The sequence below is a fragment of the Crocuta crocuta genome, unplaced genomic scaffold (genome assembly GCF_008692635.1).
Source record: "Crocuta crocuta isolate KB4526 unplaced genomic scaffold, BGI_CrCroc_1.0 scaffold402, whole genome shotgun sequence".
In the NCBI taxonomy this organism is placed as follows: Eukaryota; Metazoa; Chordata; class Mammalia; order Carnivora; family Hyaenidae; genus Crocuta; species Crocuta crocuta.
The window spans coordinates 1,184,378-1,328,556 of NW_027529633.1; positions in this window are offsets into that span (position 1 = coordinate 1,184,378).

The following is a 144,179-nucleotide window of genomic DNA, read 5'->3' on the forward strand; positions in this document are numbered from 1 at the left end:
TAAATCAACTGGGAGCAATTTTACTTCAGAAAAGAGTATAGAAAATGCTGTATGTTTGACATTTCTGCAGGACATATTGAACAATGCATTGCTAGTTTTTCTAATAAAAGGAAAACATGCTCTTGAGCATTGCACTTAATTTCTGATGCAGTATGGTCCAAGTCTTTTGAGAAAAATTGACTAATCCTTAGGGTTGGAACAACTATTTCTAGTTAATCCTCACTTGGAGCCTTATGGAATTGAATTCAATTTCTGACATGTAGCTTTTGCCACAGCAAAATTGATTTTCAATTATTACTGAAATTTTTGTGTGAAAGAAATGATATAAACAACATCTATTATAATGATAACCGGTAACTTTTGGTGACCGCTGAGATAAATTTCAATGGGAAAATGCTATTACTTTCAAACAATCACCTCTTTTCAAGAAGAAAACATCTCAGTTTTCTTAGAGTCATAGGGATTGCTCAAGATTTGCCCTAGTCATTAGAAATTTGAAAATGCTTTTCCTTTTTGTACTTTGCTTTTATATTTCTAATGAGAGTAATTCATGGTGAACTGATGGTGAGTGAAATGTAAACAAAATAATATAACATGTTATTAAATTTCCTTGGGTAACAAAACGTGATCTTCCTAAATAATGTGTATGAAATTTCCCCTTAATAACAAACATGTGTAGTTTGTAGTTGTTTTGTGACATATCTTATGCATTTTGAAGTGGATCTCACATTTACATGTATATTAGCTTATTTGATACTTATGACTTCTTAGAGAAGTAGTATTTCTTGGAGCATGAACAACTTGAACGTGAGCATGGGACATGGACCAGAGGATACTTATGTAAGAGTTTTGAAGAACAGAAGGGAGCAAACTCATTTGCTTCATGGCAGAAGGATAGGAGGCTAAGGGGCTCAGAGAATGGGGAGTCCCAGCAGATGCAGCCACCAATGGGAAGTAACTCTGGTGCACAAAAAGGAATTCACGTTTGGGGAATGACAGTGACTATGGGATAGTAGAATTGAGGAGAAGATGAGATTGTAAAGTCATTGCTAACAAACTAATCATTAAGGACAACGAATATTATTTTAAGCTATATTGACTGTGATCTGAAGACAAGGGGGATCCATGGAAGGCTTTGAAGCTGAGGAGCTCCATGATTACACATTTGCATTTCTAAAAGGTTATATGTTTGTGGGACACCTGGGTGGCTCAGTCAGTTAGGCATCCAACTTCAGCTCAGGTCGTGATCTATGGTTTGTGAATTTAAGCCCCATATCCAATTCCACACACTGACAGTGCAGAGCTTGCTTGGGATTCTCTCTCCCTCTCTCTGTTCCCCTTCCCCAGCTCATGTTCTCTCTCTCAAACTAAGTAAATAAACATTAAAAAATAAAATATTGTATGTCTATAATTTAGGAAGGTAACTTAAGCATCAGGGGACATGATAAATCAGAGTATTTTATGTGGGACACCATGTGATCAGTTTGATTATGGAAATCTGAACATAGAATGGGAACAGAATAAACCCAAGTAGAGGTCAAGGGAGGTGGAAAGACTTTGTGGGTGTGTAAGCCTGAGAAGTAATTCAGAGGAGATTTTTAAAGAACTTAATGGCCTACTGAATGTGGAAGACAGACATGAAGGAAGAAATCAGTTCAGTTTCCAGGATTAGAATACTGGCGTAGGAGGGGACCATTGATGGAGAGATGTGGAAAGATGGGTGTGTTTGGGTTGGGCAGAAGCTATCTTCCAATTTCATCATGTTGATTTTGAAGACTATATAGTGGAAATATATGGTAGGATGTTGTGTGTGTTTGAATTCAGGGAAAACTCTGGTGTAGAGATATAAATCAGTGATTGATTCTTGAGTGGATAAGGTAAAACGGGCTCTAGATTCTAAAGTACTGGTAAAGTGAGGAGAGAGTTCCCAAGAGGAAAAGTGTAGAATGATTTTGCGGGGGGGGGGGGGGGGGGNAATAGATAAAGAGGGAATATTTTTTTTCATTTAATTCACTATTACTGTGCATTGATAAAATATGTAATCTTAGCTAGACATTCAAAATTCTCTGTAATCTGGCCTCAACTGCTTTATAAGAACAAAGTAAAGAGGATGAAACTCAGGGAAGGAGGTAAAAGAAGGAAGGAGAAGAGCAAGAGGGAGAAATTAGGTTATGTGGCTGAATTCAATGAGTTGTGGAAATTATAGACCAGAAAGGTGGAGAGCTTGACTTGGCTCCCATTCACTTGGGAGGACAAAAGAACCTATGGACAGAAATACACTAGATTAAAGAATAGTCTCCCTGGTTCTTGTCAGGGCAGCTCAGTGAGCAGCTGTTGGGTGGGAAAGCAGTGTAACAAAGCCAGAGGGAAACTGAGGCAGCACCAAGAGTTGACCCTGAAGTCATCTGGTCATTAAGGATTACCTAGTGGCTTAATAGGACTTTATTTTCCATTATTGTATCTGTCCTCAGCAATCTAAAACTCTATTTTATCTAGATAGCTGGGATAGATACTGGTATTTGTGGCACACATGTGAAGTCAAATCATTCTGGTGTGATCTAAAGCAGCCTGAGTGACTTGCTCATAATTTCACAGCTATCTAATTCTGGTCCTGCCATCTGACTACCCTGGAAACTCCATTAGGGGAAATGTTCTAATTGCTCTGACCTCAGCGGATGCTACCTTTTCTACCTAATGGGAGCTTGAACACATACATTTTCTCTCAAACTCCACTGCAAGACACAGCCAAAATCCTCTTGAAACATGTAGGACGACTTTCCTAATGGTTCAAGGAAAGAAGAAGGAAATTACACATGGCATATTTGGCTACTTTTGAGGATCATAGTTCCAGCCTTTTTCTCAAGTAGTTATTAACCACCCGCTTCTAGATTCAACTGGCCAAATTCCTCACTGCCTAGGTCCTAGCTTCTTCTTCAGGAAAGAGGCCCTCTCTCCTCACTGTCCAGTAACGCCCTTCCTCATTTCCAAGTTCTTTGTAGGTCATGCAAAGAGGGGAAACAACACAAAATATTTCAGCTCAACCCAGCCAGTTTTTCTACCTCTCTTTTGAGAAACAGACTCATTTTATCTATACCCATTAAGTCTCATATTTTCTAGTTTTAAATTTTGACAAATATCTATGTCATCCTAACATCGACTATATTAACAAAAATAATTTCTCTTTTGCTGTTGTTTCTGAATATTTAAATATATAATTTCTCAGAAATGTGGGTCCTGCTAATTTTTGCAAATCTCCTGTAGAGAAATTAAGTATTAAAAATTTCTTCTCAGGAGGGCACCTGTGTGGCTCAGTTTGTTTAGCGCCTGACTTCAGCTCAGGCCATGATCTCATGGTTCATGGGTTCGAGGCCCACATTGGGCTCTGTGCTGGCAGCTCGGAGCCTGGAGCCTGCTTCAGATTCTGTGTCTCCCTGTCTCTGCCCCTCTCCCGCTTGCATTCTGTCTCTCTCTCTCTCAAAAATAAATAAACATTAAATTTTTTTTCTCAGGGATTGATTTAACTTTAAAAATGTTGCTACTTATGTTCTTTTATAACAGCAGATAATTGCAGCTGTGGTTTGAAATTCAAAAGTGCAAAATGATAAAATTAAAAATTCAAAACTATCATCTATAGTGAATCTTACATTTTCAAGATGACTGTATCTTTACAAATGTATCATTTTAAAATGTTTTTAATATTTATTTAATTGAGAGAGAGAGAGAGAGAGAGAGAGAGAGACTACAAGCAGGATAGGGGCAGAGAGAGGGGGAGACACAGAATTCATAGCAGGCTCCAGGGTCTGAGCTGTCAGCACAGTGCCCAATGCAGGGCTTGAACTCACAAACCATGGGATCATGACCTAAGCTCAAGTTGGACGCTTAACCAACTGAACCACCCAGGTGCCCCTACAATTGTATCCTTTAGCACTACAAATTATTGAACTGAAAGATGTAAATTTGTGAGTTTGATCTACCTTTTGTGTTTGATTATTTTTCCATTTACTTTCACCCCTCTGATTTTAATATCATCCTTGATCTCACAGACCTTGATAGAGATTCTTCTTTAAGCTTTATATCACCATATGCTGGCTGAATATGCTAAAAATGTGGTCATAAAGTAAAAATTAACATGAAATTACCTTTTCCTTTTTACATAAAGCTTAAAATTAAGGGGAATAACATATTACTCTGCTGCTATTCAGACCCTTTACCATGGTTGATGTGACATGATGAACAATTACGAAGAACATGTTCCGTTCCAGTATCAAATTCTGAAAGGGATTACTTTTTATTAGAGAATACATAATTCTCAAATGACAAGCATGAATAGTAGATGACATGGCAAATCCCATTTGCTGGTGCTTGTCATATTCGAGCCATAACTATGAGACGTTCTCTCTGAAATGATAGTTTAGCTCTGAAGAGTCAAAAGATATTATTTTTAAGTAAACTACCAATAGACACATTTTAAATCACTAGTGGATATTTGATTTCAATTCTCTTTGGTGCATTTAACATATCACATAACATATACGTTCCATTTATATTTATTCATTTTCTGTGTTTGTTCTCTACTGCGTTTACAAACTGTAGAACAGTACTGTGTTCTTAGAAGGCACTCAAATATTTGGTGATGTATAAATAGAAATAGCCATATAAAGTCTCTAACTTTATACTGGCAGTTAAAAATAGCATGTTTTTTGGCCATCTGAAAAAGTATGGCTATACAACATCAGCGGATAAACTTCGTTCTGAATATTTCTCTAGTATTCTGGTCGAAAAATGAGTTATTACTTATTTACAGATTTTTAAATTTGCCTTTAGCTTATTTCATGGGTGTCATGAATTGGAAAAATAACTGAATTACCCATAGAAACTAAGCTTTTTTACTCCCTGAAGAAAAAAAAATATTTTTCTCATTTTTAAGAAACTCCTCAATTTTGAGTCAGGTGTTTTTAATCTTTAGAATATAATAGGGGCATCTGAATGGCTCAGTTGGTTAAGTGTCCAACTTTGGCTCAGGTCATGATCTCATGGTTTGAGAGTTCGAGCCCCAGATTGGTCTCTCTGCTGACAGCTCAGAGCCTGGAGCCTGCTTCAGATTCTGTGTTTCCCTCTCTCTCTGCCCCTCTCCTTCTCACAATCTGTCTTTCTTGCTCTCTCTCTCTCAAAAATAAACATTAAAAAATTTTAGAATGTAATAGAGTGTTGCTTTTTACATTGATGAACTTCACATGTATAGTTTTGTTTAATGAAATGAGTACAAATGGCTTAATACTACTCTATTTAATTAAGTGAAGTCAATTTAATGTAAAGATTAGTATCCATTCCCAACCAGGAGCTCCCATTCACCTTGCTCTATCAAAGTTTGGGAAGATTAACATCCTGTATCACAGTGCAGTCAGTGATAGGAATGAGACATTAGCAAATGGATGTATGGATATATTGAAAACATTTTGCAGCCTAGACATGTATTCAAAGCAAAGACCAAGAAAAACATGCTAGACAAAATACATCCGAAGTCTTTCTGTTTGGGATTACTGATGTTTCTCTGTGTTTCACCTTTATATACATCTCTAGGTAGATACTGTCTTTTAAACTAGAAAGTGTACAATTGACCTAGTATTGCTTAGTTTAACTAAGTGAAGTAATTAAACTTATATGATAATTTTCATGCGAAACCAGGCACACCTGTCCTGCTTGGACTAGCATATTATCTTCCAGTCTCTAAGCATGGTATGTCACCCATTTAACTAAGTCCTCTGAGTGATTTCATCAACAGTTACAAAAGTAACTCTTGCTATACAGGTGCTGTGCATTTTTGTAATATATTTTTTAAGTCTAATTATTTTGAGAGAGCTTGGGAATGTGCATGTACCTACCAGCTGTGGTAGCTGCAGAGAGAGTGAAGGAATCCCAAGCAAGCTCTGAGCTGTTAGCAGGGAGCCTGTAGGGCTTGATCCCACAAACCAGGAGATCATGACCTGAGCCAAATTCAAGAGTCAGACATTTAACCTACTGCAACACCCTGGTGCCCCCATGTTTATAATATTTGTGTCTAAAGTTTCTTTTTCCTTGGGGTGATCGTAAATAGCATTGCATTTTTAAAGCTTGGTTTCTGCTTATTTGATGGTATGCAGAAATGCAGCTGATTTTCATATTTTGACCCTGTATCCTGTACCTTTAGTAATTATTAGTAATAGATTTTTAAAATAAATTATTTGGGATTTCGTGCGCAGACAATTATAGAGTCTGCAAACAGAGACAGTTTTACCTCTTCCTCTCCATCTTTAGACTGGTTAGCATTTAAACTACGTTGAATGGAAACATTCTGTCTTTCACTATTAAGTGTGGTGTTAGCTGTGGTTTCTCAGTTTTGTTATTGTTGTTGTTGTTGTTTTGAGTTTTTTGTTTGTCTGTTTGGTTTTGCAGAATGGCTATTTAATTTTGTCAAATTCTTCTTAATCTATGGATATGATCATGTGCTTTTCCTTCTTTAGCCCATGAAAATTGTGGACAACACTGGCTAGTTTTCAAATATTGAACCAGACTTGTATACCTGGAACCAATCCCACTTGGTCATGGCGGGTCATATAATTATTTTTATACATTGTTTGATTAGGTTTTCTAATTTATTTTGAAGTATAAGAGAGATATTATTCTTTATTATTATTATTTTCTTGTATGTGTTGCACTTGTCTGGTTCAGGCATCACGTAGTACTGGATTCTTAACATGAGTTGAAAAAGTTCACTCCATGTAGGAAAAGTTTATATAAAATTGTTTGGCAAAACTCTCCAGGAACCATCTCAGCATAGAGACATTTTGCATAAGATTTCAACTATAAATTTAAATTATTGGGGTGCCTGGGTGGCTTAGTCAGGTAAGCATCCTACTTCAGTACGAGTTGTGATCTCACAGTTTGTGAGTTCATGCCCCACATCGGATTCTGTCTGCTGTCAGCTCAGAGCCAGCTCGAATCCTGTCTCCCTGCCCCTCCCCCATGATCTCTCTCTCTCTCAAATATAAACATCTAAAAAATAGATACATTTAAGTTATTTCATCATATTAGACAATTTGGTTTATCTTTTTTTTTCTTTTTGCCAAGTTTGTTTGGTTGTTGTCTTCAAGAAATTAGTTCATTTCTTAGTTTCGTGAACTCAAAGTGAAAATTTTTTCATAGTATTTGTTGTGGACGAAATGACACAAAGGACAAGACACACACAAAAGACAGACACAGACACAACTCCGGCCGGAGGAACAATTCCACGCAAGCCCCTCTTGAGGTTTATTTTATACCTCGGTAACTGGATGCAAACTGAAATTTACAAAATACCTTCTTTTACAAAACAAGGGCAAGTAGCCAAACACATTCCAAGGACAGGGGGGAGCAAAGGGAGGAAGTGACCACAACATGTTTACTAAGAGGCCTGCTCACAATTCCAGCCTTCTCCTTATTTCTAAGGAGGGCATGTTCCCTCGTTTGCAAGCGGACCATTAAACTTGGATACTGTGTGCAGGCCTCCTGGCAGAGCATCCTGTTTTCAGGAATGCCTTGCCCAGGCAGGGAGCCCCATGTGCAGGCACATCCCTGCATCCCTAACCACGCTTTCTTGTGGTCACTGTTGGGCTCCCACAGTATTCTTTATGATCCTTTTAATGACTGAAGGAGCTTTTTAGATATTCTCTATTTCATTCCATATATTTAAGATGTGTGCTTTCAGTGTTTTTATCTTTGTCACTCTTGCTAATTGTTTATCATTACTGTTGATTTTTTTCCTAAGAACCGGATTTTACCTTACCAAATTTTGCTAAAGTTACTGTTTTCAATTTCATTGAACCTCCTTCTTATCTCTATCTTCTGTTGCTTGCTTTAGATTTGTTTTGCTCCTTTTCTAGTTTCTTGAGGTGGAAACTTAGATTACTGATTTGAGATGTATAGTCTTTTCCTAATGGAAGCATTTAGTACTATAAATTTCACTCTGAGAACTTCTTTGTATGTATTCAGTAACTTTTGATGTTATGGTTTTATTTTCACTCAGTTTGTTATATTTTTTAACTTCTTTGAGATTTCTCTTAGAACCATGGAATATTTATAAGTTTGTTGTTTAATTTATAGATCTTTGAAGATTTTTCTCTTGTCATTAAATTTGTTAGTATTTGTTTTGTGATCCAAAATATGACCATCTTGATGATTGTTACATGGACACCTTAAAAGAACAACGTATATTCTAACTTTGATGGATGGAGTGTTCTAGGAAATCCATTATATCCTTTTGGTTGATAACATTATTAATTTCTATATCTTTGCTGATTTTTGAATCCAATATAAACTGATAGGGCTGAGGTGCTTAAGTCCCCAACCAGAACTGCACATTTGTCTATTTCTTCTTTCAGCTCTCTTGACTTTTCCTTAATGTATTTTGAAGTGTTGTTTGGGTAATAAAAAATTTAGGATCATTATATATTTTCAGCCAATCTGTATTCTTATCATTATTTAAACTGGTAATATTTTTGCCCTAAATCTACTTGATCTGATCTTGATATAGCCACTTCTACTTATTTTGAATAATATTTGAATTTAATGTTATTTCCATTCTTTTTAACATCTATCATTATGTCTTAATTGAGTTTCTTTTGGACAGTTTCTTGTTGGCAAGGAATTTATAATCCATCAAACAATTTCTTTTAAATTAGAATATTTTGATAATTTCCATTTAAATAAGCAATGGACATGTTAGAGCTTAAGTCTGTCACTGTATTATTGTTATATTCTTCCTGTTTCTCATTTTTGTGTATGTGTTTTTTTTTAAATTTCCCTCTGATTGGTTACTTGGACAGTTTTGGAATTCCATTTTGTTTCTATTTTGATTTACTTATATGTTTAAGTACATTGCTATTTAGGTTTCCTTAGTAGTTATTCTAATATTACTATATACATATGCAACTTTTATCACAGATTATTAGTACCAACATGTATCACTATAAGCAAAGTATCAAAACTTACTGTCATCTTATAAGACTGAAAATCTTATAACTTTTCATTCTTCCTACCCCTAGACCGATGCTACCACTAATGTACTTTCTGCCTCTGTGATTTTGACTCTATGTACTTCAGATAAATGAAATCATATGGTATTTATATCTTTGCAACTGGTTATTTCAATTAACATAATGTCCTCGTTTCATCAAAGGTGAATATATTAAAATGTCCTTCCTTTTAAGGATAAATAATATCATTGTATGTGTATACTATATTTTCATGCCCATTCATCTACTGATGGACACTTAGATTTCTTCCACATTTTACCTATTCTAAATAATGCTGCATGTACATGGATGTGCAAATATATCTTTAAGATCCTTTTTCAATGTTTATTTGTTCTTTTTTTTTTTTTCAGTTCTTTCAGGTATATCCTTAGAAATGGAATTGCTGGGTCCTATGGTAATTCTATCTTTAATTATCTGAAGAATCACAATACAGTTTTCTATAGCAGCTCTACCATTTTACCTTAATATTAACAATGCAAAAATATTCCAATATCTCCACATCCTCATTAACAACTGTTATTTTCTGTATTATTATTTTTTAATAGCAGTGATCCTAACAAGATGTGAGGTTATATCTCATTGTAGTTTTGATTTTCATTTCCCTGGTTAGTGATATTGAGTATCTTTCGATGGGCTTATTGTCCATTTGTATATCTTCTTTGGAGAAATGTATTTTCGATCTTTTTGTCCATTTTTCAATCAGGGTTTTTGCTTTTTTGTTATATTAGTTATCTGTGTATTTTGGATCTTTATTCCTTATTAGAAACATGATTTCTTTCAACAATGTTTTGTATTTTTCATTATAAAAGTTTTCAATTTCATGCTTAAGTTAATATTCAAGTGTTCAAGTGTTCTGTTCATTTTGTTGCTATTGTAATTGGAATTGCTTTTGTAATTTCCTATTGAGATTGTTCCTTGTTAGTTTATGGAGATGAAGCTTATTATTTAACTTTCTCCTTTGCATACTGCTAATTTGAATTGACTTCGCTGTAACAATACTTTTGTGTGTGGAAACTTTAGGGTTTTTACATACAAGATCAGATCATCTGCAACATTATTAATTTTACTTCATACTTGCCAATTTAGATACCTTATTTCTTTTACTTGCCTAATTTTTCTGGCTAGAACTTTTAGGACTATATTGAATAGAATTGATGGAAGCAGGCATCCTTTCCTTGTTCCTCATCTTACAGGAGAAGCTTTCAGTTTTTCATCATTGAGTATAAATTTTGTTATGGGAATATATGGATTTTATCTTATTGAGGAATTTTCCTTCTGAGTTTGAGGAGTTTTATCAAGAAAGGGTGAGTTTTGTTGAATGCTTTTTCTATATAAGTTGAGATGATCATGTGGTTTTTACCCTCTTTATTCTGTTAACATGCTGTATCACATCAACTGATTTTCACCTGTTAAACTATCTTTTCATTCCAGGAATAAATCCCACTTGATCATGGTGTAGAATATTTGTAATATGCTGCTGAAATGAGTTTGCCAATATTTCATTCAGAATTTTTAAATCATTGTTTGTAAGTGATATTGGTGTGTAGTGACTTTACCTGGATTTGGTGTCAGGGTTGGTGCTTGCCTCATAGAATGAATTAGAAAGTGTTGCTTTCTTGGCAATTTTTTTGGAAAAGTTTAAGGATTGCTATCAGTTCTGTCTTAAATGTTTAGTAGATTTCACCAGTGAAGTCTCAAGCTTTTTCATATCCAAAAAATTTATTAGTGATTATATTTTTAAACTAAATTTAAGCTAAAACAGTTCATACATTTCTTCTGCACTCTACCCCCTGAATCTGGCCATTACCAAGCTCATGTCTGGTATCTATGAGCTTAGTTACATATATTAGGCTCCATATAGGGGAAATCATAAAGTTCTATCCTTTCTTGCATAATGCTTTCAAGGTCCATCTATATTAACACAAATAGCAACATGTCATTCTTTATGGATGAATAGTATTCCATTGTGTATATGCACCACATCTTCTTTATCTATTTATTTATCAACGGACTCTTAGGTTGTACCCAGTCTTGGCTATTGTGAATAAGGCTGTGATGAATATGGGCTGCATATATTTTTTTTCAATTTATTGTCTTCATTTTCTTTGGATAAATAACCAGAAGATATATTCCTGGATAACATGGAATTTGTGTGTGTTTTTTTTTTTAATTTTTAAAAATGAATTTGAGAAGCACCTGGGGGGCTCAGTCGGTTAAGCATCCAACTTCGCTCAGGTCAGATCTCACGGTTCGTGGGTTTGGACCCCACATAAGGTTCTGTGCTGACAGCTCAGATTCAGTGTCTCCCTCTCTCTCTGCCCCTCGCCCCCTCGTGCTCTCTCTCTCTCTCTTTCTCTCTCTCTCTCTCAAAATTAAATAACTATAAAAAATTTAAAAAATTTTTGAATTCAAGTTAGTTATCATGCAGTGTAGTATTGGTTTTCAGAGTAGAACCCAGTGGTTCATTACTTACATATAACATCCACTGCTCATCCCAACAAGTGCCCTCCTTAATGCCTATCACCCATTTAGTCCATCTCCCCCCACCACCCTCCAGCAACCCTGTTTGTCTTCTATATGTAGACTCCTTTATGGTTTGACTCCTTTTCTATCTTATTTTTGCTTCTCTTCTCCTATGCTCATCTGTTTTGTTTCTTAAATTCCATATATGAGTGAAATCATAAGATATTTGCCTTTCTCAGACTTACTCTGCTTAGCATAATATACTTAGCATAGTTCCACCCATGTTGTTACAAATGGCAAGATTTCATTCTTTTTGATATTTGAGGAGTATTCCATTGTGTATATATTCATCAGGCGATGGACATTTGGGCTCTATCCATACTTTGGCTATTGCTGATAGTGCTTCTATAGACATTGGGGTTCATGTGCCCCTTCAAATCAGCATTTTTATATCCTTTGGATAAATAGTGCAATTGCTGGGTAGTTCTATTTTTAATTTTTTGAGGAAAAATTAACCTGCCATTCTAACAGGTATGAGGTGATCTCTCATTTGGTTTTGAGTTTAATCTCCTTGATCATTAGTGATGTTAAGTATCTTTCTGTGTACCTTTTGACCAACTGTATGTCTGGGAAAATGTCTATTTTTTTAATTTGTTTATTCCCCATGAGATATTTATGAATTTTGGATACTAAGCCCTTATTAGGTATGTGATTTGCAAAATTTTTCTTGCATTCAGTGAGTTGACTTTTCATTTGTTGATCATTTCCTTTGCTGTGCAGAAGCTTTTCACTTTTTACGTTAGTGCCATCCCACTTATTTATTTTGTTGTTGTTACTTTTGATTTTAGTGTCAGATTTTTAAAAAATCATCATGCAGATCTTTGTCAAAGAACTTACTGCTTATGTTTTCTTCTAGAATTTTTATGGTTTCAGGTCTTATGCTCAAGTTTTTAATCCATTTGAATTATTTTTTGTGTGTAGTATAAGACAGTAGTTAATTTCATTCATTTGCATATGGCTGTCTAATATTCCCAACCTTATTTGTTGGAAAGAATGTCCCTTTCCTATTGAATATTTTTTTGTTTCCTTGTCATAAATTAATGGACTGTATATGTGTGGGTTTATCTTTGGGTTCTTTAATCTGTTGCATTGATCTCTGTGTCTGTGTTTATGCCAATACCATACATTTTAAATTATTGTATCTTTGTAATATAGTTTGAAATCAGGGAGGGTGATACCTTTAGGTTTTGTATTTCTTTGTGATTTGGTCTTGAGATTTTTGTTTCTAGGAATTTGTCCATTTCACCAGGACTATTCCATTTTTGACATATAATTGTTCACAGAACTCTCACAATCTTTTTTAGTTCTGTTGATTTAGGAATAATGTCACCACTTTCATTTTTGATTTTATTATTTTGAGTCTTCTTTCTTTTTCTTTCTTTCTTTGGTCAATGTAGCTAAAATTTTGTCAGTTCTTTTGATTTTTTTCAAATAACTTTTGGTTTCATTGATTATCTCTATTGTTCTTTAAATAGCTATTTTTATGATCTCTGGTATAATCTTTATTATTTTCTTCCTTTTTCTAGCTTTGGTCTTAGTTTGTTATCCTCCCTCTGGATCCTTAAGTTAGGCTGTTGATTTGAGATCTTTCTTGTTTTTAACCTAAGAGTTTGCCTCTATTTAATTTCCTCCTTAGTACTATTTTTCCTGTGTTCCATAAATTTTGGTGGGTTGTGTTTCTGTTTTCATTCATCTCTATGTATTTGCTGCCCTTGTGATTTCCTTGAGCTATTAGTTGTTTAAGATTTGTTGTTTACTTGCCACAAATGTGTGAATTTTTCATTTTTCCTTCTCACTGATTTCTAACTTCAACCTATGTGGTCAGAGAAGATACTTTTTATGATATCTACCTTTTCAAATCCATTGAGACATAACATGTGGCCTACCATATGGCCTATCTTGGAAAATGTCCCATGTGCACTTTGAGAGACTGCATCTGCCATTGTTGTTTGGTAAAGAGTCCTGCATATCTCTGTTACATCTACTTAGTTACCGTGTTGTTCAAATCTGCTCTTCCTGTACTTTTTGGTCTGGCTTTCTGTCTATTATTGAGAATGGAGTACTGACGTCTCCTGCTATAATTGTAGACCTGTGTACTTCTCCCTCCTGCCTGTTTTTGCTTAACATATTTTGATAGCCTGTTACTAGATGCATGGATACTTATAATTATTTTATCCTCTTGCACCTTTTATTAATATATAATATGTCTCTTTTCCTTATAAACTGTTTTGGTTTAAAGTCTATTTTGTCTGATGAGAGTATGGCCACCATTGCATTCTTTTGGATACTATTTACATGGAATAACTTTTTCCATTCTTTCACTTTTAGTTTCTTTGTGTCTTTGCTCCAAGGTGAATATCTAGTAGATAGCACATTTCTGTCTTTTCATGTGAGAGTTAAATCCACCTATGTTTAAAGAGATAACTAATAGGGAACTTATTTCTGTCATTTTAAAATTTGTGTTCTGTATGTTTAATAGGTTTTTTGTCCTTTATTTCCTACATTAATTCTTTTCTGTTTGGTTGATATTTTGCAGTGAAATGCTTAAATTCTTATTTATTACTAGGGTGCCTGGCTGGGTCACTTGATAAAGCATGTGACTCTTGATCTTGGTGTCATGAGTTCAGGCCCCATGTTGGGTGTGGAGCCTATCTTTAAAAAAAATTCTTATTCCTTTTGTTTGGATTGTATAGTTAACTTATTTGTGGCTACCATGAGGATCCCATTTACTATTCTAAAATTATAACACCCTAATTTGAATTTATAAAAACCTAACTTCAACAACATACAAAAACTCTGTTCCTTTATACCTCTATCTGTATTTTTTGGAATGTTGATGTCACAAAATTATTTTTTATACATTCTATGCCCCCAAACATAAACTAACAATTCTTTTAAATGTATTAGTGTCTTACACTAAGTAGAAAACAAAATTTGGAGTTATAAAGCAAAATTAAAGTTAATGCTAGCTTCTAGACTAATAATTTTAAAATATATATATTAGTCTTTTAAATCATGTACAAGGCAAAAGATAGCATCATAAACTAGTTACAATAATATTAGTTTTTTTTTTAATATTTTTATTTATTTATTTCTAGGAGAGAGAGAGACAGAGAGAGACAGCGTGAGCAGGAGAGGGTCAGAGAGAGAGGGAGTCACAGACTGAAACAGGCTCCAGGCTCTGAGCTGGCAGTCAGCACAGAGCCCGACGCGGGGCTCGAACCCATGAACCGCAAGATCATGACCTGAGCGAAAGTCGGACGCTTAACCGACTAAGCCACCCAGGCGCCCCAATAATATTAGTTTTTATGAGTGCCATGTATTGCCTTCACTGAGCATTGGTTTTATGACTCCAAGTTACTATCTAATGTGCTTCAGTTTCACCCAGCAGGGCTCCCTGAGCATTTCTTGCAGAGCGGCTCCAGGGACAATCAACTCCCTCAACTTTTGTTTTATGAGAATGTATTAATCTCCCCTCACTATTGAAGGACAGTTTTGCCAGATATAGGAATCTTGGTTGACAGCTTTTTGGGGGTTCTGTTTTTCCAGTTAGCATGTTGACTACATTGTCTATTACTTTTTGGTCTCTAAAGTTTCTGATGAGAAATCTTCTGACAGTATGATTGAGGATCCATTGTATATTCTGTGCCAATTTTCTCTTGCTGCTTTCAAGATTTTCTCATTGTCCTTGGGTTTTATTAATTTGACTAAAATGTGTCTTGGTGTGAGTCCCTTTGTATTCATTTTGTTTGGATTTTGTTGAGCTTTTTGGATGTGTGTGTTGATCTTCATGAAACTTAAGACATTTCAGCAATTATTTCTTCAGATTTTCTTTAGATGATCTATTTGCCCCTTTTTCTCTGTCTTCTTTTAGAACTTGCACTGTGTGCATGCTCGTTTTCTAGATGATGTCCCATAGGCCCATTAGGCTCTGTTTACTTTTCTTCAACCTTTTTTTCCCCTTTCTGTACCACAGATTCAATAATTTCCACTGCCCAATCTATAATTTTTTTTCCTTTTCCTTTTCAAACCTGCCTTCGAATTCCTCAAATTAATTTTTGATTTGGTGTACTTTTCATTTCCAGATATTTTTGGGTTTTTTTAGGTTTTCTCATTATCAGTATTTTCATTTTATGCATACATCAATTTTCCTGAGTTTTTCTATATTTTTCTTTAGTTCTTTGAACATTTTTAGGTCAGTTGTTTTAAAGTCTTTATCTAGTAGATCTGCCAGTAGGTCTTTTTTTTTTTTTTTTCAGGAAGTTTCAAGTGATGTTTTTCTCTTTGAAGGAGTCATACTTTCCAGTTTCTTTGTGTGCCTTGTGATTGTGTGTGGTGTGTGTGTGTAGACATGTTGGTAAACCAGGCATTTGATTCTAATAATATAAGCCAGGAAATCATATTCTCCATCCCTGAGTTTGCTATTTTAAAAATAATCATTTTTGCTTGGTTTTTATTAAACTTTTACAAACTGTCTCTGCACTAAGTATTTGTGTCAGATGTAAGCTTAAAGGTTTTTTAGGCTTTTTCTGAACCTATATTCTTTTCCTGAGCACGCACAGCTGCTTTCTAACTCTTAGTGCATATATACTTGTGTGTACATGTCCTGGTCTTTAAAGTCTGACTCCCAAAGGAGAACAAGAGAAAATTAAGGTGATGGTAGACAGCATTTAATCCCCCCAGAAGTCCCTGCGGCCGGAGGGGAAGGCGTTTGCCACATTGGGAGGAGGTGCAACAACAGTGACTGCCCTTCTCTCTTTCTGCACCCTTGTGATCAGAAGCAGCAATTGGTGATCAGAACATACATCTCCAGTACTTGGAGGAAAGGGTCATGTTTTGTTCACTCTGGGCCCTGAAAGCTGTGTGCAGACTGCTCTAGGAACCTGTGCACAGGTGCCTGCCATTAGGTGGGGGATGGATGATGTGTAGCTGCTCACATACTAAGGGCTAAAATTGACTACAACTTACTGTCCAAGTCTTCCCCTGGAAGTTCCAAGTCTTCAGGTTGAGTTTAGAGTTCCAAAATTACATCAGACAGGTTCTGCCAACATAATTGTTGTCCAGGTGAGGGAAGAGATTCCCGGTGCTTCTTCTTATTCCTCCATCTTCCCAGAATCCTTTCTTTCCCCTTGCTTTTTTGAAAAGTGTGTATGGCTAATCAATAAAAATCATATTATAACACACACCATTTTCAGATACTAACATTTTCTTCATGTAACATTTTATTTCAAAGACATAAGTATGCTCCCTTTGTGAAACTCTGTTAATGCATGAAATAGCAGATGTCTCTTATACATTCATTTCACACTTTGAGGAAATAGCAAACTGTTTTCCAAATTGTTGCATCAGTTCCAGAGGATAAGAATTGCATCTCTGTGGCTATAATGAAGGATGTTGACTATGGATTTTGATTTTTGTGGTAATTGTATACATATTTATTTTGTCATGACAGTGATTGAAACAGAAGACAGTTCTGTTAGTCTTCATAGACTAACCTCCATGAAGAAGTCTGCAAAGGATATTCCCCAAATACAGCAAGAAAATGTATATGCAATCATTGCTTAATCAATTCATTGTAAATGAGTTAGACAAATATGAGATTCGTGAAGGAATCTGTTTAATGAACAATTGCATGCATAATTTTTCCATTTCTGTGGTTGTATTCCTTAGTGTTTGCTGCATAACAAACTATCCAAACTTTCCGTAACTTGAAAGAATAAGTAGTTATTATTGCTTATGTGGTTATGGGTCAGCTGAAAATCTGCTCTCTGGATTCTTACCTGTTTCCATGGTTGACTGTGAGTCCTGTAAACACTTTTTCTGAGTCCTCAAATGTCCAGGGCCTCAGATGGGACCATTGGTCTCCACTGTGTGTGAGTTTTCATCATTCTACAGGCTCTTCTGGGCTTGTTCTTTCTGCTGGAAATGTAGAGAGAAAATAGAAATAGGCAAAGCTCCTTGAGTCCTGGTTGCAGTACTAGCATATGTTTTCTTCTGTTGCAAACTACTGATCAAGCCCAGCGTAGATTTAAGTGATATGGAGCTAGACCCTCTTACTGGGAGATGCCATGATCCAATTGCAAAGGGTCTGAGTTCAAGGAAGAGTTAAGAATTATCACTCTTTTTACATCTCTGTCATGGTTTGGGAAGATGTGATTTTCCCCATCTCTATTATCCCACGTGGACTCTGGCAAACTAGCTCATAACCTTGGCACACCAATCTTACAAAATGTATTCTGAAATGCAAGCCAATAAAATGTCACTGAGTCACTTATTGTTTTCTGCAAAGATCATGAAAATAACTAAAAAGTATTTTGGCATTCCTACGCAAAATTCTAAAGTAGCATTAATAATATACCTACCCCTAATAGTGTAGAATGCCTGCTACATAGCCTGCAACTTGAATGTAAATCCTGACCCTTGTGTTTCTCTCACACAGTAGTATGCACATTTTAACTTCTGCTGGCAAGTGTAATTTGTGGTTGTCATTCTGTTACAATGTATTTTATTTTGTAACAAAAGACTCCTGTTTGGAGGACACAAAATGTCTTTTGTTAACTATAACAGGGTGCTACAGTAAATTTGGGCAAGAAGAGAGCTTACTGCAGTTGTGTGGACATCAATTGTAGCTTGTTTGTTTCTTTTTGTAACATCCAAGCTGATAGCATTTTTCTAATAGTGACAAATATTCCATTTTAAAAGCTCTGACTTGTGAAATTCTTATTGTTCATAAAATGGGAAAAAGTTGTTTTGAAAACACATCAAAATTTACTCTTCAGTTGAATAATGATGCTTTGTGTTACAAGTTTATGAAGAAACCTTATGTTGAAACCCGAGTACTATTTGGACAAAGTCTTGTCTCATTAAATAATGATTGTTTAAAATGTCTATATAGCTGAGTAGCATTCCAAAATACTTTGGATTTCATTTATTTAATTTTCTTTCTTTAACTTTTCAATCCTTATATCTGAATTTGTTTTCTTCAATGGTATTTGTGTTGTGGTGTTTTCAGTGAATAACCATTTATGTTATGAACATCCAGCTTTGGGCAGACAGCAGGAATATATCTATATTACATGACATGCCCATAATTGACACCTGAAACATGTATTTTAAGGTCACACATATTCTCTTAAACTTCTCATTCAAAAATTTTCTATTAAATTTCTAAATCAAAAAATGGAGTTAGATTTCTGCCTCAAAAGTAACTTGGGTAGAGTAAGTTTTACCTAGTTCTTCCACGTAAGTACACTTAAAATCCTTGACATCATAAGTGAATCAGTCATATTAGGACCTGGAAAGGCAGAGACAGAAAGGCAGATAAGCCAGGGAACATGGTATTGAGGTCCCTGGATTCTCTTTTTTTTTGCCTTATATTTCCTAGTTGGCAGAAACTCTGTATCCTTCCCCTCTTAAGCAATAAATTTACTGAATTTACTTTTTTAGGTGTTCAATAGCATTAGGAAATTCTTTTTTTGGTTATTTGATGGTTGTTTTGGTTTTTAGTTTTTATTTGGCTTCTTTGTTTCACTCATGGTGTTAAGTTAAAGTCTGTGTGGGGCACCGATTGTTTAAAAGTAAACAGCAAAGAGTGGTTGTGGACCTGAAGCTGGTCAGTATCTGATAAAAGACATAAACTGAGACACCTGGCCATCAGGTTTCCTGTACCTTTTTCACTTGTGTGCTTGGTACTGCTCACACCTTGGGATGTAAGGACGGTGGTTTGGGCTAACACCGGCTCCTCCCACACCCACAGACACCAGAAGTTCTCGAAGCAGTGTTCCTACTATCACACTTCAGCAAGGTCCTGTGGAACAAGGACATGTTTTATTTGTTTATTTATTTGTTTTTCATTAGAGAATTTTGATGTATATTTACTATTCCTGAAATAAACCCCATGGAATACAGCTCTAGAAAAAAAAAAAGAGATGGAGAAAATGAGATCAGGTTAAATAATTAGTTCATGGAATACATCTAAAGTAACAACAGAGACTTAAATTGTATATATCTTGAGAACAGTGTTAAGAATTATACTGTCATTGGTTGTATTCTCAATACATAATTCTGCATCATCAAACTTCTGAATTAAAAAAATAACTGTAGTCATATGCAGCGTCTTCTGAGGCTACAGTCATGTGTCAACCGGGCTATGTTATGCAGAGATCAGGGTCTTTCTCCAAATCCACAAAAGTCATTGGCAGAATCCAGATTTTTGTGTTTTAGGACTGATTTCCCTGTTTTTGTGTCACCTCTCAGCCAATGGTTGCTCTGAGCTCCTAGTAGACATAAGGCCCTCCCCTAACAAGGCGTCTTACCTCTTCAAAGCCAGGAGGAGACTCTTTCCCAATTTTAATCTATGACTCTTTGTAAGACCTTCCCTCCCTCAGCAAAGTCTGGCTACTCAAGAAAATCTCCCTCATGTAGGTTAATTCAAAATTAACTGATTTGGGAGATTATGCCAGCAACTCCCTTCACCTGTGTCATCGAGGGACCCTCATCACAGAGGTGAACTACATCAAAGCCACAAGCTCAGCCCACAGTCAAGGGGTCCTGGACAAGGTTCACACAGGTGTACACCAAGACATGGGATTCTAGAGGCCACACCAGGAGTATTCCTACCATAGCCCAGAAGCCCGTACTGTAGGTCAGGGTTCTCAACACAGCTAAGGTTCAGAGTTCTCTGTGGAGCTTATTAAAAAGTCATGTGTTCATATTCAGTGGTCTCTGGATAAATCCAAATCAGATTCAGAATTATCAGATATGTATCTTTGATGAGCTATGCAGTTTCTATGCAGCCAACTGTATGCCTCTGGAACTTCTTTTGATAACGACTGCTCTATTAAATATGACATTTCACCTGCCTACCATTTTATTAAAGTATTAGAGCATTTTCAAAACTACAGTTGAGTTCATGAGAGGATAAATAGCGTAAATGGGAGCATTAAAAGTGAAGTGGCTAAAGAGAAAACGTCGTTTTTGCCTTTGGCATCAGCAATCTGTTGCCCAGGCCTTGATGTATAGAAGCTGACCCCTTCTCCTTCATTATAAAACTGGGTTAATAGCTATGTCTCATTAAAAATAGTAATCACTTCATGGCATCAAATCAATACACTATTTCTTTTAAATATTATCCCCAATAATTTAAACTTGGAGGCTAATTCTAAAGGCTGTGGAATTGACAGCTTATATCCAAATGCCAACTACTTGCAGATATAATTTTGGGCAGATTCCCAAATATCCTTTTGTACCCTTTTTATAAGCCAGTTTCCCCAAATGTGTTCTGCAGAACTCAATCTTATAACATTAGCCTTTTGGGAAATACTCATCATCCTACTTCCCCTCTTGATGATTCACAAGGTTTTGAGTTACTCCTAGAAATTCACAAAGAAGTGTGGTAAATATTGAATATGAAACAAATGTAAATGGGATGCATGTCTTCCGTATAGATACAGTGAATCAAAGTCAGTGTATAGATTTTATTGCTTCTATTTTGAATGCTCAGAGGACTTTTTATTTCTGCTTTCCGCATCTAGACTGCTCTCCAGAATGTTGAGATTGCCAGAGAAGTGACGTCTGAAAAGGGAAAATATTGCTCTACTTAAATTCAGGTAGGACCATTACTTTTCAATAAATCATTGTAAGTAATTTAATGAAAATAAAATGTTTCTACATTTCTATTATATGTTATTTTCTTCAGTATTAAGCTTTACGAAGACTCTTTGCTCTAGAACAATATACATTTTTTAAATGTCCTGATTTTGGGAAGGCAGCAACACTCTGCATATATGCCAATATTCAGTAGTTAGATTGTGTTTGAATGGATCTTTCTGTCTTTCCACCATATTTATTTAAACAACTGTATTAAATTCATGTCGTGTCTTTAAAGAGCATCATTCAGAGGAAGGAGCAATATAAATTAGCTTTTCTAAAGACTGCTTCGTTAGGTGAGGGGTCCATGACTCATGGAAGTGAGAGCCCATGGTCCACCCTGCTGGGAGCTATGCGGTCCTGGAGAAAGGGTAAATGGGTTACTGTACAAGGGGCGCCTTGGCAAAGTGTTTCCAAGATGCCTCACAAACCAGAGCCTTGGGGACAATCACATTCTCTGCTGTTTATTCAGAACAAAGGAAGAGAAAGTGTAATGAAAAGTAGTAAAGTAAATCAAAGATGCTTTCAGAAAAGGAGCTTGAGATTTAGGCAAAGCAGGTGGAAGATGAGTACATGTCCGATTTCAGTGCTAGGACAAATGTTACTTTTGGAAGGGCTCACACTCTACTTGCCAGGAAAACCAGAATGTGGTCCCTGAATTTTAGGATTAAAGTCACTGGATCTATTTTCCTCATGAATTTTCACAGTGGTTTTGAGCTCTTATTTCCTGTCACATGAGGATTGCATTGTGGTTTCTGTGAGAATTATGAAACTCATCACCATCTCTTATGTTTAAATGAATGTTAGCTCTGAAAAGTGTGTTGTGCACATATCATTGTATTAAGGTATATTTAAATGTAATAGTAAAGTGGCTGGCATTCTTGCGTATATGTCTGTGTGTTATGAAAACCATTAAAGTTCTAGGATTTGATGCATTTGTGCAGATGGCCTACAAATGGATTTCCCAGACTGGGTTTCTCAAGGAATGCGGCAAGGTTTGGAGCCACTTAAAAGATTACAAGCAATTAGATCTAGAGTTGTTCTGGTTACTGAATATTCTAGATATTTATTAATAATATTTTGAATGGAAACCACATAGTGCTCTATTAGTCACAGTAGCACCGAATTGGGATGGATCGCTAATTCATTCTCACTGAATCCTGATCCCTCACCACCTGAGCTGCAGGTACTTTTGGCCTCATCCTAAAACACAAACCATTGTCATTTGCATAAACTCAGAAAATTCTAAGGCATATTTTCTGAGGAAGCACAAAGAACACATTCCAGTGCATCAGAAAATTGTACCCAATGTTTCAAATGGTTTTTCATTGCTGGACAGTGTGCATGGTTAAATCTTTTCTTCAAATAAAATATCATAGAGAAGTCCAAAGATAAAGGCAAGGGGTGATAAAAATGTTATTGAAACAGGAGTGGGGGTTCTAGAACTAGTTGGCCTCTCTACCACTGCCTTTCCTTACCTCTGAATCTGTTTCTCACTCCCCAAAACCCTACAAGCCTGATGGTTGTTAATATTTCCTGGAAGCCTGTGATTATCTGACATTTCAGGCTTTTGTTTTGAAGCCCATGTGGAAGTACTAACTTAAACAGAGACAGAAAGTGAACCCTAGAAGTGAGAACTGCCAAAATTGTTTTCCTGGCCAGGAAGGGGAAAGTGATTGCTCTGCAAGAGAGATCGTCTGTTACCTATTTAGGTTTCTTGGTGTCAGGTGTGGCCCCTGTGTGTTTTCACTTCACCACTGTGGAAAGCTGACTGCAAAGTATTTCAAAGTATCATACCCTGCAGATTCTGTCTGCAGCCTGAGAAAGGTTCCAAATCATAAATGAAACAGGAAAAACGGCAGTCATAAGAAGAGTAATGAACATTCATTTGAAGATGGCTGTTCCCATCCTTACCGCACCTCACAAAAAATAGTTAATATTTTATTTTTAAGAATATCTCTAAATGCATTTCAAACATTTTTCTATTTTCTTACATATCTATCTTTACTTTCATGGTTTTTGTTTCAGTTTCACACAATTTGTTGACAAGAGATATGACAACATATCTCCATTGATATATTTTGAGATGGGATGAAAAAAAAGGAGAAATACTAAATGTGGTCTCATAACATATAGCCTACCCACATTGCCCTATTTTCTGATTCTTTGTAATGAGGAAGCATCAGGCAGGCTGACAGGCCACGAATACCCTCCCACACACACCCAGGGGGAATGTGTGTGATATTCCTTGGGCACTCCTGGGTGCCCAAGAACACAAGAAAGGGGAACAACAAATAGTTAAGTGAGGGAGATCATAGTTAGGCAGAATATGAGTCTCCATCAATTTACAACCATCTTAGTAAATCACAGAAAAAAAGGTTATCTTATCACCAAATCTCCAGAAACCTATAGAGTCCTTTTCCTAGAGCCCCAACATCACCCCTCCATAGTGATTTGAGAAACAAAGTCAGAAGGAAATGGCAGATAGAACCACATTTCCTTAGAATCTGCAGCCCATTGACAGATAACTTGAGGCGGGCAGAGTAAAACATTTCTCCAGGAACTCCCTCCTGTCTTAATGCTAATACTTTGCTAGAGGGAAAAACAAGCTTAGCTTGAAAATAGTTAGGCCCCCAGTATCCTGTGAGTCTTCTTTAACATATGAAAGTCTTACTAGAAACTTCCCCTGGACTTTAGGTCTTTACCTCCCCCAACTCCATAGTACCATAACCTGTCTCTTCTCAGGGTCCTAGGGCAGCTCCTCCTGCCCACGGCTCCCATCCCCTTGCTTCAATAAAATCACCTTTTTGCACCAAATATGACTTCGAGAATCTTTTATTGGCCCCCAGCTCTGGACCCCATGAACCCCACTGTCACCCCCAAACCTTATCACTTTGCACACCTGGAATATTTCAAAATGACGATCTTAGCACGTACTGTTACTGGATTTCTTTCTAGTCTCTGACCCGACCTGTAGAATTTTACTTGTGCCTCCCAAGTATTCATGCTCATATTTGTCCACATTTAAAGCTAAACGGGCTTTATGTTTGAATGGAAAACAACCCCATGAGCAAAAGCAAAGTGGACGTCCACTGGGTGGGCAGGTGTCCCCACCTGGTCGCCTGCCCCTGCTTTGTGCTGCCAACCCTCTCTACTTGGCTAAAAGAATTCTCCCAAGGTGGGTTTTTTTTTTTTTTGCCAGAACAAGATTACTGTAATATAAACACTTATTATTTAAATGTATAGGTTTTATGCTATTACTGCTTTTCTGTGCTGTCAAGGATGTTTGAGCATCTGACTTTTTTTTTTGATATTATATTTCAATGGGTCTTTCTGCCCCCCATTCTCTTTGTGTTCCATGCTGCAGCTGGTACCCGGGTGCAACATCTCTGGGCCCACTTGCCACCAGGATTGTGATTCAAATCCCCAGTCCTTACAGGCGTGTTTGTGAGTTTAGTCATTGGCTTCGGTGATAAAACATCTCTATTTTTGGTTTTGCTGGCTTTATTGTCTGTCCTGGGTGGATTGACACAATTATCAAATGCAGAAGAAGCTTAGCCTTGAGCATAAAACTGACTCCATATTCTAGGCAACTTTCTTAATGTTTTCTGACTGAGCTGCACTTCTGTCTTCCTTTTTTACAGGGATTTGACTGAATAAGGTGCCTGTGGGAAGCATGGCTCCTGGCCACAGTGCAAAGAGGCATGTTGTTCCCTGCTCACTTGTGTTTTGGTTTTTGCTTATTTTCTGTTTTCATGAGAATTGGAGGGAAGAAACCAAAGTTTCTTTTTGTAACCCCAAGGTCTGCTATCATGCCAAGAAGTATAAAGTCTCAGTAAATATTTCAGAAAAATTAATAAATTGATGGAAATATTGTTGGAGCAGCATTCTGTGCATTTCAAAGACATTCTTCCATAGTTGAGAGAAGTCTGGCTACATTACAAATGTACTCTCCTTTCCATTTCCCAGCCAGCATGAGTAAAGTTTTAGTAGTTCTTGGTATTGCTTTCTTTCAGATTAATGTAGCTTGCTTTAGTCTTGGTCATTCCATCTCCCCTTATTCTGGAAAATTCAACTAAGAGAAGAATGGATAATTCTGGCCAGATGAAGACTATTGGTAGCATCCTGGGGCTTAGATTATATATTCACATATCTGCACTTGGCTGTGAAGAAGATTCACAAGAAAACCTTTAGGTTGCCATCAGTTACCTTTGGTGATATTGGAAACAACAACAAAAAGTTTTAAGGAAATGTCATGAATATAATGACTTTAATGCTTGGCACTGTATCACAGCTACAGACTAATATTGGAAAAATCCTGGAGTCTAGTAACCAGAATGATGGAGGGATTCAGTGCCCTCTTGGGAGAATATACCTAGTTTGTATACTGTTCATATTCTCTCAGTTCTCCCCAGGTTTTCAACTTACCTGATGTCCTTGCTTTTGGACTAGAATACTCCTGGTGATGGCTCATCCCATTCCCGTGGATATAAAGCCTCTGCTACAGTTAGCGCCTTATTTCCTACCATCCTTGACAGCATTTCCTATTGCTGTGCACAAGGCTTGTCTCCAACATATTCTCTGTTTTTCCCATGGAGGAGGAGCTACAGCAGCTATGGGACATGGTCCAACCTAACTGGACCCATGGAGTCTCTGGTTTCCAGAGTCTGCTCAGAGATACTGGTTGTGCCAAGCAGAAGTATAAAGGGTTCCCAGCTCACTAGGCAAATACTGACCAATGAACCAGGATCATAGATGACTTTGTGGGAGGGAGAAGTGTGCACTGAGAGAGGGTCCCTGAGCATAGAGGATTTATACTCAAGCACACTTGATTTAATTTGCATTCATGTTCACTGTGCACTAAATCTATAATTTTTTTCAAAGAAATAGTGTCTTGAATCTATTATTAGAGTGTCATGCAGAGTCTTACCACCCAATAATATCCCTTGTTCTTCACCTCTTCAGCCTCCTCCTTTCCTTCTAAACTTTTGAAAACTGAAATAAGTCAGGCAGAGAAGGACAAATACCATATGTTTGCATGTATAGGAGGATTAGGAGGAACTTAACGGCGGACCGTGGGGGAGAAGAAGGGGCGAAATAGTGGGGGAGACGGAGGGAGGCAAACCATGAGAGACTCTTGAATGCTGAGAACAAACTGAGGACTGAGGGGAGTTGGGGGGAGGGCGGTGATGGGCATGGAGGAGAGCACTTGTGGGGATGAGCACTGAGTGTTATATGGAAACTAACTTGACAATAAACTATTTGTAAAAAAAAAGATTATGTTTAAAAATAAAAAAAAGAAAACTGCTATTTTCGTTTTGTTTTGTTTTTAAGTCATCTCTAAGGTTTTGGGTTTTCGCAAATGTCATGTAATAGGAATCATATAGTGTGTAGCCTTTTCAGCCTGGATTCATTCACTTAACAAAATGCATTTAAGAGTCATCAGAGTTTTTGTTTTGTTTTGTTTTGTTTTATTTTGTTTTGTGTGTCTGTGTGGCTTCCTCAGTACTTTCTTTTTATCTGAATAATATGCCACTATATAGATGTACCACAGTTTATTTATTCACCTACCACTGATGGAAATTATGAAGAAAACTTCCATAAACTTTCATGTGAAAGTTACATTTTCAAATCAGTTGGCTGAGCATCTAATAATGCAACTGCTAGGTCGTATGGTAAGAATATAGATAGTCTTGTAAAAAACTATAAACTCTTCCAAAGTACCTGCATCGTTTTCCATTCTTGCCAGCAGTGAAGGAGATTTCTTGTTGCCCTACATCCTTGCCAGCAATAGATACTGTCCATTCTAAAATGTTATGTGTTTTTTAAAATATTTAGCCTCTATAGTATCTTTTTTAAAATTAGGAACTAAGACATTAACACACCCAAAAAAATACTCTCATACTGAGTAGAGGCATTTTTTCCCCAAAGCAACATAGCTTATTAACACAGCAAATATACATCAGGACGGGGACACAAGCATTAAAGATTTAATAACAAAATTAAAGTAGTTATAAATTCAAAATGGATTAAAGACCTAACTGTGAGGTTTGAAACTATAAAAATCATAAGAGAGAACACAGGCAGTGACCTCTTTGGCATCAGCCATAGCAACTTTCTTTCTAGATATGTCTCCAGAGGCAAAGGAAACAAAAGCAAAAATGAACTCTTGGCGTTCCATCAAAATAAAAAGGCTCTGGACAGGGAAGGAAACAATCAACAAAACTAAAAGGGGAACCTATGGCATAGGAGAAGAAATTTGTAAATGATACATCTGAGAAAGGCTTAGTGTCCAAAATGTATAAAGAACTTTTAAAACTTGGGGCACCTGAGTGGCTCAGTCAGTTAAGCATCTGACTTTGGCTCATGACATGATCTCATGGTTTGTGAGTTTGAGCCCCATGTTGGGCTCTGTGCTGACAGCTCAGAGCCTGGAGCCTGCTTCAGATTCTGTGTCTCCCTCTCTCTCTGTTCCTCCCCCTCTCATGCTGTCTCTCTCTCAAAAATAAATAAAAACATCAAAAAATTAAAAAAAAACCCTCACCACCCAAAAAACAAATAACCCAATTGAGAAAAAAAATGGGCAGAAGAATAGACATTTTTCCAAAAAAGTCATACAGATGGCCAGCAGACACACACGAAGTGATGCTCAACATCACTGATCCTCAGGGAAATGCAAGTCAAAACTACAATGACTACAGTGACACTTCATACCTTACAGAATGGCTGAAATCAACAATAGAAGAAACAACAGGTGCTGGTGAGGATGCAAAGAAAGGGGAACCCTTTTGCACTATTGGTGGTAATGCAAACTGATGCAGCCATTCTGAAAAACAGGATGGAAGTTCCTCAAAAAATTAAAACTAGAACTATCTTATGGTCCAGCAATTGCACTACTAGGTATTTACCCAAAGAATACAAAAGTACTAATTCAAAGGTATACATGCACCTTAATATTTACAGCAGCATTATGTACAATAGTCAACGTATGGAAACAGCCCAAGTGTCCATCCACTGATGAATGGATAAGGTAGAAGTGGTATATATACAATGAATATTAATCAGCCATAAAAAAATAATGAAATCTTGCCTTTTGTAAAAACATAGATGAAGCTAGAGAGTATTATGCTAAGGGAAATAAGACAGAAAGAGAAAATACCATATGATTTCACTCATATGTGGAATATAAGAAACAAAACAAAAGAGCAAAAGGAGAAAAAATAAGAGAAATGGAAGCAAACTAAGAAACAGACTCTTAACAATAGAGAACAAATGGATGGTTACTAGTGGGGAGGTTGGTGGGGGGATAGGTAAAATAGGTGATGGGAATTGTGGTGTGCTGATGAACACTTGGTGTTGTATTGAAGTGTTGAATCACTATATTGTCCACCTGAAACTAATATTACACTGTATGTTACTTAACTGGAATTTATATAAAAACTTAAAAAAAGCAATTTAAAAATAATAAATTTAAGTATCTCAAACAGAAAAAAAGTAGTTATAAATTGCTGGAAGCACTATGAAGGAAAGACTAAGTAGCCATGGGAGACACCAGATGAGGTTCCTTATTCTTCCCCTCCCCCTTCTTGCCTCTCCCCCACCCTTTTTCCTCCTCCTTCTCCTAAATGAACAGATACAATATGAGGCCTCTTCATCAACTCATGTTATGTATACCTAGTCACTACTTGGTCAACAATTTCTCTCCGCCTCTCAGCACAATGTAGTCATATAATTTCTTGGACATTTCTTACTCTTGAGATACAGCTATTCGTAACATCTACAACCATCCATTCTTCCTGTCTTTTCACTTATTTTCTGATGATCCATTTTGTTCTTTCTTTCTTGAGCTATTTTTACTTTATCCTTAAATTTCATCTTTCTACAATGTTGTTAACACTGTATGAACTAACTTTTTTTTGTTTTTCTATTTATTTTGTGAGAGAGAGAGAGAGAGAGAGAGAGAATGAGTGAGTGAGGGAGGGTCAGAGAGAGAAGGAAAGAGAGAGAGAATCCGAAGCAGGCTCCATGCTGTCAGTGCAGAACCTGACTTGGGGCTCAAACTCACAAACCATGAGATCATGATCTGAGCTGAGATCAAGAGTCAGATACTTAACTGAGTGAGCCACGCAGGCACCCCTGTATGGACTAATTCTTTCCAGGAATGTTTTTACTCTAGTAAAAGCCTCCTTATCATATATGAGCTAAACAAAAATCCTACCACCTTCCACAGATTTCTTAGGTGCCCCAATCTTAATTAATTTTTCTTTCCCTCTACACATACATGATGACATTTTAGATAATCTTTGTCTGTTTTCCCTACCAAATTGTGAACTCCTGAAGGGAAAGGATTGGATTTACTCTATTACTAATAACACTGGTTAGTCCAGGCCATTTTATCTACACTGTTAGAACCAACAGTGTCCAGTCCCTGTTGGTGGAAACTGCTCTGGACGTGATTTCCAATGATCTAAATCTGGCCAAGATTCCATGTCTTTACACATCTTCTAGTCTCCCACCTCATTTTTCCATACCTTGCATCTCTCAGATACTACGTCTTTGTGTTTGATTTTCTTAATGGACTTTCATATAAATCTGACCCGTTTCTTTTAATTATCTTGATGTAATTCTAGAATTCTTGTTTTTGCACATACTAACTAAAACTCCAGGAACAATCCTTTGATGCATTCCATTGTTCCACATCCGTAAGTTGGCAGGGAGGGAGGCTCAGGAGAGTTCATAAGGTGCTATTTGCACATTGTACATTCTTATTATTTAAATTGAATTGAGTTTAACTGGTATTTACAACATTCAGTGATTCAACAAGTTAACATTTTGAGTATTTAGGGAAGAAAATGACACTAGTACAATGAATATTGGTTAACAGGTTTTAAATTTCTTTTTTAAAGTAGTGTGATTCCTAGTATGAGTATAAAAATCCTTAAAGGTGAGAAAATGCAAAATTCAATCTGTAAGATTTCTTACTGATGGATAATACTTAGTGATGGGTATATAAAAAGTGAGATGCTTTTGAATTATATTACCTTTTAGTCTTTTATAAGTCCAATTTGGATGTTTCCACATATTAATTTTTAAATAACACTGAAAGAAAATCGACAGTTTGAGAAGAGGCCAGTTGGCAAAATGAAGAAACACAGTTCCATTGAAATGAATGTCATTACACAATACAAGAATTATTGTGCTATTTAAAAACCAAGCCAGATTTTCAAAATTATCCTACACTATGTGTCACAGTATATAATTCCTGAACTCAGTGGAGCAAAGTGGTAATATCTAAATAAGAACATAAGATTGTTTTATACAGTTAGATCAAAATGAACAAACCCTGTATTTTAAAAATGAATGGCATTTACAGAGTGAGAATCCTGGTCTTAATTCTTATGTATTGAAGAGACAGAGAGAAATGAATATATAATAATCTCCTGTCATTTGTATGGCACTTCATATCTGTTTTCTTTTTTTTTTTAAATTTCAGTGCAGCATCCAGATTTTGATATATGGATGTCAGACTTTAATATTGCCAATTGCATTTCCTGTAATTTATATGTTGAGATAATGGCAGATCAAGAATTTCCTCTTCAGGGTTCAGTCAACTCTCCAATAATTTTTTCACTACATGTCCCAACTATATTTATTAGTTCAGAGTATGAAGAATCTAAAGAATCAGTCATAAGTTAAATAACATGATTAATGAAATGGAAGAGAAAATATATAAAATATGGATAGACGTTACCCAAAACATTCATGAGAGCTTCATACCAAGTGGTGGCCAACTCTGGACTAGATCCTTTTCAACCCATAAGGTTGTAACTCCTAATCTGACCCAGTTTCCCACCCTTTCCTGATCTCCTGAACCTTCCAACTATTGTCTCTACTATTAATTTTTGGCATCAGCAGAATCTCTATCTCTTCCTCAAATGCCACAAATATTCCTTTCGCCTTCTTGCTCTAATTCAAACCTGGAGGTCTCCTGGGGACAATATTTTCTCTCCAGACTTCTCGAATTGCCTCTTCTACAATTCAAGAAACACTAGACCTGGAGGTGGGCATGTGTTCAACTTGCTCAGCTTTTGCTCATTGCTTATCTAATTTGTTTCCTCTTTCTTTTCCTATACACTGCTACTCCTTTGCAGTACATTCCATCAGATTTTATTGCTCATATACATCATGATATCACCTACTGGAAAATGGACAGTTACTCATTTACTAAAGATATTAGCATTTGTCTAATGGTGTTTTTCTACACCACTTATGCAGTTACTCTGTGCCAGCATTTGTGTAGAAGATCCAAAACTCTGAGCTTTTTGCTCTCCATCTCTTCCCTTTCAGTTATTTGTCCCTTCTTACACAACTATCGATCCTTGTTAATTTCTGAAAGTGCATTATCACCTTTAGCTGTACTGTCTCCAAAGTCTGTTTTGACTCTATATGCTATCTTTACAATTCCCTTACTTAGTTACTCTATATCAGAATTTACTGAGGACTTCTAATCCATCAACTTTTTACCCTTATCACTGTGTAAAACCAGCTATGTCTTCGTATTCTTCTTATATAACTTGGATTCCATAGTGTATCAGTATAATAACTATCATGCATCTATTTTTTTTCCCTTTCTTTCCTTTTATAATACTCACTTGGAAAAACCTTAACCAAGGGTAAGATATCTTTCTATCTGCTCACCCAAGTAACAGAATAGGCTAAGGGAAAACATACAATTATGCTGGTAAGTCCACTTTTAAGTTTTGATCCCAAACCTTAGCTTATAACTATTACTTGCTAGTAATCATTTGTCTTAGTTGACTATTTATATCTTCATTCTCCCCAAAACTTTCAGCAAAATTCTCCCCATAATTTATATCTAATAATCTTGCTTTTACTTTACTATAATACAAGCAATAAGAAGCACATTACATTGTTTCTGAGGAAATCTGCAAAGCTGCTTGCATCCCTACCCATATCTCTCTTGTTACTGTGAATGGAATGTTTATGCTCCTATCTGAACCCAAAACTCTTCATTTTAATACTGGATTCCATCTTTCTTCACCAGTTTAAGGACTTTCCTCCTGAAATAGCATTTATCCAAGTGTCTCTTTCTGTTCTATGCTTTATTTCCATCACAATATAAACATGGCTATGTCTTAAAGTTAAAAATAAAGCCCCTCTTTTAATTCCACTTATCCCTCTAGCATAGTCTGAAAGTTCTGTTTTCCTCAACTTGCCAAACTCCTCAAAGTAGTTATAAATATTCCATGTTTCCAAATATTCATATCTTAGTCATTCTTGAACTTGTTAGTCACTGATTCGCTCCTGAAACACCATTCCACTGAACCCCTTCTTATCGAGGTCTAATATACATTTTTACCCCTTTATTCTCAGTTTAAAATATCCTCCTTCATGCCTCATTAATTCAATACCATTATATTGCTTTTAAAAATTGTTTCAACCATATACATTTGATCTCCAAAGGTAAAACAATGGCTATGATTGTTGTAATATTTAACATTTTGGGAAAAAATGTTAAAATGTTCCCATTTCAGATTTAATATCCTTTTCATGGAACTTATGAATTATTTTTTTCATTGCAATTATTTATTCTAATGAGGTTCTAAATTTTTACTAATATTTTAAAATAATCATTAATCATTTTTAGCAAAACAAACAACACTTTGAGGTTTTTTAATTCAGGTTGATAGTTTCTGACATTAATTTTTCTGAGGGTAATCAATGCCTTTCATTAAGTGATAAAGTCCTAGAGCATGCTTAGAAAATACTTTTAGCTTTTGTTAACAGTTGTATCTCTAAATTTAGACTGAAGAGCTTAAAAGTTGATGCTGTCATTCACCAGCTATGAGACGTTTGATTTCTTAAACCCTTAGAGTCTTAGTGCCCACATAGGCAATAGTGTTATAAGAAAAAATAAGTGGATAATTCATGTGAAGTGCTTAATGTAATGTCTATCAAATAATAACCAAATAATGTTACTAAATGGATTTTCAATACTAAATCTTTATTTTGCTTTAGAGTTTATAAATAATTTTTTCAAAGTGCAATATTTGCAATTTTATTTAATTTTTGCACTACCCCAGTTAGGAGATCAGATTCTTTGGCTCATTTTATGGCTGAGAAAATAAAAAAATAGGACGCATCAGACTGTATAAAGCAATTTTGGTATAAACTCAGAATGCAATTGTTTTTTGCAGAATTTGTAAGTTTGGACCATTTATACACTTCTTTTGCTATGAAATGATCTCTATGGTCAAAAGCAATCCTGAGTAATACCATCGTGTTAAACAAGGCATTTTTTTAAGTTCATGACTGGTAATTTGAGGGGTGCCTGGGTGGCTCATTCAGTCAAGTGTCTGACTTCAGCTCAGTTCATGATCTCTTGGTGTCCCTGAATTGGAACCCCATGTTGGGCTCTGCACTGACATCTCAGAGCCTGGAGCCTGCTTAGAATTCTGTGCCTCCCTCTCTGTCTCTGCCCCTCCCCTGCTTGGGCTCTGACTCTCAAAAATAAACAAACATTAAAAAAAACTAACAACAACGAATGGTAATTTGACAAAATCACCATAGTTAGGGAAGGTAAATTGTTACCTACAGCAAGTATCTGTTCCACAAAGAGCCAAATGCTCCCCCTTCCATATTGGCGGCAATCCAATATAAACACTCTGCTATCAGACAGCTAGCTGATCACCCCAGGAAATGGTGTCATATTAATTGTGGCTGTATCCAGTTCAGCCTGAATGACTGGAAGCCTATGTTCTTCAGTGCATGCATGGCCTCCGTCACTCCCTCCATGACCGTTTTGTTCACCAGCCCATGCGATATAACAGTAATGTCTGGGGAAAAAGATTAATTGATATCAACAGAATGGGTCATCTTATCCTTATTAAAATATTCCTCTGCTGAGGTTTCTTACTGGAAATCATTCAAATATCTTCACATTCTATGCCATTCTGGATTGGACCACCCATATCCCCCTTTCCCAGACCTCCTTGTCACCAACATTCCTGTCACACTTTTTCAAATTCTTAACCATTCAGCCAAGTCATTAGCTTCAGCACACAAATCAATCAGATCATCAATAATCTCCTTCTCCAGGCAAAGTGAACAACCAGGTAGGTATACTGATCCAAGTTCTGCCCACAGGTAGTATTTTACTTTATTATTGTCTTCAGGGCTGTCCTAGAATGAGGCTGTAGTACCCCATCTGTCTATCTGTGCATAGTGCCTATAATACCACACAGCGACACCTATAAACCAAGCTTGAGTTTTTTCATCTTCAACCAATGTCGTCAAAGGGCACTCCTCATGAGGTCACAGGTGCAGGCTGGGAGAAAGAAGGCAGTGTAGCAAGATGAGACACTGGGCATTTGGGCCACTTCTTTATGCTATCTCAAAGCTAAATCTTTGGAACATCTCCTACTGTGGGAACAGTGGGAAGTGCATTCCAAGAACAGGGAAAGGGGTGAGGAGCTTCCAATAGAACTGGGTTAAGCTTGTAGGCAGGTCAAGTAGAGCCTTCCTGTGCTCACAGTTATGTCCTCCAATAACCAGGGATGCTGTAAGACCATGCCAGAATGCTGTGTTAATTCTGCTTGCATCTAGCTACTGTGTAAAGTATACACAGTAGAGCTGAATATTTAATATATTTCAGAAGAAAAACAATTTTGATTAAGTATTAATAGTGAATATTCTAAGCATAGTGTATCTTTACAAAAACATTTAAAAATAAAAAGAGAAAAGATCTTAAATTGGTATCAGTAAAAGGTCTAAGAATTGATGTTCTTGGAATCCCCATTCTAGATTCTAATCTAAATGAAATCCTAACCTAAGTTAATTTGCTTCTAGAGCTTGTGTGAGTGGAGGTTATTTTGTGAACAGTGGGAGCATCTTTGATTATATTATAGGTATTTCCGATTTTCTATTTAAAGATTAAATGATCCATAATAGTTATTTGGTGGCTTTCATTCCTTCATCAAGTATGTGTTGAATACCTGGTAGGTATAATAGATTCTCTGTCAATCACAGGCATTCAAATATGAGTGAGATAGAAATCATTGCCTTTATGGAGTTTGTGATGAGTGATTTTAACTATTTATAGAGGTAGGCCAGCAATCTGATTCTGATTTTTCCTAGAGCAATTTTATGTTTCACTGTACAAGATGACATGTTCAGTACGAAATTCAGCTGTTCACTGTGTTTTACAGTCTTCACCTTCCTAGATTGAGGAGGCCAGAGGGAACAAAGAAGAGTAAGACTCATGTTCTATATTTTCAGCTCTTAGGATTACAATTTGTATTCAGTGTGTCAAATAAAAAATAAAAAGAAGTAAAATTTTCAATTATCTTCAAAAGATAAGTTTTATGTCAAAACTCAAAAAAGTTCATCCTACCTGTGCTACTGAATTAATAGATAATAGCTGTGTACAATTAAAGAGACATACTGATTCAAGTCAACTGTTGATAGCATCAATAACATCAGTAATGGTATGACTACTTCCAATCAGCTTGAAATGCATAGCTGTAGTTGACTGAAATTTTCTCTTTGAGAAAACAAATAGAGAATTGGCTATAACTGACTAACAGGTTATCAATCAAATGGATGTTCTTTTCCATTTGAAACCTGAGAAAGGTATAGTCACAGCAGGTACTATTTTTCTTTATTTGCTCGTGCGATACAGTGATGTATTATTTCAATCAAGCTTCTTGCACAATCTTGTACAAGATTTGTAAGCCAGTTTAATGCTTCCTATTGACAAACACAGCAAGATTCTGCACACATCACAGAAGTGATATGCCTGGTCATTTGGGGCAAAAGCTATTAGCAAGGCAGTATAACTGGCTCCAAGTGATGAAATAGCCACCTGTTCACTCTTTGAGTAGATGAAGCCCGGTAGCTAGAGTATCTGTAGGAAAAAGGTGCAATGACAAGATAATAAGTGTAAATTGGGCTTAGATGGAACGGTGCAATTATACTACAAACAGCTTGCCTTTCATTGCCAATAAGCCATGCTGGGTTAGAGTATGTTCTAGATAGGCAGCTTATTTTTCTGTTACTGCTCTTTTTTTTTCAAATTTTACCATTTCAGTATTTTTCTGTTTTCATTTGTCTTGCCATACATCATAAACACTACTTTCTTTGAAAGCTCATAGGTTTATGGAACTTTTTGTCAAAAACATTGGGATGGGGTTTTTGTGATGTTTCAGTATATATATGTGTATATGTATATGTATATATGTATATATGTGTATATATATGTGTGTTTGTATATATATATACTGAGATTTTTCAAAAGTGATTCTGATGTCACAGATGAATTATTTGTAGCTGTTGGATGGTGGAAAGAAGACCAAGATGTCATTCTAAGAATGATTTTAATTCTCATTTTTGTTTCATTGGAATCAACATCTACGACAAAGGGAGAAGAATGCTTTGCTAGTTTCTACTAATTTTGAAACAGTGAGTTCTTGGCATAGGTTGTCCCAGTATTGCCAGATCAATCAAGATTATTCAGTTTATTCACAAGAGCAATTCAGAACAGCTTGACAAATCACTTACTCTGCTGTTGTTGGTTAATTAGTTGCAAGTGATATTGAAAAAGCCATATCTCTAATGCAGAATTATGAGAGGGAAATTATTCTTGAGATGAGACCAGTGATACGAATTGCTATTAACTCTTTGTCCTTTCAATAAATTAGTGTTATATGACAGGACTATTAATAAAAAAACAGGATTTCCAAATATTGCCACATCATTTTACCTCCCAATCCATGAATTGCATGGAGTTTGAGAAGACATGGGGACCATTAAGTGTGGTCTGATCTGTCCAGAGACAGCCAGTCTCGGACAGGTCATGGGAAGCCTGAGTAACTGTGTGACACTCATATTGAACACAGCAGAAAATTGCAATAAATTTTTTTGTTTGTTTTAGAACAAAACCAGAAACAGTTTGGAGTCAACAGTCAGATTCTACTGCCCGAGATATAGGAGTCTGGCCCATCTACTCATTCACCTACTTTATGAATTTGAGAAATTTACTTCTTTTATTTGAGCCTTAGTTGGGTCCTCTGTAAAATATGGAAATTAGTCTCATTCCAATGCTAGATTTTTTTTTTCCATTGTTAAATTCAAATTATACTTAGCCCAAATATTACAGTGTGCCTGGGCATAGGCATGGGATTACCTCTGCCAGAAATATATAAATTTACTCCTGTCATTTTCTGTCTAGTGTGCTCCCTTTATTTATTTACCATATTAACAAAGGAGCTAAATTTGTCCTCTACCTCAAATACCTATAATCAGGTAAAGTGAGCAATGAAGGCAGAATTTGTTAATCTATTTTTAAAACAGAGCTATAGTTTTAATATTTAAGAAAATACTAAAATATCAGTTTTAATTCTAAGACTTTCCCTGTGGTTTCAATTTATGTTTTGTCATTTGAAAGCTCAATTTTTTTCTCAAATGCAGGTTCTATTAGGACAATGACACTATTATAAGTACTTTGTTAAAGCCCTCAAGCACTCTATCTTCCTTCTTTAAATATAAAAGCAAAAGTTCCTTTGTCAAAACATGTATCAGTATAGTTTATTAAAAACACAATTGCTACAATTTCAGTGTGGTTGGAGTTTAGAAATAGATAGAGGATAAACCTCCCTTTCTAAACTCCAATGTGAAATTCTAAGTTTCTGGGAGTTGTATCTGTAAGTTAGGAGTTTAATGTCTTTAGTAACAAAAATATATGAATTATTATAATTGAATGAATATCTTTTACAAATGCAATCTAACAGTTGTTTCACATATGATGTATCATTTGATGTTCTGAAGATGAACAAGATCGTACAAATGAAAGTCTAATAAAAGATTGGGGAATAGACCACAGTCTAGTAAATGAGCAAGATTTGTTTTTCAATTTTAGGTTTAATTAAATCTAAAAATGGCTTAGAGTTTCAAAGCATAACAAATATATTACTTTCAAACCACTAGAAACTTTATTTTTCACCATTGTCTTAATTAAACATGGTTGCATGTGTCTTAATTACATATGGCTACACAGTAGACAGTTGTCTAACTCATATCAAGGAGTTAGAAGAAATACCCATTTTTACACTGAGATGGAATAAATATCAGACCCTAAACCAAAATTTGTTGCTTTCTCTCAGTGAAGGAAGAATACCAGTAAACAACTTGCTGCTTTAAATTTTGATTATTCAAATAATCAGTCTTATTGATTTGGGAGTCTGTTTTGGGAGAATCACCTCATTATAATCCCTTGCCCTTAAAATTCTCTATTGCATACCTTTTACTGTTAAATTTGTTGCTTGAATTTAGGTGACAAACCAAAAGACATGCTGTAGACTATTTCTTTTGAGATTAACAACAAAATGTCATTTATTTTCAGTCTCAAAAATATTTAATAATGAAAATCTTGTTCTAGACTGTAAAATGACTATATTTCTAAAATAGGGGTCACTTTCCAATTTGACAAGCTCTTAAAGCAATATTTATGAAAGATGGTAAACCAAAGCAGGAAAATTTTAGTTTAGACATTAGGAAACAATTAATTCAGCATGCCAAGTCATTAAGAAATGCATGTATATTTGCATCTTTGATTTGAATTCCTTTATTATCTTATAAAACCTTCTTAATAAGAGTAAGTTTCTGTTTCTCTCATGACAATAAAATTTTATCTATACTTCTATTTTAGGACTTTGTTACATATTGCTGTGTAATAAATTAGCACAAACCTAGTGACTTACAACAGCATGTATTTATTATCTCAAAGCTGACAGAGCTTTGCTGGGCTCTCTGCATCCAGGCTTTCACAAGGCTTCAGTCTACATGTCGACTAGAGCTAGTGTCTTGTCTAAAGCTCTCAGAGCTTTTTGAGGGTCTCCCATTCATTTCTGACTCACTCAGGACCTCTCTCTCTCAGCAAATTAGATAAAAGGCGGAAGGGATTAACTAATTTAAAACACTTAACCCCATATAAGTAAGAAAGATAAAAGGGAATTTATTCCACTGCAGATGACTGGTCTTAGAAATGCTTTGGGAGACTTAGTGGTGTCTGCAGGATTATGATCAGCTGTGTACATAGCACGTGTTTAAAGAAAACAACAAACCAAACTGTAAGAAATGGTGCAGGAAGGTTGATTGTGGTGTAATTTGCATTGCACACAAAATGCTTTCAGCGTTAATAGATTTGGTGTTCAAATGGAGACTTTCCACTATCAGTCAGAAGGTAAATGCATCTTCAGGTTCTCCAGAAAATGCATGTTCTAAAGCCATTATGAAGCCTTGACACTGTCATCCCACCAGATCACCAAGAGGATCCACTCCCAGAAAGTGATTTTAATCACTTCCTGGGTTTCTAATAAGACAGTGTTTTTAAGCATTTGGCTACCAGGATTACAGCTATAATCTCAACATCTCTTGTGTGGACTGGGGGGTGGCCTGTATGATCCCTACCTATTACAGACACTCATCCTTAGAGCCTTGGTGCATGTGCACAGTCTGAGATACTTTGTTGGTTGAACAGTTTCTTCTTGTTAGATGTTTATTTTAAAAATATTTTAAATGTATATTTATTTTTGAGAGAGAAAGAGAAGAGAGAGCGCGAGTTGGGGAGGGGCAGAGAGAGAGGGAGACACAGAATCCAAAGCAGGTTCCAGCTCTGAGCTGTCAGCGCTCAAACTCATGAAGTGTGAGATCATGGCCTTAGCCAAAGTTGGTTGTTTAACTGACTGAGACACCCAGGCGCCCCTTAAATGTTTTTTTTTTTATGTTTATTTATTTTTGAGAGAGAGGGAGAGGGAAAGAGGGAGAGTATGAGCAGAGGAGGGGCAGAGATAGGGAGAGGAAGAATCTCAAGCAGGCTCTGCTCTGATGTTGGGCTTGAGGGATGTATGATGGTAGTGTAATATCCTGGGCTGCTACAGACTGATGGATGATGCCGTGGCCACCCATACATTCCACAGGTCCATATGGCATCAAGAAATCACACGGCACCACTATGATGCCCTTCTTCTCTGAGACTCTGAATGCAAATAGGTCAACCTTCTGAACTGCCTGGTGCATCCACAGCTATTGAATCTACACCAGGGATTTTTCCGCTGTACTCCTAACTCTATAACAAATTTACTCCAAAACCAGTTCAGGATCCACATATTTCAGGGAAATGGTTTAATCATTTTCTAAAATATTTACAGGTATTTGGTAAAATTTTACTAGTTAATAGTATGTTAACATTGTTTATGATCTTTTTCTCACTTCTGTTTTCTCTTTGACCTTTAGAAATCTGCAGTGTTATTTAGAGGATTGCAAACAAACATCAAAATATAAGAATGTGTTTCTGTGTGATACAAGTTCATGTCATTATTCAGATCTAGGATTAGCCTCCATTAGCATGAATCATGTAATATGTGTGTGTGTCTGTGTCAGTGTCCTTAAATTTGTTTATATGGAATGGTAGGACAAGTAACAAGTGATTATGGTGTTAGCTCACTAATCAAAATTAGGGACTAACTTGACAGAATGAAAGAAGGATTTTAGTTTGCTACTGACAGGGCACCTGAATGGCTCACTCTGTTCAGCCTCTGACTTCAGCTCAAGTCATGGTCTCATGGTTGGTGAGTTTGAGTCCTGTGTTGGGCCCTGTGCTGACAGCTCAGAGCCTGGAGCCTGCTTCAGATTCTGTGTCTCTCCCTCTCTCTGGCCCTCCCTCATTCATGCTCTGTTTCTCTCTCTCAAAAATGAATAAGCATTAAAAAATTGCCACTGTTAAAAGATGAAGTGAGGCATATTAAAATTTTAAGAGTTTACTTGAGCAAAACTGATTTTAGTCAAGCACTGCCAAACCAGAGTGGCCCTTCTCCACTCACACTTATCTCTCCCTCAAAAATAAAATGTGATTAATATCAGATGTTAATTAAAATTAATACAGATAATTGTTGGTATTATATAAACACTATCAAAAACAAAAAGAAAACTAACATTTTTAGGAAACACCATGTTTGAAGAGCACCTGTGTTGAATGAACACACCCACAGAATTGGAAAACATATTTCCCTCCAAGTGCTAGTTTTAGGTTCCAGGGAGTATCAGATTCCATACATAAAATGGAACTTGTCCTAAGTTGGGTATCTAAGTAATGGCTTTGTTTAAGGTTGTATTAATGTAGTTCTCAGCAATTAGAGAAATGGAAAACATTCAGAGATGGTTGATCTATATTTGCATTTGAAGAAACAAAGCTATCCTAATTGAGAACAGGCGCTTACATGTTGTTTACTTAATTAAAAGTATAGTTGGCTGATGTATAAGTTACTCTGAGGTGAGGAGGAAAAACACTTGCATTATAGTGCAGTATGTCTGTTTCATAGCTACTTTTTTCTTCCTAAGAAAACTCTGAGGAACAAAATATCTCTGAACTTTGATAGGTTCCTCTCTGGGATATCAGTCCAGAGTTATCAGCTTATTATGCAATGATATTTTTATGATATAATTCAGGTTGAATTTTTTTTCTGAAGAAAGGATTTTTTTAGTGACATATAATGTTGTGCAAGTGTAAGGTGAGTACTGTGATGATTTAAAACATTTATAAATTGCAATATAGTCATCAGTGTTGCATAAGCTAACAGCCATTCTACCACATAAGTATTATATTTTTGTGTGGTGAGAACATTTAACATCTGGTGTCTTGTAACTTTGAAGTATATGAAACACTATTATTAACTATCAACACAACACTGTGCATTGGATCTCCAGAATTTATTCATCTTCTAAATGCAAGTTTGTACATTCATCTCCCCATTCCCACACATTGCAGCCCCTTGTAACCACCATTCCGCTCTCCATTTCTATGAGTTTAGAGTTTTTTAGATTTCACATGTATCATACAGACTTGTGTCCTTCTCTGACTTATCTCACTTAATGTAATACTCTAATAGAACATCAATATTGTTGCAAATGGCAAGATTTCTTTTATCTTATCATTTATTTATTTATAATTTACATCCAAGTTAGTAAACATATAGTGTAACAATGATTTCAGGAATAGAATTTAGCGATTCATCACTCACATAGAACACTAGCGCTTATCCCAACAAGTGTCCTCCTTAATGCCTCTCGTCCATTTAGCCCATCCCCTCACCCAAACACCTCCAGCAACCCTCAATTTGTTTTGTGTATGTAAGAGTCTCTCACGGTTTGTCTCCTTACCTGTTTTTATATTATGTTTGTGTCCTTTCTTTATATTTATCTGTTTTGTATCTTAAATTCCACATATCAGTGAAGTCCTATACTTGTCTTTCTCTGACTGAAAATGGCAGGATTTCTTTATTTCTCATTGCTGAATATTATTCTGTATTTATAAAAATCATCTTTATCTATTCATCCATTGATGGACACTTGGGTTTTTCTCGTGTCTTCCCTATTGTGAATATGCTTCAGTAAACATAAGATATCTTGTTATCCTATTTACATTTCCTTTGGAAAATGGATGTATACCCAGAAATGGTTTTGCTAAATCACATGGTAGTTCCATTTTTAAATTCTTGAGAGACCTCATGCTGTTTTCTGTAGCGTTTGTACCAATTTACATTCCCACCAGTGAGGCACAAGGATTCCCCTCTTTCCATATCCTTGGCAGCATTTGTTATCTCTTGTCTTTTTGATAGCCTTTCTATCAGGTATGAGCTAATATCTTATTGTGGTTTTTTATTTGCATTTCTCTGATGATTAATGATAGTGAACACCTTTTCATGTAGCTGCTGGCCATTTCTACGTCTTCTTTAGAAAAAAGTCTCTTCACTTTCTCTGCCCATTTAAAAAAACTTTTTAAAAATTGTTTATTTTTGAGACAGAGAGCAACAGAGCATGAGTGAGGGAGGGGCAGAGAGAAGGAGACGCAGAATCTGAAACAGGCTCCAGGCTCTGAGCTGTCAGCACAGAACCCAATGCAGGGCTTGAACCCATGAACTGTGAGATCATGACCTGAGCTGAAGTTGAATGCTTAACTGACCAAGCCACCCAGGCGCCCCTTCTCTACCCATTTTTAATCAGATTGTTTTTTGTTATGGAATTGTATGCATTCATTTAATATTTTGCATAGAGACCCTTCGTCTAACACATGGTTTACAAATATTTTCTTCCATTCCATAGATTGTCTTTTCATTTTGTTGATTGTTTCCTTTCCAGTGCAGAAGATTTTGAGTTTGATGTAGTCCACTTGTTTCTTGTTGCTTTTGTTGCTTGTGCTTTTGGTGTCATATCCAAAACATTGTTGCCAAAGCTAAAATCAAGTAGCATTTTCCCCATGTGTTGTTTTAGGAGTTTTGTGGTTTGGGGTCTTATATTTAAGTCTTTGATCCATTTTGAGTTAATTTGTGTGAATGGTGTTAAGACAGGAGTTCATTTTTTCCCCCTACATGTGGCTATCTAGTTTTTCCAACACTTCTTATTGTAGAAACTATCTTTTTCCCATTGACTATTTTCTCTCCACTGTCAAATATTAGGAGACACTACAAGTGTTTTCCCCCTTAGGGTCTTTATTCTGTTCTTTTGATTTATGTGTCCATTTTTATTCCAGTGCCATATTGTTTTGATGACTGCCTAGTTTCAAACAAGAAAGTGTGATGCTTCCAGCTTTTTTTCTTCAGGATTTCTTTGGCTATTTGGGGTCTTTTATGGTTCTATAAAGTTTTTGAATTGTATTTTCTATCTCTGTGGAAAAAATGGCATTGGAATTTTGATAGGGATTGCATTGACTTTATAGATGGATTTGACAAGCATGGACATTTTAATAGTATTAATTTTTGTGATTCATGAACATGGGATATCTTTCCCTGGCTTCTTCATTTTCTATGAGTCTTATAGTTTTCATTGCACGTATTTTCACTTTCTTGGTTAAATTTATTTCCGAGGATTTTATTGGTTTGGGCACTATTGTAAAATATTGTGAATATTTCCTTTTCAGATATTTTGTTGATAGTGTATGGAAAAACAACTAATTACTGTATGTTGATTTTATATCCTGCAATTTATTAAATTTGTAGGTTGGGTCCATCTTTTTGTTTTTGCTTTTGTGTTTTTTTTGGCGAGTCTTTAGAATTTTCTATATGTAGCACCTTATTATTTGCAAATAAAGACAGTTTACTTCTTCCTTTCTGATTTAGATGCCTTTTATATCTTTATCTTGTCTGACTGCTCTAGGTAGGAATTCCACTACAATGTTGTGTAAAAGTAATGATAGCATCCTCATCTTGTTCTTGAGCTTGGAGAAAGAGCTTTCCCCCTTTCATCACTGAGTATGATAGCTGTGAATTTGTAAAATTGGCCTTTGTTATGTTGAGATAAGTTACTTCTGCACCTGCTTTGTTTAGGGGCTGATCATGAAACGATGTTGTATTTTGTCAAATGGCTTTCCTGAAATAAGGTTCAAGTCCAAAATTTTCCTTCTTGGTTTTCTGTGTGGATGAGCTGTGCATTGCTGGAGGTATGGTATTAAAATCCCCTTCTATTATTGTATTGTATTGTATTATTGTATTGTTATCCATTTCTCTCTTCAATTATGTTAGTATTTGATTAATATGTCTAGGTGTTAATATTGAGTGCATGTATATTTATAATTGCCATATCCTCTTGATGGTTTGACTTAAAAATTTTTTTTAAATGTTTATTTACTTTTGAGACAGAGTGAGACAGAGTGCGACTAAGGGAGGGACAGAGAGAGAGAGGGAGACATGGAATCTGAAACAAGCTCCAGCTCTGAGCTGTCAGGACAGAATCCAATGCAGAGCTTGAACCCAGAAACCATGAGATCATGACCTGAGCCGAAGTCAGATGCTTAACTGACTGAGCACCCAGGCACCCCTATGGCTTGACTTTTTTTATCACTCATTATTTGATGAGCTTTTTTGTTTTGTTACATTTTTAGCTTAAAGTCTATTTTGTCTGAAATTAGTATAGCTACCTCCAGTTTTTCTATTGTTTTCTGCTTGCATGGAATGGCTTTTTCCATCCCTTCACTTGAAGCCTATGTGTGTCCTGAGAGCTGAAGTGAGTCTCTTTTAACCTCATATGGTTGGGTCTTTTTAAAAAATCTATCCAGTAAATCTGTGTCTTTTGATTATAGAATACCATCAAATTACATTTAGAGTAATTATGGATATGAAACACTTATTAATGCAGACTTATTAATTATTTTCAAGGTGTTTTGTTGTTCAAAGAAAGAAAGAAAACAATATATTTAGATCCAAATTAGCCAAAATAGAGAAAGGTTAGATTCTTCAATGAGACAGACTTGGAATAAAGGAGGAGTAGAGGTGGCTCAAATAAGGAGAAAAGGACAGCTTGAAGGCTGCTTCTAAAAAAGTTCTAAATTGATCAGTTATGATGGATGTTAACCTTACCTGTCATGACAACTTTATCCTATAACAGTTTCACACTTTGGTGTTATAAATTGTCTCATTAGATCTTCATAAGAATCATATGAACATGCTATAGTTCAACAACTAAATTTGTAGTTGTTAGCTACAAAATGCAAATTGAGCTTCTCTTTTGACCTCTAACTACTATTTCAGTGCTCTTTCCTTGGTGCTAAATGAAAAGCTTGGTGGATATTGGTCACATTAGGTTAGGTATTCTAAGACTTTACAGAGTCTAAGTCTTAAGTCTAAAGCTTTAGTAGGATAATTCTACCAAGTACAAGAGTCTGAAATGATAAAGACATGAGGAAAAAAGAGTAATTCTTGTATTGAGCTCAAGAAACTTCTGAAAGCAACTGCAGTTAAACAACCCGATATATTTAGATGGATACAGACCTATGATCAAGTTATTGATATTAATACTTTATCTCAAGGTATAAGTGGACTAGACTCTTTTTTAAAATTAATGTTTTCATAAAATATTTTTATTAGTAAATTCTGGGTATTTAGGAATAATCTACTCATACTTCCTCTACATAAACATTTGATTAGAGATGTGTTCTTATCTGATTTACATTTCTTCATTAGACCTTTGCTATTATGAAGTTTTGAAATTTAATAATATGCTAATTTAAGAATCTGCAAGAAACATGTAGAAAATTGTTTATTCAGTGGAACTATGAGAGGTAGAAGGCTGAGGCAAATGTTGTTTTCTGATTTCAATTTGACTTGTCATTGAAATTTTCTTCTGAGCAATGCAAATAATTTTACTAAATTTTTTTCTGTGTCTTAAAATACCATGGGATAAATGTGAAAGAAGTATCTTATTATTTGATTCACTTCAAAATGAAAGTCAGTCTGTTTTCATCATTTAGAGACACTTATTTACTTTCAATAAGGTATATGTTCTATATAAATCATACTAAGTCAAAAAATCTCAATTCTGAGAATTTTGATCCTTTGTGTGAGGACATTCTCAGAATTTTTACCCAGGATCCCATTTTCTTTGCCCTAAGGCTTGCACATACATAATTAGATTTTGTATTGCCAGATTAATCTCTAGAATGGTGGATCAAACTATCACTGTGGAGAATAAAAACATTTTATTTCATTATCTCCTATTATATTTATTGTTTTATCTTCCACATTTAGGTTTTCAATACAGCTGGTTTCAAACTCTGAACAGGAGTTTTGTGGGGATACAGTTTTAATTTTTTCCCTAATAGTAGAACATTTCCTAAAACTATCTGTTGAACCATCTATTTTTTCCCATTGATTTTAGTGGCATCTTTATTGCTTACTTAGTTGCCACTTATAAATTGGCCTATCTTCAATCTCCCTATTGTGTTCCTTTGGTGTCTACAGCCCTACCAGCAACACTGTATTTTTATTTTTATGGCTTTGTAGTGTGTCTATACATTTGTTTTCTTTTCAGAAGGAGCCACCCATCCTGTAGCAGCACACATGCACACACCTGCAGTGAGCTCCCCCATATGCTGCCCAGTCCTCATGTCAGCTTTAGACAGTTAGAAAGAAACATTACTGGCAGGGAGCAAACCAGGAAGAAACATTCTGCTACTTTTAATCTGCCAGCTCTGAAGGTGAGGAGAAGGGGAAATGAAAGCACTTTAGTAGTTTCTTACACCAAAAAGCTGTCCAGTATCTTGACAAACGTACCATATTGTTGGCTTGAGCTGCTGTTGATAATTTCTCTGGAGATAAGACAGGCAATAATTGTACCAGAAACATGGAAAAAGTCACACCTGAATTAGAGATTTTCTTCAACCTCAACCAAATCTCCAGCAGCTGCAGAACCCACTCTGCACATTACACCTGTGGGAGTTCTGCGGGTCCACGCCTCCTTCTTGCTTTCATAGTTTCACAGGGTGAATCAGAGGGTAGCCCCCAGCTCTGTTAGTTGACTTTTGTGACAGATAACAGGTATTAAGAATGTATTAATGGTGCAGCTGGGTGGCTCAGTCAGTTAAGTGTCCAACTTCGGCTCAGATCATGATCTCACAGTTCATGAGCTCGAGCCCCACGCACAGCTTAGAGCCTGGAGCCTGCTTCAGATTCTGTGTCTCCCGCTCTCTCTGCCCTCCCCTGTTCATGCTCTGTCTCTCTCTCAAAAATAAATAAACATTAAAAAGTATTAATAACAGAAGAGACAGAATTGTAGCCAGAAACAGTAACATTATCAGCAAAGTGCAGTAAATCATCCTTTTCTGTTTTTGTATATTTTCTTTTAACTAATGATGTGAAACTTTATGGAACTTTGTTTTAGGTTGATAAGATGGTAAAAATAGCTATTAATGTTGCAACTTAAGGCGTCAAAATGTTCTTCTGTGATCACTTACTTTCACTACAGCCCAAGTCTTTATGATCTTAGATTTTCTGGGATCACAGTCATGAGGAGACTCAAATCTTTTAGCAGAAGATAAAGAGTATGGCAGTTTATGAAGTGATTTCAAAGCAAAAGTATCCAAGATGAAGTTTGTTCCCATCACTTGCTCAGTGTGACCATGGCACATTACTTTCATTTTTGATAAAGATTTCTTTTGAATGGAAATTTATTGATGGATATTGTGAGGATCATCTCACCTGGAAAGTTGGGATGAAAAGAAACTTATCATGCTTGGGTTTGGAATGCTCTCTTTGGGTGAAGAAGGTAGGAAACACTTCTATTCAGTAGAAGTCTGTGTCTTTTTTTCCTTTTAGTGTTACACAAATCATTTTTATTTAGTTAGTTAGGTAAAACTGTTAAAACGCAATGGATTAGGATCTAAATGCTAATGTGCTCCCAGAAAAGGAAGTCAACTAATTAGAAGTTGAGCCACCATTATCTAGGGACTATTGTTTTGCTGGTGTGGATGTTAACAAAAGACTGAGGATAATGGGATGATAGACAATTAATCCAATTATTTCTTTTTGGTTTACCACTCTCACAATAAGCTGATTTTTCTTTTGAAGGCCTGAATGACATACATACTTACCTTTATTTCCCTCTATGGTTGTATTAGGAAGGTGTATAAGACATAATAGCTGCATTAACTTTCCTGAGATGGAAGTATACCGATTAGAAAACTTCAAGAAGAATCTTAGATGGAAACGATATATCGGTTCCTCAAGATAGAAACTAAAGGTTTAAAAGAGGGCATATATACCTTAAGGGCATAAGCCCAAAGTCAGAAAATAAATAATTGCATTTAAAGTTTTCTCATTTCTGTACCATTCCCAGAAATTTATGTGGCATTTAACTGTAACTATATGGCTGAAATTTCTCTTTTTCTCAAGAGAATTGAAAATAAATGTGTTGCAGTTGTGAATAGAATGTAGAATGATTGGTTTAATTTTATGTTTTTGAATTAGGGAGAAAAATGAGTGTCATTCAGGTTAGGGTTGGACATCTGGGATGTCCATTTTTTCTTTTTACTGTGATTTTTAAATAGACTTTAATATTTAGAACAGTTTTAAATTTATAGAAATATTAGAAGATAGTACAGAGTTCCCATGTGCTCCCACATCCAATTATTAATATATTAATATGATATATTTGTTATAAGTAATGAACCAATATTAATACATTATTTTAACTGAAGTCCATAATGCATTCAGATTTATTTAGCTTTTACATAATGTTCTTTTTGTTTATTTGTTTCATCAAATATGTCATATTACTTTTATTCATCACACCTCCTTAAGCTTCTCTTAAGCTGTGACAGTTTCTTAGACTTCTCATGATTTTGATGACCTTGACAATTTTCAGGAATACTGTTCAGTTTCTTATAGAATGCCTCTCACCTGGATTTTTCAGATTTTTTTCCTCCTGATTAGATGGGGTTATTGGAAGGAAGATGGAAAATATAAGTGCCATTTTCATCACATCATATGAAAGGCACACACCTGACATGATTTGTGACTATTCCTGTTGATCTCGATCACCCAGAAAAAGCAGTTTCTCCACAGTAGTCTCTCCTCACCTCTCTCCATAGTGTACTTTTGAGAAGGAAGTTCCTATGTGCAATCCACTCTTTAGAATGGGAAGTTATACTTCCTTTTATTTAGGGTAGAGCACCTACAGAATTTATTTGGAATATTTATTTTTTTGATAAAGAGATATGTCTCTCTCTCTTTCTTTTTTTAATGTTCATTTATTTTAGACAGAGAGACAGAGCACCAGCAAGGGGCGGGGAGGCATGGGTAGAGAGAAAGGGAGACACAGAATCTGAAACAGGCTCTGCACTGACAGCAGAGAGCCTGATGTGGGGCTCAAACTCACAAATTGTGAGATCATGACCTGAGCCAAAGTCTGAGGCTTAATCGACTGAGCCACCCAGGTGCCTCGATATACATCTCTTTTTCCCCCATTTGTTAATTTACTCAATCATTTCTTGAAGTGAATATTGACTCCTTCTTATTTTATGCTTTGGTGTTAATTCAATACTGTTTATTTTTTTAGTTCAAATTGTTTCACTTTTGTCCATTGGGAACTCTTTACAAATGGCTTCTGTACGTTGACATTACCCCACAATGATGACATTTTTGTTTTATTTTGTTTTTGGAGAATTTTGTTACTTTCTGGCACTGTAAGATACTCTGGGGTCATCGTGTATTTTTTCTGTCCAAGTTCTGGAATCAGCCATTTCCTTAAGGAGCCTGGTTCCTTTTATTGGAGAATGGTAGTAGAAACTGACCTCTGGATGCTGGGTATCCTCATTGCTACTTTTAGACACTCAGCTGACAGAGCAAAGAAATAAATGTGTGCATACTAGCCCCGGTGTAAACAGATATCTATATCTGTCCTATATCTATGTTATCTATATCTATTATCTGTGTCTGTATGAGTATAAAGCCAAACATGAGTGGATACTAATTATTCCAACTCCAATCAATTACCATGTGGATCATTTTAGCTTCCTCCCTTGATTGTCTCTCCAAATGTTGAAATTTTGCCTCCCATTGTCAAACATACATTCACTGAAATATCCAGCACCAGAATAGCAATGTTAACCTGTATTCTCATGGGAAAAATCTCTATCAACTTGGGTCTGCACCTTTTCTCTCCAAGCCCATGAATGAAGTTGTTTAACGCATCTGTAGTGCAATTAGAGTCTCTTGCCACAGTCTGAATTCCTCCCTGGGATCTGTAACCTCCAAAGTTATTATACTTTTTAAAATTTACATGCTTGAAGTTTCACTTTATGTTCCATTAAGTTCTATTATTATTGACAAGTGGGTAGAGTCAAGCATCTACAATTATACTACCACACGGAATAGTTTTAGTGGCCTAAGTAATTTGTTCTCTCCTGCCCTCTTTCCTTCCTACTGGAATTACTGACCTTTTTTAAAAATTCATATGTATATATTTGTCTTTTCCAGAATGTGATATAATTGGAAACATGTAATATATAGACTTCACACTGCTCTCTTTCACTTAGCATACACTGTTGTTTCCATCTGTCCTTCTGTGACCTGATAATCCATTTCTTTTTATTGGTCAATTTTGTTTTATTATACATGCAAACTACATTTTTTAATTCATGCACTTATTGAAGGATGTCAAGATTTCTTTCATATTTGGCAATTATGAGTAAGTTGATTCAGGCATCTGTATGCACCATTATTTGTGGAAATAAGTTTTCAAACCAAACGAGTAAATATTTGGTGATGCATTAGATGGATCATATAACGGAGACTAAATTTAGCTTTAGGGGAAATTTTCAAAGTGTCCTCTGAAGTGGCTGGACTGTGTGGCATGTCCACTGGCCATCAAGGAGAGTGCTTTCTCTTCCACTCCTTGCCAGCAATTCTGATTGTCAGTTGTTGGATAGGAGCCATTCTTGTAGGAGTGTAATGGTAAGCTGTTTGACTCACCATTCCCTCCAGACAAATTGTGTTCAGCAACTTTTCATAAGCCTATTAGCCATCTATAGGACCATGTTCTGGTCCTTTGTTTATTATTTAACTAGGGTATTTGTTTCATTATTGCAGAGTGTTAAAGAGAGTCTATATTTTGGATACAAAAGCAGATACACATTTTCCAATTTTTTTTTTCAGTCTCTTGCTTGTATTTGCATTCTCTTAACAGTGTCTTTTGCAGGGCAGAAATTTTAATTTTAACACATTTCAATTTATCAATTTTTAAAAATTTTCATGTTTACACTTTTAATGTTGTATCTAAAACCTCATCACTAAACGTCACATAGATTTTCCTTTATATTTTCTCATAGAAGTTTTATAGCTTTGCATTTTACATTTATTTTTTAAAAGTTTTTTAAATGTTTTATTTATTTATGAGGGGAGGGGGGAGAGAGAGAGAGAGAGAGAGAGAGAGAGAGAGCATGAGCGGGGGAGGGTCAGAGAGAGAGGGAGATACAGAATCTGAAATAGGCTCCAGGCTCTGAGCTAGCTGTCAGCACAGAGCCTGAGACGAGGCTTGAACCCACAAACAACAAGATCATGACCTGAGCCCAAGTTGGACGCTTAACCTACTGAGCCACCCAGGTGCCCCTGCATTTTACATTTAGATGTATGTTTTATTTTGAGTTAATTTTTGTGAAATGTAATGCATCTTTCTAAGGAGTTTTTTTTTAAATTTTTGCTACATGGATATCATAATAAACCAACACCATTTATGAAAGAATTATCCTTTCTCCTTTGAATTGTCTTTGCGCTTCTTTGTCAGAAATTCATTGACTATATTTTTGTATGTTCATTTTTGGGCTCTCTTTTCTAGTCCATTGATCTATGTGTCTTTTCATTTGCCAATATCACACTGTCCTGATTACTGTAGCTTTATATTAAATCTCGACATTGATTAGTATAAATCTTCCAACTTTATTCTTCTTTTATGGTAGTCTGCTGTTTATTGTGTAAACAGATATTTTATCTTTCCAAATACATTTTATAGTCAGTTTATTACTATATACAAAGTAGGTTCCTGAAATTTTTAATAGGATATCTATTTTAAGTAGGACATCTATTAAAGAATGGATGCCTTAGCAATACTGAGTCTTTTAATCTATGAACACATAGTTTTGTAGATTTTTACATATAGATTGGTACTCTTTTTTTTAGAATTATACCTATTTCATTTTTGGGTAATTTTGTAAATTTTATTCTTTTATTTCATTTTTTAGTTGTTCATTGCTGATATATAACAAAACAATCAGTTTTTGCATATCAACGTTGTATCCTGTGACAGTGTGTTAGTCATTTATTGTTTCTAGGAGATTTAAAAAATCAGTTCTTATCAATTATTGTATGATGTTTGTTATATAAATAACCATATCATCTGCAAATGAAAACATTATAAAAAATCAGATTATCTGCAAATAAAATCATCTGCAAGCAAAATAAAAAGTTTTTCCCCCTTTGTACTCTGTATTTCTTTGATTTCCTTCTCTTGTCCCGCTTCAGTAACTAATACTTCCATTAAGAGGTCAAATAACAGTGATGGGAGAGAACCTCACTGCTTTTTCCCTTAGTGGAGGAGGCCTAATTTCTCACCATTAAATGTGATTAAGCTTTTATCTCCTTTGGGTAAATACCAATGAGAATAAACGCTGAATCTTACAATAAGAGTTGTTTAATTTTATAACAAAGCACCAAGCTGTCTTTGAAACTGACTGTACCATTTTGAATTTCCACCAACTACGAATGAAAGGTCCTGTTGCTTCACATCCTTGCTGGCATTTGGTAAGGTTCTGGGTTTGGCCATTCCAATGAGATTAGTAGTATCTCGTTGTTCTTTTAATTTGCATTTCCCTGATCTATCTCTGGTTTTAATTTTTTCTGTTTGTTTTATTTATATTTGAGACAGAGAGAGACAGAGCACGCGTGGAGGAGGGGCACAGAGAGAGGGAGACACAGAATCTGAAGCAGGCTCCAGGCTCTGAGCTGTCAGCACAGAACCTGATGCAGGGACTTGAACCCACAAGCCATGAGATCATGACCCGCGCCCAAGTCGGACGCTTAACCGACTGAGCCACCCAGGTGCCCCGTCTGTTTTTAATTTAATTTGGCATATTACAGCCTTCCAATATGTCATTTCAAATCATCCATTTTCAAATTCAAAATAACTGTTGAAATAGTTGGATTAATATCCACTATGTGTACAACTGCTTACTATTCATTGATCTTGGTTTTTTGTTTGTTTGTTTGTTTGGTTTTCTTTCCCTCTTTTTCTACCTCTCTGGTTTTAGTCAAGAGAAGACATTCATCCTGGGTCTGCAGCTTGGGGTGTCCTGCTTTTCAAAAGTCCTCAGTTCCTGTTACTTGAAATATTTCTGCCTCATGTATTTCTTCTTACACGTGTGTTATATCTTCACAAGTTCTTGCATTTTCTGTTTTTCTATTCTTATTGGGTTTTTTTCTTTGTATTTCAGTTTGGGAAGTTTCTATTGACATATTTTCAAGCTCACTTACTCTTTCCTTAACCACGTCTAGGCTCCTGATGAGCCCACTGACAGCTCACCTCCGTTACTCATCTTTTGGGGCTAGCATTTTCTTTTGATTCTTTCTCACAGTTTCTCTGTCTGTTGCATAGCCCACCTGTTTCTGCAAACCCCCTTCTTTGTCCAGTGGAGTCCAGGGTACGGCCCCAGCAGCCTGTCCTTCCTGCAAGCTGATCTCAGGTCTTTCTTGGTATTCACCTCTCTCTCCAAGTTGCAGGTTGGCAATTTGCTCTCAGATCTCAGTTCTCTGATGGGTACAGCAAACGTCGTCCACTTTTGGTTTGTTCATCTATTTTTTCTTATCGTCAAGACAGAAATGCCTGTCTCCACGCTTTGTTCATCAGAGCTGTATCAAGAAGCTTACCAACTTTTAAGTAGCAGTATTCACACTGTTTCTTTCACAGTTTTATTCTCTGTGCAGAAAAACAGGCAGTTAAATATGAAATGTATACCTTTTACTTATTTATTTACTTACTTAATTTGATGTATGGTTAACATGTAATGCTGTATTAGATTAGGTATACAGCATCGTGACTCAATAATTCTACAGATTATGCAATGCTCACTGCCCTAAGTGTAGCTGCCATCTTTCACCACCAACATAATTACAATATTATTGACTGTATTTCTTATGCTGTGCTTTTCATTCCTGTGACTTATTTTATAATGAAAGTTCATACCTCTTAATCCCCTTAACTATCTCACCCATCCCCTTCACCCCTCCCTTGTGGCAACCACCAGTTTGTTCTCTATGTTTATGAGTCTGTTTCTGTTTGGTTTTGTTAATTCATTTGTGATGATTTTTAGATTCCATAAATAATAAGTGAAATCATTTGGCATTTGTTTTTTTCTGTATGACTTATTTCACTTAGCATCAAACCCTCTAGATCCATCTGTATGTATCTTTTAACTGGGCATTCCAAATGGTTCTTGGGACCAGAGGAGAGGTCAACATACAAGTGCATCCATTGTACTATCTTGTCCTGCTGTTTGGTTCATCTAAAAAAGCACATGTACACATGTGTGTAGTGAAGAATAATGTAACACTTTCAGTTAAAATAAATAAGGAATTATAAAAGGAATGTAGGATGACTAGCAATTGCTAGGCAAAGTCAATGCAATTTTTGTAACAAATACAAGATTTTTAAACCTAATAGTTCTGTTGTTATTAATGAGCTCTGTAAAGGACAGCCCTGCTTTAGAGACATTTCAGTTTTATAAGGTCATGAAAAACGTACCATGATATTTCCTGAAAAAATGTAGTGGGTACATTTTGGGTACTTTAATCTAAATCCAAAAATTTACTAGTGCCTTAAAATTGGATCAGAAATGCTTGATTTCCTCAAGTTAGCATGACCACTATAGACTAACCACCTATGGTGCTTCTTGTGAAGTATATCTGCAAGCGAGATTTATTTCTTAAAGTGAAGAACTTTTTAAAAAGTGGTTATTTATTTGTTTTAAGAGAGAGAGAGAGAGAGACAGAAAGAGAGAGAGAGGGCACAAGCAGCCAAGGGGCAGAGAGACAGGGAGAAAGAGAATCCCAGGTAGGCTATCAGCACAGAGCCCAACATAGAGCTCAATCTTACAATCCCTGAGATCATGACCTGAGTTGAAAGTAAGAGTTAATGCTTAACTGACTGAGCCACCCAGGAATTTTTAACTTGTTAATATTTTAAATTATTTTTACTCTACCTACATCTGTACTAGGTAGGTTTTTGTTGTGCAATGAACATGGCATTGAAATGGATAAAATCAATCCTGGATTATCTAGGCATGAACTATGCTCACAGTGAATTATCCTGACAGTATTTTTCTGCCTTGTCCTTACCAGCCAAAAAAATTTTTTGGTCTAGATACCTTCAAGTAAACTACAAGTTTTATTCTTGTAAATATTAACCTAGGTTTGGCATAAATGTGAAAATAAATCATTGAAAGTCAATATAATTAATCCTAAAGTGAAATAAAAATACTTGGATGGTAGCTCCCATCATTGTTAAATAAAGTTAGACAAAGATTTAAAAATGGAATGATTTCCACCATTTGGTTTGTAACACTCAAGATTTCTTCAAATATCCCAAAAGTATTGTAATAATACTAACAAACTTATAAAAAAATATTCGTTTCAGGTACTTAGTTCTTAGAAATGGCAAGGTATACAGTGAACCAAATTAGAAGCTCGTCTTAATTGCATATAGTCACTATTTAACTTTGCTCTTAGACAAGTTGTGTATCTTTTCAGATACTATCTGTAGTGTAAGACTCCTGTAATGACTGAAATTCACATCGATAATTGTAATTGATTTTTTCAGGATTACATTTTATTTATTTGTTTTTCTTAAATAGTTAATTGTCAAGTTGGTTTCCATATAACACCCAATGCTCATCCCCACAAGTGCCCTCCTCCATGCCCTTCACCTCCCGTTCCCTCCTCCCCCACCCTCATTAGCCCTCAGTTTGTTCTCATCATTCAAGAGTCTCTCATAGTTTTGACTCCCTCCCTCTCCCCAACTATTTTCCCCTTCTTCTCCCCCATGGTCCTATGTTAAATTCTTCCTAATCCACCTATAGGAGGATTAACATTTTGGAATCACCATTGTTTAACAATACAAGTGGGGAAACAGATAAATCAGACTAAAAAATTCTAATGTAATGCAATTAGGACAAAATGCTTTGACTCTAAAAAACTATGAACAATGGATCTTTTTTATCACATAGTGATATTCACATACATTTCATAACAGTGTAGAGAAACCTGGAGTTTTATTGTTTAGTGTTTATATCAGGGGAATATAAAAAATCTGTTCAACTTATTATGGAAATGTTGAAAGGATGCATTTTGAATATATACCATCTGTACGACTATTATTTGAAAATGATTACTATAAATGGAAATATTAACAGAAATATAGAATAGCAAATAGAAAACTATTTCTGATGTTTGAACTGATTTGGACCAGAACTTTATTTCCAGAGACTACTTTATTTCATTTTCTCTACGATTATATTCAGTTAATAATAATGACTATGTTGCATACTTACTTGGGGGCAGTCACTGAATTAATTCTTTAATATCTTGACTCTTTGAATTCTAATAGCAACACTATGTAGTCAATAATCTCTTCCCCTGATTCACCTTGAAATAACAAATCTATTAAATCTATTGCAGTCAGAGCTGGGATTCTAAGCCAACCAATTTGATTTTAGAACTGGTATGTGTTATTACTTCTCCATTAAGAGAATTTAAGAGAAATCAAATAATTATCAAAACATGAGCTAAGATTCCACCTGTGATACTTTTTAAAAAAGAGATCTCAAGTATTCATATAAAGTGTTTTATTTCATAAGACATGCTACAATTACAAATATAAAATCATTGTGCTTTAATGGGATGAAAGAATTTGTACATTAGATAGTACACCCAGTTTCAGAATTTATATTCTTGTTATTCTGTGTTTCCTAGTATATGAGTCAATCTCTGTGAACAAGATCAACAAATTTTCCCTTCTCAAGATGCTCACAGTTCAAAAGGAGAAATAAATGAGTAAAAAATAAATGAGAAACTGGATATGTGCATGGCACTAAACTGATATTTTTCAAGAATTTCAACAATAGTTTTTACAGAATAAAAACTACTCTACAACCCAAACAGCATTGAGAGAAGTCTACAAATTTCACATGTGTCTCTTGAAAGCAATACTTTTTCTCTTATTCTCTCCATCATCACACTTCTATACAAACTCAGTAATTTTTTGAACATTATTTATTTTAACTTCCATTGTGATAATAAAGAAAGCCTTTCAAACAAAGCAGCTCTGTTGCCCGGGCAACACTTTTCTTTCCTGTATTCATCTGGTTCCAGATAGGGGACCATTTTAACCATCAGTAAAGATATGCAGATTATATCCCCTAATGAATGACAGGGATTCTATCCAAGCTGAGTAATGAGATTCACTTGTAGGAGAAATACCTCACTATAAAACAATATGGAATTTGGTATTGAGGTGCCGGATTATATGCTTGCTATAACATAATCACTCTATACCTATTGGGCATTCATTAGGCAAACATTACTTGGGCATACAAATAGTGTGGGATATAGGTAAAAATACACATGACTCTTGCTTTCCAAGAAATCACAGGTTAGCAGGAAAGTCATATGAGCAAATAAAAACAAAAACAACAACAAAAACCAAACACCTAATACTTCATCATAAGAAAAATGTTATATTGTTTTTCTACTACAAAGTGCCACAGTGATTTGAGACAATTAATTCACATTCTGTCATGTGGTCTATTCACTGACGCTCTGTCTAGATATACTCAGAAGCAGAAAAATTCAAATTCCAAACATGCTATCGAACAGAGCAGATCAGACTTGGTTTGTCCATGTGGCAGTGTGATTGGCAGGAATTCAAAAGTACCATTCACTTCCTTTGAGCAGCTGTGTTTTACGATCAAGCTGACCAATGTGAATGGAAGATTTGGTTGGAATGTTTTTTGGAACTGTTCTGTCAGAGAATGTGTGGACCCAGCTACAGCACAATTTTAGGCCTGTGCTGTGGGGAACATTACGATGATGGCTTCCCTAATAACCTCCATTTAGAAATAAGTTTTCTTATGCCCCAAACTACTTAGAATTTTGCCTGACCTGATTATAGGACCACTGCCTTAGAAACCCTTNAGAAAAGTTTTAGAAGGAGATTATAAGTTTAATTACATTTATCCCAGATGACCATTCTCACAGTGTTTGCCACAGAGTAATATGAATCAACAACAATAGAATTCTTATGAGAAATATCTGGTTTAGTTGAAAAATTGAAGTAGTGACAGGTCTTAATTTGAATAACTAATTTATGGAAAAATATATTTGCAAATCCATTGATTGACATTAACTGGGAAATTAAGATTTTTGTTGTTGTTTTGTTTTGCTTTTTAAAGAAGGAGAGTTTCAATCTCCATCAGGAGCATGGCTCAGGTGTGTCTTCCCTTTTGACAGCTGGGACACCTGTCATTTCGTGGATTGTCTTAGGTGAGGCAGCTTCCCTGAATGGTTGGTTTGATGTTCTTCTTTCCCTATTTTTTCATGTAGATGCTTCCAAAGCTATAAAGAGGCAAGAACAATTTTAAATCTCCTCTTTAGATATTATTGACCTGTTTTTACTTTTTATTTTATATTTCGTAGTATTTATTATTTCTGGTTCAATATGTTTTAGCACTTCATTTTATATAACATTTTTTTCTCAACTGTTGTTGAAGTATGGAACTCTAATCCCTCCCACAGGACTTATTGATGAAAGAAACTATACAATAATTATTTTGTCAATGATCATATATTTGGTTATTAAAGAACCTGGTGAAAGGAAAATAAGAAAATTGAAGAAATTCACATCTTAAAGAGTGGTGACTGCCTTGGAGGAAGGAGGCAGTTGCCACTGACATGACACTGGCTTATTTTAAGTTACCTCAACAGATTTGTTTCAGATTTTATCTGGAGTAGTGTGTACTAGCCCACATGATTAAAATAATTTTTTATGGCATATGCAATAATTGCAGTTTCTTTTAAATTGAAGTATAATTACCATGTAGTGTTGTATTTGTTTCTGGTGTTCAATGTAAGGATTCAACACTTCTGTATATTCCACAGATCAAGATATGGGTAGTTATAATCTCCTTTATCTAGTTCACCCATTTGCATATCCGCCTTCCCTCTGGAAACCACCAGTTTGTTGCAGCTTGTTTTTTTTTTTTTTTGTTTTTTTTTAACCAATGGAAAGAATTTGGGTGTGAAGATGATCTAGCTGCAACACATGGAATTTCATTGATTGCCAGAGTTGATTTGGCTGACCTGCCTGGCTAGATGGCAACTCCTTTCTCTCTCACTGCCTGGTGTGCATCCCTCCCAAAACTGCACGCTGGATCGAAGAGGGTGAGCTCCCATAAAGCTGGACTGTTCTTTGGTCAAGGACATAATAATCCCAACCCTTCGTGAGAACCTCTAAATGCGTCCCCAAGGTCCATTAGTAGAACAATGGACATGGTCAGACCTCCAGACATCCAGTTGAGGTGCTCTGTGTCGCAGTTTGCCTTTCAAAAAACAAAAAAAAGTACATTCATGAGTCGTAATATCTGAATGTTAAAAAAGGAAATGTTCAGTATCTTGAGATCCTTTTAATAAAGAGAAGAAAGTTGCTAAAAGCATATATCAACAATAAACAACAGAATATAACTCAATGAATCTTTTTAGAGAATATTACATACATTTATCCCAGAATACATTCCAGAAAACATTAGGAGTGCCATGAATACACAGAGATTGGTCAATACAGCAGATGTTATGTTAATATTTAACAGAAAGAGAAAACTTATTTATTTGGTTTGGAGGGAAGAAGCCTCCAAAAGTTTAAGGGCAAATGCAGAAAAATATTTTTTAAAGCTTATTAGTATGAACACTGATGGAATAAATGTACTGACACCAAAAGGAAGTTGAATTCTAAGGCTGTGATTCAACATGCTCCCTATATATTAGTTTAATAAAAATAAACTTTATCATTATATGAATGCTTACATATTTAAATATTACTAATTTACATATGATTGGTATATTGTTATATGTTGCAAGTCATTGCATACTACTGATGTATAATTGTATATAAGAAGTGTTGAATAGAATCACATTAGGCCATGATGAGAGCTGTATTAATGGAGTAGGAGTAGATTTTTTACAATTACTAGGAAGGTGGTCCACAGGGCTGAGGAATTTTCTATCTGTTATGTGTCTAAATCAAGCTTTAAAATACTATTATCTGACCTTGGTAATTGCTCCCTAGTATTGCAATTCAACACCTTCATAATAAGGTGGTGACTATGTAATAATGTTCTTATCCCATTTCAAAAACTTAAAATAAGTCAACAGTAGATTTAATACAAAAAAGCAAATGGAAGCACACAGGGCCAACTCTATATACAATTTAACTTTCAGATCCAGCATAGGTTTATGATCATAAAAGCCAATTATATTTAATGTCACTTTACATTCTACAAAGTACTATTATCACATCTAAGAAAAATATCCTCATTATTGAAAACTCTACAAATTTTGAGACCAAGAAAGATTACTTGATTTTCAAATGGCCCTGAGAGTGATAGAAAAACTATCCAAACTCTGTTGCTCTGATGTCTGTTCTGTCCTTTAATCACGTTATTATCAGGAGGAGTTTGTAGATTTGAAAATGAGGGAAAGACTGGAGACTGAAGTCATTCAGAACCATGAAAGAAAGAAGGCATATCAGCTCAGTTTGGGGGTCTTTGATTCTGTTTCATAATTTTGTTGTTATCAGCTTCTGTTCTGGGGTAAAATTAAATCAAACAAAAATATCCTATCACCTCAGACCTTGAGATAGGAGAGTGTCATGTGTGTTCACAACTGCTAAACTACTATTCAGCATGAACTGATTTTCTGCATTGCAATTTGGGTGCATATGGCTTTGTTCATTTTTTCGTGATAGTAAAAATTTCGACTCTTAATACAAATGCTGTTTTATAAAATGAGAGCAACATCAGCAATAAACTTACTTACAATCCCTATGGCATGTAAAGGGTTTAAGGAAGGTGGAGAGAAATTACAGGATAAAAAGTCCAGAAGAATGTTTAGCATTGTGTGCAGCACTCTTTTGTTTCTGAACACCCTCAACCATTTCAGGTATTTATGAAAAAAAATGTTTAACATATCACACAAAGAAAAAAATTCATTCATGTCAACTGTATTAGATTGCAGTATATAAGAATACATATTGTGTGTTTATTTGTGTGTCTGTGCATATGTTGTGCGTGTGTGGTTGTTATATATTCATATTTATTTAAACTCATAAGTACTTGTGTTTTATACTCTTAGAAATAAAAAGAGATATTCACCTGTAGACATATAAGAACTTATAAAGTACTTGGCAATCATGATTACACTGTTCGTATCCTTCTTTTCCAATACAGGGAGTCAGAGTGAACGTTTAAATCCAGCAAATGCTATTTTGCTTAAAATAATACTTTATCATGATAATGATATGTTTTAGATATGGATATTTGAAAAATACAGAAATAAAGTTAAATAAAGAGCAACAATAATCAGACTTTTATTCCAACATATGTACAGCAGACTAGTTTCCTAAATAAACTTTTCAATATATTACGTCTAAAAAATAAAGTACAGATATCCCTTTTTGAGCACAGTTGGCTTGACAAGAGAGTGAGAGAAATGCCAAAGGGTGAAACAAATTGGAACGGTAATGAAGCTCCAAAGTGAGGGCTGCCACGAGAGCACTTGATTCTCAATGGCCAAAATGTCTCCATTTTCATGGCCTCATGAAGAAGAAAGGGCAAAATACCCAGTCCTGAACAAGGTGGAATCTCATTATTAGAATCTCTTCACCAAGACAGACTCCAGAAGGTGATTTTCTTAAGAAAGGGCAAGTTATTAAAAAAAAAAAAAAAAAGAAATATTCAAAGGATAACACAGAGGGAAAACTTTATGTGGAAGGAGGAAAAATGAGTGTTACCAAATAATTTCTAATAACAGTCCAGTTATACTGTATCTTTTAGACTAGAATCCACTCTACTGATATAGTCCTCAAAAGACAGAAACCTGGTATTTACTTGAAGAAAGTCCCAATTGGTGACCCCTCCCAGGTACCTAATGGAATGAATGAAGGGAATCCACTTTAAATCAAGCCTCAAAAATCCACAGATAAAATTTCATTGATCATAATCTCATAGTCCTCACAATCACATAAACGGAAGATATAAATCATTATGGTCAAGCAAAAGTGAAAGCAACAAACAGTCACAACAAAGTACCAGAATTTCAAGGCAGAATCAATAGATTATGAAAGGCCTATGACACAAGAGAATCATAGTATAACTTTATTAATATACATTAAAATAGACCTGATGACCAAATCCTTCCTAGAGATTGGAGATCAAAGTTAAAGTTACCAGGAGAAAAATCACTTCTAAACTTTCATGAACATAGTAACATAACTTTAAAATATACACAACCAAAAGTGAATGAACTACAAGAAAGAATTGACCTCTCTACAGATCCTTTTGGAAAGGTGGAAGATTTTTAATTAGATTTTTATTTTAATCCCAGTATTGTTAACATACAAAGTATATTAGTTCCAGGTGTACCATATAGTGATTCAACATTTTTATACATTACTCAGTGCTCATCAAGATAAGTGTACTCTTAATTCCCATCACCTATTTCACCCATCCCCCCACCACCTCCCTTCTGCTAACCATCAGTTTGTTCTCCATAGTTCAGAGTCTTTTTCTTGGTTTCTCTCTCTCTTTTTTCCCTTTACTCATTTGTTTTGTTCCTTAAACTCCACATGTGAGAGAAATCATATGGTATTTCCACTAGCAAAATGTATGGAAGATTTGAACTGCACAAATTACAGGGTGAAATTGAAGCACATATTGATATTTCTTCCCTAAAGCATGAATGTGTCCTGCAAATCATTTTGTTCTGTAAAAACATACAGAAAAAACCCAGCAAGGCTTCTGAGAAAAAGTGGATTGGAGAGGACTGTACAAAACTTGGTGGCTTTGTAAAAAGTGCACAAAACACAAAAGAGAGTAATGAAGACTCCAGGGGATGATTTGGACTGCCCATGCAAACGTATTAGTGGCAGCAGATGCTGTCACAGTGGCTACTAAAAATGTACCAAAACAATAGAGTGATAATGATGGCAAAACTTTATTTGGACCATGGCTGGTGGGTGTTGAGACAAGACAGATGGAAAGGAGCATGAGCCAGTGAGCTCCTGTTCGGATGATCACAGGAAGCAGAGCAATGAGCAGAGCCAAGTACAGCACCAGTGGGAGCATGACTCTTTTGGATGGGGCCCAGAGGACCAGCTCCTCAGATGGAGCCCCATCCCCATCATCCTGAGATAGATGCGGAAGTGCTTTTCTGGCTGGGCCAGCAGCAATGCTGAACATTTTTCCATTTTCTCATAAAGTTCATAATTCTGTTAGCATTGTTCCTTCTTTTCCCTAGGATATGGTGTAAAATGAATGAATCAACATGAGTTTTACTCTATTCCAGAATAATTCCCCTATTAATGAATCATACATGAGTGAATTTGCTTCAGAGAAACACATGTTATGGCCTAACAGGCTGCACATAGAACATTGCACTTGAAGATTGGAGAAAATGTATTCCTTTCAAATCATGTCCATGAAACAAGTAAGGGTATCACGTAGACTATATTCTCCTCCGACTATAGCACAAGTAAGTTAGCACAATTAAGTTAATTAATAACAAAAGAAAATCATTAAAACCTCCATACATTTGGAAATGAGAACATTAGAGATTAAATGTAGTCTCCTAAGGAACTGATAGTTCAAGAAGAAATCATAATGGGAGGTACTTGGGTGGCTCAGTCAGTTAAGAGTCAAACTTTGGTTCAGGTCAAGATCTCATAGTTTGTGGGTTCGAACCCCACATAGGGCTCTGTGCTGACAGCTCAGAGCCTGGAGCCTGCTGCAGATTCTGTGTCTCCCTCTCTCTCTGCCCTTCTTCCATTTATGTTCTGTTTCTCTATCTGTCTAAATAATAAATAAACATTACAGAATTTTTTTAAAAAAGAAATCATAATGGAAACACATATAAATTTCATACATTATGATAATATAGAAATGATTAAATATAAAAATTTATAGGACACAAAGAAAAATATAACCTTTAAGATGTTTATGGGGAAAAGTCCAAGACTAGACATTATTTTAAAGACTAAGAAAAAGTTCAATGAGAAAAATTGTGAAAATGAGAATTACAATGGAAAGCAGAGACACAATAGAGGAGATCAATAAAGCTCAAGTGATAAAAAGAAGGGAAGCTCAAAAAAAATAAAAGATTAATCAAAAATTACAAGCAGTTCTTAACACAAGGTTTTCCACTTCTGATATCCCTCCCCACCACACACACACACACACACACACACACACACACACACACGCATGCACACACACACACACACACACAGAAACTTACCAATTATAAGAACATATACTCAAAGGGGCAAGAGAGAGCTAATGATAAAGGAAAGATCCAGTAGCAGTGCAGCAATGTGTGTTGCATGCTTGGCCCACTTTTCCTCTGTATTTTCCAATTTGGGAGGAATTTGACATCTTTGTGGCACTATGGGGATAGTAATTTGAAGCTCAGACTTATGGAGTGTTGGGACCTTGAACAGCCACATGTTAAAAGTAAGAATAAACCCGAAGTAGACAGTTCCTCACCAGGGACTGCTCTTCAGCCTCAAGTGAGCTCCAATGCTAAAATTAACTTAAATAGTCCAGGAGTGATAGAATCCTCAGGTGCACATGGAAGCAAATGCACCTCTCTCCGGAGGCAGAAGATAGCATCCTAGACTGTCAATTATTTCTGCATATACCCTTTGCACATACAATGTTCTGCATGCGATAAAAATTAGCCACCAACGGGAGGAGGCAAGAAAACATGAATGAAAATTGCAGACACTTAGAAATAAGTCAACAGGGGCTTCAGTAATTAGAGTTATCAGAAGCAGACACTTAAACTCTTAATACATTTGAAAATTAAGATAAAATGGAAACATTTTGAAACAGGTTTTTTTTAGTGCCAACTCAAAACAAAACAGAAAAGCTAACTATTAAAGAATTCAAAGAGATATTAATGCGAATGGCAATAAAAAATGACCCACTAATGGGTACAGTTTTCTCTTAAGGGTAACAAAAATGTTCTGGAATTAGATAGTAGTGACAGGTGAACAACCTTGTGAGTACACTGAAAATCACTAAACTGTAGACTTTAAAAGAATAGAAATGTTAAGTATCTTTCCAGAGGCACAGTGCATTCTACCACTTATTCAGGAAACAAATCATAACAATCTTTTTTCCCCCAGCTTCATTGTTGAATATAATATTGTATAAGTGCAAGGTATACAATGTGATAAGTTGATACATGTATAATGTAAAGTGCTTAAGTAATTATGGATTGGTAAGCACAAATGCCATGTTATTGCTTTCTGACTTTTGTAAGTTTCTTGTTCATTTCGTCCTCTCTTGGTGCCTTTCTTTATGATTTGATGATTTCCCACAGTGGTGTGCCTTGACTCCCTTTATTTTTTTGTAAATCTAGTTGCAGGCCCACATGGTCTTACAGTAGTCATAACTGGACTCAGGCCTGCAAGTGGTTGTGGGGGCTTTGGCTTTCAACGTGCCCTCACACAGCTGCAGGAGAGAGTTGTGGGTGTGTGTAGGGCCACAGAGGCTGGTGATGGGAGTCGGGCCGGAGGCACACAGATGTAGAGCTGTAGAGGACAGCTGTAGGTAAGTGTAGTGGTGCCAGCCAGTGCAAGAGTCAGGGCTGCATCTGGGCCTGCAGGCAGCCATGGAGGCCCTGGTGTTACAGTGCTCTTGTGTGGCTACAGGGGCAGCCTTGGGCACATACACAGTTAGCCATGCGCTCCGGGGCTGGCATGTGCCCACAGACAGCACAGTGACGAGGCCACACCCGGCTGTTGGTATGAATCTAGGCTGATGTAGGAAGGGGTTGAGGGAACATGGAGAGAACTAAGAAATTGATGTCTGCAAACACAAAATCCTGCGTGCAAAAAATTTTATCCACAAAATCTGCAGGATATCCATGAGTGCCGCGCTAGCCACTGGATTCCTCAGTGATGAAAGCTGACAGGATCGTGTGTGGAACAGCCTTCGGAGGCCCAGGGCAATGCCCTCAGTGATGAGAGCTGTGGGATTGGCAGCGTGTAGCATGGGCCGTGGAGGTCTGCAGTTGTGAAGACTGCTGGAGTCTTCTGTAGAGCAAGCAAGGGCTCTTACAGAGTAGCTGATACTGGTAACCACAGCCTTCCTTCCTTGTTCCTAACCATCTGTAGAGGTCTCAGTTTTCCCACCCATGGGTGGGTGAAACTGAAGCAAGTGCTTTGTGGAGTTTCTAGAAAGGCTGGCATAGTTGGTCCTTCAACCCATTCCCCTCTTCCCGGAGAGCAGAACTGTCTCAGACAGGGAAGTTCCATCTTGGTGCTGACCAGTGCCAGCCTGGGGAATGGGATAATGCAAGCAAAATAAATCTGTTCCTCCTAAGACTTTTGTGTGAGTATCCTGTTATTTTGTCCCACTGTGTTGTTAAATCTTCTTAAATGGGCTTCTGAGTTCTTCTAGAGCTATTTCATTTGTAGATATGTATCTAATTGTCATTCTTTGTGGAGAAAGAGAGGCTGGATCTGTTCCTCTGCCATCTTGGCAACATCACCGCCCCTAGATCATTGAAATATAAGGCAAATATTTGTAGAGAAGAAAAGGAAAGAAAACTCCGATTTCAATATACTCATTCTATATGACTAGTGTAACTGGATAGGAAAATTAGAAAATGAGATAAAGAGAAAAAATATCAATTTTACTCAAATACAGAGATACAAACAGATTAAATAAAAAGTAGCAAATGTAATGCAATATAAAACAGATGATCATCATTACATAACTGGGTTTATTATAGGAGAGAAGGGTGTGTTTGATATTAGAAAATCAATTAATGAAATATATTTCCTAAAGAAATTTAAGAAAACTACTACATTATTAAATGCAAAATATAATCATTTTATGAAATGCATCTATTATTCATGAACGAAAAAAGTGAACAAAAACAAACAAAATGAAACAACATTAAAAATTTTAGTCTCTACATGAAAAGGAATACTGTCCATTAGGTAAAGTGTATTTAAAAAAAATACAGCAAATATTGCCTTCAATGGATAGATGAGAATTAAAAACAGATCCTTGTGAATTCAACAGCATGACAGAAAGGTTTAATTTCAATACTTCTTTTAATATAGTGCTAATAGCCTTGTCACATAAAAATAGTAATAGTATAAAAATATAAGGAATGAAGAAGTAGGATAAAATATTATTATTTGCATACGAGGTGTTTATTTGGCTATATAGAACCCTCCCCACACACCAAGATCTCAAATTGTTAAAATTAAGAACCTAGCAAAATTATTATATGTAATATCAATTTGTGTTTGTGTGTGACATTTCTATATAGCAAGAGCAAGCATTTTGAGAATAAAATAAAATAAAATTTCCTTAAAATGCCAAAACTATAAAATATGCATTATAATAAATGAAATGATATTTATAAGACCTGCATGTAAAAATATATAAAGCAATAAAACATGTTATAGAAAACTCAGAGAGGTTAGAGAAGTACTACTTTAATGGAAATACTATTTTAAGCAAACAATTCTGTTTAAGTTGATTTAAATATTTAAAGCAAGGGGAAGTGCTATGTAGTGAATACAGATTTTAAAACAGTACCATACTCAGACTCATCTGTGGACCCCAGCTTTGTAGAACCCACTTATCACAGATACAAATACTTTTGTCATATCATACCAGGGTTCTCTGTGGTGCACGATCTGAACTCAGTTTTCAAATGGTAAGACTCGTGAGCCTAAATATGGAGGCTAGTAATTAATACACTCAGGCTGTAGGAAAGCTTTCTTAGTTTCTGATGTTCTAAATCCTATAACAAAAGAAGATTTTTTCTGAATGCAGTGACTGTTATTTCATGACAGGAAAAACAAGGACGCTTTTGAATAGTGAAGTGCTTAGGTAAAAGAAAGATAAATTAAGTAACGTGTCAGATACTTCTTAGGTACATGAATGCCATATGTTCTGCATAATAAAGTATGCTGGCTCAGCAGAGCCTACAATCATTTTGTTCTTCTTCTGTTCTAAGGTATGGTTCCAGGAGTATTCACAAGTTTACATAGCATTTGCAACAGTTATAGCTGACAGTTGAGAATACTTTGCAATATTAAAGGAATTAGTATTACTATTAAATATTTCCATATGTATATCTAGACATGTATGCATGAAGCATGATACCAGTTTATTCTTTGAAAAGATGAACACTGAAGCAAAGGATTGTAAATAGTGTTATTTTATTTAGAAAATGATTTAAAAAATTTAATTGTATTTTATTTAAGCAACAGGCACACTGTGCTGCTCACCTCACTTTCTGCTAGAACTGATTTATTTTTCTCCTTTTTAATTGAAAATATAACTATGTAAAGTATTAGTAGAACAATTCACAAGGTGATTATATTATATGGATAAGTTGAATGAATGACAATGCCATAAAGGATGTAGGGGAGGAATTGGGTGTAGTCTGTTACAGGGCACACTGGTGGCAAGTGAAATAATACGGCGTTATTTAAAGATCGACTTAGATTAGCTAGAATTATACATTGCAAACACTAGGACAATTACTGATTTAAAAATGTATAGTAAATATGCTTAGAAAAGAGGTTAAAATGGAACCATATAAAGGTCAATTAAAATCAGAGAACACAGGGAAGCTTGGATGAGTTAGTTGGTTAAGCATGTGGCTTTTGATTTCAGTTGAAGTCATAATCTCACAGTGGTGGGATTGAGCCCTGTCTGGGGCTCCACGCTGAGCTTGGAGCTTGCTTATGATTATCTCTGTCCTCTCTCTGACCCTCCCCTGCTTGTGTTTTCTTTCTCTCTCTCAAAATAAATAAATATGGGGCGCCTGGGTGGCTTAGNCAGAGAGGACAGAAAGAGAGGAATATAAATATATGTACAACAAATTGAAAATGGGTGAGCATGGTAAATATCAAGCTAATAATTATTTTGAATACCAATTGTCTAAACACATTGCTTAAAAGACAGAGCTTCAGAGTTGGGAAGAAAAGACCACACTATATGTTACTGTGCTATGTACCAGGAAACACTTTAAATGTAAATAATCTGATAGGTTAAACTAAAAGTTTAGAGGAAGATATATTAACACCGACAAAAAGAACGCTGGAGAAGCTACAAATACGTGAGGAAAAAAGATAGATACCAAACAAGATAAATATCAGGAATGATAGCTTTACAGGAATACTTTGAAATCTTTTAATGTGGATGCAACCAACAAGAGTGTCAAAATTTGTGAACCAGAAACTGATAGTCCTGAAAGAAAGAAACACAAAAGCATGAGTATGACTGGAGACTTCATTGTCCTTCTCTCAGTAATTGATAGATGTGCAGGTAGAAATTGAGTAGAGTTGATTGGAGCAGTGCTATAAATCAATTTATTCTAATTGATATTTTTAAAAATATGTATCCCATAATAGCAGAATAAATATTCTTATTGTGCTCACATGTAACATTCACCAAAATGGATCAAATTGCAGACAATAAAATACACATTAATGCATATAAATTAATAAAAATCCTACAAGATATTTTTCAGAATATGATGAAATGAAGCTAGAATAACAGACAGATAACTGGTACACCCCCCCCACCACTTGATGATTCAATAACATACTTCTAAATAACACTTGGATCAAATAAAAGAGTATTAAGAGTAATTTAGAAATATCTTTATATAAAATTGAAAATATAATTTATCAAAAAGTGTAATGTGGCAATGTAGGGTGAGATTTATAGCATCAAGTATATATATATATATATAACATATACATATAATATATGTACATAACATATATATAAGTATATATTACATATATAGATAGAGAAAATTGATTAAAGCAAATCTATTTCTTAGAAAGATCACTATAATTGAAAAATCTCTAAAAAGGCTGAAAAACAGAAGAAGATGATATGTTTTCAATATCACTTGAAAAAAGTAATTTCATTACTGACTTCAGAAATCAAAAGTATATTAATGGAATCAAAAGTATATTCAGAGAATAATAGTTACACATAAGTTAACAAAATAGATAATATAAACCATGTTCTTAAAAAGGCCAAACCATCAAAACTCAGCTAATGTCAAATGATAATTTAAGTAGTTTATTAAGAAAATAGAAATCATAATATAAAAACTCCTAGAAAAGAAATCTATAGGACCAAACCAATTCACTTGAGAATTCTACCATTTAAAGAAAAATGAACACCAATTCTGCACAATCGTATCCAGAAAACAGAAAAGAAGAAAACAGCATTTCATGTTAATGATGTTACTATTAAGATTCCAAAACTAACAAAGACAGTGGAAAAACCATACAGACCAATATTTTCCATTAATCTAGATGCAAAATTATTTTTTTAATAGTAAGAAGTAGAAATATACACCATGACCAAGGGGGGTTTACAAGGATGCAAGTCTGGTTCAGTATTTCAAAAGAAATCCATGAAAATCCATGATAGTTTCAAGTCAAAAGGAGAAGTTCTGGGATGCCGGGGTGGCTCAGTTGGTTTAGTGTCTGACTTTGGCTCAGGTCATGATCGCATGGTTTGTGGGTTCGAGCCCTGCATCCGGCTCTGTGCTGACAGCTAGCTCAGAGTCTGGAACCTGTTTGGAATTCTGTGTCTGCCTCTCTCTCTGACGCTCCCTTGCTCATGCTGTCTCTCTTTCTCTCAGAAATAAATAAAACACGGGGCGCCTGGGTGGCTTAGTCGGTTAAGCGTCCGACTTTCACTTAGGTCATGATCTCGTGGTTTGTGGGTTCGAGCCCCGCGTCGGGCTCTGTGCTGACTGCCGGCTCAGAGCCTGGAGCCTGTTTCAGTCTGTGACTCCCTCTCTCTCTGACCCTCCCCTGCTCACGCTCTCTCTCTCTCTCTCCTAGAAATAAATAAAACATTTAAAAAAAAGAAATAAATAAAACATTATTAAAAAAAGGAGACATTCCTTGAAAAAGAATTTGACACAATTCGATATGCATTTATGATAAATACTCTCAAAAAATTAGTGGTACAAAGCAAGGAACTTCCTCAACTCAATGAAAGCACACAAAAAGTACATTTTATGTAATACTTAATTGTGAAAAATTGAGTCTTCCTTTCAAAGTTTGGGAATAAGAAAGAATGTTTAATCTCTGTACCCTTAGTAAACATAGTTCTGGAAGTTAGAGGCAATGAAATAAGACAAGAAATAAAATGCATGTGGATCTGAAGGAAGAAGTAGTATCATCCCTAATTATAGGTGACATGGCTGTCTAAATAAAAAATACTGAAGAATGGACAAAAAGACAAAAACAGAAACAGAAACCTTTTACAACTAATAGGTGAGTGTAGCAAGGTCACAAGAATACAAGATCAGTGTTCTAAAATTGCTATTTATTTCTGCACACTATGAACACAAGGACCCTGAGATCAAAAATACAGTACCATTTATAATCACTCAAAATGACAAGATACTAGGATATAAACTTAAAACATCTAAGTTAAACTTTAAACTTAGATAGGACTTCTAAGCTAAAGGATCAAACATTCTGATAAATTAAAGAAAATGGACTTATAGCCTTAATACATTCCTTGTCAAAATTTCAGTAAGATAATTTGTGGACAAGATTTTCTAAAATCCAATAGCAAAAATAATTTTGAAGGTGAAGAATAAAGTGGGATGGATCACTGTCCCTGATTTCAAAATTTATTTTAGAGCTTCAGAAATCAGACTCTGTGGTTTTGGCAGAGGCATAAAATCAAAGATCGATGGAACAGAACAGTTGTCCCAGAAATGTACACACACACATATGGCCAACTGACTTTTGACAAAGGTGCAAAAGCAATTGAATGTGGGAAGGACTGGCTTCCTGAAAAATGGTACTGGAGTCAGGGCCACTCGTGGCTCATTTGGTTAAACATCCGCCTCTTGGATTTGGCTCAGTCATGATCTCACAGTTCATGAGTTGGAGCCCCGTGTTGGGCTCTGTACGGACAGTGTGGAGCCTGCTTGGGATTCTCTCTCCTTCTCCCCCTCTCTCTCTGCACCCCCCTTCACTTGTGCTCTCTTGGTCTCTCAAAATAAAAACTTAAAGAAATAGTACTGGAGTGAATGGATTTCCTTAGGAAAACGTGAACCTTGATTTAAACCTAATTCCTTACTAAAAAATAACTCAAAATATATTGAAACTTAAATAAAAACTATAAGTTTATAAGACGTTTAGGATAAAATGTAAGATAAAACATTAGGACCTGGAGGTTTGTGAAGACTTCTAGACTTGATGCCAAAACCATGGTCATTAAGTAAGAAGTTAGTAAGTTGGACTTGGTCTGTGAAGTTCTCTATTAAGAAGATGAAACACAAGTCACAGGCCGGCAGAAAATATCTGCAAACTACAAATCCAATAAGGGGCTCATATTTGAAATGTGTAAATAATTCTCAACGCTCAACAGTTTAAGAAAAACACTCTGATTAGAAAATAGGGGAGAAACATGAAGACACACTTCAATGAAGCGGATATAAGGATGGCAAGTAAATAAATAAAAGTATGTTCAACAGCTCCAACCTTTAGGGAAATGAAACTTAAGAGCACATTATAATACCACTACATGCCTATTAGTATAGCTAAAATTAAAATTACAGACAAGTCTGAATTCTGGCAAGGATGCAGAGAAACTGAACTTCTCATATATTTCTGGTAGGAGCATAAAATGATGCAGCCAATATGGAAAATATTTTGAGAGATGTTTATAAAACTAAATGGATTACTTGTTTTGGGGGGGGTTAATTTTATAAGTTCTTTATATATTTTGGATAAAATCTTTTAACAGATAATATTTTTGCAAAAATCTTCCTCATTCCATAGGTTGCCTTTTAGTTTTGTTGATTGTTTTCTTCCCTTTGCAGAACTTTTTATTTTGATGAAGTCCCAATAGTTCATTTTTACTTTTGTTTCCCTTGCCTCAGGATGCATATATAGAAGGAAGTTGCTATGGCTGATGTCAAAGAGGCTATTGCCTGTGTTCTGCTTTACGATTTTTATGTTTTCCTGTCTCACATTTAGGTCCTTAATCCATTTTGAGTTTATTTTTGTGCATGGCACAAGAAAGTGATCCAGTTTCTTTTGGATCCAACATTCTTTTAGATGTTATTGTCTAGTTTTCCCAACATCATCTGTTGAAGAGACTGTCTTTTTTCCATTGAATATTATTTTCTGTTTTGTTGAAGATTAATTGACCATATAGTTGTGGGTTCATTTCTGGGTTTCCTAATCTGTTCTTTGTGTCTATTTTTGTGTCGGTGCCGTACTGTCGTTATCACTACAGTTTGTAATATAACAAGTCTGGAAGTATGATGCTTGCAGCTTTGCTTTTCTTTTTCAAGGTTGTTTTGGCTATTTGGGATCTTTGTGGTTCCATGCAAATATTAGGATTTTTTGTTCCAGCTATGTGAAAAATCCTTTTGGTATTTTGATAGAGATTGCAATAAATGCACCCCACTGTTTATAGAAGCATTATTTATAATAACCAAATTACAGAAACAGCCTAAGTGTCCATCAACTGATGAATGGATAAAGAAAATGTAGTTTAAGGGCAACTGGGTGGCTCATTCGTTTAAACATCCAACTTTGGTTCAGATCATGATCTCGCAGTTCAGGAGTTTGAGCGCCATGTACTGACAGCTCAGAGCCTGGAGCTTACTTCAGATTCTATCTCCCTCTCTCTCTCTGCCCCTCCCCTGCTCACACTCTGTCTCTCTCTCAAAAATACATAAACATTTAAAAATTATAAAAACAAGAAGATGTAGTGTAAAATCAGATGTGTGTATGTATGTATATATATCCATATATATGTGAAATATTACTAATCCCTAAAAAAGAATAAAATCTTGCCTTTTGCAAGATGTCAATCCAGCTAAAGAGTAGTATGCTAAGCAAAATAAGTCAGTCAGAGAAAGACAAACAGTATATGATTTCACTCATATGTGGAATTTAAGAAACAAAACAAAGGAACAAAGGGGAAAAAAACAGAGAGGCAAGACTCAGAAACAAGAAACCAAGAAACAGACTCTTAACCATAGAGGAGAAATTGATGGTTACCAGAGAGGTGGGTGGGCGATGGGTTAAATAGGTGTTGGGAATTAAGGAGTGCACTTGTTGTGATGAGCACTGGGTATCGTATGGATATTGTACATGTAAACTATATTATACTCATAATATTATTTGAAACTTAAAGAAAAACTTAACAAAAAAAGAAAGAAAACAAAACCTAAATGGAAATTTACCATATGACAATGTCATTGCACTCCTGGGCATTTATTCTAAAGCCATGAAAACTTTTATGCACACAAAACCCAAACCCAATTATTCATAGCAACTTTATTTATAGCAGCTGAAGACTGGAGACAACAAACGTCCCTCAATAGATGAACAGTTAATCTAACTTTTGTATTCACATCATGGAAAACTACTCAGTAATAAAAAGATAAACTATTGATACATGCAGCAACTTGAATAGATCTCTGTGTCAATATACTTAGTGAAAAAAGCCAGTATCAAAAGTTCCCATAATGTATCATTCCATTTATGGAACATTTCTTGAAATGATCAAGTTAGTGAGATTCAGCACAGGTTAGTAGTTCCTGTAGGTTAGGGGTGGGTGTGACGATTAATGGACAGCATAAGAGAGGTCTCTGTGGTGATGGAACAGTTCTGTATCTTTATTTTGGTATTGGTGAACAGAATCCAAAACTGGGATAAAATCACATTGCTCTCTACATACACTTCATACCAGTGTCAACTTTCTGCACTGATAGTCTACTACAGCTACCTTGGTTGTAATGATTGGAGAAAACTGGATGAAGGGTAAAAAAAACTCTCTGGACTGTCTTGAGGTCCTGTGGATCCACAAAAATCTTAAAAAGTTAAAAATAGTAAATTTCTGAAAACATAATATAAATATTACTAATCTTACATATTCCCAAATACTCCCAAAAGTAAAAAATGAGATAATTTCATGTCACAATGGGACTTTAAAAATGATGTCACAGGGGCCCCTGGATGGCTCAGTTGGTTGAGTGCCCAACTCTTGGTTTTGACTCAAGTCATGATTTCACTGTACTGAGGTCTGAGATGGAGCCCTGCGTTAGGCTCCTCAGTGCTGGGGGTGGAGCCTGCTTGGGATTCTCTGTCTTCTCTCTCTCCCTTTCTCTCTACCCCACCCTGCTTGCCCTCCCATTCTCTCTAAAAATAAACAGTATCACACAATTTCTCAAACTTTTAAGGTGGTTTTTCAGGTATAAAAATATCTGAATTGGGGCGCCTGGGTGGCTTAGTTGGTTAAGCGTCCGACTTTCACTTAGGTCATGATCTCGCGGTTCGTGTGTTAGGGCCCCGCATCGGGCTCTGTGCTGACTGCCAGCTCAGAGCCTGGAGCCTGTTTCAGTCTGTGACTCCCTCTCTCTCTGACCCTCCCCTGCTCACGCTGTCTCTCTCTCTCTCCTAGAATAAAAAAAATATATCTGAATCATGTACTAGAATAAAAGTAGATACTAGATAGTATAAACTGTTAGTAAATGTAGGGGAAAAAAGATAGGATAGGAATCATCACAGGGAATTACACAGAAGAAAGCAGTATGGAGGAAGCTGCAGGTACATTTGGAAATCTCAGTGAAAAATTAAGAATGAAAGAATCAGGGCTTGATTAGTTATTAGTCAGTAACATTTTATTGAGTGGTGAAAAGATATATAGTGCTCTGTGACTGGAAATAAACCAAAGAATTTCTGTTGAAGGGAAACACTGATGATTAAGGTCAATTATGCTTCTTGTAATAAACCTGCTGTTTTATGGGGAAGGCGCTGTGAAGGGAAATCACTGATTAGATAAGAAGCAGATAGAGCTGAGAAAGGATCTTTTTCTTTCTTTCTTCCTACTGGTATGCTTTGTAGATCTTCCTTTTCTAAATGCATGGAACTATAGCACACAAGTATTTAAAATAAACTCACTTGAGGTTTTATTTTCCTCTAAGTCAAATGTGTTAGCTGTTTTTTTTCACAATGACTCCAGGAAAGGAAGAAAAAAATGTTTCTATTACATTTCTAACATATGGTAGATATTATCTTAGCCACAGATAACAGTAGACCCTTGAATAACCTATTCCTGATGAATTTATAAATAAATTTAGAAGTCAAAAGCCCACTTATCTTAAAAGAGCAGAGTTGTTGCCTCTAATTCTCAATGTGAGATGTGAGGGATTTCTGGCATTGGGGTTGTAGAGGAGAGGATGTGCGTCTTTAAAGAAGACACCCCATCCTACCTGGATGACTTTTCCAGATCATACAAATTTCCTGATAATATCCTAACATAGATGAGCCACTGTTGTTCATAATGATAGGCTGTATTGCTCGGGTACACTGAAGGCAGAAGTAACAAATTAAGAAGATATAGTTTCTGGAGTATAAAATAGGCGGTGACTGAGTGAGAGAGACATTCCATGATATTCACTCTAACTAGTAGCTTAGTGATTAAGATCTTAACCTTTTTCCTCTCAAGGTGTGAGATTAAGGTATACTGCCCTTTTATCTGTTTATATTTTATAAGTGTAATATGTTTTTATGTTTACAGTCATTTTTAATGAGAAAAACTTTAAGTATCAAATATATACAGATATTGCATGGCCTCAACAACTGTCTCTGTGTAGTCAATTATGTTTCCTTTTACTCTCCATCCACTTCCTTCACTTTCTCTGATTATTTTGAAGAAAATCCTGGACATCACAAAACATCCTTTTTAAGTAGTTCAGTATATATATCTAAAAAGTAACACTATTTAGAATCACAGCTGCAATACATTATCACAAGCAGTGCTTTCATATAAACAATTATTCAGTGTTTGAATTACTACTATTGTTTTGTAACATTTTTACTGCTCTTTTCAAATCAGGAATCAAATAAAGATCATACCTTAACTCCCTTTCTCTCTCTTCCTCCTTTATTTTCTCTCTCTGTCTCTGTCTCTGTCTCTCTCTCCCTCTCTCTCTGTCTTTTTTTTTTTTTCCCTGCAATTTATTTCTTGAAAGAACCAGGATTTCTGTATGGTAGTGTTTCTCACAGACTGGGTTCTTTTTTCCAACGACATTACCATGGAGTAATTTAATATATTTATGTTCCTCTGCTCCCAATATATGTCCTGCAAATCCCTAATTAGAGACAGGGGCTTGATAAGATTCAAATTTCATTATTTTTGTCAAGAATACTTAATTGGTGATGTTAGAGACATGGATTTGAAGCTGCGTGTCTAATTTTCTCTCTTTTTACGACGTCAGTCATCACCGGTGACCATTGACTAGATCCATCTTTTCACTGATTTTGAAAGTGGTCTTAATTTATTACCTAGAATATATCTGTAACAGAAATTTTCCTTTTATCAACTATTAATTTACCTTGAGGAACAATCCATATGGAAAAGACAGGACAAATGCTAGATTGGTTTTCTCTATTTATCAGTTTTCAAAATAATGGTTTTTTTTCTGAAAGCATTCTTCAGAGAGGCAAAAGGAGATTTTATTTTTGGTCTTTCCTCTTTAATTGTTTTGAGTCCATATATGGACTCATATACTACATACCCATACCCATATACTACATCATTAGTAGTATTTGATAGTATTGATAATCTATTATAACAAGATTTCTCATGTTTATATAATACCTGCCCTGGTTAGTGAAGCCTTTAAGAAAATATTTAGACACAAAAGTCTGGGCACTCCTTGTACTCACCGTCACTCATGCAGTCATGGTTTCTCTGTCTTTTAGTAGAAAGATACAATTTTTTTCTCCAAATAAGATATATCATGGGATCATACTTCTACTTTTGATTAAAGTTTTGGAATTATTACTTGACTCTGGACTTGCATTTATTCCTTCTTCCTCCCACACTGAAAACTCTTTGAGTGCCTAACAGCATCAAGATCCCAATTTATTTTATTCCACAATACACACAATGTGAGAATCAGAATACCAATATTCCTAAAACATAAGAATACCTAAAATTTTGCTATGAGTTTGCACTTCCAGCTTTCCTTTTCAACATAATCTCTAATAATATATGAGGAAATATTGTATTTTAAAGCCACCTGGAATAATTTCTCTTTGTGAGACTTTACTACTCTGTATATATAATCAGGTTTCATTTATTTTACTTACTTTCAATTTTAGGAATTGCTTTTTTATCTTTTTTAAATTTTTAATGTTTAGTTTTGAGAGAAAGAGTGAGAGAGACTGTGAGCAGCGAAAGGGTAGAGAGAGAGAGAGAGAGACAGAATCTGAAGCAGATTCCAGGCTCTGTGCTGACGAATCATGAGATCATGACCTGAGCCAAACTCAGATGCTCAACTGACTGAGCCAGGTCCAGGTGCCCCTGGAATTGTCTTTTCAATGTTTTTTTCATATTTAATATTTACATGCTTTCAAATTCAAATGTACAGACCAACATATAATCATAGAATGTTATCATAACCTTATACAATCATAGATTCTTATCTCTATTCTCTCCAACAAAGGTTTTTATCTTAGTTTCTAGTGTAGCTTCTAACATTAAAATAGAACATAACATTTTCTATTATAGATAATGTAATATAGATACATGGTAGTATACTATGCCTAGTTATTTTCATTTTTGCCTCATAAAATCCTTGAGTAATTCATAGCAGAACATGGGTATATTCAGTTGCATAAAAACAGGCCATTTCTGTTTCTTCTGCTTAAACTATCTGTGCATTTTATTCGCCCATTTTTATATAGAGCTGTTCTTCTTAAATCAGTTATTTATAATCCTTTTAACATATTAATGATATTGCAATGGTGATATAAGTTGAAAATATATGAAAAAATAGGGTCTAAATTTGCCATTTATGTTTAATGATTTTTGTTTGAACAGTGTTTCATTTTATTATTCTTATATAGTTAAATAATCAAATTTTTTATGCCTCTGTATTTTGAGTCCCAATAAGGAAAGGCATTTTTTTCACTATGAAGACAAAGAATAATTAATTGAAATAGTATTTGTGTTGCTTATATTACATGTAAGTATCTGATGTATTGTGGTTTATCCTGAAGTAAGGTTTAATGTTATAAATCCAATTTGAGTTTTCTACATCTACCTATGCAATCCTTCCCTAAGCTATTTATTAGAAAGACCACCTTTTCCACTGATTTGAGATATTAATACCTTTCTTTGAGTATCCAAATTTTAATTTGTTGTAGAGAATATTTCAGATATTTCTGTTTGAATCCATTTGTCTTTTTGCTTATTCATGTTTCTGAACTACACTGCTTTAATTTACATTCTTTGTAATTGGTTATAATGTCCTAATTACTCTTCTTTATCAGAATTTTCCTGTCTATTCTTGCTTGTTATATCTTCCAAATGAGCTTAGAATTTACTTTTCTAGACCTAGAAAAAATAAATTCATGACTCTTCATGGTATGTTTTATTAAATTTATGAATTCACTTAAGGAAGTTCAATATCTTTACTTCAAAAGACTTGGAATAACATTGTCTTCTTATCTTCCTATCGAAGAACATATGTTTTTCTGAACTGTGTCCAAGTCTGACTGTGTTTTTCAGAAGTGCTTCTTCATGTAGGTTGTTAGGGTTTTATATATATTTTACTGCTGTTTTTTGTGTATTTGATGTTAGTTTTATTTGTTTGTTTTTTGGCCTTGAGCTGGTACTTTCCATTATTTCTTCACAATGTTTTTGGATTGTTTATATCAAACTATTGACTTTTGTATGTCTGATATTCTTACCTCCTGTCTTGAGTTTCTTACTAGTATAAAATTTCCCATTTTTCCTATGACTCTTTGTTTTCACTGTCAGTGTTTCCATTGATTATTTTTATTATTCCAGATATATTATGTGCATTTTCCATTATAATTTGTATGCCTCTAATTGCTGTCTCTTGTCCACCTGCAGTTTTTCTTGGTACTTGAAGAGCTGTTGTAATATGATTATCTTTATGGTCTTTTTTATTTTAGTCACTTCTAGTGTTTTCTTTTAAGGAACATGATATATCTGTATATTGTATCAATTTCTATATTTTTGTATCATACTGTTTTTATATTAATGATTGGATATTGGTGAATCTTTCTACTTGTGAATGTGATACTGTCAATTTTCCTTAAATATATAAAAATGGCATATTATATTAAAGCATTTTATAATTTTAAATCAACCTCAATTCCATAAACTCCAAATGTTGAATTTGTGGAATTATTTAATGTGATTAAACATTATAAGAATGTTTGCCAGCGTCTCTTGGTGGCTCAGTTGGTTAAGTGTCTGACTCTGGATTTCAGCTCAGGTCATGATCTCACCATTTGTGAGACTGAGCCCTGCTTCAGGCTCCGTGCTGACAACGCAGATCCTACTTGGGATTCTGTCTCTCCCTGTCTCTCTGCTCCCACCTCAAAATAAAGAAATAAACTTAAAAAAAATATTTGCCTGAATCCAACAATTCTGTAGTGTTCTTTTCTGGTGCAATTTGTTAGATTTGTAGATCTCTATGATCCTATTTAATAGAATAGAATGGAAATGGAAATTTCTCTCCTTTTTTATGCTCAAGAACAATTTTAGTAGCATTAATATCTGATTTTTAGAATTTTAATGTGAGTCTATTTTTAAACCACCTGAAGGTGCTCTTTGTAGGGAAACTTGTCAACTACCTCTTTATTTCTTCTGTGATAGTTTAAATTCTGAATTTACCAGTTTCTGTATTTTTCACCCCATCTATGTTTAAAATGTATTTATTACGAATGCAAGGATTTTGAAACTTCCTCTCTTAATAGCTATAACTCCTTTCTAATTTCCAATTTTATTTATTGAGATTTCTCTCTTTTCTTTATCTGTTAGATTGGTTAGAACTTTCCTTATTTTATTTATTTCATTAATGAATTCACTTTTGGATTTATATATCAGTTCCATTTTTTTTGTTTTTTTTCACTCTTTTATTTCGACTTAAATTTATTAATTCCATACTTCTTCTCTCTTTAAAAAAAAACTAATATTTATTTTTGAGAGAGAGAGTGCAAGAAAGGGAGGAGGAGAGAGAGGGAGACAAAGAATCTGAAACAGGCTCCAGACTTTGAGATGTCAGCACAGAGCCTGATGCAAAGCTTGATGTAGGGAATGGCGAGGCCATGACCTGAACCAAAGTCAAGACCTTAACCAAGATACCCAGGTGCCCTCTCTGCTCTTTTTAAATCTTTCACTTGCTTTTTCTTGATTAAATTTAATTGTTTTCATTTCCAAAGGTATCAGTACCTTCTGTCATAACTCCTTTAGCTGTCTCCTCCCATGCAGTCTGAAATACTGCATAATTGGGGCACCTGGGGGGCTCAGTCAGTTAAGCATCTGGCTTCGGCTCAGGTCATGATCTCACGGTTCGTGGGTTCGAGCCCTGCATCAGGCTCTGTGCTGACAGCTAGCTCAGAGCCTGGAGGCTGTTTCAGATTCTGTGTCTCCCTCTCTCTCTCTGACCCTCTCCTGTTCATGCTGTCTCTCTCTCTCTCAGAAATAAATAAAACATTAAAAGAAAAAATGAAATACGGCATAATCAATACCATCATTTTCAAATAATTCTGTCATTTCATTTTCATTTAGTCTAGAGTTGTGGAAGAAAACCTTTTTGTTTGTGTCTGTTTGCCCTAGTTTATTGCATTGACATGAAAACTATGTTGTTAAACATTATTTGTATTTTTCGAAATCATTAAGATCTTTCTTTTGCAATAAGACAGAAAATTTTGCCAAGGCTCGATGTGTGCTTAAAATGAAGATGACTTTCTATGTCATCTGGGCTTGGTCATAAACTAAAACAAAGCCTATCTTTGGCTGCTGTTACTCTTTTCATACTGAGTGAGGGCACTAAGCTGCAAGATGAGGAATGGTTGGTAATTCAACTTCTCATGCTTTCAGACCTAACAGAATAGTTTCTATTTCTCTGATCCACCCAGTCCCACAGAGCTGCCGACACCACCCGGGAGCTGCTGCCCAGTGCAGTTAAGCTCCCTGGGAAGTATTTTCAACCCAGGAGGTTACTTTCTCAATATCATTCTAGATATTACCCATGTTTTTATTTGTTTCTCTCTTTGTTTGCATTATGATACTTGCTCCATTATTTCAGGGCTTGGGAGAGGGTTAAAAATTGGGAAGTATGTGAATCCGTCAATATCTTGACCAGATTTTGGTCTCAGTCATTCAATTTGATATTTTGAATAGTTCGGATAGCATCATGTTTAAAAGTCCCTACTCTCCCGTCTGACACAAGAACAACCTTGCCTTCTTTTACAACTTGTGGACAGCTGGAGGAATAGTTGTAGAAATAGTTAATACTAAGGGTATTGACCAGGGATAACACAAAGACTCTCTTGAAGTTTGCAGAGGGCAGCCACAAACAAGACTGTTAGACTTTGCAGCAAATATGCCCAGGTGTTTCCATTATGGAAGGCATGGGAACAACAGTCAAAGGCAAGGATAAATCCATGTTTTTGAAGTATGGACACATTTTGTGTGTTATTTATTTTAACAGTGTTTCAAAGCATTTAAATTTTGCCATGCTGAGTTTGTAATTTTAATTTCAGCAGAAGGTGATGACAGCCTGAGCTGCTTTTTCCAATACTGAAACTCACACTTCGCATTTTGATAATGGTTGCAGAATAAATGAGATTCACTTAGTTGAAAGAATTAAAATCCCTGCGAGTTCCCTTTAGTTATATCTGAAGTAATTTAAAATTAAAAGTAATTTTAAATCATTAATCTTTCATTCTACTTCTGTTTTGTGACTTTGTTTAACAAATTTGCCTTCAAATTTACATTTGATATTTCATTCCAACAGAATTCTCATCTGTTGTGAGCAGAGATAGCTTGAAACAAGCAGTTGACATACTCTTGCTTATAATGGAACAGAATCAAGATTAATCCTCAAAATTCTCTCAACTGATGGATAAGCCACAGATGTTTTGTTGTTGTTGTTTGTTTGTTTGTTTGTTTGTTTTTTGAGAGAGAGAGAGAATGAGCAAGGGAGGGGCAGAGAGAGAGAGAGAAAGATACAGAATCTAAAGAAAGCTCCAGGGTTCCAGGCTCTGACCTGTCAGCACAGAGCCAGATGTAGGGTTTGAACTCACAAACCATGAGATCATGACATGAGCTGAAGCCCCACGTTGGACTCTCCAACTCAGAGCCTGGAGCCTGTTTTGGATTCTGGGTCTCCCTTTCTCTCTGCCCTTCCCTTGCTCATGCTCTGTCTCTCCCTCTCTCAAAAATAAATAAACACTTAAAAAATTTTAAATTTAGAAGATACATCAGTGTCCTGAAATCAATATTACACTGCATTAACTAATTAGAACTTAAATAAAAACTTTAAAAAATGTGATAAATAAAATATGACAACAACAAGATCAATGCATTTGTTTTGTGATTTTTTATTCTACAAAGTGTTTTGACATACTTACATTTTTTTTACATTTTCTACTTTCCAGCTTTAGATTTGTGTGAATCATTGTGTTGTATTTAAGGCCTAAAATCCAGGAAGGAGGGCAGAGAGCGTGAGTGGGAACAGCTTGGCATCAGAGTTACAATTTGGGAGAGACAAATTCAACAGCATGGGATTAGATGAGGTGACAGAAAGATCTTGAATGAATAAAGGAGAAACAATATTTTCGCTGTACCACAATCTAATGCTGAATGTTAGCCTCTGGCCTACAGCGGTGACTAAGATGAAGGTGTGTGATCTTCACTGTAAATATGTGTAGGAGCTATAATAAGAGGACAGGGAATTTAGGTGGCTGGCACTCCAATGACTAACTGGACAGGTGCACAATATCTGAGGAGTCCCTTCAAGCCCCTGACTACTGCTCCTGGGTCAAGTGGACAAGTTTAGATATTGGGGGGAGAAGAGTAGTGAGAAAGTTGCCATGGTCCAAAGAGGAGTGCAATGATAGTTGCCACAAAGTGTTCTGAGAAACAAGAAGTGACGTAGAACCTTACAGATGAGCAGGGGGAAGGTCTTCCACCACAGGGGATGATAGACTTCTCAATGATGCCATGAGCTTCGTTGTCAGAGCAGATGGACCACAAGGTATTTTAACAGCTAGAACTTTAGAAGCAATAGGGATCTCACTGGGCAAAGCTAACATACCAGCCACAAGCCATCCAAAACAAGGATTAATCATGGACAGTCTTGTGGTCCTGAGGTCCTTGGTACAAATATAAACCTCACTACTGAATGATGAGGACATAGGATAAGGCTCCTGCCTCCTTTCTACATCACACTTAGATAATCGGTGGCCCAGACTGATCCATAATCCATGTGTCCTAGTGTTGTTGAAATTACAGGTGGAAAGAGGTGGATGTGCTTGGATGTGAGGTAGAAGGGAGTAGAGGGCTCCCCTGATCACTACTAGTTAAACAAGCCATCTATTATTATCTCAAAATTTTATTAAAGAACTAGCCTTGGGGTGCCTGGGTAGGTCAGTGTGTTAAGCCTCCAACTTCGGCTCAGGTCATGATCTCACAGACCATGCGTTCGACCCCCGCATCGGCTCTGTGCTGACAGCTCAGAGCCTGGAGCCTGCTTCAGATTCTGTGTCTCCCTCTCTCTGCCCCTCCCTTGCTCATACTCTGTGTCTCTCTTTCTCTCTCTCTGTCTCTTTCTCTCTCGCTTTCTGTCTGACTGTCTCTCAAAAATAAACATTAAAAAAACTTTAAAAAAATAGACTTGAAGATGTTGAGATGTTTGTGCAAGGTAAAATGTGTGACATGTTCTAGTGTCAGGTGTCTTTCTAACATGTTCTTTCTGTTACATCCCAAAGCCATGCTACTTATGATCATTTGTTTTTATTAATTACTAGTATTAATTCTTGATAGTTTTTAAAAAGTAGATCTCCTTCCATCTCTTTTGCAAAAGCACATTCTTTTTTGTTTTGATTTATAAAACCCCTATTAAAATGAACTAAAGGAAGAAATAAATGATTTCTTTAGTGATAGACAAATGATACAAACGTTCATCAGTCACTTAACACATCGTCAGAGAACATTCACATCCAAAGGAGCCCAAACATCATGTTCCTTATGGGGTTGATACTTGAATTTTCTAGCTGAAATTATGCTTTCTTAAAAGAACTGATGTAAAGGGAAGACCTTGTTTCTTTTCACTTGGTTCATCCGAATACCTTTTAAAAAATTTACAATGACAAAAGGAAATTGTGTTTGAGAATTAGTTAGAAGATAAAGCAGCAGAGGCTTTAAAAAGAATGCAGAGCAGTTTTTCTCAGATTTTCAAAGGAAATTCAATTCAGAACTTTCAACTTCAAGTGCACTATGAGTTATCTAAAGGTGAGGTGCATCTTGAGGCACCAATGGCATAAATACATTTTTTAAATCCAGAAGCAATTTTTTCACATGAATTTTTCTTTCACATCTATTCTATTGATATATGTGTTTGGTTTATCATAAGATAATTTCTAAATCTATGAGGAAGGCGGATGCTCAAAGACATACCCTATTTATTCTGTAGCTGTTTATACCATTTAGTATATTGATGTGAACCTCGAATATATACACACATTCCACTATGTGAGGATAGCAGTGTGTAGAAATTATTTGCAATAACCTTTTGTATACTTATATTGATGTGTATACAACCATTAATTTAATTGTTTATAGAAAAATTGATAATGATGTCTGTTTATAGAAACAGTACTGCATTGGGGCGCCTGGGTGGCCCACTTGGTTAAGTGTCAGACTCTTGATTTTAGCTCAGGTTATGATCTCATGGTTCATGAGATTGAGCCCTGGGTTGGGTTCTGTGCTGACACCATGGAGCCTGCTTGGAATTCTCCCTCTCCACCACCCCTCCCCCCCCATTCTAAATAAATAAATAAATAAAAGAGCAGAACTGCATCAAAGTCATGGAATTTACTTTGATTCTTGCAAGATTTATTGTCATTGTGAAGGTCAATGAGCTTGTCTGGTGTTTCTACTGAGGTGTTGGACTCATTAATTAAATGTTGACATATATAGAATTAAACTCTACTACTGAAAATTAAGTGATTAACAGATATATATCTAAGAATTAGCCATCTGTTCAACAACAATGGAAGTATATCTATAAAACATTTAGTAATGGAGGTGCCTGGGTGGCTCAGTCAGTTGAGCATCCAACTTCAGCTCAGGTAATGATTTCACAGTTCATGGGTTCTAACCCTGTGTCTGGCCCTCTGCTGACAGCTCAGAGTCTGGAGCCTGTTTCAGATTCTGTGTAACCTCTCTCTCTGTCTCTTGTACTCTCTCTCTTTCAAAACATTAATAAACACTAAAAGTTAAAAAAAAATTTAGGAATAAATTGACAGCTAATTATATGTGTACCAGCTAAGTCCGTGTTGAACTGTTACTTTCATACATATTAATACAAAATAAAACAAAACTGTGTGAGGGTTGCCTGGGTGACTCAATCATTAAGCATCCAACTCTTGATTTTGGCTCAGGTCATAATCCCAGGGTCATAGGATTGAGCCCCACATTGGGCTCTGTGCTGGCATGGAACATGCTTAAGATCCTCTCTCTTTCTCTTCCCCTCTGCCCCACTGGTTCTCTCTTTCTCTCAAAACACAAAGTAAAACAAAACAAACATGTGTGACAATTACTAAGTTTAGTGTTGTGACAGTCAGATTAAAAAAAACTGTAACAATATTCTTTGATATTTCAGATTCCACAGCAATTTTAGCTATTACTATTCTTTTAGGGTTTCACATTAGTACATACAGTTTGTGCACGTTTTTGAGTGCTCACCTTATGAGTACTTTTTCCCCCGTTTCCTTTGCAAGGTCAGTTTGACTGTTTCAATCCTCTCACATCAATATCTTCCTTTTCACCTCTACTGCACTAATATTAGAAATAAAATCTCTCAGGATTTGCATGAATTTTCAAACGAATGTCCATCTGATGTCTCACCAACTCGATGCTATTTTTGTTACATTATTGACTAAGCACTATTGAACACTTTGAGGGATGGTGAATTAACCAGTTTAAGCACAACACTCTTTGGGACTACTTTCTAAGCACAAAAGCCATGCATTTTAAGGTATTTGTCTGCAGGCCAGATGTCAGTAGAAAACCTCCCCCTCATTGTGTTTTTCTGTTTTATGCCAAGGGCATAATCACAAGATCTAGTAGGTTAGATTAGATACTTGACTCTGGCAGGTTTCCTCTTCATTTTCAAAATCGAAAATACAAATACAAGAAGCTACATGGGATAGAGGATATGAAAAATACGTTCTCTGACACTTCTTTTCTCTTATTGAGATAAACTTGAAGGGGTTTCAAAAGAGTGAAAAACTGGTCTTGGTGGCAGTGAGCTGGTTTCTGTGGCCAAAGGAGGCTTTTGACAAGTGGGGAGGAAGTTTCATGTTCTGATGTAGTCACTTATTTCTACATTCTGCCTTTCACTGTCAGCAACCTATTCAAAGTGTTAAGGCAGGCCTATGAAACTCCTACCCTGTATCCTCTTGATATTCTTAATATCATTTCATGTTTTTTTCTTAAAATAAAAAAGTCATGGACTTCAGAACCAAGTCCATTTGCTTCTAAAATGTACCCCCCCTCCAGTACATATTTCCACTTTAGATAAAGCATGCCAAATCTCCTGTGTTTCCTTCAGGAATACTACAGACATTTTAAATTTCAGTATGAAAGCTAGCCCCTCTCCAGCTGGAAGCTATGTTAGCACAGCAACATTCTAGGATCTTCATCCTGCATATCGACAGTGTCCAAAACCATGAATATTTATTGACCTTTTTTCAGTGCAGGATCATATAATGGCCAGTACAATGTTGAGACATATGTATCTCAACATTTTCTTAAAGAAAAACCTGTAGCTTCAGGTATGCTTGCTGATTGCAGAATGGATGATAGACTACATCAGACTCACCAGAGAGAAGGGGAAAGGCACAAGACATTCTATGCACCTAGAGCTCATTTTCCTTTGAAACATATTCTGCCACTTAAAGGGTTATGGTTTAGAGAAATCGGAGCAAATAGAGTTTGTCCATTTTCCATTTTATTTTTCTAACAAAGTTTTTATTAAGTCTTCTTGGCTAGATCAGAGCAATTATAACTCTCAAAGTGCCTGAGAATATTCTCAGTGCATTCATATGGATCGATAAACGTGTTTCCTATCCTAGGTTAATCTGATTGTTTTCCTTCTCTCCAATGGCTCAACAAGTCAGCACACCAAAATGAGTGTGACTTCAGAATCCTGCCTGGAGCCACTCTCTCACTCCTGAGAACAGTTATCTGGGGTTTTCAGTGTTTCACAATTGCCTGCTTTGAGGCAGAATGCCAGACCACAGACACTGGTCTCTGCTGCTTTTTTGAGCTTGATGGCAACAAGGCCCAGAAGGGGAACATTAGATGTAGAATCCTCTACTCACTGTAACCTTGGGCTTTTCATTTATCCATCTGCCTTCAAGATTGTCATCTGTCAAAAAGGTAAGACTAGAGGAATGAGAACACTTTCCTCTTGTGGTGGTTATGAACCACGATGGAATGAATGTGAGTTAATTTGGAAACTCTAAAAACTATGTGAATTATTAAGGATTACCGTAATGGTTCATGTTGCTTGTCTTTACATTGGGAGAATGCTACACAGTTGCAATCTTAAAAGCAAGGATCAATATAATAGCTTGCTGAATTCCTTAAAAATTGAGAAATTTAAGAAAGACGGTGAAGATCATTAAATATTTTATTAAAGGGTATTGAAATGGTTCATACATAGAAATAATATATACCTGGGGAACTTGGTGGGCTCTGCAGGTTCAGCGTCCAACTCTTGATTTCAGTTCAGGTCATAATCCCAGGGTCATGGGTCCAGCCCCACATTGGGCTCCAAACTGAACGTGCAACCTACTTAAGATTCTCTTTTTCTCTCCCTCTGCCCTCTCCCCCATTTTGCTCTCTGTCTCCCCCTCTCTCTCTTTGTCTCTCTCTCTTTCCCTCTCTCTCTCTCAAAAAACCAAATAATATATACCTAATGTTAGATGTATTAAATCTGACACTCTTAGGCTACACAAATAGGATTATCTGATCATTTAAAACTGATGCAGAAATATAACATCTTTGTTCTTCATCCTCTGCATTCGTTTGCTAGGACTGCAGTAAACAAAGTACCACCAAATCGGGTGACTTAGGAAATAGAAATGTATTGTCTCCAGTTCTGGAGGCTAGAAGTCCAAGATCAAGTTATTGACAAAACTGGTTCCTTCTGGGAGCTATAAAGAAAAAGTCTGTTCCAGGTCTTTTCTTGATGACTGTCTTCTCCCTATGTCCCTTCATGTCACATCTTCCTTCTATGCATGTCTATCTCTGTATCCAAATTTCTCCTTTTTATGAGGACACCAGTCAGAGTGAATTAAAGTCCACCCTAACAACTTTGTTCTAACCTGATTACCTTTATAAGGAACTTGTTTCCAAATAAGGTTACATACGGATTTTGGAGGTAACACAATCCAACCTATAACATACTCTGTGTTAAAGAGGACAGCCCTCAAATCAAAGCTCCTTATTTGATAGTTATACAGGCCTCTTGGCTTGTCAAGTAATACTGACAAATCTTTCCCTCAATGCCTCTATTAAGATTCAACTTTCAGCTTCTCTCCAGTCCTGCTCTTAAACACAATTCCCCCAAGGATAAATATGCCCTTATATCTCTCTGATTTTCAGATGTTGACTTCCTTTTTCCCCAAAATCTTTTTCTCTCCTTGACACCTTCATAAATTTCTCCTCATCCTTCTGGACTCAGTCAGACTGTCAATTCCCCTGTGAAGTCCTTATAACTTTTACCCCCATCTTGACAAGAGTAAATTCTGCAGAATCTCCTTGGCCTGCCTGCTCTTCAAAATGAAAATTTCCTTTCTATTTATCTGTATCTAGATATTTCCACAGGCCAGCACAAAAATAAGGCGCATAAAATACAGCAACCACTCAATTTGGGTTAAAAAAATAAAGAATCAGATGGAAAGGCCGGCAGTGAAAATACTGCTAACACTGGTCATGATATTAGGAAGACCTCGTATTTATTCACTACTTACCATGTGCCATATATGCATTAATTGCTTTACAAATTTTATTCTCATTTTACAAATAGAAATAGGACACAATGCAGCTAAATAACCTGCTTTCCAGTTTGTAAAATCATTAAATGGGGATGCCAGGATTAGAACCATGATGATAAACTTCAAAAACTATATTCTCAACTAATACAAAATATTGTCTGGCAAACAATATAATCTTTGAGGGAAGTTTGTGTTAGATGATACAGTTTGTTTGGTCTCCTTCCTAGAAACTCAAAGTTACTAGCAGCGGTGAAATTTCATCCTCAATGTGCTCTAGATAAGCTGGGTTGTAATTTTCATGGGAATGGCATAGATAATTTCTTACACTGTCTTCTACTAGAGTTTTAGGTTTCCTTTCAGTAATGTCAAGACTAAAAAGAAATGAATGGGGAAGGACAGAGTGGGTGCTCCTATTCTGCAAGACTTCTGTTGAGGAATAGATGGTCTCTTTCATTCTCACTGTTTTTGCTCCAAATATTTTTGTTATCTAGTAATTCTCATTAAATTCATCTGAATCTGAATTGTAACCTCTCTGATATTATTCATCTCCATGACTTTATTTGCTATAGCTTATTCAGTGTAACTTCTGTCCTTTTTAATTGACCCTTTTAGATCTGAGCTCATTACAGAGCAAAGAGCTATCTTTGCATCCATAATTAGTCTTTAGAAACACTTAGTTTTCTTTCTCATCAGGGTCATTTGTAATTACAATGTCAGACTTATATTTTTAGAATGGGGCATGGGTGTTTATCACGTTTAGCCATGATTATTATTCTTACCACTTAACTGGTTTCCTTCCCTCTGAAAACTTCTTTCTCTCTAATTCATTTCATAAATATGTCAAATTTCTATTGTGTTGAACTCAATTCTAAAGGATATCATAACACTTTTTAAATTTTTTTTTAATGTTTATTATTGAGACAGAGAGAAACACAGTATGAATGGGGGAAGGATAGAGAGAGAGGGAGACACAGAATCCGAAACAGGCTCCAGGCTCTGAGTTGTCAGCACAGAGCTCGATGCAGGGCTCCAACCCACGAACTGTGAGATCATGACCTGAGCTGAAGTCGGATCCTCAACCAACTGAGCCACCCAGGTACCCCAACACTTTGTAACCTTCACTGTCATTGCATGTATTAGCTAGGGCTGCCATAACACAGTACCACATACCGATGACTCAAGGAACAGACATTTATGTACTCAGAATTGTGAAGACTGGAAATCCAAAATCAAGGTGTCAGTAGAATTGGTTGATCTTTTCTGAGGTTGTGAAGAAAAATCTGTTCCATCCCTCTTCTAGATTTGGGTGGTTTGTTAGCAACTTCTGGTATTCTTTAGCTTGTAGAAATATAACTGCAATCCATCTATACATGGCATTCTCTCTGTGTGCATGTCTGTCTACAAATTTCCCCTTCTTTTTAAGATACAATTCATTGGATTAGGGACCCATCCTACCCGATTACATCTGTAATGTCCCTACTCCAATAAAAGATCACATTCTGAAAGCACTAAGGACTAAGACTTCAACATATGAATATTTGGAGGACATCATTTGGGGGACAAGCAACATCATGTTGCTTGACACTACAAAACCACCCATGCTTTTCATTGTTTTGTAAGATAAAGTAAACTCTACCTTGCCAGTGAGATCTATCAAAGTCTGGCACTAACAAATATTATGATCTACTGCTTCCCCAGAACAATGTCCCTCTCAGATCCTTATCTGTTTACCAATGACAAAGCATGTTATCTGCATTCGGCTTCTATGTTCTCCACTGTTCATATTGGTTATTTTCATCATCAGGATCTTCTCTTCCCTGATTCTCCTAAGAGTTTTATAATGACAGAACTGTTTCCATATTTAAATAAGCTCCATATATTAGTAATAATCTCCAGGTATACACCCATTTGTATCTTACTAATCTATAAGCATCCAAAAGACAGAGGCCTAACCTCTCATATCTTTATAATTCTCACAGGTCCTGCCATAGTGTCTAAAGCATAGTAGATATTCATATACTCTTTTCTTAAAAAGAGTGATAATCAGGAAGAATAAAAAGTGAAAGACTAATCATTGTAATTGAATTAACCACTGGACTACCTCATCTGCCATAAAATATTTGTTTTTTAATATTTGCTATTAAAATATTTACTGAGTCAAGGCATTATTAATCATGACACTCATTTATGTATTTATTTATTAACTAATATAGCCCATAAGCTCTATAAACATGAATAAAACATATCTTCAAGAAGTTTATAAACTGAGAAAATAATCAAAACATGAGGAAATAGCAGAACTGAGGAAAAATAATTTCCAACATCATTGTTTTAGGAAAATTAATTAATACTGAATGTGTTGAACAAAGATTTTAGTAGAAAGTAAAATAAAAGGAAATTACTGTAAGTTATGGTTGTGACTTTCAGAATGCTATTGTGAAGAGCTCAAGTGTTGGACCCTCTCTACAACCACTTAACTACAACTACTTAACTTAAAAAAGTGTTCTATATATGTACTTTCTGGACATTCTCCCAATGGCATACACCAAACGAATAACCACTTAGTTATTCAAGGAAAACTACTCAATCTTAATCAAAATAACAAGAGTTGTAGCATTAGAGCCACATTTGCTCCCTTCCCCACCCTCAGCTCCATATGATGGAAGACCTATTCTGTGTGAGTATGGGAAAGAAGATAGGGCTCTCTTTCTCCCTAGATTGCCCATCATAAATATGGTTTAATCCCAGCCAGAGTGAGCCAACCAGCATCTTTCATCAACCTCTTGTGTGGCAGGAGCTGTTAGCGGCAGTCATGGCATATATTGAGGATCCCTTTTTCACTAAACCAATACTAAGTAGGACATAAGCTTTGTGCAAGATATGACTGTCACAGAATAATGGGCCAGATAGTTCCCAACTGAGTGTTTTTTCCATGCCAGGAGAGGTAAGCCACAACAATAAATAACAGCAACAAAGCCCCCATAAGCTACCACCCTCATCTAGCACACTACTCCTAGAGTAGAGATATTCCTCTAGAAGCAGGATATGTATATCTGGTGCAGTAGTTTGGAGTTCATACCAAGTGTGAGAGAGAGGCCATCAAAACAGAATTTCACAGCTCACCCTAAGGAGACCACCTTTCGAATTATTTTTTAAGGAATAGTTAAAAATACAATCTTGGAAGACAATTGAAAATTTTAGGCCATTAATTAAGAAGGTGTGAAAAGATATACCAACTAAATGTTTAAGAAGAATAATCCGAATAAAAAGACAGCTAAGAAGAGCTCTCCTAGGGTTCTGGGAAAGATTGTGAAATATGTATACTGTGAATATCAGAAGCAGAAGAAATAAAGAAAGGAACAGAAGAAATATTTGAAGCACTAATGACAGCGAATTTTCCAAGATTAATGTCAGATACCAAACTACAGATCTAGGAAACTAAGAGAACAACAAGTTCTGAGCTTGTCTCATCCCTGAAATGCAGCCATTTCAACATCAAATCATTTTGAACACCTAGTAAATTGATCTGAGGATTAACACAACAATCTGCGTCACTTGAGCCACAGAATTTGGCAGGTACTTGGTGAGAGAGAGGTGAACTGGGAGAGAGAAAAGCTGCAGAGGGTAGGGAGCTGTTTTCACGGAGAAAGGACAAAGAGAGAAAGGGAGAGAGTTTGGCATATAGTGATTGTGCAAGAAAAGCACTCCCCTGAAAATGGAGAGAAAGAAAGATACAGAGACTGTTCAAGAAATCAGTTCCCCAAAACCATTGACAGGGAGAAGGGAAAGAATTGCAAACCACCAGGATTTTATAAACAGTGGAGCACAGAGTCTGAAGTTCCAGAGCGCAGTGCCTGGAGGTGCACTGGTGAAAAAGCAGGGCAAATGCCCAGGAACGGGCAGTGGGGTCTGAGAGGTTCATGTACCACACAAGAAGTAGTTCTCCTATTTGGAGAGCATTTGGTAGAGGCCATACATCCTCTCCACAGGCAAAGGTCCCAGTGGACCCTGGAGAGCAACCATGTTTGCTAGTATTGGGGCAAAGATGTCAGAGTGCGGTGAAACCTGGCACCAGCTGTGTGTTGTGATTGGCCACAATCTCTGAATCTCTGCTGTTGCACCATCACACAAACATTTTCTGGGGCAAGCCAGCACCCAGTCATTGATCATAGAGACCTTCCTTCAGAGAATTGGTACAGGTCCAAGCCATAGGGGTCTCTGAAGTATGGGGCCTTAAAACACAATCCCATCTGAGATAAAACTCTGGAGGGAGGTACCACCTGCATTCTGATGGCTTGGGCATGGAAACAGTAGAGGCAGGGAGATGGAGTAGAGATGGAGGCCTGAAACAAAGGAGAGGGGCTTAATCAGAGGTAAGTAAGAGTGCTAAGTTCCTGCGAAGGTCCTTTGCCAGAGACCAGGGACCTGACTGAGGCTATTTTCACCTCTACCATGCTCCTTACACACGTATATACCCCAGTAAGCTCAGCAGTGCCACCTAGTGGACAATGGAGCCATTATACCAAACCCAGCCCGACTGCACCCTCCAAGCATAGTCCCTAGAAGATCAGCATAAATCCCTCCACCTGCTTAGTGTATGGATCATAGAGTGCTTCAAATTTTTGGTTCGAGGAGAAACTGGATATAATTTCATTCGGGTTTCATTCTGTTTGATGATTCTTTGATTTGTGGGGTTTATTTTGCTTTGGTTTTTACTTAAATTGCTTTCTTTTATATTTCTTTCTTTTCTTTCTTGGACACAGAAAGATCAAATTCTTTTTTTATTTTTGATATCTATAGTTTTATATTTAAAAACTGTTATTCTGTTTTATTTTCTTTATTTTATTATATAAATGCTTTTTCATATTTAAATTTTTTCTTAACTACTTTTTCTTCCCTTTCCTTTTTTCTCTATACTTTCAAGCTTTTTTCAACAAACAGACTGAAACCAATCGAGAATCTAGTTTCTTTTATTTAGTTTTTTGTTTTGTTTAAATTTAAAATTTTTTATTTTATTATTTTTTTCTTCCTTCATAATGGCAAGTGAAGGAATTCACCCCAAAAGAAAGAATAGGAAGAAATGATGGCCAGGGGTTTAATCAACACAGATATAAGTAAGATGTCTGAACTAGAATTTAAAACCATGGTTATAAGAATAATAGGCAGGGTTGAATAAACATATAAAAAGCCCAAGAATAACTTTCTGCCTAAATTAAAGAAATATAATCTCTGCAGGCTGGTTTTTTTTTTTTTTTTTAAATTTTTTTTTAATGTTTTATTTATTTTTAGGAGAGAGAGAGAGACAGCGTGAGCAGGGGAGGGTCAGAGAGAGAGGGAGTCACAGACTGAAACAGGCTCCAGGCTCCGAGCTGGCAGTCAGCTCAGGGCCCGACGCGGGGCTCGAACCCACGAACCGCGAGATCATGACCTAAGCGAAAGTCGGACGCTTAACCGACTAAGCCACCCAGGCGCCCCTAGGCAGGCTGGTTTTTAAAACGCTATAACCCAGATGCAACCTTGAATGGATGCCATGACAGCACAGCAAGGATGGATGAAGCAGAGCAGTGAATCAGCAATATAGAAGATAAAATTATGGAGAATAATGAAGCAGAAAAACAAGGAAACAAAGGAAAAAGGTCACAATACAAGACTTAGAGAACTCGGTGACGTACTTAAAAGGAATGATATCCAAATCATAGGAGTCCCAGAAGATGAAGAAAGAGAACATTATAGCAGAAAATTTTCATAATTTGGGGAAGCATACAGACATCAAAATCCAAGAATCATAGAGAACTTCCACTAGATTGAGCAAAAACCAACCATCACCAAGGCAAATACACAGACAAGGAAAGAATTATGAAAGTAGCAAGGGAGAAAAGTCCTTAACCTACAATGGAAGATAGATCAAGTTCACAGCAGAGCTTTCCACAAAAGCTTGGCAGGCCAGAAAGATATATTCAACATGCTGAATCAAAAAAATATGCTGTCAAGAATTCTATATCCAGCAAGGCTGTCATTTGAAATCAAAGAGATAAAGAGTTTCCCAGACAAAAACTAAAGGAGTTTGTGACCACTCATCAGCACGCATCAAGAAATTTTACAGGGACACTTTGAGTAGAAAAAGACAAAACAAAACAAAAAAGACCAAAGGCAACAAAGGCTAGAAAGAAATAGAGAACACCCCCAGAGACACTAACTTAACAGGCAGCACATTGGCACAAAATTCATACCTTTCAGTACTCACTATAAATGTCAATGGACTAAACACTCCAATCAAAAGATATAGGACATCAGAATGGATAACAAAACAAGATCCATCCATATGCCCACAAGAGACTATTATAGTCCTGGAAACAGCTGCATATTGAAGGTAAGGGGATGGAGAACCAACTATCATGCTAATGATCATCAAAAGAAAGCCAGAGTAGCCATACTTTTATCAGAAAACCTAGATTTTAAAATAAAGACTGTAACAAGAGGTAAAGAAGGGCATTATATCATAATTAAGGGGTCTATCTGTGAAGAAGATCTAACAATTGTAGTAAACACTTATGCCTCCAACATGAAAGCACAAAATCTAAAATCAACTAATCACAAATATAAAGAAAATAATAGATAATAACAACATAATAGTAGGGGACTTCAACACCCTACTTTCAACAATGAACATATCATGTAAGCAGAAAATCAACAAGGAAACAATGGATTTGAATGACACTGGACTAGATGGACTTAACAGATATATTCAGAACATTTTATCCTAAAATAGCAGAATATACATACTACTCGAGTTCACGTGGAATATTCTCCAGAATAGATCACATGCAAGGTAACAAATCAGCCCTCAACAAGTACAAAATTTTTGAGATCATACCGTGCATATTTTCAGACCACAATGCTATGAAACTTGAAATCAACCACAAGAAAAAGTTTGGAAAGACCACAAATACTTGGAGATTAAAAAGCATTATACTGAATAATGAATGGGTCAACCAAGATATTAAAGAAGGAATTAAAAAGTACATTGAAGCTAATAAAAATGAAAAAATGACAGCCAAAACCTCTGGGATGCAGCAAAAGAAGTCATAAAAGGGAAATATATAGCAATCTTGCCTTTCTGAAGAAGAAAGAAAAGTCTCAAATCTACAACTGCACCTTACACCTAAAAGAGCTGGGAAAAGAACAGCATATATCCCCAAACCAGCAGAAGAAGGAAAATAATAAGGATTAGTGCAGAAATCATTGATATCAAAATAAAACAAAAACGAAATAAAACAACAGCAACAGAAACAGTAGAACAGATCAATGAAACCAGGAGCTGGTACTTTGAAGGAATTAAAAAAAACAAACTGATGAACCCCTAGCCAGATTGATCAAAAAGAAAAGGAAAAGACCTAAATAAATAAAATCATGAATGAAAGAAGAGACCTTACAACCAACACTGCAGAAATACAAACAATAATAAGAGAATATTACAAGCAATTATATACCAACAAATTGGGCAATCTGGAAGAAATGGACAAATTCTTAGAAACATATAAACTACCAAACTGAAACAGGAGTAAATAGAAAATATGAACAGACCCATAATCAGTAAAGACATTGAATCACGAATCAAAATTCTCCCAACACACAAGAATCCAGGGCCAGATGGCTTTTCAGAGAAACTCTACCAAACGTTTAAAGAAGAGTTAACATTTATTCTTTTGAAGCTATTCCAAAAATAGGAATGGAATAGAAACTCATTCTATGAGGCCAGCATTACCTTGATTCCAAAACCAGATAAATATCCCACTAAAAAGGAGAATTGCAGACTAATTTCCCTGGTGAACATGGATGCAAAAATTTTCAACAATATACTAGCCAACCAGATACAACAATACCTGAAAGAATTACTCACCATGACCAAGTGGAATTTATTCCTGGAATGCAAGACTGGTTCAATATCCCCAAATCAATCAACGTGATACATCACATTAATAAAAGAAAAGAATAGAGCCACATGATTCTCTCAATAGATGCAGAGAAATTATTTGACAAAATACAGCATCCTTTCTTGATAAAAACCCTCAAGAAAGTAGGGAGACCAGGATCTTACCTCAAGATCATAAAAGCCACATATGAAAGACTCACCCCCTAATACTATCCTCAAAGGGGAAAAACTGAGAGCTTTTCCCCTAAGGTCAGGAATATGACAGGGATATTCACTGTCACCACTGCTATTCAACATAGTGTTGGAAGTCCTAGTCTCAGCAATCAGACGACACAAAGAAATAAAAGGCATGCAAATCAGCAAAGAGGAAGTCAAACTTTGACTTTTCATGGATGACATGATACTCTGTGTGGAAAAACAAAGTTTCCACAAAATAACCCTGCTAGAAATGATACATGAATTCAGCAGGATATAAAATCAATGTATAGAAATTGGTTGCATTTCTATACACCAATAATAAAGCAGCAGAAAAAGAAATCAAGGAATCAATCCCATTTACAATTGCACCCAAAACCATAAAATACATAGGCATAAGTCTAACCAAACAAGTAAAAGATCTATATACTGAAAACTGTAGAAAGCTTATGAAAGAAATTGAAGAAGACACACAAAAAAATAAAAAAACATTCCATGCTCATGGATTGTAAGAATAAATATTGTTAAAATGTTGATACTACTCAAAGCAAACTACACATTCAATGTAATCCCTATCACAATAGCACAAGTGTTCTTCACAAAGCTAGAAAAAACTATTCTAAAATTTGTATGGAACCAGAGAAGACCCCGAAGAGTCGAAGTAATGTTTAAAAAGAAAAAGCAGTTTTCTAGAGGCATCACAATTCTGGACTTTAAGCTATATTGCAAAGCTGTAATCATCAAGATAATATGGTACTGTAACAAAAACAGACACATAGATCAACAGAATAGAACAGAATAGAGAACCCAAGAATGGGTCCACAAATATATAGGCAAATAAACTTTGATAAAGCAGGAAAGAATATCCAGTAAAAACACCCCCCCCACACACACACAAACCAAATCAGTCTTTTCAGCAAATAGTGCTGGGAAACTGGACAGTGATTTGCAGAAGAATGAACCTGGATCACTTTCTTACACCATACACAAAAATAAATTCAAAATAGTTGAAAGACCTAAATATGAGACAGGAAACCATAACAATCCTAGAGTAGGAGAGGCAATATCCTCTTTAATCTCAGCTGCAGCAACTTCTGACTTGACATATCTTTGGAGGCAAGGGAAACAGAAGCAAAAATCAACTACTGGGACCTCATGAGGATAAAAATTGTCTGCACAGTGAAGGAAACAGTCAATAAAAGTAAAAGGCACTGACAGAATAGGAGAAGGTATTTGCAAATGACATATCATATAAAAGGTCCAAAATCTATAAAGATCATACCAAACTCAGCTTCTGAGAAAAAATTATCCAGTGAAGAAATGAACAAAAGACATGAGTAGACACTTTTCCAAAGTAGACATCCAGATGGTTAACAGACACATGAAAAGATATTCAAAATCATTCATCATCAGGGAAATACAAATCAAAACCACAAGGAGGTACCAGCTTGCACCTGTAAGAATGGCTAAAATTAACAATTTAGGAAACAATAGATGTTGGTGAGGATGCGGAGAAAGGCTAACTCTTTTGCACTGCTTGAGGAAATGCAAACTGGTGCAGCCACTCTGGAAACAGCACTTTTCCAGAAGTGAAAAAGAAGTAAGACTTCCTCCCAGACACAAAAATTGAAGATTTTTATTGCTTGCTTTTTATTTGTTTCTTAGAAACAAGAAGATGGTATACGGTAGAAACGAGTAATATAGAAAGGAGAGCATTAGAAAAAGAATAAGTGAAGATAAAATAACTCTTATTTTTTTATTTTTTTCCTTTAAAGTTTATTTATTTATTTATTTTGAGATAGATGATAGAGATAGAGATGGAGATAGAGATAGAGATAGGTGGATGATGATAGATAGATAGATAGATAGATAGAGAGATAGAGAGATAGAGAGATAGAGAGATAGATGATAGATAGAATATAGCAAGCAGGCTCCACATTGCCAGTACAGTCTGATGCAGGACTCCATCTCACAAACCATGAGATCATGATCTGAGCTAAAATCAAGAGTCAGGCACTTAACCAACTGAGCCGTCCAGAGGCCCCTATTTTTAATTTCTGAATTGAAGTAAAAGGTAACTGTAGCAATAATGTATTTGGTGGATAGTGCTTATGGATAAGTACATTGAAGACAACAAGGATGGAAGGGATGAAAGTGAAGAATTAGAAATTCTTTCTTGGAAGACACGCCCACCACTCATAAACCAGTATAGAGTTATATGAAAGTTGGATTGGATTACATATAAATGCATATTGCCAACCCAGGACAACTAATACATTTTTTTAAAAAAGTAAAATTGATATGCTCAAAAGGAGAAAAAATGGGACCATATAACATATTCAATTAAAACCAAGAAAGCAAAACAAATGTAGAAGATAAAAGCAAGGAACAAGTCCCCCCAATAACATGATACTCGATGGTAAACCTGAAAGATTTTTCATCTAAGATCAGAAATAAGACAAAGATGTCCATTTATTACTTTTATTCAACATAGTAGTGGTGGAAGTCCTAGCTACAGGAAGTAGACAAGAAAATGGAAATTTAAAAATACCAAAATCAGAAAGGAAAAAATAAAACTGTGTCTATTTGCATATGACATGACATTATATTATATGTAAAACATATGTAATATAAAAACAAAAATATGGATCAAAGGCAGCAAATAAAAACAATAATAAATATGATACATGTTAATCCAAATATATCAGTAATCGCTTTAAACATCAGCATTCCAAATACACCAATTCAAATATAGAGACCATTGGACTGGATCATAAAAGAAGGTTCCACTGTATAAGAAACCCACTTTAAATATAAAGGCACATATAGATTACATATAAAGGGATGAAAAAAACATACAATTCTAACATTACTCAAAGGAAAGCTGAATTAGTTACAGTTGCTTGTAATAGGTATATTAAGCAAACTTCAGAGCAAGGAAATTATCAGGAATACAGAAGGGTATTACATAATCATGAAGGTTTCAGTTTGTGATGACTTAATAATCTTTACTATATATGCTCCTAACAAGAGATTATCAAATCACATGAGAGAAAAAGTCATAAAACTGCAAGGAAAATGAGATGAATCAACTATTATAGACTTTAACACCCCTCTATCAATAATAGACTGATCAAGCAGGCAGAAAATCAGTAAGGACATAGTTGAATTCAACACCACTATCAATCAACTTGATATACTTGACATTTATGGAATACTTTACCCATAATAGCATAACACAAATCCTTCATAAGCTCACATGGAACACTCACCAAGAAAAACCACAACTTCAGCCAAAAAACACACATTAATGAATTTAAAAGATCAGAAATCATACAATGTGTACTCTCAAAAACACAACAGAATTAAATTGGAAATCAATGGCAAAAATATAGGTAGAAAACCCCCAAATACTTGAAGGCTTGAAGGTTAATTTTTTCCTTTTCTTTCTTCTTTCTTTCTTTCTTTCTTTCTTTCTTTCTTTCTTTCTTTCTTTCTTTCTTTCTTTCTTTCTTTCTTTCTTTCTCTTTCTTTTGAGAGAGAAAACATGCAGGCACATCTGTGCGCAGCAGAGGGGCAGAGAAAAAGAGGAAATCTCTTTTATTAAAGTGTGTTTATTTTGAAAGAGAGAGACCACACATGCAGAGGAAGGGCAGAGAGAGGGAAAGAGAGAATCCCAAACAGGTTATGTACTGTCAGCTAAGAGCCCAACATGGGGCTCAATGCAGGGTTTGACCCAGGACTTGAACTCAGCATCTGTGAGATCATGACCTAAGCTGAAATCAAGAGCTGGCTGCTTAACTGACTGAGCCACTCAGGTACCCCTGAAGAGAGAGAATCTAAAGCAGGCTCTATGCCCGGTGTGGAGCCCAACATGAGACTCAATCTCATGGCCTTGAGATCATAATCTGAGCCAAAATCAAGAGTCAGGCGCCCAACCAACTCAACCACCTATGCACTCCAAAAAATACTTTTCAAAATAACAACATTGGTCAAAGATGAAATCTTAAGGGTTATTAAAAATATTTTAACTAAATGAAAATACAATCTCTCAAAATTTATGGGAGATAGTAAAAGCACTGTGTAGAGAAATTTATCGTGTTAAAAGAATATATTAGAAAAGAAGGAAGATATAAAATCCATAAGGTACCACCTTAGAAAATGAGAAAAAGAAGAACAAACTAAATCCAACATAAGTAGAAGAAAAAAATGACAGAAATCAATGAAATTGAAAACAGAAAACTAATAAAGTTAGCAAAACAAAGAGCTGGTTTTCTGAAAACATTAATAAAGTTAATAAACCTCCCAGCCAGGCTAATTATGAAAAGAAAGAGAGATGATATATATTGTGAATAGCAGAAATAAAACAAAGGCCATCTCTAGTGATCCTACTAAAAAGATAATAAAATTAATATCATGATGAACTTATGTCCACAAATTTGATAACGGAGATGAAAGTGAACCACCTGAAAACAATCTGAATCGACCTATATTTATTAAGGAAATGTCATCATTATCGATAACTTTCCAAAACAGAATGCAGTAGGTCCAGATGAGCTCACTGTTTAATTCTATCAAACATGTAAGAAGAAAATTATGCCAATTGTATAAATCTTGTCTAGAAGATAGAAGCAGAGGGGATGCTTCTACACTTATTCCATGAGACAAGCATTGCCCCAATACTAAAACCATACAAAAATATTAGAAAAAAACAAAATACAGGCCAATATCTGTCATAGATATAAATGCATAAATCCTTAAATTATTAGGAAATTGAAAATGATAATTCAATAAAAACCAATTATAAATCAATGATGAAGTGGGAATTTACCTGGGTATACAAGGCTGGTTATTTAAGAACCAATCATATCAATATCAACATCAACAGGATGTGGAAGAAAAATCACATCATTAATTGATAGATTCAGAAGATGTATTTGACAAAATTCAACATTCATTCATGATAAAAACTCTAAGCAAACTGGGAATAGAGCTGAAAAGCAGTTACAAAACTCTATAGATATTATACTCACTCCCCCCCATTCTTATTTAAATTCCAGTTATTTAACATGTAGGGTAATATTGGTTTCAAGAGTAAGAATTTAGTGATTCATCACCTCCATATAACACCTAGAGCTCAACATAAGTGCCCTCCTTAATACCCATCACCCATTTCGCCCATTCTCCTCCCCTCCCCTCCATCAACCGTCAGTTTGTTCTGTATAGTTAAGAGTCTCTTATGGCTTGCTTCTCTATCTTTCTCTCTCTCTCTCTCGCTCACTTGCTTGCTCGCCCGCTCTCTCCCTCTTCCTTTCCCCTATGTTCATCTGTTTTCAGTTAACATTATACTTAATGAAGAGAAACTAGATCCATTTCCAATAAGATGAAGAACGAAGCATAATGTTTGTTCTCACCACTCCTATTCAGTATCATAGTAGAAGTCCTAAATAACACAATAAGGCAAGAAAAGGAGTAGGAAGTGTACAGATAGGGAATGAAGAAATAAGACTGTCTGTTCATAATGACATGATTGCCTATGTAGAATGTTCCAAAACATCAATAAAAAAACTCCCAGGCCTAATTTGTGATTATAGCAATATTTCATAGTACAAGGTTTACATGCAAAAGTCAATTGTCTTCTTATATTCTGTCAATGAACAATTGAAATTAAAAATACAATATACCGTTTACATTAGCACTCCCCCCAAATTTATATATAAATCTAACAAAATTTGTGTAAGATCTATATGAGGAAAATCACAAAACTTGAATAAGTGAAATTAAGAAACAAAATAATAGAAATCTATCATGTTTATGGATAGGAAGACTTAATGTTAAGATATTAATTCCTCCTAACTTGATCTATAGAGTCAATGCTATCCCAATGAAACTGTAGCAAATTCAGTGGGAGAAAAAGAGGGATAATAGGTTGGGTACTGAGGATTTTTAGGGTGGGGAAACTATTCTGTATGATTCTGTAATCATATATATCTGTCATTAAACATCTTTCAAACTCCATAGAATATACAATAGAAAGTGAATTCTAATGTTAATGATGGACTTTAGTTGATTATGACAATGATGCAGGATGTTAAAGGCAGGGAGGCTGTGTGTTTTGGGAGAGGAAATATGTGGAAACTCTCTGTGCTTTCTGGTCACCTTTGCCACAAACCTAAAAAAGCTCTACAAACTAAAATCTATTAATTTTTTAAAAAAGAAAAATAACTACTAAAGTTAGATCTTCAAGCTAGAAAGCAAATAATCCCAGAGAGTAATTCAAATCCACATAAAAAAATCAAATAGCACTGAAAAAGATAGGTTATTATAAAAGACATTATGATGGGAAATTTACTCCTTTTCTCCTCATAAATTATTTAAAAATAAACTGTATAACACAACATGTATGTAATCGCATTGTTGAGCCTATAACAAATGGAAATGTATGCATTTGGCTGAAATAGCACAAAAGACTTGGATGGTAATGAGGGGGTTTTACGGTAAGATACTGATATCACAGGGCAACTAAAATTTACAAAAGGAAGAACCAAAATGGTAGAAAAAGATAAGATTAATATTATAAACTCTAATATACAGTTTGTTTTCTTCTCTCAGCATCTTTATAAATTTACACAGAGTAATTATTTAAAAATATATTATTTGGTTTATAATATTAGAGATATCACATATACAATAATGATTGCAAAATAAAAAGGATGGTAAATAAGAAAAACACTCCTGTATTTCTTCTCTTCTCTGCTACTTACATAAAATATTTCCATTTGGATATGCATTTGAATACAATAGATTAAATTTGAAAGAATAAAAGGACATTTGAAAAATTATAAATATTTGAAAATTAAACATTTATATATAGTCAAAACATCAAATAGAAGTTACAATGGAAATTAGAAATACTTGGTATGAATTAATAAAAATACAATATATCAGAGCTTATGGAAGCCACCTAAAGTGGTGTTTACAATAAATTATTGCTGTAAATTCCTATATTGAAAATATAAGGATTTCAAGTAATATAAATTCCATCTTAAAAAAAAAAAACACTAAAAAATGAAGGTAAAATAAGTCCAAAAAAAGTTGAAGGAAGGAAATTATAAAATAGAGATTAAAAATGTCGAATAGAAAAAAGAATAAAGAAAATCAATGGAAACAAAAGTTGATTCTTTGAAAAAATCTACAAAATTATAAAATATTTAATTAAACTGATCAGAATAAAAGAGAAAGTTCAAGTTATTAAAATAAAAAAAGGAAGGCATCAGTACTGAGATTAGAGAAATAAAAAAGGAATTTAAAGAAACACTATAAACATTATACTTACAGATAGGTAAGTGAAATAGACAAATTCCTGGAAGGAAACAAAATACCATACTAACTCAATACGAAATATTAGAACAGGCCTATAAATATTGGAGGGATTAAACTGGTAACTCAAAAAGTTCCTTAAAATTAAAAGCCCAGAGTCAGATGGCATTTCTGATGAATTCCTTCAAACATTTAAAGAAGAATTAATACCAGTCTTTGATATATGATTCTAAAAAATTAAGAGGAGTAAATACTTTGTAACTCATTCTCTGAGGTCAATATTATCATAATATAAAAGTGCATATGTATATGCAACAATTTCCAAAAATACTAGAAAACTTGTACAGTGAAAACTACAACATTGCTGTAGGAAATTAAAGATCTAAATAATTAAAAAGACATTCTATTTTCATTGACTGTAAGAAGATAGAGTTAAACTTTACAAATTGATCTATTGATTACACGTCACCCCAACAACACTCCAGTTGGCTTTCTTGCAAAAATTGATAAGCAACTAATACTAGTAATTTTTTTTTGAAATTCAAGGACTGAGGTTACCAAATCCAATCTTGAAATAGAATAAAGACTCATTCTTCCAGATTCAATATTTATTTCAAAGTTACAGTAATCAGGAAGTGTGATGGGGCCATAAGGAGAGACATAAACAAAAGAATATAATTAAGATTCTGGGGGACATCTGGGTGGTTGAGCTTCCAATTCTTGATTTTGATTCATGTCATGATCTTATGGTGAGCTCTGCATCAGACCATTAAGGAGGTGGGCCTTAAGCACATCCTCACCAGTGGAACCATGAACTTTTGAACTTGGGCAAACCATAGATGCTCCAAGGACTCTGTCTGAAAACCGCAGCTTGCTACATCACTATGCTACTTTTGCATAGTGATAGTCCTAGCAACCAGTTACATTTAGCCAAGATTAGTTTTCTGTTGCCAACATATACAAGTGATCCCTTTAGTCTTTAAAAACTTGACTTTTGTTCCCTACAGGAAACACCTGAATCTCTGCCCTAAATTGCAATTCTAAGACCCCTCCTAAATGCTTTTGTATAATTTCAGTTCTGCCTCTTTTCTCAGTCAAGATGGGTTCAAGAGCCCTTCTGTCCTGTAAGCTCAGTGAGGGAAGGAAGGATGCATAGTCTCTGTTCAGGGCTTTAGGCTCAGTGCCTTGCTTGGTGTTTGGAATGGAATAACAGATCGATATGTATTTTAAATGAATTATGAATGCACATGTGCATGAAATATAATCACTAGACTTAGTGCATATTGATTTTGAGTGTCAGAGAAAGAGAAGACATAAAAGTAAAGCTGCTGAGGCACTGGTATCTGGTGAGGCCAGAATTCCTTTAAAGATGGGAGAAAGCACATGAGTTATGAGACAATCACAGGTTAGCTGCTTGCTATGCCTTCCAGTGTAGCTGGAATGAGGTGAAAGTTACTTTAAATATGCTCTTGCTGCCTCTGTTATTGCTACTTAGAAACAGTCAGCATCAGAGAAATAGATGAACCTGATTATTTTTTTTCTGACAGAGACAGTCAGCATCAGAAAAATAGATGAACATGATTATTTTTTTTCTGACGGAGAATATGAGATACTATGTACCAAATTCAAAGCAACAATGAGGACTTTGGATGAGGTTGGGTGATTAAATGAAACGACAATATCCTCATGCAATGAGGTTGGATGATTAAATGGAATGACAATATCCCTGGCAAACATGGTTAGATGTAAAGATTACGGAAGCATGTGAGAAATGGAAAGTATTAAAAATATGCTTGTTTTTGGTACTGCATCCCTGGCCCATTCTGATGACACAGTATTATGGCAACAAACTAAGAATAATGATAGTGACATTTACTGAACAAATCCAAACAGTATAACTTTCCATTTTAATGCACCAAATTTCTCATGTGTATCCAGAACTCAGAAATTTTTTATGTCGAAATTCACAGTGTGTTTTTCTTTTCACTTCTTTTTAAAATAATAAATTCTTTTGGCATCTGCTTAAAAGTCTGAAGGTCTAGGAGGCTTTCTGGTAATGAATAGGCAGCAACGTCATTTTAATCAGCTCTAGTTGAGCTGTTTCTGTTCTTGATTATATTTATAGGGGTTTATTTTATACCTACATAGATTTCTTATAGCAATTTGCTTTCCAAGAATTAAGTTGCAGGCTAAACATTTAAGGTATGATTCAGTTGTCTTCGTCAGGATGATTCAACTGAGCTTAATTAGGGAGTCAGCCAGTATATTTGTACTAGAGGTTACTTTGTAAACATTTTGACCCTGAAAATCCTATAGTCAAGATTCCCTTGGGGAGCTGTTTGTGTTTAAGTTAAGATAGACACATATAGTGCATACTCACCTATAATATTATCCATTATTGGTTAACTGCTTATTGTGGCTTTCTCAAATGCTCACTTCACTAGTCTGCACTACATTGCCCAGAATTCTCCTTTCTGTATATTTCTGGTTAGAGTGGCCTGCAAAAGATATCCATATGTGAGATTTGAGGGGCAGAGGTGAAGCACTGATGACTGTGTAGCCCTCGCATAAGTTTGCTATCCTGCTGGCTGACCTTACTGGCTTGAATCAGTGGCCGGGCTCATAATTGCCATCTTCCCTCGAATCTGCCTTTAACATCTATTTTCACTTGGCCAGGTGGTATACTTAGCTCCATTACCATAGAGCCCCGACTTCTGCGAGGTCCCCATAGCATTAAGATCATGTACAGCAAGAACTGACACAAGTTTCAGTCCTTCCTGCAGCAGCACACACTTGACAGTTTCAGCTTTTCTTGCCTTCCCTTGTGGTCCATCTGTCTTTCTCATTGTCTGTACTATGGACTTTCACTGCCAACATCAGACACAAAGACAAGAGCCTCAGGACTTGGCTGGAAAGTAATTATATACACTATACGTCATTGAGATGACACAACTGGTAATCTTCTATATTTTTAAAATTTTAATGTTTATTCAAATTTTCCACATTGAAACTAAGAAATTGTCTCAAATTCTAATTGGAATGAGATAGACTTTGAATCAATATGGAAGATGATTAACATTCTGAAGTTTACAATAGTTCTCGGATATTTTTAATGAATCATTCTTAGATGGTCATGTCATGTTGAGGGAAATAAAAGCAGCATTCAGAATACAGTTGCATTGTGTGAAACTAAGAGCCTTTTGCAAATACTTAATCCAATGAAGTTCAAATGGTCTTTGAAGAACACAGGTCTGATAAAGTTCTGCCTAAAATTGCATATCCTGTTATTGCTTTATCCCTTCACCCCTCATTTTACACATTCACATAGTACCTGGTGTGTGCCAGGCACTGTCCTAGGTGCTGAAGCACATCAACGGAAAAATAAATTCCACCTTCTTGGACTTCTACTCAGGAACGAGGGAAAAGCAACCAAAACTGCAATAGCAAAACGATACACGGCATGTTAAATTACATTCAGTGTTATGGAGAAAATGGAAACATTGATCGGGGTCCTGAGAATAGGAAGTGTGGACAGGGGATAGGTGTACATTGCAGTTTCAAATGGAAAGGTGGATGTGGGTCTCCTGGAGCTGACATATAAACAAAAACTTGAAGAAAGTGAGAGGAATAACAATGCCCATGAAGAATGTTTCCTGTCCTGGGAGCAGCCATGCCAAGCCTTACAGAGAGTTCATGACTGATATGGCAGAGACATGGCAAGGAAGCCAGAATGGTTGGAATGAAGGGAGAGAGGGAGAGGAGGATGAGAAGAAGACAGAGATTTAATGGAAAAGTACCAGGAAGAGTATAACCTGAGGACTAGGCATTTTCTATCAGGATTGGGGTCACAGTGCAGTGAGGTGGGAGCTATCTCTGGGTTTGAACCGGAGATTTGACATGGTCAGACCAAAATATTTTCAAAGGTTCATCCCACCTGCTGTGGGAAAAATTGACATTAGTCACTAAAGTCTAGTCCTGAAGACCAGTGAGAAGCATAGAGTACCCATGTAAATATCAGGGTGGTTCCTAAAAAGGGAGATAGCAGAGGAGGTGTTGGGAAGCAGGGGTTTGTATTTTACAGTAGAGCCAATAGCATTCTCTGATGGATTATATGTGAACCTGACTGAGAGAGGAGTCATGAATGTGCCCATAGCTTTAGTCCAGCAAATCAGGAAGGACTGACTTGTTATTCTTGGAGAAGAAGGAGGCTCTGAGTGAACCTATTTTTTTTGTTTTGTTTTTTGTTTTTTTTTTAAAATGTTTTATTTATTTCTAGGAGAGCAGTCAGCACAGAGCCCGACGCGGGGCTCGAACCCACGAACCGCAAGATCATGACCTGAGCGAAAGTCGGACGCTTAACCGACTAAGCCACCCAGGCGCCCCGAGTGTAACCTATTTTGGCAGTAATAGCAGGTGTTTATTTTTTGAATAGTTGAATTGAAAAAGCTGTTAGATATCCAAGGTGAAGTTTCTAACAGGAGTGGAATACAATTTTTTAAAGAGTGCTAATAAGTTTGAATAGTTGCCTGTAGGAGAATCAGAACACAAAGAGGTTTTGAGAACTCTTTGATAAAAGAAAAAAAGCCTTTTAGATTTTGTTTAAGAAAAGAGTCTCCAAGCTGCCTGGCCAACACACACATTCTCTGACTAATGTAGGTAAGTAATACCTATTATTAATTTATGAAGTTGTTTATGGAGCAATTTGGCAAGCGATGATAACTGATATCATACACACACACGATAAGCCAAGCAAATTTAGGAAAAATCCAGATTTATAAAATCAATACTGAATCATTATATGTTGGAAAAATATTATTTAAGGGATTCACAAGCCCTTATGTATCAAAAGTGTTTTCAGGATTAAACAAATTTTTTCAAGAACATATCTGCTGAGTGTAGAAAAGTACCCAATTTTCTCACTGTCATTTTCTTTATTCTCTCCTCCTAAACCACACAGAGAAAAACTATACAGAGAAAAGCTCATTGCTAGGCATTGCTCTGGAGGCTGATGTTGGACAAGGAACAGAGAATAACAGTGTGACACACCAGTGAGAAGAGATTGATAATAAACACACAAGTTAGTTATAAAATAGACTGTGATATTTCCTGTAAAAAGAAATAAAATGGGTAATGGGATAGAAACTAACAGATAAGACATGGCAATTTATGTAGGAAAAATCAAGGATACCCTAGTTCTATAAAGAGAGGAAAAACATGACAGAAAGACATGTCATGAAAGGGCAACGAAGGAGTAAACAGGATGGAAAAGGCATGGTTCCCTTAGTCAGACTTTCCTGAGTTCTCCCATACCTCCCTCGAAAAAGGGACAACTGTTCAAATTAATAGACTTTACTTTTAGAACAGTTTAGGTTTAGAGAAAAATTGAGCAAATAATAGATAAAGTTTCCATACGTTCCTCCCTTCTGCACGCAGTCTATCTTCCTATTAGCCACTTCTAGTATTAGTAGAATACATTTGTTACAATTAATGAACCAATATTATTATTAACTAAAACCCATAGTTTACACTAAGGGCTATATTTTGTGCTTTACCTGTTCAATCCCAGCCACATCCACAGTCCCTGGCAAGTGTTGATCTTTTTATTGTCTGTACAGTTTTGTCTTTTCCAGAGTTTTATAGGTTGGAATCATAAAAATCATAAAGCATATAGCTTTTTAATATTGTCTTCTTTTACTTAGTAATATGCATTTAAAGTTCCCCATGTCTTTTTGTAGATTGATGTCTCTTTCTTTATAACTGAATGATATTCTATTGTATGGATATACCATGATTTGTTTACCAACTTACCTACTGGAGGACACCTTGGTTGCTTCCAATTTGTGATGATTATTCATGAAGCTTCCATGAACATTTCTGTGAGGTTGTTGTGTAATCCTATGTTTTCAAACCAATTGGATAATGCTATAGGAATAGGATTGTTCGATCTTATGGTAAGACTATATTTAGGTTAGTAACAAACTTCTAAACTGTCTTCCAAAGTGACTGTACCACTGTATACTCCCACCAGCAATGAATGGCAGCTCCTGGTACTCTACATCCTCACCAGAATCCTCATCGTATTGTTAAGGTTTTTAAAACTTTTAGCCTTTCTAATAATATGTGTAGTGGTGTCTCACTGTGCATTTAATTTGCATTTCTTGTTTTGGGACTCTTCATTCGGTTCCACTGATCTGTGTGTCTATTCTTTATTCTTGCACCATTTCCCATGCCACTTTATGCTAAATCATGACATCAGATGGTGTGAGTTGTCCAACTTGTTCTTTAGTTTTGCTTTAGCTGTTCTGGGTCTTTTGTCTTTTCACATAAAATTTAGAATCAGGATGTCTATATCCACAAAGTATCTTGTGATTTTGATTGGGACTGCTATCAATCTACAGACTAATTTGGGTAGAACTGTCATCCTAACAATTCTGAGTCTTCTAGAAATATTGAGGGAGTTTATACATGTTAATTAGATCCAGTTCATTGATGATGCTCTTCAGTTCAACTATGTCCTTATAATTTTCTTTCTCCTGTATCTGTCCATTTCTTAATTTTTTTATGTTTATATATTTACTGAGAGAGAGAGAGAGAGAGAGAAGCACAAGTGGGGAACAGGCACAGAGATGGAGAGACAGAATCCAAAGCAGATTCCACACCATCAGAGCAGAGCCCAATGTGGGGGTCGAACTCACCAACTGTGAGATCATGATCTGAGCCAAGATCAAGAGTCAGACGCTTAACTGACTGTGCCACCCAGGGGCCCCATGTACCTGTCCATTTCTGACAGAGTGGTGCTGAAATCTGATAGAGGGATATTGAAGTATTTGACTATAATAGTGGACTCACCTATTCCTTCTTGTGGCTCTATCAGTTTATACCTCATCTATTTTGATGCTCTGTTGTTAGATGCACATGCATTAAAGGTTGTTATGTCTTTGTAGAACTGATTGCTTTGTAATTATTCAGTTATTTTCTTTATCGCTGATAATATTCCTTGCTTTGCAGTCTACATTGTCTGATATTAATATCATTACTCCAGCTTTCTTTGTATTAGTGTTGGCACATATATCTTTGTCCATGTTTTATTTTTAAAGGGGATTTCTTATAAACAACATATAGTTTTTTTTTTAATCCACTCTTACAGTGTTTGTCTTCGAATTGGTGTATTTTGATCCTTGATGTTTGAAGTGATTATTTATATAGTTGGATTAAACTCTACCGTATTTGTAACTGTTTCCTATGTTATACTTATTCTCTTTTTAGTCTTCCTTTTTTTATGGCTTTCTCTGCTTTTAAGTTATTGTATTAGATTCATTATCGTGAACAAGAAACTGTCTCTCACAAAAAGTAGCTTTCCATAAAATAGTCAAACTGGGAGTTGATTATATTAAAATAGTAAATAAATAAATCCAGTTAGTGTTTAACATTCCTTGACCCCAATAAATTGTTGTGGTTACACTAGATACTAGAACCTTTTTCAGACACAGAAGAATCATACATAGTTTTAAGTTTAATGGTTTAATTAAAAACCATACAATTAAATAATTTTATATGTAAAGTTAGACTTCCATGATTCCAAATAATTTTCAAATGGAATTAATCTTTATTTAATGTTTTATTTGTATCTGAGAGAAGAAGATACACGGTGAACAGGGGAGGGTCAGAGAGAGAGGGAGACCCAGAATCTGAAACAGGCTTCAGGCTCAAAGCTGGCTGTCAGCACAGAGTCCTACATGGGGCTTGAACCCCCAAACTATGAGATCATGACCTGAGCTAAAGTCAGACGCTTAACCGACTGAGCCACACAGGCACCCCTTTCAAGTGGAATTAAAAATGAGACTATCTAGGGGCGTCTGGGTGGCTTAGTCGGTTAAGCGTCCGACTTTCACTTAGGTCATGATCTCACGTTTCATGGGTTCGAGCCCCGCGTCGGGCTCTGTGCTGACTGCCAGCTCAGAGCCTGGAGCCTGTTTCAGTCTGTGACTCCCTCTCTCTCTGACCCTCCCCTGCTCACGCTGTCTCTCTCTCTCTCTCCTAGAAATAAATAAAAATATTAAAAAAAAAATGAGACTATCTAATGGGTTGCCTAGGTGGCTCAGTTGGTTAAGCTTCAGCTCAGGTCACGAGTTTGAGCCCCACATCAGGCTATGTGTGGAGTCTGCTTCACATTCTGTATTTCCCTCTCTCTTTCCCTCCTCTGCTTGCTCTGTCTCTCTCTCTCCCCACCAAAACTGAAAATATTTTTTGAAAAACATGACCTCTCTGGTTAATAGATGTTATAAAATGTAATTCAAAACACCATTAAAGAATTACACGACGTGGTCCTATGTTGATGTAAATAGTTGTTTACTTTTTGTCCAGGCGTGTAGATATTCATCAAACTTTTCCCAAATTATATGTCAGAATTATATATATATATATAATATATATATAGTTAATGAATCAGAAAAATATCAAATATTTCTGTGAAACTATTCTGTTTTTAGTTTAGTGATGGTTAAGGAAGACATTTAATCAGTACCTAAGTTAATTAAATTTTTATTAAATAATTTTATTTGTTTCTGATTAGTTTATTTAAAATTTTTATCAAGTTTTTAAATTAAATGTGACAGTTATGGAAGACACCTACCTATTCAGGACCTATATTAACAAACAAAAATTAACTTTATGAGTTGCTTTTTTCTCCAGAATTTAAAAGAAAAGTATGATTTTTATACACAGTTGAATGTAATATTTCCCAAAGAAAAGGAGTTTCTCTATCTGACCACATAATCATTTGTAGCCCTTCACTCCTTGAAATTGCAGAGATTTATTTTATTGGTTTTGCACTTTGTCTCTTCCTATTGACTTTGACCTTGTAATGTATTTTCTGCTTCACTAAAAGTATGATAATGAGGCCTGTCTAATTGAAATGGAAATCTGTTCAGAACTTCCTGTGATTGAATTTATTGTGAATCATAAACAAGGATTCTTTAAGGTATATAAACTTTGCATGTTGATTCATAGCTAAATACTAGGACTGTTATGGGTTGCTTCTTTGTCAAATAAACTCAGTTGTATAAAACCTTCAGGGAAACATCAGTGGGCTCCAAATCAATCATCTCAAGCATGAAGTAAAGGAGAAAAAATGAACAGAGAAAAATGTAGAAGTTTTTTAAACTTGTACAGTAAATCAAAATAGTTACATATCTGGGGAAACCCATAGCAGGCAGATTTACATTAGCTACAATGTTTCAGGAAAAGTAGATATGCTCTCATCTTGAAACTTTAATCTCTAAGAGAGCAGTTTATGGGTGTTAGACTATATTCTGCTACAGGAATATCAGGAATATTTGTAACATTGTTGAAGTCCTCTTAGGGATCACAGGCATCATTCTTACAGTGTTATTGTTATAAAAGCTAACATGGTTTACATCATAATTTGTCATAGAGTATGAGTTTAGGATATGAGAGGAGGCTTTCAAATATTTTCACATAACTGCTCTTTGTACAATTGATTAACTCCTTTTTAAGGAAACTTACTGGGTACATAAAAACCATGCAGAAAAACATGTTTCTTTACCTAAATCAATTATAACCTAATTGAGAATCACGAGTGTTTGTTAAATTAGTAAAAGTGGGGATAAAACAAAGTAAAAAGCTCAAAAATAAATTTAATGAAATCAGATGGTACTAAGAATATGTTAAAGATTTTTTGGTTTCAGTATGTTATTGCTGCTTCTTGGTACTGAAAAAAAAGTGAGAAAAGCATTGTAAAATTTTGAATTAATATATTTTTTAATGTTTTTTATTTATTTCTAGGAGAGAGACAGAGAGACAGCGTGAGCAGGGGAGGGTCAGAGAGAGAGGGAGTCACAGACTGAAACAGGCTCCAGGCTCTGAGCTGGCAGTCAGCACAGAGCCCGACGCGGGGCTCGAACCCACGAAACGCGAGATCATGACCTAAGCGAAAGTCGGACGCTTAACCGACTAAGCCACCCAGGCGCCCCTTGAATTAATATTTTTAAAGATCACTTTGAACGGGTGCCTGGATGGCTCAGTCAGTTAAGCAACTGATTGTTGATTTCAGCTCAGGTCATGATCTCACAGTCATGAGATCCAGCCCCATGTTGGGCTCTGCACTGGGCGGGAGCCTGCTTGGGGATCTCTCTCTCCTCTCTCTCTGCCCCTATCCCACTCATGAATGTGCTCTCTTTCTCAAAATAAATAAATAAATTTCAAGGATCAACTTGATAAACTTTACCAGCAATTTTCCCCTACTTATTCACTGTATAATGGAATGAATAAGTAGACCGAAATGTATCTACCAGGATTAGTTTGTCATTTTAATCACCTTATTTTATGCTTTTCATATGTATATCTGTATTTGTTTTGAAAGTTTATCCTAAAGGATGCAATTGTGAAGTTCTGAATATAAGTTTTTTTCATATGTTATGAACAATTTTATGTAAATTCATATTTCATTCTGTCATCACAGTTCCAAAGGTTTTTGATAATAGTTCTCTGTTCATATGGGTTCAGTGCTCACCATTTTTACTATCTTCACCTGGTTTTTCATTCCTGAGAAGTATAATAAACTTCTCAAATTTCAATTGATTATTCTCAAATACCAAGCGGGTTCTTCAGGAAGGTCACATGATTACCCAAGCTTTTCTGGTTGAGAAACTTTGTAGTTTCCTTGATGTGTATGAATGCTAATCTGGGTTGAATATATATTTTTTTAAATGAACTTGGTTTTTAGAACAGTTTCAGACTTAGAAAAACTTGAGATATAGGATGGAGTTCCAATGTGCCCCTGTACATGGTATCCCCTGTTAGTAACAGCACATTAACCTGGTGCTCTTGTTGGAATTAATGAATTAATATTCATTATGATTTAGATTTCCATAGTGATTTAGATTTCCTTTGTTTTAACCTAATGCCCTGTTCTGTCCCATGATCCTCTCTAGGATACTAAATGGCATATATTCATCATGTCTCTTAAGCTCTTCTTGGCTTGGATAGTTTCACAGACATTCCTTATCTCTGATGACCTTGAAAGTTTGAGGAGTACTGGTCAGGTATTTAGTAAAATGCCTCTCTACTGGAATTTATTTGGTGTTTTTTTCATGAAGAGAATGAGAGTATAGGTTTTTGGGAAGAAGACCACAGAGGTAAAGTGCTTTTTCATCACATCCTATCAACATGACTTTTCACTATTGATGGGTTATAATATACTACTAATTTGTTACTTTATTGCTCAAATTGTTCCAGTGTTGACCATTGGGAAGTCTTTTAGTTGACTCTTGTGTCCCTTTGGCATCCTCCATCAATGTGTGTGTGTGTGTGTGTGTGTGTGTGTGTGTGTGTGTGTGTGTTTAGCACTTCTTACTTTACAAGATGCTCTAGTCTCATCGTGTATATTTCTTTTCCTGATTATAGAATTGGTCATTTCTCCAAGGATCCCGGGTCTACCATATAGGAGAATGGTATTAGAAAACAAGATCTGAACACTAAATCTGTTCATGGCTCCCAGAGGTCATTTTATTTGGTCCTTTCCAGCTCACAGTAAAAGAACTTTTATTTATATATAACACCTCACATATCTGTATCTCTATAGAGCTAAATGAGATCTTACTGATGTCTCCATGTCTATTCCATGAAAACATGAATTTTAATAGCCTCTTCTACCCTTGTTATATGTAAATTCCCCCACCCAGACTGAGATCTATCTCCCACCATTCTCCATTTTTTTTAAATTAATGAGTTTGAGTATACATTCATGACAGTATCAGAATTGTGGAGCGCTGCCCCTTAGGAAAAACATGAATGATCAGACCACACTGCTCACATGCAGATTCTTTTGCCTCTGAAGCTTTTACTTTAGGAGACTCCACTGCCATCCAAAGTTACTTAAACTTGCAAGTGTTTTCCCACAACCTTCAGTGACATCATTGCCACATTTTGAATTTCATCTTGGTTTCTCCTGACCACTTAAATGATTTTTAAAACATTTTCATACATTAAAGTTCACTCTTTGTGTTTGTTAATAATGTGGGCTCACTCATTGAGGGGTCTAGCCTTCATCCCGTCTTCTGGGATGTAGCCTCTAACCTTGGGATATCCTGAATCATAGGAATCTCGTTGTTATTTAATGGTGAACTTCCCCTTTGAGCAGAACGGACAGTTTATGCTGAGGAATTGACTCAGGGCATCCTGGCTACATTCCATGTTCTCAGGATGGGAAGTGCTAGAAAGCCCAACATATTATTTATTATGGGCTTTGGGTAACACAGTATTATCCGTCAGCCTAGCAACTAGGCTCAGCCATGTAGACAATCCATCAACCAATAATGCTTAGGTAATGAAGCCTGTGGATACTGAAGCATGAGTGAGATGCCCAGAGTGGCAATACTTCATGCTGTTTCTTACACATTAAGAACCATATTCTGAAGACAATGCAAACTTCATCTCTGGAACTTCCTAGATTTTGCCATACATGTCTCTTCCTTTGGCTGATTTTAACGTTTCCTTTCTCTGTAATGAGTGTAGCTATAAATATAACAGGTTTTAGTGAGATATATGCAACTTCCTAGCAATTTTTCAAATGGAAGTTCATTTTAGAAATCCCAAATGTAGTTGGTGTCAGAAATGAGAGGGGTCTTATGTGGAAACTGTGCCCTCAAACTTGATATGTGGACCCTAATTTCTTGCAGTTGGGACCAAAATTCTTTGGTAGCCTGCACAGCCTGGAAGGCTGTGCCCTTAATATCAGTTTTTCCAACCTGGGGAAATGCTGTATAGTTCTATGAGTTTTGATGAATGCTTAGAATCATATATCCACCATTACCACATCAAAAAGGGTAATTCTGCTGCCCTAAAATATCCCTTTTTCTTCCCCAAGTGGTAACTCAGCAAATCCCTGAAAATCTCTGATCTTCTTACTGTCTATATAGATTTGTCTTTTCCAGAATACCATGTAATTGGATCATACAATATGTACCTTTTGCACACTGGCTTCTTTCACTTAGTATTATGAATTTAAGATTCTTTCATGTCTTTTCATGACTTGGTAGATCATTTTTAAATTAGTGGGTAATATTGCATTGTATTGACATACCATATATGTTTCTCTGGTCATAGATCAAAGGACATGTTGCTTCCTATTTCTGGCATTTATGAATTAAAAATTTGCCTGTTTCTGGCAAATGTGCTATAAATATTTGTGTGCAATGTCTTGCATAAAGATAAGTTTTCAATTCAAATGGATTAATTGCTCTATCATGTGGTAAGACTAAGTCAGGTTTAGTAAGGAACTGTCAAATTGTCATCAGTTTTGTTTTTTGTTTTTGTTTTTGTTTTTGTATTTTGGGATTCTAGTAGGTGTGTGATGGTATCTGATTGTTGTTTTAACTTGTCGTTGTCTAATGAAAAACTTTGTTGAGGGTATTTGCATATGGTTATTTCTCTTCTCTACGTCTTTTATTAGTGGGACACTTGTTAAATCTTTGTCCTCGTTTTAATTGGATTGGTAGTTTCTTGTTGAATTTAAAGAATTTTGTATATTTTGGACACAAGTCTTTTATAAGATATGTGTTTTGTAAATATTTTCTTTCATTTGGTTTGGTTTTCTCCCATGTGGCTTATATCTTCATTTATTTAACAGTGTATTTTACATATCTAAAACTTTTTAACTTTAATAAAATTCAACTCACCACTTTTTACTTTCATGTAAAAACTTGCTACTGATATTGTATATAAACCCTCTTTGCCAAATCTGAGTTCAACTAGATTTTCTCTTATGTTTTCTTCTCAGAGATTTCTAGATTTGTATTTTATATTTAGGTCTATAGTTCATTTTTAATTAACTCTATGAAAGGTATAAAGTGTATCTACATTCATGTTTTCACATACACTGTCCAATTGTTCTAGTATCATTTATTGGAAAGACTGTCTTTCTCCATTGAATTATGTTTTCTCTTTTGTCAAAAATCTTTTGATTGTATTGTATGGATCCATTTCTGAGCTGTGTATTCTGCTCCATGGATCCACACATCTGCTTTTCCACAGTACCACACTCTCTTGATTATTGTAGTTCTATAGTAATTTTTAAAGTCTGGTAATTCGAGTTCTCCAGTTTTGTTCTTCTTTTTATTATGTTGGCTATTTTGATTTTTTGCCTTTCCAAATATTCTTTAGGATCTGCCTATAAATATCCACACAACTGCTTGCTGGAATTGCGATTGGAATTGCATTGAATCTATAGATTGTGTTGGGAAGAATTAACATGTTAACAAGTATTGCGCCTTCCTTTCTATGCACATGGAATGACTCACCATCATTTCAGATTTAAAAGATTTTTAAATGTTTTTATTTAATTTTGAGAGAGAGAGAGAAACAAAATGTGAGCAGGGGAGGAGAAGAGAGAGAGGGAGACACAGAATCCGAAGCAGGCACCAGGCTTTGAGCTGTCAGCACAGAGCCTGACTTGGGACTTGAACTCATGAACTGCAAGATCACAATTAACCTACTGAGCCGAAGTCAGATGCCCAAATGACTGAGCCACACAGTTGCTCCCATTTCAGATTTTTTAAAATACAGTTATTTCCTCAGTTTTTTGTAGTTTTTCTCATTTAGATTTTATGTTTATTTTGTTAGGATTATAACTTAAGTATTTCACTTTTTTGTTGCTGATTTTAATGACACTTTGCTTATATTGTCAAACTACAATTGTCCATTTATAAACTATTGACTATTAACCTTGTATTCCGTGATATACACATGTATATATACATCCCATATATACAATTAAGTATAATGGTAATCATTTATTAGTTCCAGGAACTTTTTGTCATATGATTGGGGCTTTCTATATAGATATGTATGTTAGTTATAAGCAGATATAATTATTTCTTATTTCTCAATCTGTATTAATTTTTATTTACTTTTCCAGTCCTATTGCATAAGTAAGACTTCCACTAAAATGTTGAATAGGAGTGGTGAGAGGAAACATCCTTGCTTTGTTCCTGATCTTAGAGGAAAATGTTTAGTTTCTCACTATGAAGTATGATGTTAGCTATAGGTTTTTCATAGACTTTTTAAACCAAGTAAAGGAAGATCTCTTTTATTTTGAATTTGCTGAGCCTTTTTATCATGGATAGGTGCAGTATTTTGTCCACGGTTATTTCTGAATCTATTAATATAATCATGTGGCTGTTCTTCTTCAGTGTGCTGATATGATGGATTCTATTAATTTGTTTTTGAATGTTGAAGGAGCGTTCATATCTGGAATATTCCATTTGATGATGTGCATTATGCTTTATTAATCTTTAAGTGAATTGTTAAACTTGATTTGCCAATATTTTGCTGAGTCCACATGTTCTTTTCATCAGAATTCCATAATTCCTTATCCATTGCCTTTGTGGTTTTTTTCCCTGTGCACATTTATAATGCCAATTTGACTTTGTAGAATACTCCTTTGTTCTTAAATAGTTTAACTGTTATTTCTCAGTACACACATACACACACACGTACATATACATTTAAGAATGTTATCTGAAGATTCTATAGATATCTCACAGTAACATTTTCTTTCATTATATATTTGAATATATCTTTTCCAAGTTGGAAGTAATGTACTTCAGTCACAATAATTATCCTTAGGTTAAAAGTCTTTGCCTCCTTTCATTTATTTAATTGCTTTATACTTTTCACTTACATTCACTCTGAGTTTTGAAAGTCTTTTCCTTATATTAGAAATGGAAATTCTTTATTTATTATGCTTCTCATTTTAATAGTGCTTACGTGCTTTGAAATGTTATTTCGAATCTCTGTGTATTCCTTGAGATTGGCAAGTTCTGTTTTCATTTCATTCTATTTTTTTATTTTCTCACTTTTAAGTTCTGTTATATTGAATTAAAGTGCTTACTAACCTGATATTGAATAAAATAACTATGACAGTGTAAAACAAGTGTGAAAAATTTTCTCAGTATCTTCAATCACATTATGTTCATTTGTCTCATTAATAGCATGTTTTTTATATTCTATTGCTTTTCTACTTCAATATTATGTTTTCATAATTGCCATGTTCTTTAACTTCCCTTTGTGCTCTTCTGTCCAATTGTTTCTTTTGTGATGATACAGTATGACAGATTTCTCAGTTCTTTTCCCACTTTATGCATGACTTCCTATTCCTCTATCTGACTCATACTTGAAAGCTTATGCTGTGCTCTTTTCTGTCTATTTAATTTTACATGCCTTGAATGAATGATTAGGGTGGGGACAGTAGCATATAAGAAATGCGGGGATCTGACTAGAAGTGGCCACATAAAAGTATACTGTCTTTGCTAGAATGACAGATATCTACTTTCCTTCTGGTACTGTCTTTTTAAAGTGTTCTCCAGTAGTGTTTTTTTAACCTATTTGGGGTATGTGTCTGTTTCAATGTTACAAATTCCTTGAGTTTTGATTTTCTTTCTTTGCTTAATGCCCATATTTACTACAAGAACCTTCACTTCTATAGTTGTTCTTGCCATTTTTTATCCCTAATTCACTCATTTCTCTCCACCAGTAACTTCCTTTGTACTTCTACCAAAATTTAGGAAATATGATGATAGCCACCAAATTTGTTCTCTTGAGATTTGGAGTTTTAGCGGGAATTTCCCATATTGTTACCATATACCTATAGCTCTTAAAAGCTGTGGAGGAAGTATTAAGATCTGAGCTGAGCTTGATGTTTATTTAGTCCCCAATTTATTTTTTCTGTTTTTATTAGTTTCTAATGTTAATTACATTATGTTAATTCTGATATCAGGGTTGGACTAGGGAATTAGTTTGTTTTTTATAAATTTTTAAAACTTTCATAACTGATAAAGAAAGATCGTAATGCAAATTTTACCCATTATTTTAATAAGGAACCACCAATTTGTTTTTCAAGCTATACTATTATGCTTCTGTCCTATCACTCAGCTGTAATAACTCTGATTGACGTCATCAATGATTGCATTATGAAATCCAATTGCCTGTTTTCAGAACTAATTTTATCCCACCCCACGCAAAAATTTAACATAATGATTTTTTCTGTACAAAAATTATCTTCTCCTTTTGAAATCATCAATTAACTCATTCTATCCTTACCATGTTCTAATCTACTTAACTCTTCTTCCAGTTATATTTTCATGTGTTTCTACTCTGACTTCTTTTGAAACATCGGTTTTCCTTGTACCCTGGTTCTTTCCCTCCCTAAGCAGTCACTTGCTTACTGTACTGTCTCAAACATGTATCAGGTTAAAGTCTCTCTCTCAAAATCTAGGCCTAGTCTCCACTTCCCAATGGAAGATACCATCTGGGACTTTATAGTTGTTGCATTTTTCTTCTGTTGTCTTTCTTCCATTTTTGATGTCTTCATGAATGAAGGTACTCCACCGAACAGTTAGAAAGGTAAACTCATCCATCTCACCCTTTTGTACAGTAGTGCCCACCACTGACTGCAGAATAACACCTATCCCAGAGGACTGGCTCGGGCTCACTTTTCATACAAGGACCAACGTGCCCACAGTCTACTGTTGCCAGTCTCCACATAAAAAACAATGCCAAAGTCCTCTAGCCATGAGCTTGATTACAAATCTATGGTCAGTTACCTCCTTTCTGCCTCTGTCCAAGTGACAAATTCCTCATTTTATACCTAACTTATCTTCCTGCTTCCAGAATCATCACCATCTGATCCATCTTCTACATTGCTTGAATGTTATTTTTAACACATACTCTTGAACAAAATATTTTCTTGCTTAAACACTTACCTAACTTCCTACCACTGTAATCTGTATCCAGACTCTATCAAAGCATTTAAAAGCCCTTCCTCTTCCCACTAATTCTTTTTCTCTAATTGCCTGCTACCAGCCTTCAGCAACAACATTCTGCAGCAAATTAAAAAAAATATTTCATACAACTTCTGTTATGCTCATTTGCATTCTTAGTATCTGCTGTGTGCTGTCTTACCCCTCTGTGCCCACCTGGATCTCCTTTGTTACTATATTGCCAGTATCATTGCTCATTTCATCACCATGATACCTTTTCCATTTCCTTGCCTATTCCCCCCATATCCCCACTTTCTCCTTCCCCCTCCTAGTATGGTGTTTGTATTATGGACTTTCAAGAACTGTAAACCCCTTTAGAAAAATAACAAGATATTCTTGTTTATATTTTTCTTTCTAGTATTTAGATGAGTGCCAGTTATACAGTAAGACAAAATGGAATGATATTAATGAATGAAGTAAATGTTCTAAATTATGAATAAACATTCCTTATTTTATTTTTTAAATTTTTCAAAATTTACTTGAGAGAGAGAGAGAGAGAAAAGGGGAGAAGGGAAGAGGGAGAGAGAGAAATCTCTAGCAGCCTCCACACTCAGCACAGAGGACCATGCAGGGCTCCATCCCCTGACCCTGGGATCATGACCTGAGCTGAAATCAAAAGCCAGATGCTCAACCACCTGAGCCACCAGGTGGCCCTATTCTTTTTCTAAAGAGTCACAATTTGAGTTTCAAAAAGGCTAAGGCATACATTAGATTTGTTATATTATCTAAATACAAAGCCCCTCAACTTTTGATTTGTTTAGAAAAAGAGAAAAATAACTAAGTCAAGTAACAAAAAATACTTTCTGTAGGTCTAAATGGTATGCTGTTGATATGTTTAGTTGGTTTAATTAATTAGAGAATCAGTAATGCACACTATTTATTTCCTCATAATTAAAGATATATTTTTTGTAACGGGGAGTTCTACTTCATTCTACTGCCTTGGAGAGAAAAGAATATCGTTGGTCACTTTTTCCCTCACAAACCAAACGGTTTGCATTTGCACACAGTAGTTGCTCACTAAATTAAACTGCTCATTTCAAGACAAACACAACTGTCTGGGAATTCACGATTCAGAAACATTAAAGATTTTAAGCATATCGAATGATATGCTGTAAAGTTATAAAACATGTTGTTTTATGTCCTCTGGAGAATAAAGGTTAGGATAGACATAATGATTTCAAATTATACAATTAAATGACATTGAAATATAAGACAATTTTTTTTGTCATTTTAGAAGTTAATGTACTTAACGCTTAAGTCTTACTCCAAAGGGGATAATTTATCTTTTAATTACCACCCAAGTATCACATGTTATAGGTTGTTAACATCAATTTACAGTGTCTCCTCTTTGTAAATTAAGCACAGCAATTTTGCCCTTTTCTTGTCAAAGGAGCAGGGCTGTGTCCTAAGGTTCAATATATTTGATAGGAGAATATTACATAAAGTCCGAAAATGTGACCAACTAAAAAAATAGGAATTTGATACTGGTGCTGTTCTAAATTTTACTTTGGAAGAATTTTTTGAGAAAAACAAAGCGGTAAATGTCAAATTTTAGACTTACGATAATTAGAATATAATAAGCCTGTCTAGATAATGCCTATATAAATATTGCAGTCTTTTGTTCTATGGGATGTGGGAAATAAAGTGACATAAACCAAGTCGTGTGTTGTTATGTTTATAGGGATCCAGGTAAAACTGCGTCTCCAAAAGATAATTCATCAAGTTTACTGAATCTTACAGCATTGTCTTCTAAGTAATCATTGAATAGCATGTACAAATCTCCAATTCATGAATGCTTCAGTGCCCATGACTCTTCTGCAGTGCAATAAAACATAACAGCCTCGGAAGGTGCAAATGTGCAGTCAGTGGCTCAAGTTGATGTGTTTCTTCTTGCTTCTATCTCAGTCATGGTGAGATATTGTTTTGCACCATTAAATAGTTTCCATACATCATGGCACCATGGACATTCCTGAAGTTCTTTAATATTTATTTATTCGGACTTAAAGAAATATCAAACTAGAATGTAAACTATACCTTTGTCCTTTGCTATATTCTCAGCAACTCTAATAGCAGAATAATGAATAGCTGTTGAGTGAATATTAACTGAAAAGAAAAGCAAATAGGTTTACTGTGATTACAGTCAGGATTGGTAGCAGAGAAACTGCTGGTGGAATTAGCATTCACCATTCCTTGGGATCCTTCTACTTCTATATAGGTATACCTATATACATGGAATATTCATCTGGTGAGTTTGGAGTTCTTCAAAGTGTACTCACAAAATTCAAATGACCATGAATATTAGCCCTGTAGAGTGTGTGTCCTGGTGGTGTGAATAAGGTCCTTTCACACTTGTAGGATTTTTCATATCTTTCAGAGAGAGCAGAGCCCCTCAGGGCCTGGTGTACACTTTGACCTCTCACAACGGGCAGCTCTCGGTCTCACTGAGGCTGAGGAAGTTTTTTGACACAACCCCAACCTCCTGATCCTCAAACCTCTCCTGTGCCAAGGTTTCTCCAAATCCTGCTTATTTTAGGCATCTGGAATTCCTCTAAGGAACAAACCATCTAATGGGACTTGTGAGCTATTATGTTATTTATATTTATCATGACTCCATAGAAAGTAGGGGCAGTACGGGAGCCTGGGTGGCTCAGTCAGTGAAGTGTCCATCTTCAGCTCAGGTAACAATTTCACAGTTTGTGAGTTCAAACCCCACATCGGGCTCTGTGCTGACAGCTCAGAGCCTGGGCCCACTTTGGATTCTGTGTCTCCCCCGTCTCTACCCTTCCCTTGCACTTACTCTGTCTCTTGCATGCACACTCAATAATAAATAAACATTAGAAAGTACCCTAACTCAAATATCAGAATGCCACTGCAAATGCCAAATGGTCCTTGATGGAGGATTTTTTTTCCTTCTTTTTAACTGAAAGAATTGGAGGGTAACTTATACGAGTGTTCACTATTGTGTTTTCTATAATGTAGGGTCACTGCAAGGAAACAGCATTGTTTGGATTACTGGGGCTATAGAAATGTTACTGGCTAGCTGTGAAATCTTTATTGTCCAGAAATTTTGGGGTTGAAGATTTTATTATTTTTTTAAATGTTTTTTTCATTTTTGAGACAGAGAGAGACTGAGCATGAGTGGGGGAAGGGCAGAGAGAGAGAGAGACACAGGCCACAGGCTCTGAGCTCCAAGTTGACCGCACAGAGCCTGACGTGGGGCTCGAATTCACAGACCGTGAATTCATGACCTGGGCCAAAGTTGGACGCTTAACCGTTGAGCCACCCAGGTGCCCCTGAAGCATTTAAAGATATGTAAAGTTCCTTCAAGTTCTAACACCCTTTGTCACTAAATATAACCATATATAGCACATATATTACTCCATTGCCTTTATTTGTTTACATTTTTGCCTATTCTTATTCTCGTTGAGAAGAGGGTATAGGTAGTTACTGATTCATTCACTCTTTTATTCATTTCTGCGTTTGTGCACTTTATTTAGGTAATAACTAATGAGTGTTTGCAATGCATTCCTTAAGATCCTGAGGTTTTGGCAGAGAACAAAAGGGCCAAGTATCTCTCCTCAGGTGTCTTACCTACTAGAGATAGAGAGACATATATACTTATAAACACATAATAAAATGTCAGCGCTATGAAGGAAACATAGAGCAGAGGACAGAAAATGAATGGTACTATTTTTTAAAACTGTGGTCAGGAAAGACGTCTCTGAGCCATGTGATCTGAGCAGGGACCTGAATCCAGCAGAGAAGCAAGCCATGACAATATTTAGGGGGGAAATTCACCAGGCAGAAGAAAAAGCTTTTACACATATCATGCAATACAAAGCTTGCCTTGTGCTTTGAGGACCAATGATATAATGAATGGGAAATGGAGTAGTAGAAATGACATTGGAGAAAATGCACAGCCTATTGTGGAAAGCTTTCTGGATTGTGCTAAAAATTTGGGATTTTATCGTGTATGTAATGGAGAGCCAATGCAAGTTTTGGACAAGACGTAATAGGAAAGAATGGCTGTTTTTGTTGGTTTTTGCTTTTGTTTTTTTAATTACTCTGGTTGTTTCATGGAGACTAGGCTATAAAAATGGAAGAATGGAATCAGAGAGACCAGTTAGGAGAATAGAATAGTCCAAGTGATAGTTGCTTATGTGCTAGACCAGGGTGTTAAGAATAAAGTAAAATTGAAGACATAGTTAAGATCAAAGATAAGATTTATTGATAGATTGGATCTGGGAAGTGAGAGAAAAGGAGGCATCAGGATGACCCCTAGTGTTTTGGACTGGCCAAAGACAGAGAAAGGTTCATGGTAGAAAGCATAATGGGGGAAGTTTTGTATTGGTTTGAATGCTCAGTTTGAAATGCTTGTCACATGTGTAATTGAAATAGGTAGTTGGCCTGAGTTCAGAATTCATGTGAGAAGTCGATCCAAGGTATGCAAATGTGGGAGATGCTTGTGAACATACATGGCCCCTCAAACTGTGGAGATGGTTGATATCACCCAGCGAGTCATGTTGGCAAGAGAGGAGCAGAGGGTCAGATAAAGAGTGAGGGTGAATGGTTCCCCATTAGAAAAGTAGAAGGGAGATTCCAGGCTAATGTAACATGTAACAGTTGTAGTTGAGAACAGGGCCCATTTGAAGACAGGGCAGGTTGAGTGAACTATAGAAGGAATGGAGAGTGTGACATGATATGAGCAGAAGGAAGGAAGAAGAAAGGTTCTGAGTTGAGATGAGGCTGATTAGCCATGGTACTAGGGAGTGATTGAAGAATCTTTCACTGGTAATTACTAACATCTTCAATTATTTCTTGAAAATCCATCCAGTGGATTGTGAAGACCTGTTTGAGAGATAAAGAGAAGAAGCAGATAGACTGAGTATTCAAGAGATTTACAGGAGTGCAGGTGAGAGGTGGTTGATCTTGGGCCCAGATGGTGATTGTGGAGAGAGAGAAGTGAAGGCATTTGAAGAAAATTAGAAGACCCAGGTCAAGTGGCTAGTTTGAGCGCTTGAAGGAAGTGTTAATATCTATTTAGACATAAACCACTCATAGATGGAAGAGACATTGCAAGTTTGATGTGTTTCTTGTCAGGTGCGTGTTCTGATATTTGGGGGCAAAGCTGTGATGCATATATTCTAATTTTTAGTGATCTACAAACCACAGGTGGGAATTAAAGCCCAAAGAGTAAATGAACATTCTCTATGGTGCATAGAATGGGGGGAAAGCAAGAACTTCTGGAGAAAAAGCCATCTCCAATAGCATTGGAAAGAGACAGAGAGTGAGAGAGATGGAGAAGGAGAGACAGGGATCTGAGATAAACCCCAGGGATGCTGACTATAGGCATTAAAAAACAAAAACAGAAAATAGCAACATACAGGAGGCCCATCTTCAAGGCATTGAATGTGGGCAGTATCTGTGAGGTCCCAGAATTGTGCTCATACCAGTCTGCTCCTTAGAACAGCTTATGTGTGAGAGTCTGGTATGTATCCGTTTGCTATAGCTATAGTAACAAAGTACCGCAGACTGAGTAGCTTCAACCAACCAACAAACAAAAACGCTGAGTTTTCTCACAGTTCTGGAGGCTAGAAATCCAAGGTCATGATCTCACAGTTTGTGAGTTTGAGCCCTGCTTCAGGTTTGCTACTGTCCTCTTCTCTCTCTGTCTCTCCTCTGCTCATACTTTCACTCTCAAAAATAAATTAAAAAACATTAAAAAATGTTAATCTTATCCAAAACTTTCACAGAAACATTGAGAATAATGTTTCACCACATATCTGAGCACTGTGGCCCAGTTGACACACAAAATTAAGCATCACAGCAGTCTGCTTCTCCCTTACGTTTGCTTACTAGCAGCACAGCATAAATCAGGGAGGAGGCCAGGGGGTCTGATACACACATCACTGGTTCAGGTGGCTGGTATCCTGCCCAGAGCCTCCTTTCCCCAGAGCTGGAGAGTGGACACTGAATCACTCGTTCCACCAGTAAAATCACATCCCTTCCCTCAGGAGCCAGAGCAGAAGCAAAGCAGTCAGATAAATAGAGTATTTTTATAAGAATCATTTTTTTACAGATCACATGAACACGGATACACTAGATTCTGAGAAAGAAGCAATTTAAGACAGCATCTACTTCAAAGACATTTTAAAATTTTTTATTATTTTTAAATAAATTTTGTACTTTTTTTTTTGAAAGAGAGAGAGAGGAGGGGAAAGGGCAGAGAGAGAAAGAGACACAGAATCTGAAGCAGGTTCCAGGCTCTGAGCTGTCAGCACAGAGCCCGACCAGAGGCTCAAACTCACTTATGTGAGATCGTTACCTGAGCCAAAGTTGGGACACTTAACTGACTGAGCCACCCAGGTGCCCCTGCTTCCAAGACATTTTGAAAATTTAAAGAATAAGTAAAGGCAGTAAAGCCAAATCTAGGAATAAAGTACATTTTTAAAGTCTGTGATTTAAATACCAAATAATAATACACATTTTTCTAATGGTGGCAATCTAGCTCCTGTAGTAGAAACAAGTACCGAAAATGGGAACATTGTTAGGCAGTTAGCTGTGGGAATGATGTGCACTTTCTACCTCCATTTCAAGAGCTCATAAGATTCCCACACTCCTGGGGGTGCCTGGGTGGCTCAGTCGGTTAAGCATCTGTCTTTGGCACAGGTCATGATCTCATGGTTCTTGGGTTTGAGCCCTGCATCTGGCTCTGTGCTGCACATTTGCTCAGAGCCCAGAGCCTGCTTCGGATTCTGTGTCTCCCTCTCTCTCTTCCTTTCCTCCTCTCATGCTCTGTCTCTCTCTGTCTCTCAAAAATAAATAAATTAAAAAATAAGATTCCCACAATTCTGCTCATTCAAAAAAAAACCCATATATGTTCTTTTTTACATATGTACTATATTATACTAGCACATATTCTATATGTGTATGTAGTGTTTATAGTTTACCTTGCAGGATTGTTTTCACTTAATAAAATAGGTGAATAGTCTCTTTGAAAGAAAAAATTCTACTCTAAACCAGTGGGTCATTGACAAGATTTGCAGTTTTAACTGATAAGTGGTTTCCCAACTGTCAGCACAGAAACACTGATTTGAGTCACCTGCATTATCAAATCATAGATTCTTCTTTTTGGTGATAGGTTAAAGGGGAAAACATCACTGCCAATGAGTATCGGTGCAAATAACTTTTCAGAAGGTTAATTATTCTCATTCTGCAGATGTTCTTTAATTGCCAGTCTTTGCTTGGCTCTTCGAATGGTAATTTAAGAAAATATAGAAACTGCAAGAATCTTTATATGCCCTACATAGAAAATAAAGCACTACAGATGTTAATATCTTTAGACAAATGTTCCCCTGTTGAGTCTAAATCCACTCTCAAGATTTCAATTCCTGACTGTTAATAAAGAAACTCTCAATATACAAATTGCATCTCAAGCATGTAGATCCTACGGCGTTTGAGCATGGCATTGATCTCATTAATAGGACCCCAAACTGGGAACATTTGTTTAAGAAGATTTTAAGATCTGAAGTTATTTAGGATTTAGTTTGTTCTCCTCTGGACCCATATATAGCAGCACTATCTTCTGCATCCTAATTAAAGGAGCAAATCCTCATAATGGAAAGCATGGGGTACAGGCGGCAATTAAGACAAACTTTATTCCTTGGACTTCACATCATCTCTGAAGACATAAGCAATTCTGCATCTTAAATGGTGAGCACAAGAAGTACTGCCTAAACGTATGCCCCCACATACCCCATAAATCCATCTCGGGATTTATTGTTCATCAACCTGACTCCGAGTTCCTTAAGAGCAGAATCCAGTGTTATTTATGGCTCATCATTAGCGCTCAGCATAGCTCAGAACACATGGTAATGGCCAGTACCAGTTTATGGTCTTCTATTTCATAGATGCAAATATTTTATTAAACTAACTACAGACACGGAACGAGAAACATTAGAACCATTCATTAGTGAGCTTAGGAGTGGTGTGGTAGCAGGAACACAGAACTGCAGGAGGGGAATTGATTGATACGCTTGGCTTTTTTGACAACAGCCATTCAGTCAATAGCCAAGTGTCTGTTATGTGTGGACACCCTCCTAGACCATGAGAAAGTGAATGTAAGTAAAATATTGCTTTTGTTGGCAAAACTGAATAATGGATTAAGGTTGTGGAGGGAAGAAGGGAAGAAGACATATCCTTTATTACTATCCTGTTCAAAAGCAAAATCATCCCTAGCAAGGACCAGAATTCCCTACTTGTTAGCCAGTGTTACAGGTGCTCATAAATATCACTCCTTAACTAAGGGTGCTCCTGACATGGCCATTGTTTCCATTTGTTTCCTTCTTTACATTTATCCACATGTTCCTTCTGCCCCACATATTCTTCACATCAACTGCTAATCCTTCCTCAGGATGACACTCCTTCTAGCTTCTTTCCAATCGTTAAATTCTTTTCTCAGGTCTCATTTAAAAAGTTATTTCCTTGAGGAAACAGATCCAAGCCTGATTAGGAATTAGGAGTGAAATAGCATTTGCTATTCAATGTTGCTCCTAATGCTTCTTATTAGGTTCACTCCTACTATTCATTGTGTCCTGTGTTTTTCTTTCAGAGTGATCTGATAATCTTAATTATTCAAAGAAATGACTATTATGTATTATTAAATTATAAGTTCTAAGGGGCGCCTGGGTGGCTTAGTCGGTTAAGCATCCGACTTTCGCTTAGGTCATGATCTCGCGGTTCATGGGTTCCAGCCCCGCGTCGGGCTCTGTGCTGACAGCTCAGAGCCTGGAGCCTGTTTCAGTCTGTGACTCCCTCTCTCTCTGACCCTCCCCTGCTCATGCTGTCTCTCTCTCTCTCTCCTAGAAATAAATAAAACATTAAAAAATAAATTATAAGTTCTAAGAAAGCAAAGATCAACTTACTCCTCTCACATTTGTGCTACACTAAGCATATGATTAATGTATGTGCATATCTATACATGAGAGATCAGAGCATGATTAGAGCATGTATTAGTGTAAGTATGGACATGTGTACAGAGATGCAGAGGAAAGTTATTTTCATCTGGTTAGAGGATCAGGAAAGAAGATAGGAGAACAGGGTTGGGGAGGAGAGAGATTTTGCCTGGTGAGACAGTTGTGTCTCCAGAATCATGTTGCCTGGGTTTGTCACTTTACTATATAATATTTGTAAATAATTTGTCTATGTTCAGTTTCTTTATCTCTAAAATGGAGATAATAAATACACCTCATGCATTGAGTTTCTATGCATCATATTTATATGCAAATGCAAATAATAAACTTACCTGAATCCTGGTATAACAGTTAAATAATGAAGCAGGAGTGTGGTTAGGCAAAGGAATCAGCATGAACGATCAAAGGATGAAACCCAATAATTTATAAACCACATAGTTTTTTTCACTAGCTCTAAATGCAGTAATTCAGTGAAAAAGGGAAACAAAACCAGTAGGAAAGCTTGCCGCGTTAACAGTGCGAATTATCTTATTTTTACTTTGGGTTTTGATGTTACACTCGTATGCAATCACACTCAGCAATAGTTTTACAGGGGTTGTGCAATCAATAATTCTTAGGTTGTACAAAAATATAAAAGTTTGCGTAGATATAGGGTTATTTGGCCAATAAAGAGTAAACTGAGTTGTGAATTAAGTTTTAACAATTTGTTGAGAAGACATGCTGAGAAGACATGTATTGGTCTCTGAGGTCTATAATATTCTTTTAAAAATGATTTTGAATGCTCACGTGAAGAGTTCTGGATCAAAGATAGATTTCTTATTACTTCAGAGTAAATAATAATTTTTTGACCCCTCTCCCCATGACTTAATCTTTATCCCATATCATGAGAGCCCAGGGGAATTTTCCTACATGAGCAGGAAAACTCCATAGATGACAGGTGAGGAAAATGATTTTTCTCTACTAATAAAGGAGAATGAGGCAGCTGTCCCCTCCCCTCTTAAATCTCCCCTGGGAAATAAAATGGTCCTGAGTCTTAACTCCAACCCTTAGGAATGTAAATAAAGTCTTTCCAGGAGTCACGCAGCCCTATGTGACCGGACATTTACAACCTAGAGATGTTTTCAAATCCTCGGGCTATCATTTCTCTTTAAAGTGTAATTCTAGGAAGGAAACTTCTGTAGTCTTCCTGGTACTTCAGTGTCTAACTGGGACCTAACTTGGGCTGTGACCATTTACCCATCTCAGGGAGATAGAAGTTTTGTTACCTTTTAGATTAGAGAAATAAACTCCATAAATGATTTCACATCCAATCCTCATGTAAGAGTAAAATATTCTTAGGGTAATTGAAGGCAAGCATTTCCTAATTTATGTTGTGTTCATTTCCATGTCTCAGAAGGCTAAGGTCTTACTTGAGCTCTGAGAATTCCAGGGAAGATTTGTTTTCCACAAAGGCTTTGTTTATTTTTTGTTTTGTTTTGTTCATTTATTTTTGTTTTTGTTTTTTTAATTGAAGTATAATTAACATACAAGTGTTATTTTAGTTTCAGGTGTACAATATAATGATTCCATAATTGTATGCATTTCTCAGTGCTCATCAATATAAGTGTACTCTTGATCCCTTTTGTCTTTTTCATCCATCCCCCCACTGACCTCCCCTCTGGCAACCATCTGTCTGTTCTTTGCATTTAAGAGCCTTTTTTTTTTTTTTGCTCTTTTTGTTGTTTGTTCATTTGTTTTGTTTCTTAAATTCCACTATGAATGAAATTATATGGTTTTTGTCTTTCTCTGACTGATGTATTTTACTTAACATTATACCCACTAGGTCCATGTATGTTGTTCTAAATAACAAGATTTCATTCTTTTTTTATGGCTGAGCAATATTCCATTGCATTTATACACCAGATCTTCTTTATCCATTATTCGATTAGGTTGCTTTCATATCTTAGCTATTATAAACAATGCTGCAATAAACATAGGGATACGTATATTTTTTCAAATTAGTGTTTTTGTTTTCTTTGGATAGGTGCCCAGTACTGGAATTAAAGGATCACATGGTAATTCTGTTCTTAATTTTTTGAGAAAATTTTTTGAGGAAATTCCCTACTGTTTTCCACAGTGGATGCACCAATTTGTATTCTCACCAACAATGTGCAAGGACTCCTTTTTCTCCAAATCCTTCCCAATGCTTTTATTTCTTATTTAAAAAATTTTAAAACTTTTAAAATTATACCCATTCTGACAGCAATATCTCATTGTGGTAACTGTCAAGAAAACAAAAAGGCAACTTACTGGATGGGAGACATTTGTAAAAGATGTATCCAATAAGGAGTTAATATCCAAGATATATAAAGAACTTAAACAACAGTAAAAAAATGATAATCCAATCAAAAATGGGCAATAGACCTGAACAGACATTTCTCCAATGAAGACATACAGATGGCCAACAGACACATGAAAAAGCCATGATTCATTGGCATTTTCATGTTCTTTAAATATGCATCTCATAGCAAGAATGGCAACTTATAAGAACTGATAAGAAAATTCTCTTATAAAGTATTGAAATCCAGGTTGTTTTAAATGCATTTGTTTGAAAGTTAAATAGCATATATCTTGAACTTGAACTCTCAAAACTCTTATGTTAGTGAAATGAAGTAGCATAATTCCAAAATCATGGCTGATATTATTTTAAGTCACATCAAAATTGTTCCCTCTAGGAGCTTTTCACACATTCATGGCTTTAATGCCAAAGTTAGAGATTTAAGAGAATGTGGCAGCACAGAGAAATATTAAAAGCTTTTACAAATTGCTTATTTGCAAATACAAAGTCCAAGTATTATTTGGATGTTAATCTCATATTTTAGGTGGAGTTAAGGATTTTCCTAAGGTCTCATCCTTGTCCCCAAACCTTGCTGGCATTAGTTCTTCTGTGTTTAGAGCATGTGTTTGAGGTGGTAGAAACTGGTGTAAAATATAAGTAGTTCAAGTTCTAGTTGTTCATGTGCAAAAATGTCAACATCTACTAGTGTTTCCATAAGTATTTTTCTCCAAATCCTCCCCCTCCTCTCACTCCTCCTCTTCCTCATGGTTATAATTATTATTATTTTAAAGGAACAAAAACAGGGACTTATTTAGTGGGCATTTACCATGAGATAGGCACTTAAGTAATCTCTTTCAAATCTTACAACCTTTATAAATAATCATTTGATGAAGAGACAAAAAGACATCATAGGTTAGTCCAGCAACAGATTCATGTGCAATAGAAATATGGTAGCCACATGTGCAGTTTTAATGTTTATAACAGTCACATTGAAAAGTAAAAGAAATAGGTTAATTTCATTTAATTCATAATCTCATAATTTCATAAATAAGGAATAAATCAAACATAAATATTTGTATGATGGTTATATATTAACAATTCATACTCATTAATCAAACATGAGATAAAGTTAAAATTACACAGTTTCCTATATAAGCATACATAAATATGATACTTTGCCTAAGTTATATTTTCCACTTGCAGTGAAAAGGACAAATATGAAATTTTATGAAAATGATAAACTTCACTTGTGTAGCTATCTCAAGGATCAATGTTAAGGAAGTAAAGGAAATGTGTATGATTAAAATTCCATAAAACCCCTCTCAGTGTTCCAAAACAAAACAAGGATCATGAAAATTTAATTGTAATGTTATTTTCTTAAATTTAAGCAATTTACTAACCTATTTCTTTTTTTTTTTGTCTACAAAATGAAGATGATAATTGTGACACTGTCAATTTGGCTATAAGGCTTAAAGAAGTTAATTACATGTAAACCTTTTAGACTAGTGTCCAGCTCTTAGAAGATTTTTAATAAAAAATTAGCTAATCATTCATTATCATTTTGCTGTCATACCTGGCCATTGCTAGTGAAGTCTATCAGAATGTTTGTTTTCATTGACTCGTCCATTTGTTGAACAAAAGTTTACTGAATCCCAACTATGAGCACTGTGTTACACTCAGTTGTAAACAAGATACACAACATCTTAGATCATGTAGTGTTCCTTATTTTCTCTGTCCCCACTGTGCTAGATGCAGGGGTACAAGTATAAACAAGAAACAATATCTTAGCAACAAACTATCTTTATTCTCTTTATAAATCTTACCCACAAAGCATAGGGAAAATGTCAGAAAAATTAGACAGTATAAAAACCAAATTATTGGATGCCTGGGTGGCTCAGTCGGTTAAGCGTCTGACTTCAGCTCAGGTGGTGATCTCATTGTTTGTGAGATTGAGCCCCGCGCTGGCACCTGCTTCAGATTCTGTGTCTCCGTCTCTTTCTCTGCCCCTATCCTGCTAGCTCTGTCTCTATCTCTTTCTCTCAAAAATGGATAAACGTTAAAAAAATAAAACTACAAATAAATTATTATGGCAGCCTATCTTAAATTTTTTTTTTAGTTTTTAATTTTAATTCTAGTATAATTAACACACAGTGTTACATTAGTTTTAGGCATGCACTATAGTGATTCAACAATTCTATACATCATTACTCAGTGCTCATCATGATAAGTGTACTCTTAATCTCCTTCATCTATTTCACCAATTTACTCCCTTCCTTACATCCCCTCTGGAAGCCATCAGTTTGTTACCTATAGTTAAGAGTCTATTTGTCAGTTTGTCTCTCTTATTTTTCTTTGTCATTCATTTGTTTCATTCTTAAATTCCGTATGTGAGTGAAATCATATGGTATCTGTATTTCTCTGACTGACTATTTCGCTTAGTATAATACTCTCTAGATCCACCCGTGTCATTGCAAATGGCACAGCTTCATTTTCTATGAAAGAACAGTATTCCATTGTTTACCACATCTTCTCTTCCATTCATCAATGGAATGATGGACACTTGTGCCGCTTCAATAATTTGGCTATTGTAAATAATGCTGCAATAAACATAGTAGTGCACATATCCTTTTGAAGTATTGTTTATGTATTCCTGGGTAAATACCCAGTAATACGGTTACTGGATCATAAGATAGTTTTATTTTTACCTTTCAGAGGAACCTTCATACGGTGTCCAGTGTAGCTACAACAGTGTGCATTCCCACCATTAGTGCATGAAGGGTCCTATTTCTTCACATCTTCTCCAACATTTCTTGTTTCTTATATTTTTGATTTTAGTCATTCTGACTGGTATCAGGTGATATCACATTGTGGTTTTGATTTGCATTTCCCAGATAATAAGTGATAATGAGCATTTTTCATGTGTGTGTTTGCCATATGTATGCCTTCTTTGGAGAGATATCTATTCATGTCATCTGTATGGTGGCCTATCTTTAAAACTAAGATTAATGTGACCACAACATTATGATAATCCCTTAATTGTATTTTTCAAAATATATATTATAAAATATACTGTAAATATAAAATATGTTGTAAAATTTCTAAATGGTGATTATATAACAAATCACCCCAAAACTTAGGAGCTTAAAGCAATAATGATCACTTTATTATCTCTACATGTTTCTTAGAAGGTTGTTAGGGAAAAATTCAGCATAGGGAGTCTGTCTTGGTTTTCTCATATTCCTTTAAAAAATAACAAACCAAAAGAGTAGTGTGGAGCAATTTCTTTTCATTCAATTTAAGAACAAGTAGTACTCATGTGGTCTCTCCTCATGGGCTGATTTAGGTACCTTGCAGTGACGTGGCCAGACCTATGGTTACTGGAGTCTTTAAAGTGTATATTCCAAGGTACCTCGTAAGCGCAGTAGGTAGCGCACAGTCTCATAAAAGTGTATATTCCAGGGGCGCCTGGGTGGCTCACTCGGTTAAGCATCCGACTTTGGCTCAGGTCATGATCTCACGGTTTGTGAGTTCAGGCCCCATGTTGGGCTCTCTGCTGACAGCTAGCTCAGAGCCTGGAACTGGCTTTGGATTCTGTGTCTCCCTCTCCCCACTTGCGCTCTTTCTCTTTCTTTCTCTCTCTCTGTCAAAAAAAAAAAAAAAAAATGTGTATATCAGGAAACAAAGTAGAGACTGCATTGCCTTCTATGGTATAGGCTTTGAAATCAGTGTTATTTCCACCATTCTCTATTAATGAAATGTCACAAAATCCTACCCAGTTGCAAAGGGAAGGGTCATAGGCCCTACCTCTCAATAGGAAGGAGGATGATGTCACATCGCAAGAACATGTGAAATGGGAGATATTGTTGTGGACATGTGAAAATATGTCCTGCCGTGGTATAATTTCAGAGATTTTTGAAAGGTCATCTTGCCCTCAAGTGTCCCTGTCTTTGCCTAATAGGGTACATAAATTTCTAATATTTGCAATTTATTTCTTTAGCTTAGACATATCTTTTCAGAAGTATTTCCTTATATTTTCAGTAGTGTTCACCTTTCTTTAGTAATCCAGAAAATATGAATTAAAGAATTGCTTCATTTAACACTTTAATAAAAGTACTCCATTTTCTGTCTTCTTTATTTCAGTTCATGATTAAATGCTTTTCTTTATTTTTTGATGAAGGTATAATAAATATTTCTGAGTGTAAAAAGGTAAAAAATAAATCTGATTTCAAAGATATTTTGGTGATTTAAACTTTCCTGGTAAACATATTATGCAATCAGAAATATATAGAGTTGAATGAATGTCCCTAAGAGTGCAACGTGTCATGTGAAACTGATTTAAGCAAAAATTATTATCCTAATAAACACAATAATTGGAAAGAATGTCTTTGGTTATAGATTAAATAATTCAGGCAAAGAAAAATATAAAAGAAAAGACTGAAGAATCTGGATAGAGCTAAAAAAATAATGAACAATTATCAAACCAAGATCTGGGAGATAGTGAGTACATATATATAGTACATAGCATATACATATATATGTAATATATATAGATATATGTAAAATTCTTCATCATACTCATTATTTCTTTCTATGATACTCATTATTTCTTTCTATGGATTTGAGTTACTGGCTGGTGTCATTTCTTTTTGGCCTGAAAGAAGTATTTCAGTACTGTTTGTAAGGCAGGTATTAGCAAAAACATGTTTTCCTTTATCTTGGAATATCTTTGCTTTCCCTTTATTTTGGAAGGACGATATTTTGTTTGGTATACAAATTTTGGGTGACATTTTAATTTTCATTCCACAGTTTGCATATGTCATTCCTCTACCCTCTTGCAGTTCATTCTTTTTTTTAAAAATATTTTTTTAATGTTTTGTTTATTTCTGAGAGAGAGAGAGAGAGAGACAGTGTGAGCAGGGGAGGGTCAGAGAGAGAGGGAGACACAGAATCCGAAGACAAGCTCCAGGCTCTGAGCTGTCAGCACAGACCCCGACGTGGGGCTCCAACCCATGAACCGTGAGATCATGACCTAAGCTGCAGTTGAACGCTTAACCGACTGAGCCACCCAGGCGCCCCTCTTGCAGTTAATTCTAATGAGTAGTAAGATAGTTACTGTACTGTGGTTCCCTTGTATGTGATGAGTTATTTTTCTCTTGCTATTTTTGAGATTTTTTTTCTTGATCCTTGTCTTTCAATAGTTAGACTATCATATAGCTAGGTTTGAATGCTCTGTGTTTAACTTATTCAGAGTTTATTGAAGTACTTGAATGTGCAGATTATAATTTTTATCAAATGTGGAAAGTTATCAAAAATATTTCTGTCCTCTTTTACTCTGTTTTTACAACTCTTATTACTCATGTGTGTTTATGCTTAATGATGTCCTGTGAAACTTGATCTCTATTTTATTCTTTTTAGGTTTTGTTCTTTAAGTTGGAATTTTCTTTTGATCTATCTTCAGGCTTACTGATTCTTTTGGGTCAACTCAAATTTACTGTATCCCTATCTATACTTAAATTTTTCATTTCAATTATTGTATTTTTTAAACTTTAGAATTTCCATTTTTTATTTTTTTAAATATTGTTTATACCTTTATTGATAGTCTAATTTTGAATAATTATTGCCTTCATACTTTGAATTAATGCTATCCTTTCCTTCTTCTGATAGATTTATAATAGCTGATATGAAGTCTTTGTCTAGTATGTCCAGAAGCTGAAAGTTCTCAGGGCAGTTTCTATTGACTAGTCTTTTTTTATTTCTTTCTTTGAGTCATACTTTTATGTTTCTATGCATGTTTTGTTTTATTTATTTATCTTCTGGAAACTGGAGATTTTATATTGTATTTTATATACTATATTGTTGCTACTTTAGTTTGTAATATGCCCTAGATTTTTGTGATTTTTGCTTTTTTCTTATTCATTTTTTGTCATTTATTTCTAATGTTTATTTATTTTTGAGAGACAGAACATAAGAAGGGGAGAAATGGAGAGAGAGGGAGACACAGAATCCGAGGCAGGCTTCAGGCTCTGAGCTGTCAGCACAGGGCCTGACATGAGGCTCAAACCCACAAACCACGAGATCATGACCTGAACTGAGGTCAGATGCTTCTGAGCATCTCAGTAACCACTGAGCCACTCAGGCGCCCCTTGAGGCTTTGATTTTAAATTCCTTTCCTTTTGGGGCGCCTGGGTGGCTTAGTGGGTTAAGCGACCGACTTTCGCTTAGGTCATGATCTCGCGGTTCGTGGGTTCGAGCCCCGCGTCAGGCTCTGTGCTGACTGCCAGCTCAGAGCCTGGAGCCTGTTTCAGTCTGTGACTCCCTCTCTCTCTGACCCTCCCCTGCTCACGCTGTCTCTCTCTCCTGGAAATAAATAAAACATTTAAAAAAAATTAAATTCCTTTCCTTTTTTCCTTTTTTTTCCTTTCCTCCTCTCTTTCTCTCTTTCCTTCTCTCTCTCTCTCATTTTCATTTTTCTCTCTTTCTCTCTTTCTTTCTTTCCTTCTTTCTCTCTCTCTCTTTCTCTTTCTTTCTTCCTCTTTCTCTCAGCTTCCAGAGTTTACCTGTAGATCAGCCTTGTTTATGGATCAGAGGTTGTGCTTAAGCATATATTTAGTGACCATTTGCTGATGGATCAGATCAATGCTAATGGAGTCAATGTTGCAACAATTCACAGCATATCCTAGCTTTTTATTTTCTGCGTGTGTTAGTTTCCTTGCTTAGCTGAAGAATCCCAGCTAAGACTCGTGGCTTTCTCTTCTGAGATGCACACACTTCTAGATAACCAGGGATGCTGGGAGTTTCTCAAAGGTCACGGTAGTTTCTTCCCCCAGATCTCCCTGTTATCTTTCTAACTCATCTGTTACTTGGATTTCCCTGCTGTTTGCCAATGGATCATGTCACAGACTATGAGTCTGGAGTTCTTTCTTGTCCAGAAAGAAAGTGGATGGAGAATTGAATACAAGAGAGGCTAATGTCTGGGAGGAGAAAAGAGCACCAAACAGGGGTTTCATCTCTATTTATTGAGCTCACAAGATATTACCCACGTGGTGAACGTGGAGAAAACAAGATCTAATACATGTGAACATGAGAAAACAATCAGATAGTGATCATTAACTTGTATGTGTAAGAAGCAGAGTATCTGGGGGACAATTGGAGTTTCTGATCAAAGTACAATAGTACATTGGCATCAGATAGAAAGTGGTTTCCTACAGGTGATAACAAGTTACTTGTGATCCCATTACAATATCCCGCCAGCTCACCACGGGCACTTTCACCCCGTGGTGGTGGCTTTCCGCCCTAAGCTTTTTTCTAACCCATTTATGTAAGTAGAACTGATTTCCTCACAGGATCATGATAGCTTTTGCTAACATATCTGGTAATGGGATTTTTCATACTTCCCTTGGAATCAAGATCTCCACCTCTTAAAGTGAGAATACCAGTACTCATGATGAACCTATCCTGGAAGGACTAGACCATAGATCATAGAGCTGGGTAGGGACTTAGCAAAACTTCAAGCAAAAACACTACAAACTTCAAATGTTCTTAGGGAAGTTCAGCAAATTTTCTTGAATAAATGCATCTTAATCAGTTGTATGCTTTTGATCAATTTCAAGAGTTAGAACTAATTTCTTTTGACATTTTTTTCAGTTTTATTATCGTTCTTTTAGAGATTTGCTGAAATCTCCACTTCCAGAATAACTGAAATATAGAGTCCAGACTAATTAAAAGCATTTGATGAATAACATAATTAATGAATATACGGCTCGGCCAAAATGTCTTGAAATGGTTTATTTTATTAACACATTAAAATAACTTAGTGTTGAACGCTTAAGCATATGATTATCTTATCACTTTCAAAGCTTGTAAATGTCTTAATAGTATTTCCATAGTCCTCATAGTGAGAGCTTATTATTTTTATCACATGTATTTCCAGATGCTTTAGCTAGTTAGCTAGTCAGTTGATTAGTTAGTTAGATATTCTCCCCCTTATTCTAAACTGTTTCTGTGTTTTAAAATTTTGATTTCTCAATACTTATTTCTACATAGAAAGTCAAAATTTTTTCTGAGACTCTAGTTCTTTTTTAATTACAATTATAACACATTCTTAGTACATATAAGAATGTTAATGTAATTAATGCTAATAAAACTTCTCATTTTATTAGTGTTTGTTTCACTGTTAGAAATATCAAATACATAAAAGGAGTGAATGTTTTGTAGCATAGTCAAGACTACTTACATGTACCATGGTGTATATATATAAAAATAAATCAAACAAGGTTAGGCCTCAGATTTTTTAATAATGAGATGCATACTAAAGAACGTAGCCTATACGGAGTATATAATTTCATAGAACATTATAAATTCTCCTAGAAGAGGGAAAATATATTTTACTGGAAGTTAAAATGCATGTTGTAGCATTTTCAAAGATACATGTAGAATGTTTGTGTTTTGGTCTTCTGAAAAAGTCTTTGTATTTATTTGTTTTTACTTTTAAGCACATAAAACAATTCTAATATTTTAATGTTTTAGCTTGTATAACTTGTATTGAGTCTGACTGCGGTCAGG